We start from the raw sequence: 144,179 nt of genomic DNA, 5'->3' as shown, positions 1-144,179 counted from the left end.
ACTTGTTCGTCCAAGAGTAGTCTTTTCTACATTGATTGACATTTTTAATTGTTATTTTTTTCATACATAAACACACCCTATGTGTTTGAATAAAATCAACTAGGCTATATGTAATGAACTTGTCTGATGCTTTAAGCATGGTGTTTGATTGAATAATCAAGACACACAAATGACTCAAGGGAGCCAGAGATCACGATAGCCTAACCAGAAGAAAGAAAACCCTGCTCCTGACCTTCCACTTGCGGCTGCTGGACTTTGCGTATTCTGCCCTTAGGCTCCTGAAGTTGCCGGTATAGTGCTACACCAGTGGTCGGCAACCTTTTCCATTTGGAGGGCCAAGTTATCTTACCATTTCTACTGTTCCATTTGGGGTGCCAAGTCATCCTACCATTTCTACTGTTCCATTTGGAGTGCCAAGTTATCCTACCATTTCTACTGATCCATTTGGAGTGCCAAGTCATCCTACCATTTTCTATCCTAATCCAATTTCTACTGTTCCATTTGGAGTGCCAAGTTATCCTACCATTTCTACTGATCCATTTGGAGTGCCAAGTCATCCTACCATTTCTACTGTTCCATTTGGAGTGCCAAGTCATCCTACCATTTCTACTGTTCCATTTGGAGTGCCAAGTCATCCTACCATTTCTACTGTTCCATTTGGAGTGCCAAGTCATCCTACCATTTCTACTAATCCAAGTCATCCTACCATTTCCATTTACTGTTCCATTTGGAGTGCCAAGTCATCCTACCATTTCTACTGTTCCATTTGGAGTGCCAAGTCATCCTACCATTTTCTGTTCCATTTTTGCCAAGTCATCCTACCATTTCTACTGTTCCATTTGGAGTGCCAAGTCATCCTACCATTTCTACCAATTTGCGTTCCAGTTATGATTTTCATATGCACATTTCACTGGAACAGTTTAATTTAATTTATAATAGTAATTGTATCTCAAAATCATTTCTGTGGTTAATCTACATTCTAAATTAAAATTATACAAATCTAAAAGTAACTTTTATTGCCATTGCCAACTATGTGAAAATAGCCTGCCTAAAGCCAACACATAAAAACATTGCAGCCTGCAGGTAGACAATATCCTGAAATAAATATACTATAAATCATCACATTGGCTATGCATGGCCTGTCTGCAAACAACTGGAAACATTGTATCAACTATCAACTGAACTCGCAAACTTGAAACATTGTATCAAATATTCTGGGCCCTCAGAGTCTCCCTCTCCAGTGACCTCGGGACAGACACAGATGTAGGCTATTTGTGCAAGGGATAAGAAGTAATCAGGTATTTTATGACGTTTCCACTGGATCAGAGCATGTCATGTTCCCTCTGTGCCGAGTGGTTATTGAAAGGGAGAGAGCTGGAAATATTGTTCAAATACTTTGAGGAACAATTGTCATTCTCAATGGATTCTAAGTAAAAGCAGACTTTGTTTACTTGCTGTTTGAGGTGAAGAAAAAATTACTTTGAGAAGCTCCACAGTTCATTAGTGGTGGTGAGTTAAGACAATCAGAAATACTATCAGACATCCCCAAATAGGCACATTTATAGGCCTAAATTTGTGAGCAGGCCAAGTAGACTAGTCCTACTTCTATATGCGTAATCAGGTGCGTGACCTTACCCAATATTGACTGGAGCATTTCAAACAAAAATGACTATCAATAAATTGACAAAACTCATAAATGGAATGAAATAAACCAAAACGTGTTTCTCATAAGTGCATGTTGTGAGTTGTGCAAAACGTGTTTCTCATAAGTGCATGTTGTGAGTTCTGCAAAACGTGTTTCTCATAAGTGCATGTTGTGAGTTCTGCAAAACGTGTTTCTCATAAGTGCATGTTGTGAGTTCTGCAAAACGTGTTTCTCATAAGTGCATGTTGTGAGTTCTGCAAAACGTGTTTCTCATAAGTGCATGTTGTGAGTTCTGCAAAACGTGTTTCTCATAAGTGCATGTTGTGAGTTCTGCAAAACGTGTTTCTCATAAGTGCATGTTGTGAGTTCTGCAAAACGTGTTTCTCATAAGTGCATGTTGTGAGTTCTGCAAAAAAAGTGCATGTTGTGAGTTCTGCAAAACGTCATAAGTGCATGTTGTGAGTTCTGCAAAACGTGTTTCTCATAAGTGCATGTTGTGAGTTCTGCAAAACGTGTTTCTCATAAGTGCATGTTGTGAGTTCTGCAAAATGTGTTTCTCATAAGTGCATGTTGTGAGTTCTGCAAAACGTGTTTCTCATAAGTGCATGTTGTGAGTTCTGCAAAACGTGTTTCTCATAAGTGCATGTTGTGAGTTCTGCAAAACGTGTTTCTCATAAGTGCATGTTGTGAGTTCTGCAAAACGTGTTTCTCAAGTGCATGTTGTGAGTTGTGCAAAACGTGATAAGTGCATGTTGTGAGTTCTGCAAAATAATAAGTGCATGTTGTGAGTTTGCAAAACCATTAACAGAAAACGTGTTTCTCATAACCAAACAAACATTACAGATTCTGCAAAATTATAAGTGGTTGTGAGTTTGCAAAATGTAGGCTACTACTGGTGATGCAAAACATGTTGTGAGTTCTGCAAAACGTATTCAGACCCCTTGCAAAACTTTCCACATTTTGAGTTTGCAAAACGTGTCCAATCCGACAATGAGCCTTAACTTAATAAATATGGATTAACAGAAATTACGTAACCAAACAAACATTTTAGAAATTATCAATCTGCTACTACTGGTGATACACCCCATAATGTCTTGACTTTCCACATTTTGTTACCTTAAAGCCTTATTCTAAAATGGATTAAATACATGTTTTTCCTCATCACAATACCCCATAATGACATCACAATACCCCATAATGGCATCACAATAACCCATAATGAAAAAGTGAAAACAGTGTTTTTCAAAATTTTTGCAAATGTATTACAAAGAAAAGAACTTGAAAGATATTATTTATAGAAGTATTCAGACCCTTTGCTATGAGACTCTAAATTGAGCTCAGGTGAATGCTGTTTCCACTGAACATCTTTGAGATGTTTCTACAACTTGATTGGATTCCACCTGTGGTAAATTCAATTGATTGGACATGATTTGGAAAGGCACACACCTGTCTTTATAAGGTCCCACAGTTGACAGTGCATGTCAGACCAAAAACCAAGCCACGATGTCGAAGGAATTGTCCGTAGAGCTCCGAGACAGAATTGTGTCGAGGCACAGATCTGGGGAAAGGTACCAAAAAATGTCTGCAGCATTGAAGGTCCCCAAGAACACAATGGCCTCCATCATTCTTAAATGGAAGACGTTTAGAACCACCAAGACTCTTCCTAGAGTTGGCCACCCGGCCAACCTCAGCAATCAGGGGAGAAGGGCCTTGGTCAGGGAGATGACCAAGAATCCGATGGTCACTCTAGAGCTCTAGGGTTCCTCTGTGGAGATTGGAGAAGGTTCCAGAAGGACAACCATCTCTGCAGCACTCCACCAATCAGACATTTATGGTAGAGTGGCCAGACGGAAGCAACTCCTCAGTAAAAGGCACATGACAGCCCACTTGGAGTTTGCCAAAATGCACCTAAAGGACTTAGTCCATGAGAAACAATATTCTCTGGTCTGATGAAAGCAAGATTGAACTCTTTGGCCTGAATGCCAAGTGTCACGTCTGGAGGAAACCTGGCACCATCCCTACGGTGAAGCATGGTGGTGGCAGCATCATGCTGTGGGGATGTTTTTAAATCGCCAGGGACTGGGAGACTAGTCAGGATCGAGAGAAAGAAGAAAGATGAACGGAGCAAAGTACAGTGAGATCCTTGATGAAAACCTGCTCCAGATCACTCAGGACCTCAGACTGGGGGCGAAGGTTCACCTTCCAACAAGACAACAACCCTAAGCACACAGCCAAGACAACACAGGAGTGGCTTAGGGACAAGTCTCTGAATGTCCTTGAGTGACCCAGCCAGAGCCTGAACCAGATCGAACATATCTGGAGAGACCTGAGAATATCTGTGCAGCAACGCTCCCCATCCAACCTGACAGAGCTTGTAGCGGCATATCCAAGAAGACTTGAGGCTGTAATTGCTCATTCTAAAAACCTGTTTTTGCTTTATCATCTGCATCATGCTGACCAGACCTCTGGTGCCCGTGTAGATTGATGAATAAGGCTGTAGAGTAACAAAATGTGGAAATAGTGAAGGGGTCTGAATACTTTCCAAATGCACTGTGTATGTAATGGGTATTTGATAGACCAAGCAAACAATAAGGTTATGAAACAATGAATACCCCATGAAATGGTGGGAAAGAACGCATTCTGGAGATCGATGTGCGTTGTGCATCTGAGCCACAATCCCCATATTCTTGGACAGCGGCCTCCCCCCTCCCAGTGGCCTCCCCTCCCCGCGGACTCCCCTCTCCGCGGCCTCTCCGTGGCCTCCCCGCGGCCTCCCCGTGGCCTCCCCCTCTCCGTAGCCTCCCCCTCCCCGCGGCCTCCCCGTGGCCTCCCCCTCCCCGTAGCCTCCCCTCCCCGCGGCCTCCCCTTGGCCTCCCACTCCCCGTGGCCCCCCCCTCCCCGTGGTCTCCCGTGGCCTTCCCCCGGGCCTCCCAGCGGCCTCCCCGGGGCCTCCTCATCCCTGTGGCCGCCCTGTGGCCTCCCCCGTGGCCTCCTCAATGGATCAGTCTGCAGAGAGAGGCGCATATCAGACAGGTGTCTTGTGTGCCTTGAAAAAATATATATGTATATTTGAGACTGCTGGACAAAATAAATCTCATGTTTTCAATACAGACCTCTTTTCTCATACAGTATTCCATATAAGGCATCCAGACCTTATGAAAGTTTCCCAGTATACCCTTCATTTGGTAATAAATCAAATCTAGTGATATATAACTAATCCATTGTGATATTGTGGGAGGATAACCAACCTTCCAATTAATTACAATGCATTTCTTAGCTGCTATAAATGTTAGGTTACACAGTATCTTCTGATAACAGTCTCCAGTATCAACATTTCTAAGCAAAGAAAAACAGTGAGAATCTGTAGACATGCTGAGAAAAAATACGTTTTTGACAGAATTCAGCCAACCTTCACAAGGACTTACATTTCTGAGTGCATCATATTCAGTTTCACTGGCATGTAGTGTGTTTTATGGATGGTCTTAAACTGCAGTAATTATGTCTGAGATGATATGAACATGACTGGGCCTTCACACATATCTGTATCCATTCATCATCATCATCATCATCATCATCATCATCATTATTGGTCTTCCTCACATTGTTGTTTGACATGTTTTGTGTCATCAGGAAAATCCTCTATCAACCTTTGATACAGTTTGGAAAACAATTTGAGGTTTATAAGACTGCCTTATAATAGTTTCAATATTTGAAGCATTTGTCTTGTCCAAATTTGTCTGACTGCCTGACCTCAGCACCATCACAGACTGGTCTCTCCCTGACTGTCTGACCTCAGCACCATCACAGACTGGTCTCCCCCTGACTGCCTGACCTCAGCACCATCACAGACTGGTCTCCCCCTGACTGCCTGACCTCAGCACCATCACAGACTGGTCTCCCCCTGACTGTCTGACCTCAGCACCATCACAGACTGATCTCCCCTGACTGTCTGACCTCAGCACCATCACAGACTGGTCTCCCCCTGACTGTCTGACCTCAGCACCATCACAGACTGGTCTCCCCCTGACTGTCTGACCTCAGCACCATCACAGACTGATCTCTCCCTGACTGTCTGACCTCAGCACCATCACAGACTGGTCTCTCCCTGACTGTCTGACCTCAGCACCATCACAGACTGGTCTCCCCCTGACTGTCTGACCTCAGCACCATCACTGGTCTCCCCCTGACTGTCTGACTCAGCACCATCACAGACTGGTCTCCCCTGACTGCCTGACCTCAGCACCATCACAGACTGGTCTCCCCCTGACTGCCTGACCTCAGCACCATCACAGACTGGTCTCCCCCTGACTGCCTGACCACAGCACCATCACAGACTGGTCTCCCCCTGACTGCCTGACCACAGCACCATCACAGACTGGTCTCCCCCTGACTGCCTGACCACAGCACCATCACAGACTGGTCTCCCCCTGACTGCCTGACCTCAGCACCATCACAGACTGGTCTCCCCCTGACTGCCTGACCACAGCACCATCACAGACTGGTCTCCCCCTGAATGATTGACCTCAGCACCATCACAGACTGGTCTCCCCTGGCAATCTGACCCTGCTTGGAAGTGGCATGACAAATAATTACCTTGGTGTACATTTACAGTTGAATTCAGAAGTTTACATACACTTAGGTTGGATTCATTAGGTTGGAGTGGTTTTTCAACCACTCCACAAATTTCTTCTTAACAAACTATAGTTTTGGCAGGTCAGTTAGGACATCTATTTTGTGTATGACACAAGTCATTTTTCCAACAATTGTTTACAGACAGATTATTTCACTTCTAATTCACTGTATCACAATTCCAGTGGGTCAGAAGTTTACATACACTAAGTTGACTGTGCCTTTAAACAGCTTGGAAAATTCCATAAAATTATGTCATGGCTTTAGAAGCATCTGATAGGCTAATTGACATCATTTGAGTCAATTGGAGGTGTACCTGTGGATGTATTTCAAGGCCTACCTTCAAACTCAGTGCCTCTTTGCTTGACATCATGGGAAAATCAAAAGAAATCAGCCAAGACCACAGAAAAACAAATGTAGACCTCCACAAATCTGGTTCATCCTTGGGAGCAATTTCCAAATGCCTGAAGGGTACCACTTTCATCTGTACAAACAATAGTACGCAAGTATAAACATATAGTTCAGGAATAAATCGTTTTTTCTGTTAAGTCAAACAGCATTTACCTTGCCAGCTATATCAGTTAAATAAATAGTAGCCTCTGCTTGCTTTTACTCTGAGAAAAAGCGCAACACAGACAGAGACAGCATTTGCAGACAGCAGCACCTTGCCTTTCATAAGTTTTGCTTTCACCCCGCCTGTCCGCACCCTCTGTGGTGACTGTCCGCACCCTCTGTGGTGACTGTCCGCACCCTCTGTGGTGACTGTCCGCACCCTCTGTGGTGACTGTCCGCACCCTCTGTGGTGACTGTCCGCACCCTCTGTGGTGAGTGTCCGCACCCTCTGTGGTGACTGTCCGCACCCTCTGTGGTGACTGTCCGCACCCTCTGTGGTGACTGTCCGCACCCTCTGTGGTGACTGTCCGCACCCTCTGTGGTGAGTGTCCGCACCCTCTGTGGTGACTGTCCGCACCCTCTGTGGTGACTGTCCGCACCCTCTGTGGTGACTGTCCGCACCCTCTGTGGTGACTGTCCGCACCCTCTGTGGTGACTGTCCGCACCCTCTGTGGTGACTGAGGTCCTAAATCCAGCCCATATGAAACGCCGCTCTGAGGCGTCCACATGGTCCTAAAGCATACCGATGCCGCTTATGTGCTAAAATGTGCAACGACAAAAATGGCATTTTAGAATGTGGTGGGGTCAAGTCCCCCCTGTCGCCAGTTAAAGTGGCACCCCTGTCTATCCAACATATTAGCCTGACACATATCTGAAATCTTCACGATGTTTCCTAATCACACAAAAATGGCATTTTAGAATGTGGTGGGGTCAAGTCCCCCCTGTCGCCAGTTAAAGTGGCACCCCTGTCTATCCAACATATTAGCCTGACGCATATCTGAAATCTTCACGATGTTTCTAATCACACAAAAATGGCATTTTAGAACAGTCCCCCTATTAGCCAGTTAAAGTGGCACCCCTGTCTATCCAACATATTAGCCTGACACATATCTGAAATCTTCACGATGTTTCCTAATCACACAAAAATGAGAAATGTAGATATCATAATCACAGGAGACAATTTGTGTACAATGAGCCAAAACCACATTTTCATTTTGTGCATGGTAAACTTGGACAGCAGGATAGATAAACTGCATCATAACTGTTCCGGACGACTGTGTGATCACGCCCTCCGTAGCCGACGTGAGCAAGACATTTAATAAACAGGTCAACATACACAAGGCTGCGGGGCCAGACGGATTACCAGGACGTGTGCTCTGAGCATGCGCTAACCAACTGGCAAGTGTCTTCACTGACATTTCCAACCTCTCCCTGAATGAGTCTGTATACCAACATGTTTTAAGCAGACCACCACAGTCCCTGTGCCCAAGAACAATAAGGTAACCTGCCAAAATGGCTACCGACCCGTAGCACTCACGTCTGTAGCAATGAAGTGCTTTGAAAGGCTCTGGCCCTGCTCAATATGCCTAAACCAACACTTTAGTTCTACCTCCCACAACATGCGGTGACATCAGCTGGTTTAAATATTTCTAGAGACAATATCTCTTTCATCATCACTCAATAGCTAGGTTTACCTCCCATGTACTCACATCCTACCATACCTTTGTCTGTACATTATGCCTGGAATCTATTCTATCGCTCCCAGAAACCTCCATTTACTCTCTGTTCCGGACATTCTAGACGACCAATTCTCATAGCTTTTAGCCGTACCCTTAAACTACTCCTCCTCTATTCCTCTGGTGATGTAGAGGTGAATCCAGGCCCTGCAGTGCCTAGCTCCTTATTCCCCAGGCGCTCTCATTTGTTTACTTCTGTAACCGTAAAAGCCTTGGTTTCATGCATGTTAACCTTAGAAACCTCCTCCCTAAGTTTGTTTTATTCACTGCTTTAGCACACTCTGCCAACCCGGATGTTCTAGCAGTGTCTGAATCCTGGCTCAAAAACCCTGAAATTTCCATCCCTAAATATGACATTTTCCAACAAGATAGAACTGCCAAAGGGGGTGGAGTTGCAATCTACTGCAGAGATAGCCTGCAGAGTTCTGTCTTACTATCCAGGTCTGTGCCCAAACAATTCGAGCTTCTACTTCTAAAAATCCACCTTCCCAGAAACAAGTCTCTCACCGTTGCCTCTTGCTATAGACCACCCTCTTCCCCCAGCTGTGCCCTCTACACCATATGTCAATTTATTGACCCTCATCTATCTTCTGAGCTCGTGTTGCTAGGTGACCTAAACTGGGACATGCTTAACACCCCAATCGTCCTACAATCTAAGCTTGAAGTCCTCAATCTCACACAAATTATCAATGAACCTACCAGGCATATATTTAGGTACAACCCCAAATCCGTAAACATGGGCACCCTCGTAGATGTCATCCTAACTAACTCGCCCTCCAAATACACCTCTGCTGTTTTCAACCAAGATCTCAGCGATCACTGCCTCATTGCCTGCATCTGTAATGGGTCTGCTGTCAAATGACCACCCCTCATCACTGTCAAACGCTACCTAAAACACTTCTGCGAGCAGGCCTTTCTAATAAACCTGGCCGGGGTATCCTGGAATGACATTGACCTCATCCCGATAGTAGCGGATGCCTGGTTATTCTTTAAAAGTGCCTTCCTCACCTTCTTAAATAAGCATGCCCCATTCAAAAAATATAGAACCAGGAACAGATATAGCCCTTGGTTCACTCCAGACCTGACTGCCCTTGACCAGCACAAAAACATCCTGTGGTGTACTACATTAGCATCGAATAGCCCCCTTGATATGCAACTTTTCAAGGAAGTTAGGAACCAATATACACAGGCAGTTAGGATATCTAAGGTTAGCTTTTTCAAACAGAAATTTGCATCCCTGGAGCACAAACCCCAAAAAGTTCTGAGACACTGTAAAGTCCATGGAGAATAAGAACACCTCCTCCCAGCTGCCCACTGCACTGAGGCTAGGAAACACTGTAAAGTCCATGGAGAATAAGAACACCTCCTCCCAGCTGCCCACTGCACTGAGGCTAGGAAACACTGTAAAGTCCATGGAGAATAAGAACACCTCCTCCCAGCTGCCCACTGCACTGAGGCTAGGAAACACTGTCACCACCGATAAATCCACTCACATTTAGAATCCACCATAATTGAGAATTTCAATAAGCATTTTTCTACGGCTGGCCATACTTTCCACTTGGCTACCCCTACCCCGGTCAACTGCCCTGCACCCCCCACAGCAACTCGCCCAAGCCTTCCCCATTTCTCCTTCACCCAAATCTAGATTGCTGATGTTCTGAAAGAGCTGCCAGATCTGGACCCCTACAAATCAGCCGGGCTAGACAATCTGGACCCTCTCTTTCTAAAATTATCTGCAGAAATGGTTGCAACCCCTATTACTAGCCTGTGATTCCCAAAGATTGGAAAGCAGCCACGAACCTCACCCTCTTCAAAGGGGGAGACACTCTAGACCCAAACTGCTACAGACCTATATCTATCCTACCCTGCCTTTCTAAGTCTTCAAAAGTCAAGTTAACAAACAGATTACCGACCATTTCGAATCTCACCGTACTTTCTCCGCTATGCAATCTGGATTCAGAGCTGGTCATGGGTGCACCTCAGCCATGCTCAAGGTCCTAAATAATATCATAACCGCCATCGATAAGAGACATCACTGTGCATTACTCAACAGCCTTGGTTTCTCAAATGACTGCCTCACCTGGTTCACCAACTACTTTGCAGACAGAGTTCAGTGTGTCAAATCGGAGGGCATGTTGTCCGGTCCTCTGGCAGTCTCTATGGGGGTGCCACAGGGTTCAATTCTCGGGTCGACTCTCTTCTCTGTATACATCAATGATGTTGCTCTTGCTGCTGGTGATTCTCTGATCCACCTCTACGCAGACGACATCATTCTGTATACTTTGGAGACTGTGTTAACTAACCTCCAGATGCCATACAATTCTCCTTCTGTGACCTCCAACTGCTCTTCAATGCAAGTAAAACTAAATGCATGCTCTTCAACCGATCCCTGCCTGCAACTGCCCACCTGTCCAGCATCACTACTCTGGACGGTTCTTAGAATATGTGGACAACTACAAATACCTAGGTGTCCGGTTAGACTGTCAACTCTCCTTCCAGACTCACATTAAGCATCTCCAATCCAAAGTTAAATCTAGAATCGGCTCCTATTTCGCAACAAAGCATCCTTCACTCATGCTGCCAAACATACCCTCGTAAAAACTGACTATCCTGCCGATCCTGGACTTCAGCGAGCTCATTTACAAAATAGCCTCCAACACTCTACTCAGCAAACTGGATGGAGTCTATCACAGTGCCATGTGTTTTGTCACCACAGCCCCATATACTACCCACCACTGCGACCTGTACGCTCTCGTTGGCTGGCTCTTGCTTCATACCCGTCACCAAACCCATTGGCTCCAGGTCATCTACAAGACCCTGCTAGGTAAATCCCTGCCTTATCTCAGCTCACTGGTCACCATAGCAGCAGCCACCCGTAGCACGCACTCCAGCAGGTATATCTCACTGGTCACCCCCAAAGCCAATTCCTCCTTTGGCCGCCTTTCCTTCCAATTCTCTGCTGCCAATGACTGGAACGAACTGCAAAATATCACTGAAGCTGGAGACTCATATCTCCCTCACTAACTTTAAGCACCAGCTGTCAGAGCAGCTCACATATCACTGCACCTGTACATAGCCCATCTGTAAATAGCCCATCCAACTAGCTAATCCCCATACTGTATTTATTTATCTTGCTCCTTTGCACCCCAGTATCTCTACTTGCACATTCATGTTCTGCACATCTACCATTCCAGTGTTTAAATGCTATATTGTAATTACTTCACCACCATGGCCTATTTATTGCCTTACCTCCCTTATCCTACCTCATTTGCACGTGCTGTATATAGATTTTTCTACTGTATTATTTATTGTATGTTTGTTTATTCCATGTGTAACTCTGTGTTGTTGTATGTGTCGAACTGCTATGCTTTATCTTGGCCAGGTCGCAGTTGTAAATGATAACTTGTTCTCAACTGGCCTACCTGGTTAAATAAAGGTGTTCTCAACTAGCCTACCTGGTTAAATAAAGGTGTTCTCAACTAGCCATCCTGGTTAAATAAAGGTGTTCTCAACTAGCCATCCTGGTTAAATAAAGGTGTTCTCAACTAGCCTACCTGGTTAAATAAAGGTGTTCTCAACTAGCCATCCTGGTTAAATAAAGGTGAAATATATAAATAAAAAGGACAGCTGGAGCACCTGATTGGCTAAGTATGAATAGTCATTGAAAATGGTGAGAAAGATATCCTACTACATTGCCATTTTAAGAGAAATGAAAATGATGGTCAATTTAGCTATATGTCATCCATTGTAGTGCCATTAAGATTGTAAGCTAAAATACAGTAGTTTCGCAGCATTGTGATGTTGACGCATGGTTCATTTTCATACATTTCAAACCTATAGCATTAACTATTTACATCGACACAAACATGAAATGATGTCTGACATTTGTTGAAAGTAATGAGCGTTACAAACCAGAAACATGGAGATAAGACAGATATTATAAACTTCTCATCAGCTGTTACTTCCTTCTCAGGGCTGTGTTACTTCCTTCTCAGGGCTGTGTTACTTCCTTCTCAGGGCTGTGTTACTTCCTTCTCAGGGCTGTGTTACTTCCTTCTCAGGGCTGTGTTACTTCCTTCTCAGGGCTGTGTTACTTCCTTCTCAGGGCTGTGTTACTTCCTTCTCAGGGCTGTGTTACTCCCTTCTCAGGGCTGTGTTACTTCCTTCTCAGGGCTGTGTTACTTCCTTCCCAGGGCTGTGTTACTTCCTTCTCAGGGCTGTGTTACTTCCTTCTCAGGGCTGTGTTACTTCCTTCTCAGGGCGGTGTTACTTCCCTCCCAGGGCTGTGTTACTTCCTTCTCAGGGCTGTGTTACTTCCTTCTCAGGGCTGTGTTACTTCCTTCTCAGGGCTGTGTTACTTCCTTCCCAGGGCTGTGTTACTTCCGTCCCAGGCCTGTGTTACTTCCTTCCCAGGGCTGTGTTACTTCCTTCCCAGGGCTGTGTTACTTCCGTCCCAGGGCTGTGTTACTTCCTTCCCAGGGCTGTGTTACTTCCTTCCCAGGGCTGTGTTACTTCCTTCTCAGGGCTGTGTTACTTCCCTCCCAGGGCTGTGTTACTTCCGTCCCAGGGCTGTGTTACTTCCTTCCCAGGGCTGTGTTTACTTCCCTTCCAGGGCTGTGTTACTTCGTTCCCAAGGCTGTGTTACTTCATTCCCAAGGCTGTGTTACTTCCCTTCCAGGGCTGTGTTACTTCCTTCCCAAGGCTGTGTTACTTCCCTCCCAGGGCTGTGTTACTTCCTTCCCAAGGCTGTGTTACTTCCTTCCCAGGGCTGTGTTACTTCCTTACCAAGGCTGTGTTACTTCCTTCCCAGGGCTGTGTTACTTCCTTCCCAGGGCTGTGTTACTTCCCTCCCAGGGCTGTGTTACTTCCCTCCCAGGGCTGTGTTTACTTCCCTCCCAGGGCTGTGTTACTTCCTTCCCAGGGCTGTGTTACTTCCCTCCCAGGGCTGTGTTACTTCCTTCTCAGGGCTGTGTTACTTCCTTCTCAGGGCTGTGTTACTTCCTTCTCAGGGCTGTGTTACTTCCTTCTCAGGGCTGTGTTACTCCCTTCTCAGGGCTGTGTTACTTCCTTCTCAGGGCTGTGTTACTTCCTTCCCAGGGCTGTGTTACTTCCTTCTCAGGGCTGTGTTACTTCCTTCTCAGGGCTGTGTTACTTCCTTCTCAGGGCGGTGTTACTTCCCTCCCAGGGCTGTGTTACTTCCTTCTCAGGGCTGTGTTACTTCCTTCTCAGGGCTGTGTTACTTCCTTCCCAGGGCTGTGTTACTTCCCTTCCAGGGCTGTGTTACTTCCGTCCCAGGGCTGTGTTACTTCCCTCCCAGGGCTGTGTTACTTCCTTCCCAAGGCTGTGTTACTTCCTTCCCAAGGCTGTGTTACTTCCTTACCAAGGCTGTGTTACTTCCTTCCCAGGACTGTGTTACTTCCCTCCCAGGGCTGTGTACTTCCCTCCCAGGGCTGTGTTACTTCCTTCCCAGGGCTGTGTTACTTCCCTCCCAGGGCTGTGTTACTTCCTTCCCAGGGCTGTGTTACTTCCTTCCCAGGGCTGTGTTACTTCCCTCCCAGGGCTGTGTTACTTCCTTCCCAGGGCTGTGTTACTTCCCTCCCAGGGCTGTGTTACTTCCCTCCCAGGGCTGTGTTACTTCCTTCCCAGGGCTGTGTTACTTCCCTCCCAGGGCTGTGTTACTTCCTTCCCAGGGCTGTGTTACTTCCTTCCCAGGGCTGTGTTACTTCCTTCCCAGGGCTGTGTTACTTCCTTCCCAAGGCTGTGTTACTTCCTTCCCAGGGCTGTGTTACTTCCTTCCCAGGGCTGTGTTACTTCCTTCCCAAGGCTGTGTTACTTCCTTCCCAGGGCTGTGTTACTTCCTTCCCAAGGCGGTGTTACTTCCTTCCCAGGGCCGTGTTACTTCCTTCCCAGGGCTGTGTTACTTCCTTCCCAGGGCTGTGTTATTTCCCTCCCAAGGCTGTGTTACTTCCCTCAGTCATTGTCAACCTTTCTGGTTACTGGCCCAACGCTCTAACCACTAGGCTACCTGCCACCCCAATTACAGTAAGTCATTGTCAACCTTTCTGGTTACTGGCCCAACGCTCTAACCACTAGGCTACCTGCCACCCCAATTACAGTAAGTCATTGTCAACCTTTCTGGTTACTGGCCCAACGCTGTAACCACTAGGCTACCTGCCACCCCAATTACAGTTGGGGAACTGTTTTCCATGGTCTTGCTGGTCTAGTAAACACAGATGTAATATTTAATAATAATAATATTTATTTAAGAAGGAAAGGTAAACAGATATAGATCAAAACATTTGTAAAAAAATATATATTTGTAAAACATCAAGACAGGCTCATATTACTCCTTCTAAGTCAGGAACAAATGAGCACATACATCCACATCGTTATTATTTATCAAAATAAACCTTTCTTAAAAAAATCTAAAACATGTGTATATTGCTATGATATACTGTATTCACAATCAAATCGATGTTAAACTATAATTTTGCTCTGTGGTGTCGCCTTACATAAATATTACTTATCTTAAGGGAGGGGGGGGGGAGACAGGGTGCGAGAGGGAGAGAGAGACAGGGCAAGAGAGAGAGAGAGAGAGAGAGAGAGACAGGGTGAGATAGGGAGTGAGAGACAGGGTGAGATAGGGAGAGAGAGACAGGGCAAGAGAGACACAGCGCTAGAGAGAGACACGGGGCGAGAGAGACACAGGGCGAAAGAGAGACAGCGCCAGAGAGAGAGACAGGGCGAAAGAGAGAGAGAGACAGGGCGAAAGAGAGTGAGAGAGAAAGGGAGAGAGATAGGGAGAGAGTGAGAGATAGGGAGAGAGAGACAGGGCAAGAGAGAGAGACAGGGTGAGAGACAGGGCGAGAGAGACACAGGGCGAAAGAGAGAGAGCGCCAGAGAGAGAGACAGGGCGAAAGAGAGTGAGAGAGAAAGGGAGAGAGATAGGGAGAGTGATAGATAGGGAGAGAGTGAGAGATCGGGAGAGAGAGACAGGGTGAGAGAGAGAGACAGGGTGAGAGACAGGGCGAGAGAGAGACACACAGGGCGAGAGAGTGAGAGAGAGAGGGAGCGAGAGAGATAGGGAGAGAGTGACAGATAGGGAGAGAGTGACAGATAGGGAGAGAGTGACAGATAGTGAGAGAGTGATAGATAGGGAGAGAGTGATAGAGATCGGGAGAGAGTGATAGAGATCGGGAGAGTGTGATAGAGATCGGGAGAGAGTGATAGAGATCGGGAGAGAGTGATAGATAGGGAGAGAGTGATAGATAGGGAGAGAGTGATAGATAGGGATAGAGAGAAAGAGAGGGAGATAGAGACAGGGCAAGAGAGAGAGACAGGGTGAGAGACAGGGCGAGAGAGACACAGGGCGAAAGAGAGAGAGCGCCAGAGAGAGAGACAGGGCGAAAGAGAGAGAGAGACAGGGCGAAAGAGAGTGAGAGAGAAAGGGAGAGAGATAGGGAGAGAGTGAGAGATAGGGAGAGAGAGACAGGGCAAGAGAGAGAGACAGGGTGAGAGACAGGGCGAGAGAGAGACACACAGGGCGAGAGAGTGAGAGAGAGAGGGAGCGAGAGAGATAGGGAGAGAGTGAGAGATAAAGAGAGGGAGATAGAGACAGGGCAAGAGAGAGAGACAGGGCGAGAGAGAGACACACAGGGTGAGAGAGTGAGAGAGAGAGGGAGCGAGAGAGAGATAGGGAGAGAGTGATAGATAGGGAGAGAGTGAGAGATAGGGAGAGAGAGAGGGAGCGAGAGAGAGATAGGGAGAGAGTGATCGATAGGGAGAGAGTGATAGATAGGGAGAGAGGTTGTGTCTGTGTGAAGGCATGCAAATTGTTGCATTCCCACTCAGTAATATGTTTTTCTAAATGTTGGCACCAGAGTCACTGAGAAATCAGCACTAGAGGGAGACTGTGGCAAATGTCTGAGGTCCTACATGTCGCCAAGCCAGTCATGGCACAACCTTACAAACAAACCAGACCAACAACAGAGAATAATACAAATGCAGGAATGGAGTTTAATGGCACTGGACTGGAGTTGTGAGATGCTGTGGAGAGAAGAGGTGGAACAGAGTTCTGGTCCTGGTTTTTGATCACATGGTGCTGGTCCAGACCTGTTCCTGCTGGTAGAGAGAGGAGGCACCTGGTCTGTCTGTCCATAAAGGTCCCGATGGGCACCTCTCTCTCTCTCTTTCACCTCTCCCTCCATCCCTTTGTTCCAGTGCTTCACCTGTATGGATGGATGGAAAACAAATCACAGTTCTTTTATCCAGGAGCTGGTCTGTAGTTACATGTGTTGGTCTGTGTCTGTAGTTACATGTGTTGGTCTGTTACATGTGTTGGTCTGTTACATGTGTTGGTCTGTGTCTGTATCTACACGTGTTGGTCTGTGTCTGTAGTTACATGTGTTGGTCTGTGTCTGTATCTACACGTGTTGGTCTGTGTCTGTAGTTACATGTGTTGGTCTGTTACATGTGTTGGTCTGTTACATGTGTTGGTCTGTGTCTGTATCTACACGTGTTGGTCTGTGTCTGTATCTACATGTGTTGGTCTGTATCTACATGTGTTGGTCTGTGTCTGTATCTACACGTGTTGGTCTGTGTCTGTAGTTACATGTGTTGGTCTGTGTCTGTATCTACACGTGTTGGTCTGTGTCTGTATCTACATGTGTTGGTCTGTATCTACATGTGTTGGTCTGTGTCTGTATCTACATGTGTTGGTCTGTATCTACATGTGTTGGTCTGTGTCTGTATCTACATGTGTTGGTCTGTTACATGTGTTGGTATGTTACATGTGTTGGTCTGTTACATGTGTTGGTCTGTGTCTGTAGTTACATGTGTTGGTATGTTACATGTGTTGGTCTGTTACATGTGTTGTTCTGTTACATGTGTTGGTCTGTTACATGTGTTGGTCTGTTACATGTGTTGGTCTGTATCTACATGTGTTGGTCTGTTACATGTGTTGGTCTGTATCTACATGTGTTGGTCTGTTACATGTGTTGGTCTGTTACATGTGTTGGTCTGTTACATGTGTTGGTATGTTACATGTGTTGGTCTGTTACATGTGTTGGTCTGTTACATGTGTTGGTCTGTTACATGTGTTGGTCTGTTACATGTGTTGGTCTGTTACATGTGTTGGTCTGTTACATGTGTTGGTATGTTACATGTGTTGGTCTGTTACATGTGTTGGTCTGTTACATGTGTTGGTCTGTTACATGTGTTGGTCTGTTACATGTGTTGGTCTGTGTCTGTATCTACATGTGTTGGTCTGTTACATGTGTTGGTCTGTTACATGTGTTGGTCTGTTACATGTGTTGGTCTGTTACATGTGTTGGTCTGTATCTACATGTGTTGGTCTGTGTCTGTATCTACATGTGTTGGTCTGTTACATGTGTTGGTCTGTTACATGTGTTGGTCTGTTACATGTGTTGGTCTGTTACATGTGTTGGTATGTTACATGTGTTGGTCTGTTACATGTGTTGGTATGTTACATGTGTTGGTCTGTTACATGTGTTGGTATGTTACATGTGATGGTCTGTTACATGTGTTGGTCTGTTACATGTGTTGGTCTGTTACATGTGTTGGTATGTTACATGTGTTGGTATGTTACATGTGTTGGTATGTTACATGTGTTGGTCTGTTACATGTGTTGGTCTGTTACATGTGTTGGTATGTTACATGTGTTGGTATGTTACATGTGTTGGTATGTTACATGTGTTGGTCTGTTACATGTGTTGGTCTGTTACATGTGTTGGTATGTTACATGTGTTGGTCTGTTACATGTGTTGGTATGTTACATGTGTTGGTATGTTACATGTGTTGGTATGTTACATGTGTTGGTCTGTTACATGTGTTGGTCTGTTACATGTGTTGGTCTGTATCTACATGTGTTGGTCTGTTACATGTGTTGGTATGTTACATGTGTTGGTCTGTTACATGTGTTGGTATGTTACATGTGTTGGTATGTTACATGTGTTGGTATGTTACATGTGTTGGTCTGTTACATGTGTTGGTATGTTACATGTGTTGGTATGTTACATGTGTTGGTATGTTACATGTGTTGGTATGTTACATGTGTTGGTCTGTTACATGTGTTGGTCTGTTACATGTGTTGGTATGTTACATGTGTTGGTATGTTACATGTGTTGGTCTGTTACATGTGTTGGTCTGTTACATGTGTTGGTATGTTACATGTGTTGGTCTGTTACATGTGTTGGTATGTTACATGTGTTGGTCTGTTACATGTGTTGGTATGTTACATGTGTTGGTATGTTACATGTGTTGGTCTGTTACATGTGTTGGTCTGTTACATGTGTTGGTATGTTACATGTGTTGGTATGTTACATGTGTTGGTATGTTACATGTGTTGGTATGTTACATGTGTTGGTATGTTACATGTGTTGGTCTGTTACATGTGTTGGTCTGTTACATGTGTTGGTATGTTACATGTGTTGGTATGTTACATGTGTTGGTCTGTGTCTGTATCTACATGTGTTGGTCTGTGTCTGTATCTACATGTGTTGGTCTGTATCTACATGTGTTGGTCTGTGTCTGTATCTACATGTGTTGGTCTGTATCTACATGTGTTGGTCTGTGTCTGTATCTACATGTGTTGGTCTGTTACATGTGTTGGTCTGTTACATGTGTTGGTCTGTTACATGTGTTGGTCTGTATCTACATGTGTTGGTCTGTTACATGTGTTGGTCTGTATCTACATGTGTTGGTCTGTTACATGTGTTGGTCTGTTACATGTGTTGGTCTGTATCTACATGTGTTGGTCTGTTACATGTGTTGGTCTGTATCTACATGTGTTGGTCTGTATCTACATGTGTTGGTCTGTATCTACATGTGTTGGTCTGTTACATGTGTTGGTCTGTATCTACATGTGTTGGTCTGTATCTACATGTGTTGGTCTGTTACATGTGTTGGTATGTTACATGTGTTGGTATGTTACATGTGTTGGTATGTTACATGTGTTGGTCTGTTACATGTGTTGGTCTGTTACATGTGTTGGTATGTTACATGTGTTGGTCTGTTACATGTGTTGGTCTGTATCTACATGTGTTGGTCTGTTACATGTGTTGGTCTGTATCTACATGTGTTGGTCTGTATCTACATGTGTTGGTCTGTATCTACATGTGTTGGTCTGTATCTACATGTGTTGGTCTGTTACATGTGTTGGTCTGTTACATGTGTTGGTCTGTTACATGTGTTGGTCTGTTACATGTGTTGGTCTGTATCTACATGTGTTGGTCTGTTACATGTGTTGGTCTGTTACATGTGTTGGTCTGTTACATGTGTTGGTATGTTACATGTGTTGGTCTGTTACATGTGTTGGTATGTTACATGTGTTGGTCTGTTACATGTGTTGGTCTGTTACATGTGTTGGTATGTTACATGTGTTGGTCTGTTACATGTGTTGGTCTGTTACATGTGTTGGTATGTTACATGTGTTGGTATGTTACATGTGTTGGTATGTTACATGTGTTGGTATGTTACATGTGTTGTTCTGTTACATGTGTTGGTCTGTTACATGTGTTGGTCTGTTACATGTGTTGGTATGTTACATGTGTTGGTCTGTTACATGTGTTGGTCTGTGTCTGTATCTACATGTGTTGGTCTGTGTCTGTATCTACATGTGTTGGTCTGTATCTACATGTGTTGGTCTGTGTCTGTATCTACATGTGTTGGTCTGTATCTACATGTGTTGGTCTGTGTCTGTATCTACATGTGTTGGTCTGTTACATGTGTTGGTCTGTTACATGTGTTGGTCTGTATCTACATGTGTTGGTCTGTTACATGTGTTGGTCTGTATCTACATGTGTTGGTCTGTTACATGTGTTGGTCTGTTACATGTGTTGGTCTGTATCTACATGTGTTGGTCTGTTACATGTGTTGGTCTGTATCTACATGTGTTGGTCTGTATCTACATGTGTTGGTCTGTATCTACATGTGTTGGTCTGTTACATGTGTTGGTCTGTATCTACATGTGTTGGTCTGTATCTACATGTGTTGGTCTGTTACATGTGTTGGTATGTTACATGTGTTGGTATGTTACATGTGTTGGTATGTTACATGTGTTGGTCTGTTACATGTGTTGGTCTGTTACATGTGTTGGTATGTTACATGTGTTGGTCTGTTACATGTGTTGGTCTGTATCTACATGTGTTGGTCTGTTACATGTGTTGGTCTGTATCTACATGTGTTGGTCTGTATCTACATGTGTTGGTCTGTATCTACATGTGTTGGTCTGTTACATGTGTTGGTCTGTATCTACATGTGTTGGTCTGTTACATGTGTTGGTCTGTTACATGTGTTGGTCTGTTACATGTGTTGGTCTGTATCTACATGTGTTGGTCTGTATCTACATGTGTTGGTCTGTATCTACATGTGTTGGTCTGTATCTACATGTGTTGGTCTGTATCTACATGTGTTGGTCTGTATCTACATGTGTTGGTCTGTTACATGTGTTGGTATGTTACATGTGTTGGTATGTTACATGTGTTGGTATGTTACATGTGTTGGTATGTTACATGTGTTGGTATGTTACATGTGTTGGTCTGTATCTACATGTGTTGGTCTGTATCTACATGTGTTGGTCTGTTACATGTGTTGGTCTGTATCTACATGTGTTGGTCTGTATCTACATGTGTTGGTCTGTTACATGTGTTGGTCTGTATCTACATGTGTTGGTCTTTATCTACATGTGTTGGTCTGTGTCTTTATCTACATGTGTTGGTCTGTGTCTGTATCTACATGTGTTGGTCTGTATCTACATGTGTTGGTATGTTACATGTGTTGGTCTGTTACATGTGTTGGTCTGTTACATGTGTTGGTCTGTTACATGTGTTGGTCTGTTACATGTGTTGGTCTGTTACATGTGTTGGTCTGTATCTACATGTGTTGGTATGTTACATGTGTTGGTCTGTTACATGTGTTGGTCTGTTACATGTGTTGGTCTGTTACATGTGTTGGTCTGTTACATGTGTTGGTCTGTTACATGTGTTGGTCTGTTACATGTGTTGGTCTGTTACATGTGTTGGTCTGTTACATGTGTTGGTATGTTACATGTGTTGGTCTGTTACATGTGTTGGTCTGTTACATGTGTTGGTATGTTACATGTGTTGGTCTGTTACATGTGTTGGTCTGTTACATGTGTTGGTATGTTACATGTGTTGGTCTGTGTCTTTATCTACATGTGTTGGTCTGTGTCTGTATCTACATGTGTTGGTCTGTATCTACATGTGTTGGTCTGTTACATGTGTTGGTCTGTTACATGTGTTGGTCTGTTACATGTGTTGGTCTGTTACAAGTGTTGGTCTGTTACAAGTGTTGGTCTGTTACAAGTGTTGGTCTGTTACATGTGTTGGTATGTTACATGTGTTGGTCTGTTACATGTGTTGGTCTGTTACATGTGTTGGTCTGTTACATGTGTTGGTATGTTACATGTGTTGGTCTGTTACATGTGTTGGTCTGTTACATGTGTTGGTATGTTACATGTGTTGGTCTGTTACATGTGTTGGTCTGTTACATGTGTTGGTCTGTTACATGTGTTGGTCTGTTACATGTGTTGGTCTGTTACATGTGTTGGTATGTTACATGTGTTGGTCTGTATCTACATGTGTTGGTCTGTTACATGTGTTGGTCTGTTACATGTGTTGGTATGTTACATGTGTTGGTATGTTACATGTGTTGGTCTGTATCTACATGTGTTGGTCTGTTACATGTGTTGGTCTGTTACATGTGTTGGTCTGTTACATGTGTTGTTCTGTGTCTTTATCTACATGTGTTGGTCTGTGTCTGTATCTACATGTGTTGGTCTGTATCTACATGTGTTGGTATGTTACATGTGTTGGTATGTTACATGTGTTGGTCTGTATCTACATGTGTTGGTCTGTTACATGTGTTGGTCTGTTACATGTGTTGGTCTGTTACATGTGTTGGTCTGTTACATGTGTTGGTCTGTTACATGTGTTGGTCTGTTACATGTGTTGTTCTGTGTCTTTATCTACATGTGTTGGTCTGTGTCTGTATCTACATGTGTTGGTCTGTATCTACATGTGTTGGTCTGTTACATGTGTTGGTCTGTGTCTGTATCTACATGTGTTGGTCTGTGTCTGTATCTACATGTGCTGGTCTGTGTCTGTAGTTACATGTGTTAGTATGTTACATGTGTTGGTCTGTGTCTGTATCTACATGTGCTGGTCTGTGTCTGTAGTTACATGTGTTGGTCTGTGTCTGTAGTTACATGTGCTGGTCTGTTACATGTGTTGGTCTGTTACATGTGTTGGTCTGTGTCTGTAGTTACATGTGTTGGTCTGTTACATGTGTTGGTCTGTGTCTGTAGTTACATGTGTTGGTCTGTTACATGTGCTGGTCTGTGTCTGTAGTTACATGTGTTGGTCTGTTACATGTGTTGGTCTGTGTCTGTAGTTACATGTGTTGGTCTGTGTCTGTAGTTACATGTGTTGGTCTGTTACATGTGCTGGTCTGTGTCTGTAGTTACATGTGTTGGTATGTTACATGTGTTGGTCTGTGTCTGTAGTTACATGTGTTGGTCTGTTACATGTTTTTGTCTTGCGTCTGTAGTTACATGTGTTGGTCTGTTACATGTGTTGGTCTGTGTCTGTTGTTACATGTGTGGGTCTGTTAAATGTTTTTGTCTTGCGTCTGTAGTTACATGTGTTGGGCGTCCATGATATCCAGGTATTTAGCCTCTATGATGTGAGGAAGAACACAGTTCCTGAAACAGGAAGAATAATTAGAGGGAAGTCAGTTAGTGAGAAGTCAGTTAGTGAGAAGTCAGTTAGTGGGAAGTCAGTTAGTGAGAAGTCAGTTAGTGAGAAGTCAGTTAGTGAGAAGTCAGTTATATCAAATCAAATTTATTTATATTGCCCTTCGTACATCAGCTGATATCTCAAAGTGCTGTACAGAAACCCAGCCTAAAACCCCAAACAGCAAGCAATGCAGGTGTAGAAGCACAGTTAGTGGGAAGTCAGTTAGTGGGAAGTCAGTTAGTGGGAAGTCAGTTAGTGGGAAGTCTGTTAGTGTGGGAAGTCTTTTAGTGTGGGAAGTCTGTTAGTGTGTGAAGTCAGTTCGTGGTAAGTCAATTAGTGAGAAATCAGTTAGTGAGAAGTCAGTTAGTGGGAAGTCAGTTAGTGGGAAGTCAGTTAGTGGGAAGTCAGTTAGTGGGAAGTCAGTTAGTGGGAAGTCAGTTAGTGGGAAGTCAGTTAGTGGGAAGTCAGTTAGTGGGAAGTCAGTTAGTCAGTTAGTGGGAAGTCAGTTAGTGGGAAGTCAGTTAGTGAGAAGTCAGTTAGTGTGGGAAGTCTGTTAGTGTGGGAAGTCAGTTCGTGGTAAGTCAGTTCGTGGTAAGTCAGTTCGTGGTAAGTCAGTTCGTGGTAAGTCAGTTCGTGGTAAGTCAGTTCGTGGTAAGTCAGTTCGTGGTAAGTCAGTTCGTGGTAAGTCAGTTCGTGGTAAGTCAGTTCGTGGTAAGTCAGTTCGTGGTAAGTCAGTTCGTGGGAAGTCAGTTAGTGGGAAGTCAGTTAGTGGGAAGTCAGTTAGTGGGAAGTCAGTTAGTGGGAAGTCAGTTAGTGTGGGAAGTCTGTTAGTGTGGGAAGTCAGTTCGTGGTAAGTCAGTTCGTGGTAAGTCAGTTAGTGAGAAGTCAGTTAGTGAGAAGTCAGTTAGTGGGAAGCCAGTTAGTGGGAAGTCAGTTAGTCAGTTAGTGGGAAGTCAGTTAGTGGGAAGTCAGTTAGTCAGTTAGTGGGAAGTCAGTTAGTGGGAAGTCAGTTAGTCAGTTAGTGAGAAGTCAGTTAGTGAGAAGTCAGTTAGTGAGAAGTCAGTTAGTGAGAAGTCATTTAGTGGGTAGTCAGTTAGTGAGAAGTCAGTTAGTGAGAAGTCAGTTAGTCAGTTAGTGAGAAGTCAGTTAGTGAGAAGTCAGTTAGTGAGAAGTCAGTTAGTGGGAAGTCAGTTAGTGGGAAGTCAGTTAGTGGGAAGTCAGTTAGTGGGTAGTCAGTTAGTGGGAAGTCAGTTAGTGAGAAGTCAGTTCGTGGTAAGTCAGTTCGTGGTAAGTCAGTTAGTGAGAAGTCAGTTCGTGGTAAGTCAGTTAGTGAGAAGTCAGTTAGTGGGAAGTCAGTTAGTGAGAAGTCAGTTAGTGGGAAGTCAGTTAGTGGGAAGTCAGTTAGTCAGTTAGTGGGAATTCAGTTAGTCAGTTAGTGGGAAGTCAGTTAGTGGGAAGTGAGTTAGTGGGAAGTCAGTTAGTCAGTTAGTGGGAAGTCAGTTAGTGGGAAGTCAGTTAGTGAGAAGTCAGTTAGTGAGAAGTCAGTTAGTGGGAAGTCAGTTAGTGGGAAGTCAGTTAGTGGGAAGTCAGTTAGTCAGTTAGTGAGAAGTCAGTTAGTGGGAAGTCAGTTAGTGAGAAGTCAGTTAGTGAGAAGTCAGTTAGTGGGTAGTCAGTTAGTGAGAAGTCTGTTAGTGAGAAGTCAGTTTGTGGGAAGTCAGTTTGTGGGAAGTCAGTTAGTCAGTTAGTGAGATGTCAGTTAGTGGGTAGTCAGTTAGTGAGAAGTCAGTTAGTGGGAAGTCAGTTAGTGAGAAGTCAGTTAGTGGGAAGTCAGTTAGTGAGAAGTCAGTTAGTGGGAAGTCAGTTAGTGGGAAGTCAGTTAGTCAGTTAGTGGGAAGTCAGTTAGTGGGAAGTCAGTTAGTCAGTTAGTGGGAAGTCAGTTAGTGAGAAGTCAGTTAGTGGGAAGTCAGTTAGTGAGAAGTCAGTTAGTGAGAAGTCAGTTAGTGTGAAGTCAGTTAGTGGGAATTCAGTTAGTCAGTTAGTGGGAAGTCAGTTAGTGGGAAGTGAGTTAGTGGGAAGTCAGTTAGTCAGTTAGTGGGAAGTCAGTTAGTGGGAAGTCAGTTAGTGAGAAGTCAGTTAGTGAGAAGTCAGTTAGTGGGAAGTCAGTTAGTGGGAAGTCAGTTAGTGGGAAGTCAGTTAGTCAGTTAGTGAGAAGTCAGTTAGTGAGAAGTCAGTTAGTGGGAAGTCAGTTAGTGGGAAGTCAGTTAGTGGGAAGTCAGTTAGTGGGAAGTCAGTTAGTGGGAAGTCAGTTAGTGGGAAGTCAGTTAGTGGGAAGTCAGTTAGTGGGAAGTCAGTTAGTGGGAAGTCAGTTAGTGAGAAGTCAGTTAGTGGGAAGTCAGTTAGTGAGAAGTCAGTTAGTGGGTACTGCATCACCTTTATGCCATCTGGCAACAAGGGACAGACAATTTGGTTGCGGTTGCATTTGAACTTCCGGCGCTTTAAAGAAGAGCTGGTGATGTCATTAATTAGAAAATACATTTGTCAAAACTGTTAAATAATGTAAACAGAATTGAAAGATGTGGCAATTCTCCCCCAAATTAAATAAAACATGTGAGATACAATTTCTAACTTTGGACTTTTGGCAGAATGTCGGAGCTGGTGGTAGTGAGGCTTGATGCCTGGACATATGTGCTGGGAAGTCAGTTAGTGGGAAGTCAGTTAGTGGGAAGTCAGTTAGTGGGAAGTCAGTTAGTGGGAAGTCAGTTAGTGAGACTTGATGCCTGGACATATGTGCTGGGAAGTCAGTTAGTGGGAAGTCAGTTAGTGAGAAGTCAGTTAGTGGGAAGTCAGTTAGTGGGAAGTCAGTTAGTGAGAAGTCAGTTAGTGGGAAGTCAGTTAGTGGGAAGTCAGTTAGTCAGTTAGTGGGAAGTCAGTTAGTGAGAAGTCAGTTAGTGAGAAGTCAGTTAGTGGGAAGTCAGTTAGTGGGAAGTCAGTTAGTGGGAAGTCAGTTAGTCAGTTAGTGGGAAGTCAGTTAGTGAGACTTGATGCCTGGACATATGTGCTTTATCTCGCACCCCATTCCAACGTTATGTTTGGAAACAAAAACTCAAATAAAAACTACAATTGGGAAAAACTATTTAGTAAACTTAAATCAAATAATTAACGAAAACATTTGAAAAACTAAAACTATACTGAAACTATACTCTGACTCTATACTCAACCAAATGAATTACGTTCCACTGTAGTCTTTTTCCTTAATGGGGGTATCAAGCTCCCGAATCTGTCAGGCAGTTGATGGTGATGTTTCAAATAGGACATGCATCACTAGCTATCACTAGTTATCACTAGCTAACAGGAAAGACATCTGAGTGTGAAGTAGTCATAGCAGATAATATTCACATTTTTGGTGATTTTAATATTCACATGAAAAAGTCCCCAGACCCAGTCCAAAAGGCTTTCGGAGCCATCATCGACTAAGTGGGTTTTGTCCAACATGTATCTGGACCTAATCACTGTCACAGTCATACTCTGGACCTAGTTTTGTCCCATGGAATAAATGTTGTGGATCTTAATGTTTTTCCTCATAATCCTGGACTATCGGACCACCATTTTATTACGTTTGCAATCGCAACAAATAATCTGCTCAGACCCCAACCAAGGAGCATCAAAAGTCGTGCTATAAATTCATAGACAACACAAAGATTCCTAGATGTCCTTCCAGACTCCCTCTGTCTACCCAAGGACACCAGAGGACAAAAATCAGTTCACCACCTAACTGAGGAACTTAATTTCAGTTACCCTAGATGCAGTTGCACCCCTAAAAACTAAAAACATTTGTCATAAGAAACAGCTCCCTGGTACATAGAAAATCAGTTAGCTCTGAAGCAAGCTTCCTGAAAATGGGAATGGATATGGTTAGTCAAACTGGAAGTCTTCCGACTAGCTTGGAAAGACAGTGAGAAGAGTCACTGTTGTGATCATCCTATTTTTCAGTTAATTGAGGAAAATAAGAACAATCGAAATGTATTTTTGATACTGTGGGCTAACTCAGCATTCCCCAAGAGAGGATGGCTTTCACTTCAGCAGTAATAAATTCATGAACTTCTTTGGAAAAGATCAGTTAAAGCAAATTACGGACTCCTCTTTAAATCTGCGTATTCCTCCAAAGCTCAGTTGTCCTGAGTCTGCACAATTCCAGGACCTAGGATCAAGTTTGTAACAGACCAACACATGTAACAGACCAAACATAACAGACCAAACATGTAACAGACCAACACATGTAAAAAACTATTAACAGACCAAACATTAAATCAAATACATTAACAGACCAAACATTTGAAAAACTAAAACAACACATGAAACCAACACATGTAACTCTATACATGTAACAGACCAAAATAACAGAATTAACAGACCCACATGTAACAGTCATTTTACCAACACATGTAACAGACCAACACATGTAACATACCAATCTGTCAGGCAGTTGATGTGATGTTTCAGACACAGACCAACACATGTAACAGACCAACACATGTAACAGACCAACACATGTAACAGACCAACACATGTAACAGACCTACACAGGAAAGACATCACATGTAACTACAGTCACAGACCAGACATATTCAGACCATTTTTGTAACAGACCAAATATTAACAGAAAAAGTACCAACCCAGACCCCATGTCCAAAAGGCTTAACAGACCAGCCATCATCAGACCTAACATGGGTTTTGTCCAACATGTATCTGGACCTACAGACCAACACATGTCACAGTCAACTCTGGACCTAGTTTTGTCCCATGGAATAAATGTTGTGGATCTTAATGTAACATTTTAACATACCAACACATGTAACAGACCAACACATGTAACAGACCAACATTTTACCAACACTTGTAACATACCAACACATGTAGATCAGACCAACACATGTAACAGACCAACACATGTAACAGACCAACACTTGTAACAGACCAACACAACAGACCAACACATGTAACAGACCAACACATGTAACAGACCAACACATGTAACTACAGTCAGACCAACACATGTAACAGACCAACACATGTAGGACAGACCAAAATAGATACAGACACAGACCAACACTAACAGACCAACACTTAATTTAGACCAACACATGTAACAGACCCTAGATGTAACAGACCAACACTTGTAACAGACCCACATGTAACAGACTAAACATGTAACAGAAAACATGTAACTACAGACAAAAATAACAGACCAACCTAAGATACAGACCAACACATGTAACATACCAACACATGTAACAGACCAACACATGTAACAGACCAACACATGTAACAGACCAAACATGTAATACAGACACAGACCAACACATGTAACAGACCAACACATGTAGATACAGACCAACACATGTAACATACCAACACATGTAACATACCAACACATGTAACAGACCAACACATGTAACAGACCAACACATGTAACAGACCAACACATGTAACTACAGACACAGACCAACACATGTAACAGACCAACACATGTAGATACAGACCAACACATGTAGATACAGACACAGACCAACACATGTAACAGACCAACACCTCACAGACCTGCACATCATCCTATTTTTCCAACTTTAATTGAGGAAAATAAGAACAATACAGACCAAAATGTAACAGACCAACACATGTAACTACAGACACAGACCAAACTAAAACCAACACATTCAGACCCACATGTAACAGAGGACACATTTCACTTCACACTTGTAATAAATTCAGAACTTCTTTGACCAAAATGATCATGATCCAACACATGTAACGGACCAAATCATGTAACATACCAACACATGTAACAGACCAACACATGTAACAGACCAACACATGTAACATACCAACACTTGTAACATACCAACACATGTAGATACAGACACAGACCAACACATGTAACAGACCAACACATGTAACAGACCAACACATGTAACAGACCAACACATGTAACAGACCAACACATGTAACAGACCAACACATGTAACAGACCAACACATGTAACTACAGACACAGACCAACACATGTAACAGACCAACACATGTAGATACAGACCAACACATGTAGATACAGACACAGACCAACACATGTAACAGACCAACACTTGTAACAGACCAACACATGTAACAGACCAACACATGTAACAGACCAACACTTGTAACAGACCAACACATGTAACAGACTAACACATGTAACAGACCAACACATGTAACTACAGACACAGACCAACACATGTAGATACAGACCAACACATGTAACAGACCAACACATGTAACAGACCAACACATGTAACAGACCAACACATGTAACAGACCAACACATGTAACTACAGACACAGACCAACACATGTAACAGACCAACACATGTAGATACAGACCAACACATGTAACATACCAACACATGTAACAGACCAACACATGTAACAGACCAACACATGTAACAGACCAACACATGTAACATACCAACACATGTAACAGACCAACACATGTAACAGACCAACACATGTAACATACCAACACATGTAACAGACCAACACATGTAACAGACCAACACATGTAACAGACCAACACATGTAACAGACCAACACATGTAACAGACCAACACATGTAACAGACCAACACATGTAACTACAGACACAGACCAACACATGTAACAGACCAACACATGTAACAGACCAACACATGTAACAGACCAACACTTGTAACAGACCAACACATGTAACAGACCAACACATGTAACATACCAACACATGTAACAGACCAACACATGTAACTACAGACACAGACCAACACATGTAACAGACCAACACATGTAGATACAGACACAGACCAACACATGTAACAGACCAACACATGTAACAGACCAACACATGTAACAGACCAACACTTGTAACAGACCAACACATGTAACAGACCAACACGTGACTACAGACACAGACCAACACATGTAACAGACCAACACATGTAACAGACCAACACATGTAACTACAGACACAGACCAACACATGTAACAGACCAACAATTGTAACAGACCAACACATGTAACTACAGACACAGACCAACACATGTAACAGACCAACACATGTAGATACAGACCAACACATGTAGATACAGACACAGACCAACACATGTAACTACAGACACAGACCAACACATGTAACAGACCAACACATGTAGATACAGACCAACACATGTAGATACAGACACAGACCAACACATGTAACAGACCAACACATGTCACGGCTGTTGGAAGGAGAGAACCAAGGAGCAGGGTGGTGAGTGTACATTTTCTTTATTTTAATTAAAATGATGCCAAACTAAACACTACAAAAACAAACCGTGACGCTCAAAAGCAAAGTGCTCTAAACAGAGACAACCTCCCACAAACACAGGTGGGAAAAGGGTGCCTAAGTATGGTTCCCAATCAGAGACAACGATAGACAGCTGTCACTGGTTGAGAACCATTCCCGGCCAACCACAAAGAAATAGAAAATATAGAACACAAAACATAGAATGCCCACCCCAACTCTCGCCCTGACCAAAACAAAATAGAGACATAAAAAGGATCTCTAAGGTCAGGGCGAGACAGTACCCGCCCCCAAAGGTGCGGACCCCCGGCCGCAAAACCTAACCCTATATGGGAGGGCGACTCCGGCAGCTCCCGACAGGAGGGCGACTCCGGCAGCTCCCGACAGGAGGGCGACTCCGGCAGCTCCCGACAGGAGGGCGACTCCGGCAGCTCCCGACAGGAGGGCGACTCCGGCAGCTCCCGACAGGAGGGCGACTCCGGCAGCTCCCGACAGGAGGGCGACTCCGGCAGCTCCCGACAGGAGGGCGACTCCGGCAGCTCCCGACAGGAGGGCGACTCCGGCAGCTCCCGACAGGAGGGCGACTCCGGCAGCTCCGGACAAACCAGGCCGGGGAGACATGCAGGAGGCCGAGGCACCGGATACACTGGGCCGTGGAGGTGCATTGGAGGTTTCGAGCTAAGGGCCTGTACAACCCGTATTGTAGTGTCAGCAGACACCAGACCAAGTATTGTAGTGTCAGCAGACCATTTATTGGAGGAACATATTGTCTGTCTGTAGTCTACTGTACATGATAGAGGAACATATTGTCTGTCTGTAGTCTACTGTACATGATGGAGGAACATATTGTCTGTCTGTAGTCTACTGTACATGATGGAGGAACATATTGTCTGTCTGTAGTCTACTGTACATGATGGAGGAACATATTGTCTGTCTGTAGTCTACTGTACATGATGGAGGAACATATTGTCTGTCTGTAGTCTACTGTACATGATGGAGGAACATATTGTCTGTCTGTAGTCTACTGTACATGATGGAGGAACATATTGTCTGTAGTCTACTGTACATGGAGGAACATATTGTCTGTCTGTAGTCTACTGTACATGGAGGAACATAGTGTCTGTCTGTAGTCTACTGTACATGATGGAGGAACATATTGTCTGTCTGTAGTCTACTGTACATGATGGAGGAACATATTGTCTGTCTGTAGTCTACTGTACATGATGGAGGAACATATTGTCTGTAGTCTACTGTACATGGAGGAACATATTGTCTGTCTGTAGTCTACTGTACATGGAGGAACATATTGTCTGTCTGTAGTCTACTGTACATGGAGGAACATAGTGTCTGTCTGTAGTCTACTGTACATGATGGAGGAACATATTGTCTGTAGTCTACTGTACATTATGGAGGAACATATTGTCTGTAGTCTACTGTACATTATGGAGGAACATATTATACACTGTGTTGTACCTGATAGGTATAAGCAGTACCATAAAGAGAGGGAATGCCATCTTCATGTAGGGTAGAGGGGACATGCCAAAGCCACACAGGACCAGTAGCTGCATCATCTGGAGAAACGTGAAATAGTGGATCTTCCTCTGGGGAACCTTACGGATGTAGTGGGCGGGGGGGTAGGACGTCTAGAGATAGGAGAGGGAGAAGAGAGAGATAGGAGAGGGAGAAGAGAGAGAGAGAGAGCAGAGAGAGGGAGCAGAGAGAGAGATAGGAGAGGGAGAAGAGAGAGATAGGAGAGGGAGAAGAGAGAGAGAGAGAGCAGAGAGAGGGAGCAGAGAGAGAGAGAGGGAGCAGAGAGAGAGGGAGAAGAGAGAGAGAGAGCAGAGAGAGGGAGCAGAGAGAGAGAGAGAGAGAGAGAGAGAGAGAGAGAGAGAGAGAGAGAGAGAGAGAGAGAGAGAGCAGAGAGAGAGAGAGAGAGAGCAGAGAGAGAGAGAGGGAGCAGAGAGAGAGAGAGAGAGAGAGCAGAGAGAGGGAGCAGAGAGAAAGAGAGAGAGCAGAGAGAGAGGGAGAGAGAGAGAGAGATGGAGCAGAGAGAGAGGGAGAGAGAGAGAGCAGAGAGAAAGAGAGAGGGAGCAGAGAGAGAGAGAGAGAGCAGAGAGAGAGGGAGCAGAGAGAAAGAGAGAGAGAGCAGAGAGAGAGGGAGAGAGAGAGAGAGAGGGAGCAGAGAGAGAGAGAGGGAGCAGAGAGAGAGAGGGAGCAGAGAGAGAGAGGGAGCAGAGAGAGAGAGAGAGAGAGCAGAGAGAAAGAGAGAGGGAGCAGAGAGAGAGAGAGAGAGCAGAGAGAGAGGGAGCAGAGAGAAAGAGAGAGAGAGCAGAGAGAGAGGGAGAGAGAGAGAGAGAGAGAGAGAGAGAGAGAAGAGATAGTGAGGGAGAGAGAGAGAGAGAGAGAGAGAGAGAGAGAGAGAGAGAGAGAGAGAGAGACAGTGAGAAAGTGAGAGAGAGAGATAGAGAGAGAGAGGGGGAGCAGAGAGGGAGAGAGATGGAGAAGAGAGGGAGAAGAGAGAGAACAATTAACTTCTTTATTGATTTAACAGTGTAATCTGTTGGTCGGTGGTCTCCAAAAGATGTGCAGGTTTCAACTGTGCCTACAGGATCCTACCGTTGTTTTGATCTGCAAAGCCCTGTGGCCATTACAGTAACCCACCAAAAGCCCTATGGCCATTACAGTAACCCACCAAAAGCCCTATGGCCATTACAGTAACCCACCAAAAGCCCTATGGCCATTACAGTAACCCACCAAAAGCCCTGTGGCCATTACAGTAACCCACCAAAAGCCCTGAGGCCATTACAGTAACCCACCAAAAGCCCTGTGGCCATTACAGTAACCCACCAAAAGCCCCGAGGCCATTACAGTAACCCACCAAAAGCCCCGAGGCCATTACAGTAACCCACCAAAAGCCCCGAGGCCATTACAGTAACCCACCAAAAGCCCTGTGGCCATTACAGTAACCCACCAAAAGCCCCGAGGCCATTACAGTAACCCACCAAAAGCCCCGAGGCCATTACAGTAACCCACTAAAAGCCCTGTGGCCATTACAGTAACCCACCAAAAGCCCTGAGGCCATTACAGTAACCCACCAAAAGCCCCATGGCCATTACAGTAACCCACCAAAAGCCCTGAGGCCATTACAAAACTGTTCCACCAAAAGCCCGTGGCCATTACAGTAACATTGTGGTCCACCAAAAGCCCCGTGGTCATTATGAAGCAGAGCATTGTGGTCACTAACCTGTTCAAAATCACCTGTTCACACCTGCAGGGCCTTGTGGTCACGAACCTGTTCTTTATGAAGCAGGGCATTGTGGTCACTAACCTGTTCTTTAAGGAGCAGTGCATTGTGGTCATTATGAAGCAGAGCATTGTGGTCACTAACCTGTTCTTTAAGGAGCAGGGCATTGTGGTCATTATGAAGCAGAGCATTGTGGTCACTAACCTGTTCTTTAAGGAGCAGGGCATTGTGGTCACTAACCTGTTCTTTAAGGAGCAGGGCATTGTGGTCACTAACCTGTTCTTTAAGGAGCATGGCATTGTGGTCACTAACCTGTTCTTTAAGGAGCATGGCATTGTGGTCACTAACCTGTTCTTTAAGGAGCAGGGCATTGTGGTCACTAACCTGTTCTTTAAGGAGCAGGGCATTGTGGTCACTAACCTGTTCTTTAAGGAGCAGGGCATTGTGGTCACTAACCTGTTCTTTAAGGAGCAGGGCATTGTGGTCACTAACCTGTTCTTTAAGGAGCAGGGCATTGTGGTCACTAACCTGTTCTTTAAGGAGCAGGGCATTGTGGTCACTAACCTGTTCTTTAAGGAGCAGGGCATTGTGGTCACTAACCTGTTCTTTAAGGAGCAGGGCATTGTGGTCATTAAGAAGCAGGGCATTGTGATCACTAACCTGTTCTTTAAGGAGCAGGGCATTGTGGTCACTAACCTGTTCTTTAAGGAGCAGGGCATTGTGGTCATTAAGGAGCAGGGCATTGTGGTCACTAACCTGTTCTTTAAGGAGCAGGGCATTGTGGTCATTAAGGAGCAGGGCATTGTGGTCACTAACCTGTTCTTTAAGGAGCAGGGCATTGTGGTCATTAAGGAGCAGGGCATTGTGGTCACTAACCTGTTCTTTAAGGAGCAGGGCCATGCGGTCACACATCTGGTTCCCGTCTATAGATGTAAGGGCGATGTAAAGAAAAAGTCCGTAGAGGACAGGTTTGGGGATCCACTGGAGAGGAACCGGAAGCAGAAACACTGACATACCGATGAAGATGTTGGCCACTAGAGATGTTAGCCTGGTCTCCTTTACACTGACAATACTGGACACACACACACACACACACACACACACACACACACACACACACACACACACACACACACACACACACACACACACACACACACACACACACACACACACACACACACACACACACACACACACACACACAATAAGTCAACAGTTACTTCTGATTAAGGACACTAGTCTATCTATAACCTCTTAGAGCATGTTATAACCCACAGGACACCAGTCTATCTATAACCTCTTAGAGCATGTTATAACCCACAGGACACTAGTCTATCTATAACCTCTTAGAGCATGTTATAACCCACAGGACAATAGTCTATCTATAACCTCTTAGAGCATGTTATAACCCACAGGACACTAGTCTATCTATAACCTGGGTAGGCAGGTAAGGCAAGAGAGAGTAGGTTAGGTAAGTAGTGGATAAGCAGGTAAGGTAGGAGAGGGTAGGTTAGGTAAGTAGTAGGTAGGTAAGGTAGGAGAGGGTAGGTTAGGTAAGTAGTGGGTAGGTAAGGTAGGAGAGGGTAGGTTAGATAAGTAGTGGGTAGGTAAGGTAGGAGAGGGTAGGTTAGATAAGTAGTAGGTAGGTAAGGTAGGAGAGGGTAGGTTAGGTAAGTAGTGGGTAGGTCGGTAAGGTAGGAGAGGGTAGGTTAGGTAAGTAGTAGGTAGGTAAGGTAGGAGAGGGTAGGTTAGGTAAGTAGTGGGTAGGCAGCTAAGGTAGGAGAGGGTAGGTTAGGTAAGTAGTGGGTAGGTAGGTAAGGTAGGAGAGGGTAGGTTAGGTAAGTAGTGGGTAGGTAAGGCAGGAGAGGGTAGGTTAGGTAAGTAGTGGATAAGCAGGTAAGGTAGGAGAGGGTAGGTTAGGTAAGTAGTGGGTAGGTAAGGTAGGAGAGGGTAGGTTAGGTAAGTAGTGGGTAGGTAAGGTAGGAGAGGGTAGTTTAGGTAAGTAGTGGGTAGGTAAGGTAGGAGAGGGTAGGTTAGGTAAGTAGTGGTTAGGTAGGTAAGGTAGGACAGGGGACTAAAACTTTCTTTGATTTGGTTCTGTCCAGACCCTTTTTCCCACATTACCGTGTAAGGAAATAAATTCCCAGTAAACGGTGATATTCTCTGCCTCTGTCATCCTTACCCGTACCTACAGTTCCATACCTCTATACCTCCACCTACAGTTCCATACCTCTTTACCTCCACCTACAGTCACATACCTCTACCTCCACCTACAGTCACATACCTCTTTACCTCCACCTACAGTCACATACCTCTTTACCTCCACCTACAGTCTCATACCTCTATTCCTCCACCTACATTCCCATACATTTTTACCTCCACCTACAGTCCCATACCTCTATACCTCCACCTACAGTCCCATACCTCTTTACCTCCACCTACAGTCACATACATTTTTACCTCCACCTACAGTCCCTTACCTCTTTACCTCCACCTACAGTCCCATACCTCTATACCTCCACCTACAGTCACATACCTCTCTACCTCCACCTACAGTCACATACCTCTATACCTCCACCTACAGTCACATACCTCCACCTACAGTCACGTACCTCTTTACCTCCACCTACAGTCACATACCTCTATACCTCCACCTACAGTCACATACCTCTATGCCTCCACCTACAGTTCCTTACCTCTATACCTCCACCTACAGTCACATACCTCTATACCTCCACCTACAGTCACATACCTCCACCTACAGTCACATACCTCTATACCTCCACCTACAGTCCCATACCTCCACCTCCAGTCACATACCTCTTTACCTCCACCTACAGTCCCATACCTCTATACCTCCACCTACAGTCCCATACCTCCACCTCCAGTCACATACCTCTTTACCTCCACCTACAGTCACATACCTCTATACCTCCACCTACAGTCCCATACCTCTATACCTCCACCTACAGTCACATACCTCTATACCTCCACCTACAGTCACATGCCTCTATACCTCCACCTACAGTCACATACCTCTATACCTCCACCTACAGTCCCATACCTCTATACCTCCACCTACAGTCACATGCCTCTATACCTCCACCTACAGTTCCATACCTCTTTACCTCCACCTACAGTCCCATACCTCTTTCCCTCCACCTACAGTTCCATACCTCTACACCTCCACCTACAGTCCCATACCTCTTTCCCTCCACCTACAGTTCCATACCTCTATACCTCCACCTACAGTCCCATACCTCTTTACCTCCACCTACAGTCCCATACCTCTTTACCTCCACCTACAGTCCCATACCTCTTTCCCTCCACATTGTAGAATAATAGTGAAGACATCCAAACTATGAAATCACACATGGAATTGTGTAGTTAAGATTTTTTTTTAAACAAATCAAAATATACTTCATATTTTAGATTATTTAAAGTAGCCACACTTTGCCTTGATGACAGCTTTGTACACTCTTGGCATTCTCTCAACCAGCTTCACCTGGAATGCTTTTCCAACAGTCTTGAAGGAGTTCCCCCTTATGCTGAGCACTTGTTGGTTGATTTTCCTTCACTTTGTGGTCCAATTAATCCCAAACCATGTAAATTGTGTAGAGGTATTCCATCACTCTCCTTCTTGGTCAAGTAGCCCTTACCCTGGAGGTGTGTTGGGTCATTGTCCTGTTGACAAACAAATGATAGTCCCACTAAGCGCAAAGCAGATGAGATGGCGTATCGCTGCTGAATGCTGTGGTAGCCATGCTGGTTAAGTGTGCCTTGAATTCTAAATCAATCACAGACTGTGTCACCAGCAAAGCACCCCACAACATCACAATTCCTCCTCCATGCTTCACGGTGGGAACCAGACATGTGGAGATCATCCGTTCACCTACTCTGTGTCTCACAAAGACACGGCGGTTGGAACCAAACATCTCCAATTTGGACTCATCAGACCAAAGGACACTTTTCCACCGGACTAATATCCATTGCTCTTGTTTCTTGGCCCATGCAAGTCTCTTCTTGTTACTGGTGTCCTTTAGTAGTGATTTCTTTGCAGCAATTCGACCATGGAGGCCTGATTCACACAGTCTCCTCTGAAAAGTTGATGTGCTCAAGAACATTAAGGTAACCTGCCTAAATGACTCGTAGCACTCACATCTGTAGCCATGACGTGCTTTGAAAGGCTGGTCATGGTTCACATCAACACCATTATCCCTGAAACCCTAGACCCACTCCAATGTCCGTACTGCCCCAACAGATCCACAGATAATGCAATCTCTATTGCACTACACACTGCCCTTTCTCACATGGACAAAAGGAACACCTATGTGAGAATGCTATTCATTGACTAATGCTTAGCGTTCAACACCATATTGCCCTCAAAGCTCATCAATAAGCTAAGGACCCTGGGACTAAACACCTTCCTCTGCAACTGGATCCTGGACTTCCTGACAGGCCGCTCCCAGGTGGTAAGGGTAGGTAACAACACATCCGCCACGCTGATCCTCAACAAGGGGGCCCCTCAGGGGTGTGTGCTCAGTCCCTTCCTCTACTCCCTGTTCACTAATGACTGCACCGCCAGGTACGACTCCAACACCATCATTAAGTTTGCCGATGACACAACAGTGGTAGGCCTTAATCACAGACAATGACAAGACAGCGTATAGGGATGATGTCAGAGACCTGGCTGTGTGATTCTAGGACAACAACCTCTCCCTTAACGTGATCAAGACAAAGGAGATGATTGTGGACTACAGGAAAAGGAGGACTGAGCAGCCCCCATTCTCATTGATGGAGTGGAGCAGGTTGAGAGCTTCAAGTTCCTTGGTGTCCACATCACCAACAAACTAATATGGTCCAAGCACACCAAGACAATTGTGAAGAAGGCATGACAATGCCTATTCCCCCTCAGGAGACTGAAAAGATTTGCCATGGGTCCTCAGATCCTCAAAAGGTTCTACAGCTTCACCATCGATAGCATCCTGACTGGTTGCATCACTGCCTGGTATGGCAACTGCTCGGCCTCCGACCGCAAGGCACTACAGAGGGTAGTGTGTACGGCCCAGTACATCACTGGGGCCTAGCTTCCTGGAATCCAGGACCTCAATACCAGGCGGTGTCAGAGGAAGGCCCTAAAAATTGTCAAAGACTCTAACCACCCTAGTCATAGACTGTGCTCTCTGCTACCGCACGGCAAGCAGTACTGGAGTGCCAAGTCTAGTTCCAAGTCATAGACTGTGCTCTCTGCTACCGCACGGCAAGCAGTACTGGAGTGCCAAATCTAGGTCCAAGAAGCTTCTAAACAGCTTCTACCCCCCCAAGTCATAGACTGTGCTCTCTGCTACCGCACGGCAAGCAGTACTGGAGTGCCAAGTCTAGGTCCAAGAGGCTTCTAAACAGCTTCTACCCCCCCAAGTCATAGACTGTGCTCTCTGCTACTGCACGGCAAGCAGTACTGGAGTGCCAAGTCTAGTTCCAAGAGGCTTCTAAACAGCTTCTACCCCCCCAAGTCATAGACTGTGCTCTCTGCTACCGCACGGCAAGCAGTACTGGAGTGCCAAGTCTAGTTCCAAGAGGCTTCTAAACAGCTTCTACCTCAAAGCCATAAGACTCCTTAACATCTAATCAAAATGGCTACTCAGACTATTTGCACCCCCCCTTTTACGCCACTGCTACTCTTTGTTTGTATCTATGCATAATCACTTTAATAACTCTATCTACATGTACATATTACCCCAAATACATTGACTAACTGGTGCCCCTGCACATTGACTCTATATACAGGGGGTACCGGTACAGTCTCGCTATTGTTATTTTACTGCTGCTCTTTAACTACTTGTTACTTTTATTTCTTATTTGTTGGTTAGGGGCTTGTAAGTAAGCATTGTATTCGGCACATGTGAAATTGAATTTCATCTAGATGGGATCAGTTGGATGATCCTTAGCTCGGCTTCGATAGAAAACTTTGCTAAAGTAAATCCTTGGGTCGTTAATCCAGACAGTCTTGATAGCCAAAACATTCACTGGAACTGAGGTCTGAAAGTAAATCCTTGGGTCGTTAATCCAGACAGTCTTGATAGCCAAAACATTCACCGGAACTGAGGTCTGAAAGTAAATCCTTGGGTCGTTAATCCAGACAGTCTTGATAGCCAAAACATTCACTGGAACTGAGGTCTGAAAGTAAATCCTTGGGTCGTTAATCCAGACAGTCTTGATAGCCAAAACATTCACTGGAACTGAGGTCTGAAAGTAAATCCTTGGGTCGTTAATCCAGACAGTCTTGATAGCCAAAACATTCACTGGAACTGAGGTCTGAAACCTCAGTTCTTTTATTCCCTCCATTTGAGGGGAAAGTTCAAAATGTTTGGTTCAAGTCTGAGAAGATGGGTGAAAGTCATCCAAGCCTCCTCTAAACCTCTCGTAATGTTTGTGTCCATAGCATGTTCTTCATGAACCATACACTCACAGAGGCAGTCCAATATTGAATGAAATTAAGTCTGCAGTTTGTAGGCACCAAGTATGCCTTGATTAAGTTACACATATAATATATATTATTATATTATTATTATTATTACATTGTGTGGTAACTTGTAATAAGAATATTATACCTTGTAATAACATTTACATTTAAGTCATTTAGCAGACGCTCTTATCCAGAGCGACTTACAAATTGGTGCATTCACCTTATGACATCCAGTGGAACAGTCACTTTACAATAGTGCATCTAAATCTTAAAGGGGGGGGGGGGGGTGAGAGGGATTACTTATCCTATCCTAGGTATTCCTTAAAGAGGTGGGGTTTCAGGTGTCTCTGGAAGGTGGTGATTGACTCCGCTGTCCTGGCGTCGTGAGGGAGTTTGTTCCACCATTGGGGAACCGCTCTCCTTGGCCTTACATACATAAACTAAATAACATTACACAATATACTTTACACTAACCACATATTTTATGAGTGCTGTTAGGAAAGGTGTTTTATGATGCCTTGCAAAAGTATTCACCCCTATTCACTCCTATTGTTTTTCCTATTTTGGTGCATTACAACCTGTAATTTATATATATTATTATTTGGATTTCATGTAATGGACAAACACAAAATAACTTGTTTCAAAAAAAAAAAAAACATAAATGAAAAAGTGGTGGATATGTATTCACCCCCTTTGCGATGAAGCCCCTAAATAAGATCTGGTGCAACTAATTACCTTCAGAAGTCCCATATTTAGTTAAATAAAGTCCACCTGTGAGCAATCTAAGTGTCAAATGATCTGTCACATGATCTCAGTATATATACACCTGTTCTGAAAGGCCCCAGAGTCTGCAACACCACTAAGCAAGGGGTACCACCAAGCAAGCGACATGAAGACCAAGGAGCTGTCACGGTTTTCATGTGGTGAAGGAGAGTCGGACCAAACTGCAGCGTGTATATTGCGATCCATGTTTAATCACACAACGTAAACACGAATCCAAAACACAAACTCAACAAACGTAGTGAAAACCGAAACAGCCTTAACTGGTGCAAACTAACACAGACTAAGGACATCAAGACACTAAGGACAATCACCCACAATACAACCAAAGAATATGGCTGCCTAAATATGGTTCCCAATCAGAGACAACGATAAACACCTGCCTCTGATTGAGAACCACTTCAGACAGCCATAGACTAACCTAGAAAACCCCACTAAGTCACACCCTGGCCTGACCACATACATGAAGAAAAACACAAAATACTACGACTAGGGTGTGACAGGAGCTTTCCAAACAGGTCAGGGACAAAGTTGTGGAGAAGTACAGACCAGGGTTGGGTTATAAAAAAATATCCCAAACCTTGAACATTAAATCTATTATTAAAAAATGGAAAGAGTATGGCACCACAACAAACCAGCCAAGAGAGGGCCGCCCACCACAACCCACGGACCAGGCAAGGAGGGCATTAATCAGAGAGGCAGCAAAGAGACCAACGATAACCCTGAACGAGCTGCAAAGCTCTATAGCGGAGATTGGAGTATCTGTCCATAGGACCTTTTTAAGCTGTTCACTCCACAGAGCTGGGCTTTACGGAAGAATGGCCAGAAAAAAGCCTTTGCTTAAATTAAAAAATAAGCAAACATGTTTATTGTTCGCCAAAAATCATGTGGGAGACTCCCCAAACATATGGAAGAAGGTACTCTGGTCTGATGAGATTAAAATTGACCTTATTGGCCATCAGGGAAAACGCTATGTCTGGCACAAACCGAACTTTGTAAAGCTTTACAAAGTATTGACTTTGGGGGGGGGTGAATACTTTCAGAAAGCACTGTAGATGACATCTTGGTCCGTTGTTGTATGAGTAATGAGTCTATTTTCTGTCGTCAAGATGAGGTATGTGGATATGGACTTCATTGTCCTGTTGTATTTTTTATTTGACCTTTATTCAACCAGGCAAGTCAGTCAATAACAAATTCCTATTTACAATGACAGCCTAGGAACAGTGGGTTAACTGCCTTGTTCGGGGGAGAACGACAGATTTGTACCCTGTCAGCTTGGGGATCCGATCTAGCAACCTTTCGGTTACTGGCCCAACACACTCTAACCACTAGGCTACCCTGCCGCCCCTATTCTGGAGCGAAAAGCATTCAAACTTTAGAATACAGGTCGTCTCTAAGGGGCAGGTCGTCTCTAAGAGGCAGGTCGTCTCTAAGGGGCAGGTAGTCTCTAAGGGGCAGGTAGTCTAAGGGGCAGGTAGTCTAAGGGCAAGTTGTCTCTAAGGGCAGGTTGTCTCTAAGGGTCAAGTAGTCTCTAAGGGTCAGGTAGTCTCTAAGGGGCAGGTAGTCTCTAAGGGGAGGTTGTCTCTAAGGGGAGGTTGTCTCTAAGGGGAGGTTGTCTCTAAGGGACAGGTAGTCTCTAAGGGGCAGGTAGTCTCTAAGGGACAGGTAGTCTCTAAGGGGCAGGTAGTCTCTAAGGGGAGGTTGTCTCTAAGGGGAGGTTGTCTCTAAGGGGAGGTAGTCTCTAAGGGACAGGTCGTGTCTAAGGGGCAGGTAGTCTCTAAGGGACAGGTAGTCTCTAAGGGACAGGTAGTCTCTAAGGGGAGGTCGTCTCTAAGGGGAGGTCGTCTCTAAGGGGAGGTCGTCTCTAAGGGGCATGTCGTCTCTAAGGGGCATGTCGTCTCTAAGGGGCAGGTCGTCTCTAAGGGGCAGGTCGTCTCTAAGGGCAGGTCGTCTCTAAGGGCAGGTTGTCTCTAAGGGGCTGGTAGTCTCTAAGGGGCAGGTAGTCTCTAAGGGGCAGGTAGTCTCTAAGGGCAGGTAGTCTCTAAGTGTAGGTAGTCTCTAAGGGCAGGTAGTCTCTAAGGGCAGGTAACCTCTAAGGGGCAGGTAATCTCTAAGGGGCAGGTAACCTCTAATGGGCAGGTAACCTCTAAGGGCAGGTAACCTCTAATGGGCAGGTAACCTCTAAGGGCAGGTAACCTCTAAGGGCAGGTAACCTCTAAGGGCAGGTAACCTCTAAGGGCAGGTAACCTCTAAGGGGCAGGTAACCTCTAAGGGCAGGTAACCTCTAAGGGCAGGTAACCTCTAAGGGGCAGGTAACCTCTAAGGGGCAGGTCGTCTCTAAGGGGCAGGTAGTCTCTAAGGGGCAGGTAGTCTCTAAGGGGCAGGTAGTCTCTAAGGGGCAGGTAGTCTCTAAGGGGCAGGTAACCTCTAAGGGGCAGGTAACCTCTAAGGGGCAGGTCGTCTCTAAGGGGCAAGTCTTCTCTAAGGGGCAAGTCTTCTCAAAGGGGCAAGTCTTCTCAAAGGGGCAGGTCGTCTCTAAGGGGCAGGTCGTCTCTAAGGGGCAGGTAACTCACGTCTCATATAGATGTCCTCCCTCCACCCGCTGCTCTACGAAGGCCAGCTGTCTGACGTGCAGGGTGGAGTGGGGGAATGCTGCGTGTATCCATGGTAACCCCAGGAGAGACATCAGGATGTTGATGAGCCCAGAGAGCATCAGGTCCCAGTGGTACGCTGTTCCCTTCAGCAGCCTGACACACACACACAGTTGAGACACACACACAGGTGATACACACACACACACACACAGTTGATACACACACACAGTTGACACACACACACAGTTGATATACACACAGGTGATACACACACAGACACAGTTGATATACACACACACACACACACAGTTGATATACACACACACACAGTTGATATACACACACACACACAGTTGATACACACACACACACACAGTTGATACACACACACACACACACAGTTGATACACACACACACACACAGTTGATACACACACACACACACAGTTGATACACACACACACACACACACAGTTGATATATACACACACACACGATATATACACACACACACGATATATACACACACACACGATATATACACACACACACGATATATACACACACACACACACACACACACACACACACACGATATATACACACACACACACACACACACACACACACACACACACACACACACACACACACACACACACACACACACACACACACACACACACACACACACACACACACACACACACACACTTGATATATATACACACACACACAGTTGATATATATATACACACACACAGTTGATATATATATACACACACACAGTTGATATATATATACACACACACATATATATACACACACACACATATATACACACACACACGATATATACACACACACACAATATATACACACACACGATATACACACACACACGATATATATACACACACACACACACACACATACACACACACACACACACACACACACACACACACACACACACACACACACACACACACACACACACACACACACACACACACACACACACACACACACACACACACACACACACACACACACACACACACACACACACACACACACACACACACACACAGTTGATATATATATACACACACACAGTTGATATATATATACACACACACAGTTGATATATATGTACACACACACAGTTATATATATATACACACACAGTTGATATATATATATACACACACAGTTGATATATATATATATACACACACAGTTGATATGATATATATATACACACACAGTTGATATATATATACACACACAGTTGATATATATATACACACACAGTTGATATATATATACACACACAGTTGATATATATATACACACACAGTTGATATATATATAAACACACAGTTGATATATATATAAACACACAGTTGATATATATATACACACACACAGTTGATATATATATATACACACACAGTTGATATATATATATATATACACACACAGATATAGCGCATTGCCGTCGGCACATCTTTACCTGTTCTCGGGAGCGTTGGTGAGAGAGACCACGATGTTCTGGTCGATGAAGATGAGGAGAGCCAGGAGGAAGCCCAGAACCATGGCCGACAAAACGTTCATGACTGACAACTTCCCAACTGGAGCAACGCTGAACATCGGACCGTTATGGAAGTTAAATACTGGAACTGTAGAAACAAGACGAGGGTTGAGGACTAGGGTTGAGGACTAGAGATGAGGACTAGGGTTGAGGACTAGGCTGGAGACTAGTGTTGAGGACTAGGTTTGAGGACTAGGCTGGAGACTAGTGTTGAGGACTAGGGTTGAGGACTAGAGATGAGGACTAGGGTTGAGGACTAGGGATGAGGACTAGGGTTGAGGACTAGGCTGGAGACTAGTGTTGAGGACTAGGGTTGAGGACTAGAGTTGAGGACTAGAGATGAGGACTAGAGATGAGGACTAGAGATGAGGACTAGAGATGAGGACTAGAGATGAGGACTAGGGTTGAGGACTAGAGATGAGGACTAGGGTTGAGGATTAGGGTTGAGGACTTTGGTTGAAGACTAGGGTTGAAGACTAGGGTTGTAAGACTTGGTTTGAGGACTAGGGTTGAAGACTAGGGTTGAAGCCTAGAGTTGAAGTCTAGGGTTGAAGTCTAGGGTTGAAGACTAGTGTTGAAGTCTAGGGTTGAAGACTAGTGTTGAGGATGAGTGTTGAGGATGAGGGTTGAAGACTAGGATTGAGGACTAGGGTAGGAGACTAGGGTTGAAGACTAGGGTTGAAGTTTAGGGTTGAAGCCTATTGTTAAAGACTAGGTTTGAAGACTAGGGTTGAGGACTAGGGTTAAAGACTAGGGTTGAAGCCTAGGGTTGAAGTCTAGGGTTGAAGTCTAGGGATGAGGATGAGTGTTGAGGACACGGGTTGAGGACTAGGGTTGAGGATTAGGGTTGAGGATTAGGGTTGAGGACTAGGAAGTGGGAATAGGGTTGAAGACTAGGGTTGAGGACTAGGATGGAAGACTAGATTTGAGGACTAGGGATGAGGACTAGGGTTGAAGTCTAGAATTGAAGAGTAGGGTTGAGGATGAGTGTTGAGGACGAGGATTGAGGACTAGGGTGGAAGACTAGGGTTGAGGACTATAGTTGAGGACTAGAGTTGAAGACTAGGGTTGAGGATGAGTGTTTAGGATGAGGGTTGAGGATGAGGGTTGAGGACTAGGATGAAAGACTAGGGTTGAGGACTAGAGTTGAGGACTAGAGTTGAGGACTAGGGTTGAAGACTAGGGTTGAAGACTAGGGTTGAAGACTAGGGCTTGAAGACTAGGGTTGAAGATGAGTGTTGAGGACGAGGGTTGAGGACTAGGGTTGAGGATGAGTGTTGAGGACTAGGTTGAAGAATAGGGCTGATGACTAGGGTTGAGGATTAGGGTTAAGGATTAGGATTAGGGTTGAGGACTAGGAAGTGGGAATAGGATGGAAGACTAGATTGAGGACTAGGTAGGGGGACAAGGCTTGAAGACTAGGGTTGAGGACTAGAAAGTGGAACTAGTGTTGAAAACTAGGCTTGAGGATTAGGGTTGAGGACTCAGGTTGAGGATTAGGGTTGAGGACTAGGAAGGGGGACTAGGGTTGAGGATTAGGCTTGAGGACTAGGGTTGAAGTTTAGGGTTGAAGACTAGAGTTGAGGATTAGGGTTGAGGACTAGGAAGGGGGACTAGGGTTGAGGATTAGGCTTGAGGACTAGGGTTGAAGTTTAGGGTTGAAGACTAGAGTTGAGGATTAGGGTTGAGGACTAGGAAGGGGGACTAGGGTTGAGGATTAGGCTTGAGGACTAGGGTTGAAGTTTAGGGTTGAAGACTAGAGTTGAGGATTAGGGTTGAGGACTAGGAAGGGGGACTAGGTTTGAGGACTATGGTTGAGGACTAGGTTTGAAGACTAGGGTTGAATACTAGGGTTGAGGACTAGGGTTGAAGACTAGGGTTGAGGACTAGGCTTGAAGACTAGGGTTGAGGACTAGGGTTGAAGACTAGGGTTGAAGCCTAGGGTTGAGGACTAGGGTTGAATACTAGGGTTGAGGACTAGGGTTGAAGCCTAGGGTTGAGGACTAGGATTGAAGCCTAGGGTTGAGGACTAGGGTTGAAGACTAGGGTTGAAGCCTAGGGTTGAGGACTAGGGTTGAAGACTAGGGTTGAAGACTAGGGTTGAGGACTAGGAAGGGGGACTAGGTTTGAGGACGAGGTTTGAGGATGAGGGTTGATGACTAGAGTTGAAGTCTTGGGTTGAGGATGTGTGTTGAGGATGAGGGTTGAGGACTAGAGTTGAGGACTAGAGTTGAAGACTTGGGTTGAGGATGAGTGTTGAGGACTAGAGTTGAGGACTAGAGTTGAAGACTTGGGTTGAGGATGAGTGTTGAGGAAGAGAGTTGAGGATGAGTGTTGAGGACGAGGGTTGAGGATGAGTGTTGAGGACGAGGGTTGAGGACTAGAGTCGTTTGTGTTTGAGAGCAGAAAGTAAGAAACAGAGGAGAGTATATCAGGTGGACAGGGAGAAGGAGTCAGGTACTGAAGGAGATGAGGAGAGGGACAGAAGGACAGTCGGAGAGGGTATAGAGGATAGAAGGACGGAAGGGCAGGAGGAGAAGCTTGATGTCGTTGAACAGGTAGGATCCAATGAAGAAGAAGGAGAGGAGAGGTGTCGAGAAAGAGGAGGAGAGGGTACTGAAGTATAGATGGAGTGGAGGAGAGGGGTACTAAAGGATGGAAGGAGAGGAGGATAGGGTACTTAGAGGGGAGAAGGAGAAGAGAGTAGGGGTGCTGAAGGAGAGGAGGAGAGGGGTGCTGAAGGATGGGAGGAGAGGGGTGCTGATGCTTGATGTCATTGAACAGGTGGGATCCAATGAAGAAGAAGGAGACAGAAGAGGAGGAGTAGAGAAGGAGGAGAGGAGGGAGGTAGTGACGGTCGATGTCGTTGAACAGGTAGGATCCGATGAAGGAGAAGGAGACAGAAGAGGAGGAGTAGAGAAGGAGGAGAGGAGGGAGGTACTGACGGTCGATGTCGTTGAACAGGTAGGATCCGATGAAGGAGAATGTCAAAATCGAGATGGGCAGGGCACAGTCTGACAAAACCTCTCTCACCCTGGCATGGAGGAATGGACTGGTGGGAGAGAGGAGAGGGAGGGTGAGGGAGAGAGGAGAGGGAGAGAGCAGAGGGGGGGGTAGGTATAGAGGGAAAGAGGGGAGGAGATAGAGGGAGGAAGTGAGGAGAGAGAGAGAGAGGTTGATTGGATTAATCAAAACAATTAGACTATGTATGCCAAAGCTTATTGAAAAGCTTATTGAAAAGAGGCATTCATGGCAGCTAGCAGACACAAGGGCCCTCAGAGCAGGGAGCAGACATAGAGGCCCTCAGGGCAGGGAGCAGACATAGAGGCCCTCAGGGCAGCGAGCAGACACAGAGGCCCTCAGGGCAGGGAGCAGACATAGAGGCCCTCAGGGCAGGGAGCAGACATAGAGGCCCTCAGGGCAGGGAGCAGACATAGAGGCCCTCAGGGCAGGGAGCAGACACAGAGGCCCTCAGGGCAGGGAGCAGACACAGAGGCCCTCAGGGCAGCGAGCAGACACAGAGGCCCTCAGGGCAGGGAGCAGACAGAGGCCCTCAGGGCAGGGAGCAGACATAGAGGCCCTCAGGGCAGCTAGCAGACACAGAGGCCCTCAGGGCAGGGAGCAGACACAGAGGCCCTCAGGGCAGCTAGCAGACACAGAGGCCTTCAGGGTCTAAAGGTGTACACTACATAGGGAATAGGGTGCCGCTATAGAGCTATGGTCAGGTCTCTCCAGAGATGATCGATCGGGTTCAAGTTCGGGCTCTGGCTGGGCCACTCAAGGACATTCAGAGACTTGTCCCTAAATCGTTCCTGCATTGACTTGGCTGTGTGCTTAAGGTTGTTCTCCTGTTGGTAGGTGGACCTTCGCCCCAGTCTGAGGTCCTGAGAGCTCTGGAGCAGGTTTTCATCAAGGATCTCACTGTACTTTGCTCCGTTCATCTTTCCTTCAATCCTGACTAGTCTCCCAGTCCCTGCCACTGAAAAACATCCCCACAGGTGCCAGGTTTCCACAAGACGTGCGCTTGGCATTCAGGCCAAAGAGTTCAATCTTGGTTTCATCAGACCAGAGAATCTTGTTTCTCATGGTCTGTGAATCCTTTAGGTGCCTTTTGGCAAACTCCAAGTGGGCTGTCTTGACGTTTACTGAGGAGTCGCTTCCGTCTGGCCAATCTACAATAAAGGCCTGATTGGTGGAGTGCTGCAGAGATGGTTGTCCTTCTGGAAGGTTCTCCAACCTCTACAGAGGAACTCTGGAGCTCTGTCAGAGTGGCCATCGGGTTCTTGGTCACCTCCCTGACCAAGGCCCTTCTCCCCCAATTGCTCAGTTTGGCCGGAAGGCCAGCTCTAGGAAGAGTCTTGGTGGTTCCAAACGTCTTATATTTAAGAATGATTGAAGTCAGTGTTTTCTTGGGGACCTTCAATGCTTCAATGCTTCGACCTCATGGCTTGCTTTTTGCTCTGACATGCACTCTCAACTTTGGGACCTTATATAGACAGGTGTGTGCCTTTCCAAATCATGTCCAAACAATAGAATTTACCACAGGTGGACTCCAATCAAGTTGTAGAAACATCTAAAGGATGATCAATGAAAACACGATACACCGGAGCTCAATTTTGAGTCTCATAGCAAAGAGTCTGAATACTTTCGTACATCGACGGGACCGCAGTGGAGAAGGTGGAAAGCTTCAAGTTCCTTGGCGTGCACATCACTGACGATCTGAAATGGTCCACCCACACAGAGAGTGTGGTGAAGGCGAAACTGCGCCTCTTAAATCTCAGGAGGCTGAAGAAATTTGCTTGTCATCTAAAACCCTCACAAACTTTAACAGATGCACAAGGGAGAGCATCGTGTCTGGCAGTATCACCACCTGGTAAGGCAACTGCTCCGCCCGCATCCTCAGGGCTCTCCAGAGGGTAGTGAGGTCTGCACAACACATCACTGGGGTCAAACTACCTGCCCTCCAGGACACCTACACCACCCGATGTCACAGGAAGGCCAACAAGATCAAGGACGATAACCACCCGAGCCACTGCCTGTTCACCCCACTACCATCCAGAAGGCGAGGTCAGTACAGGTGCATCAAAGCTGGGACCGAGAGACTGTTAAACAGCTTCTATCTCAAGGCCATCAGACTGTTAAACAGCTTCTATCTCAAGGCCATCAGACTGTTAAACAGCTTCTATCTCAAGGCCATCAGACTGTTAAACAGCTTCTATCTCAAGGCCATCAGACTGTTAAACAGCTTCTATCTCAAGGCCATCAGACTGTTAAACAGCTTCTATCTCAAGGCCATCAGACTGTTAAACAGCTTCTATCTCAAGGCCATCAGACTGTTAAACAGCTTCTATCTCAAGGCCATCAGACTGTTAAATAGCCGTGTTCATATGTATATACTGTATTCTATTCTACTGTATCTTAGTCAATACCACTCCGACATTGCTCAATCTAATATTTATATTTTTCTTAATTCCATTATTTTTCTTATAGATTTGTTTACTGTTCTGAATTGTTAGATACTACTGCACTGTTGGAGCTGGGAACACAAACATTTCGCTCCACCCGCAAAAACAACTGATAAATATATGTATGTGACCAATAGATTTTGATTTGATTTGAATTCAACTTCAACTGCACTGCCTTCGTGAGACCTGTTTACAGTGCGCACCGGATGGACATGGTACAGACACATGCCACAGTCTGGCTTGAGTTTGTAAAGCTTGACAATGAATAACCAAAAAAACTAAACCAACAAAACACAACATAGCAGAAACACGTAGGACTATTACAGCCACATTTGAGCAGTGGCCTCGGTTGGCAACTCAACTACAATACATTTGGAGTGCACCATTCAGCAACGTTGCAGTGCAAAATAAGGAAAAATATGTTTTAAGTTGAAATGTTACAACAACCTACAGCATAGCAGCAAAGGCTGGATAAATCTCATTGATCTGTTTTGTTTTAATATGTTAAAACGCTATATACAGCACCCTGTGTACATACTGTAATGAAACAGGCAGGGAGCATCGACCAATCTAGCCCGAAGTCCAGTGTGCCCTAAACGCATGCTCAAGCTGCAGAGTCGATGTCCGAGCTTATAAACCCAGTGTAAAGGCTGTCTTGGGAAGAAGGTGAGGACCAATGCACAGTGTGCTACGTGTTCATGTTTTTAATAAAGTAAACTGAACACTGAATAACAAAACAACAAAGAAACAACCGGAACAGTTCTGTCTGGTGTCGACACACACAAAGACTGAAAACAACCGGAACAGTTCTGTCTGGTGTCGACACACACAAAGACTGAATACAACCGAAACAGTTCTATCTGGTGTCGACACACAAAGACTGAAAACAACCGGAACAGTTCTGTCTGGTGTCGACACACAAAGACTGAAAACAACCGGAACAGTTCTGTCTGGTGTCGACACACAAAGACTGAAAACAACCGGAACAGTTCTGTCTGGTGTCGACACACAAAGACTGAAAACAACCGGAACAGTTCTGTCTGGTGACTCGAACATACACACAAAGACTGAAAACAACCGGAACAGTTCTGTCTGGTGCAGACACACACAAAGACTGAAAACAACCGGAACAGTTCTGTCTGGTGCAGACACACACAAAGACTGAAAACAACCGGAACAGTTCTGTCTGGTGTCGACACACAAAGACTGAAAACAACCGGAACAGTTCTGTCTGGTGTCGATACACACAAAGACTGAAAACAACCGGAACAGTTCTGTCTGGTGTCGATACACACAAAGACTGAAAACAACCGGAACAGTTCTGTCTGGTGCAGACACACACAAAGACTGAAAACAACCGGAACAGTTCTGTCTGGTGCAGACACACACAAAGACTGAAAACAACCGGAACAGTTCTGTCTGGTGTGCAGACACACACAAAGACTGAAAACAACCAGAACAGTTCTGTCTGGTGTCGACACACAAAGACTGAAAACAACCGGAACAGTTCTGTCTGGTGTCGATACACACAAAGACTGAAAACAACCGGAACAGTTCTGTCTGGTGTCGATACACACAAAGACTGAAAACAACCGGAACAGTTCTGTCTGGTGCAGACACACACAAAGACTGAAAACAACCGGAACAGTTCTGTCTGGTGTCGACACACAAAGACTGAAAACAACCGGAACAGTTCTGTCTGGTGTCGACACACAAAGACTGAAAACAACCGGAACAGTTCTGTCTGGTGTCGATACACACAAAGACTGAAAACAACCGGAACAGTTCTGTCTGGTGCAGAAACACACAAAGACTGAAAACAACCGGAACAGTTCTGTCTGGTGTCGATACACACAAAGACTGAAAACAACCGGAACAGTTCTGTCTGGTGTCGATACACAAAGACTGAAAACAACCAGAACAGTTCTGTCTGGTGTCGACACACAAAGACTGAAAACAACCGGAACAGTTCTGTCTGGTGTCGATACACACAAAGACTGAAAACAACCGGAACAGTTCTGTCTGGTGTCGATACACACAAAGACTGAAAACAACCGGAACAGTTCTGTCTGGTGTCGATACACACAAAGACTGAAAACAACCGGAACAGTTCTGTCTGGTGTCGACACACAAAGACTGAAAACAACCGGAACAGTTCTGTCTGGTGTCGATACACACAAAGACTGAAAACAACCGGAACAGTTCTGTCTGGTGCAGAAACACACAAAGACTGAAAACAACCGGAACAGTTCTGTCTGGTGTCGATACACACAAAGACTGAAAACAACCGGAACAGTTCTGTCTGGTGTCGATACACACAAAGACTGAAAACAACCGGAACAGTTCTGTCTGGTGTCGACACACAAAGACTGAAAAAGAGTTCTGAAAACAAGACTGGAACAGTTCTGTCTGGTGTCGACACACAAAGACTGAAAACAACCGGAACAGTTCTGTCTGGTGTCGACACACAAAGACTGAAAACAACCGGAACAGTTCTGTCTGGTGTCGACACACAAAGACTGAAAACAACCGGAACAGTTCTGTCTGGTGTCGACACACAAAGACTGAAAACAACCGGAACAGTTCTGTCTGGTGTCGATACACACAAAGACTGAAAACAACCGGAACAGTTCTGTCTGGTGTCGATACACACAAAGACTGAAAACAACCGGAACAGTTCTGTCTGGTGTCGATACACACAAAGACTGAAAACAACCGGAACAGTTCTGTCTGGTGCAGAAACACACAAAGACTGAAAACAACCGGAACAGTTCTGTCTGGTGTCGATACACACAAAGACTGAAAACAACCGGAACAGTTCTGTCTGGTGTCGATACACACAAAGACTGAAAACAACCGAACAGTTCTGTCTGGTGTCGACACACAAAGACTGAAAACAACGGAACAGTTCTGTCTGGTGTCGACACACAAAGACTGAAAACAACCGGAACAGTTCTGTCTGGTGTCGATACACACAAAGACTGAAAACAACCGGAACAGTTCTGTCTGATACACACAAAGACTGAAAACAACCGGAACACGACACACAAAGACTGAAAACAACCGGAACAGTTCTGTCTGGTGTCGACACACAAAGACTGAAAACAACCGGAACAGTTCTGTCTGGTGTCGATCACACAAAGACTGAAAACAACCAGAACAGTTCTGTCTGGTGCAGACACACACAAAGACTGAAAACAACCGGAACAGTTCTGTCTGGTGTCAAAGACTGAAAACAACACACAAAGACTGAAAACAACCGGAACAGTTCTGTCTGGTGTCGACACACAAAGACTGAAAACAACCGGAACAGTTCTGTCTGGTGTCGACACACAAAGACTGAAAACAACCGGAACAGTTCTGTCTGGTGCAGAAACACACAAAGACTGAAAACAACCGGAACAGTTCTGTCTGGTGTCGATACACACAAAGACTGAAAACAACCGGAACAGTTCTGTCTGGTGTCGACACACAAAGACTGAAAACAACCGGAACAGTTCTGTCTGGTGTCGATACACAAAGACTGAAAACAACCGGAACAGTTCTGTCTGGTGTCGATACACACAAAGACTGAAAACAACCGGAACAGTTCTGTCTGGTGTCGACACACAAAGACTGAAAACAACCGGAACAGTTCTGTCTGGTGTCGATACACACAAAGACTGAAAACAACCGAAACAGACACACAAAGACTGAAAACAACCGGAACAGTTCTGTCTGGTGTCGACACACAAAGACTGAAAACAACCGGAACAGTTCTGTCTGGTGCAGACACACAAAGACTGAAAACGAACACAGACACACAAAGACTGAAAACAACCGGAACAGTTCTGTCTGGTGTCGACACACAAAGACTGAAAACAACCGGAACAGTTCTGTCTGGTGTCGACACACAAAGACTGAAAACAACCGGAACAGTTCTGTCTGGTGTCGAGTTCTGTCTGGTGTCGACACACAAAGACTGAAAACAACCGGAACAGTTCTGTCTGGTGTCGACACACAAAGACTGAAAACAACCGGAACAGTTCTGTCTGGTGTCGATACACACAAAGACTGAAAACAACCGGAACAGTTCTGTCTGGTGTCGACACACAAAGACTGAAAACAACCGGAACAGTTCTGTCTGGTGTCAGACACACAAAGACTGAAAACAACCGGAACAGTTCTGTCTGGTGTCGATACACACAAAGACTGAAAACAACCGGAACAGTTCTGTCTGGTGTCGAACAGTTGTGTCTGGTGCAGACACACACAAAGACTGAAAACAACCGGAACAGTTCTGTCTGGTGTCGACACACAAAGACTGAAAACAACCGGAACAGTTCTGTCTGGTGCAGACACACAAAGACTGAAAACAACCGGAACAGTTCTGTCTGGTGTCGATACACACAAAGACTGAAAACAACCGGAACAGTTCTGTCTGTCGTACACACAAAGACTGAAAACAGAACACACACAAAGACTGAAAACAACCGGAACAGTTCTGTCTGGTGTCGACACACAAAGACTGAAAACAACCGGAACAGTTCTGTCTGGTGTCGATACACACAAAGACTGAAAACAACCGGAACAGTTCTGTCTGGTGTCGACACACAAAGACTGAAAACAACCGGAACAGTTCTGTCTGGTGTCGACACACAAAGACTGAAAACAACCGGAACAGTTCTGTCTGGTGTCGACACACAAAGACTGAAAAGACTGACACACAAAACAACCGGAACAGTTCTGTCTGGTGTCGACACACAAAGACTGAAAACAACCATAACAGTTCTGTCTGGTGTCGACACACAAAGACTGAAAACAACCGGAACAGTTCTGTCTGGTGTCGATACACACAAAGACTGAAAACAACCGGAACAGTTCTGTCTGGTGTCGATACACACAAAGACTGAAAACAACCGGAACAGTTCTGTCTGGTGTCGACACACAAAGACTGAAAACAACCGGAACAGTTCTGTCTGGTGCAGACACACAAAGACTGAAAACAACCGGAACAGTTCTGTCTGGTGTCGATACACACAAAGACTGAAAACAACCGGAACAGTTCTGTCTGGTGTCGACACACAAAGACTGAAAACAACCGGAACAGTTCTGTCTGGTGTCGATACACAAAGACTGAAAACAACCGGAACAGTTCTGTCTGGTGTCGACACACAAAGACTGAAAACAACCGGAACAGTTCTGTCTGGTGCAGACACACACAAAGACTGAAAACAACCGGAACAGTTCTGTCTGGTGAAACACAAAGACTGAAAACAACCGGAACAGTTCTGTCTGGTGTCGACACACAAAGACTGAAAACAACCGGAACAGTTCTGTCTGGTGTCGACACACAAAGACTGAAAACAAGAACAGTTCTGTCTGGTGTCGACACACAAAGACTGAAAACAACCGGAACAGTTCTGTCTGGTGCAGAAACACACAAAGACTGAAAACAACCGGAACAGTTCTGTCTGGTGTCGATACACACAAAGACTGAAAACAACCGGAACAGTTCTGTCTGGTGCAGACACACACAAAGACTGAAAACAACCGGAACAGTTCTGTCTGGTGTCGACACACAAAGACTGAAAACAACCGGAACAGTTCTGTCTGGTGTCGATACACACAAAGACTGAAAACAACCGGAACAGTTCTGTCTGGTGTCGACACACAAAGACTGAAAACAACCGGAACAGTTCTGTCTGGTGTCGATACACACAAAGACTGAAAACAACCGGAACAGTTCTGTCTGGTGTCGACACACAAAGACTGAAAACAACCGGAACAGTTCTGTCTGGTGTCGATACACACAAAGACTGAAAACAACCGGAACAGTTCTGTCTGGTGCAGACACACAAAGACTGAAAACAACCGGAACAGTTCTGCCGACACACAAAGACTGAACAGTTCTGTCGACACACACAAAGACTGAAAACAACCGGAACAGTTCTGTCTGGTGTCGACACACAAAGACTGAAAACAACCGGAACAGTTCTGTCTGGTGTCGATACACACAAAGACTGAAAACAACCGGAACAGTTCTGTCTGGTGTCGACACACAAAGACTGAAAACAACCGGAACAGTTCTGTCTGGTGTCGACACACAAAGACTGAAAACAACCGGAACAGTTCTGTCTGGTGTCGACACACAAAGACTGAAAACAACCGGAACAGTTCTGTCTGGTGTCGACACACAAAGACTGAAAACAACCGGAACAGTTCTGTCTGGTGTCACACAAAGACTGAAAACAACACAAAGACGACACACAAAGACTGAAAACAACCGGAACAGTTCTGTCTGGTGTCGACACACAAAGACTGAAAACAACCAACAGTTCTGTCTGAAAGACTGAAAACAACCGGAACAGTTCTGTCTGGTGTCAACACACACAAAGACTGAAAACAACCGACTGAACAGTTCTGTCTGGTGTCGACACACAAAAGACTGAAAACAACCGGAACAGTTCTGTCTGGTGTCGACACACAAAGACTGAAAACAACCGGAACAGTTCTGTCTGGTGTCGACACACAAAGACTGAAAACAACCGGAACAGTTCTGTCTGGTGTCGACACACAAAGACTGAAAACAACCGGAACAGTTCTGTCTGGTGTCGACACACAAAGACTGAAAACAACCGGAACAGTTCTGTCTGGTGTCGATACACACAAAGACTGAAAACAACCGGAACAGTTCTGTCTGGTGTCGATACACACAAAGACTGAAAACAACCGGAACAGTTCTGTCTGGTGTCGACACACAAAGACTGAAAACAACCGGAACAGTTCTGTCTGGTGCAGACACACAAAGACTGAAAACAACCGGAACAGTTCTGTCTGGTGTCGATACACACAAAGACTGAAAACAACCGGAACAGTTCTGTCTGGTGTCGACACACAAAGACTGAAAACAACCGGAACAGTTCTGTCTGGTGTCGATACACACAAAGACTGAAAACAACCGGAACAGTTCTGTCTGGTGTCGACACACAAAGACTGAAAACAACCGGAACAGTTCTGTCTGGTGCAGACACACACAAAGACTGAAAACAACCGGAACAGTTCTGTCTGGTGTCGATACACAAAGACTGAAAACAACCGGAACAGTTCTGTCTGGTGTCGACACACAAAGACTGAAAACAACCGGAACAGTTCTGTCTGGTGTCGACACACAAAGACTGAAAACAACCGGAACAGTTCTGTCTGGTGTCGACACACAAAGACTGAAAACAACCGGAACAGTTCTGTCTGGTGCAGAAACACACAAAGACTGAAAACAACCGGAACAGTTCTGTCTGGTGTCGATACACACAAAGACTGAAAACAACCGGAACAGTTCTGTCTGGTGCAGACACACACAAAGACTGAAAACAACCGGAACAGTTCTGTCTGGTGTCGACACACAAAGACTGAAAACAACCGGAACAGTTCTGTCTGGTGTCGATACACACAAAGACTGAAAACAACCGGAACAGTTCTGTCTGGTGTCGACACACAAAGACTGAAAACAACCGGAACAGTTCTGTCTGGTGTCGATACACACAAAGACTGAAAACAACCGGAACAGTTCTGTCTGGTGTCGACACACAAAGACTGAAAAGAACCGGAACAGTTCTGTCTGGTGTCGATACACACAAAGACTGAAAACAACCGGAACAGTTCTGTCTGGTGCAGACACACACAAAGACTGAAAACAACCGGAACAGTTCTGTCTGGTGCCGACACACAAAGACTGAAATCAACCGGAACAGTTCTGTCTGGTGTCGACACACACAAAGACTGAAAACAACCGGAACAGTTCTGTCTGGTGTCGACACACAAAGACTGAAAACAACCGGAACAGTTCTGTCTGGTGTCGATACACACAAAGACTGAAAACAACCGGAACAGTTCTGTCTGGTGTCGACACACAAAGACTGAAAACAACCGGAACAGTTCTGTCTGGTGTCGATACACACAAAGACTGAAAACAACCGGAACAGTTCTGTCTGGTGTCGACACACAAAGACTGAAAACAACCGGAACAGTTCTGTCTGGTGTCGACACACAAAGACTGAAAACAACCGGAACAGTTCTGTCTGGTGTCGACACACAAAGACTGAAAACAACCGGAACAGTTCTGTCTGGTGTCGACACACAAAGACTGAAAACAACCGGAACAGTTCTGTCTGGTGTCGACACACAAAGACTGAAAACAACCATAACAGTTCTGTCTGGTGTCGACACACACAAAGACTGAAAACAACCGGAACAGTTCGGTCTGGTGTCAACACACACAAAGACTGAAAAGAACCGGAACAGTTCTGTCTGGTGTCGATACACAAAGACTGAAAACAACCGGAACAGTTCTGTCTGGTGTCGATACACACAAAGACTGAAAACAACCGGAACAGTTCTGTCTGGTGTCGACACACAAAGACTGAAAACAACCGGAACAGTTCTGTCTGGTGTCGATACACAAAGACTGAAAACAACAAAGACTGGAACAGTTCTGTCTGAACAGTGTCGATCGACACACAAAGACTGAAAACAACCGGAACAGTTCTGTCTGGTGTCGATACACACAAAGACTGAAAACAACCGGAACAGTTCTGTCTGGTGTCGACACACAAAGACTGAAACAGTTCTGTCTGGTGTCGATACACAAAGACTGAAAACAACCGGAACAGTTCTGTCTGGTGCAGAAACACACAAAGACTGAAAACAACCGGAACAGTTCTGTCTGGTGTCGATACACACAAAGACTGAAAACAACCGGAACAGTTCTGTCTGGTGTCGACATACACAAAGACTGAAAACAACCGGAACAGTTCTGTCTGGTGTCGACACACAAAGACTGAAAACAACCGGAACAGTTCTGTCTGGTGTAGAAACACAAAGACTGAAAACAACCACCCACAAAACACAATGGAAAACAGGCTCCCTAAATATGGTTTTCAATCAGGTACAACGATTGACAGCTGCCTCTGATTGAGAACCATACCAGGCCAAACACAGAAATAGCAAATCAAATAGAAAAACTAACATAGACAACCCACCCAACTCACACCCTGACCATACGAAAACAAAAGACAAAACAAAGGAACTAAGGCCAGAACGTGACACCCAGGGTCGTTACAATACTGTAGGTGGACATTAGCTAACTATTCTGAACTTGAACGACTGTTATCCACAATTACTGTATATTTTAGTTGTCAATCAAATGTATTTGGCATTGATCAAATGGGTGGGCAGGCAGGCAGTTCCCATTCAGTTGGTAGAGGGGGTTCTACTGTACCTCTGTTTAAACTGGTAGAGGGGGTTCTACTGTCTCTCTGTTTAAACTGGTAGAGGGGGTTCTACTGTACCTCTGTTTAAACTGGTAAAGGGGGTTCTACTGTACCTCTGTTTAAACTGGTAAAGGGGGTTCTACTGTACCTCTGTTTAAACTGGTAAAGGGGGTTCTACTGTACCTCTGTTTAAACTGGTAGAGGGGGTTCTACTGTACCTCTGTTTAAACTGGTAGAGGGGGTTCTACTGTACCTCTGTTTAAACTGGTAGAGGGGGTTCTACTGTACCTCTGTTTAAACTGGTAGAGGGGGTTCTACTGTACCTCTGTTTAAACTGGTAGAGGGGGTTCTACTGTACCTCTGTTTAAACTGGTAGAGGGGGTTCTACTGTACCTCTGTTTAAACTGGTAGAGGGGGTTCTACTGTACCTCTGTTTAAACTGGTAGAGGGGGTTCTATTGTACCTCTGTTTAAACTGGTAGAGGGGGTTCTACTGTACCTCTGTTTAAACTGGTAAAGGGGGTTCTACTGTACCTCTGTTTAAACTGGTAGAGGGGGTTCTACTGTCTCTCTGTTTAAACTGGTAAAGGGGGTTCTACTGTACCTCTGTTTAAACTGGTAGAGGGGGTTCTACTGTACCTCTGTTTAAACTGGTAGAGGGGGTTCTACTGTACCTCTGTTTAAACTGGTAGAGGGGGTTCTACTGTACCTCTGTTTAAACTGGTAGAGGGGGTTCTACTGTACCTCTGTTTAAACTGGTAGAGGGTGTAGCCCAGCCACAGGGTTCCCAGCATCAGCAGCAGGCACAGGACTGGTCTCTCCCTGGTACACTGGATGTAGGAGTCAGGCAGAGGGAGAGAGCTCCCCATCTCTCCTCCCCCCGCCCCCGTCCCATTACCCCCGAGTAGGGTCACACCCCCCTGCTCCTGTAGCCATAGCAATGCCTCCCCACTTCCATTGGTCAGCGCCGGGGCGTGGTAGTATTTATGAAAGACTGAAGGGTGGAGACACAACAGGGAGTAATTCATTATCATCACTTCAACATATCAAATAGGATCATCTCCATGACACCTTGGGCATGGTAACCTACTGAAAGAAAATGGTATATAGTAACCTGAATTGTCTGTATGGTCTTTGTTCTGTATGGTCTGTATGGTATATGTTCTGTATGGTCTGTATGGTATATGTTCTGTATGGTATATGTTCTGTATAGTCTGTATGGTATATAATCACCTGTATGGTCTGTATGGTATATGTTCTGTATGGTATATGTTCTGAATGGTCTGTATGGTATATGTTCTGTATGGTATATGTTCTGTATGGACTGTATGGTATATGTTCTGTATGGACTGTATGGTATATGTTCTGTATGGTCTGTATGGTATATGTTCTGTATGGTCTGTATGGTATATGTTCTGTATGGTATATGTTCTGTATGGTCTGTATGGTATATGTTCTGTATGGTATATGTTCTGAATGGTCTGTATGGTATATGTTCTGTATGTTCTGTATGGTATATAATTGTCTGTATGGTATATGTTCTGTATGGTCTGTATGGTACATGTTCTGTATGGTATATGTTCTGAATGGTCTGTATGGTATTTGTTCTGAATGGTCTGTATGGTATATAATCATCTGTATGGTCTGTATGGTATATGTTCTGTATGGTCTGTATGGTATATGTTCTGTATGGTATATGTTCTGAATGGTCTGTATGGTATATAATCATCTGTATGGTCTGTATGGTATATGTTCTGTATGGTCTGTATGGTATATGTTCTGTATGGTCTGTATGGTATATGTTCTGTATGGTCTGTATGGTATATAATCATCTGTATGGTCTGTATGGTATATGTCCTGTATGGTCTGTATGGTATATGTTCTGTATGGTCTGTATGGTATATAATCATCTGTATGGTCTGTATGGTATATGTTCTGTATGGTCTGTATGGTATATGTTCTGTATGGTATATGTTCTGTATGGTATATGTTCTGAATGGTCTGTATGGTATATGTTCTGTATGGTCTGTATGGTATATGTTCTGTATGGTCTGTATGGTATATAATCACATGTATGGTCTGTATGGTATATGTTCTGTATGGTATATGTTCTGAATGGTCTGTATGGTATATGTTCTGTATGGTCTGTATGGTATATAATCACATGTATGGTCTGTATGGTATATGTTCTGTATGGTATATGTTCTGAATGTTCTGTATGGTATATGTTCTGATTGGTCTGTATGGTATATAATCATCTGAATGGTCTGTATGGTATATGTTCTGTATGGTATATGTTCTGTATGGTCTGTATGGTATATGTTCTGAATGGTCTGTATGGTATATAATCGTCTGAATGGTCTGTATGGTATATGTTCTGTATGGTCTGTATGGTATATGTTCTGTATGGTCTGTATGGTATATAATCATCTGAATGGTCTGTATGGTATATGATCATCTGAATGGTCTGTATGGTATATGTTCTGTATGGTCTGTATGGTATATGTTCTGAATGGTCTGTATGGTATATAATCATCTGTATGGTCTGTATGGTATATGTTCTGTATGGTATATGATCATCTGAATGGTCTGTATGGTATATGTTCTGTATGTTCTGTATGGTATATAATCATCTGTATGGTCTGTATGGTATATGTTCTGTATGGTATATGTTCTGAATGGTCTGTATGGTATATGTTCTGTATGTTCTGTATGGTATATAATCATCTGTATGGTCTGTATGGTATATGTTCTGTATGGTATATGTCCTGTATGGTCTGTATGGTATATGTTCTGTATGGTCTGTATGGTATATAATCATCTGAATGGTCTGTATGGTATATGTTCTGTATGGTCTGTATGGTATATGTTCTGCATGGTATATGTTCTGTATGGTCTGTATGTGATATAATCATCTGTATAGTCTGTATGGTATATCATCATCTGTATGGTCTGTATGGTATATGTTCTGTATGGTCTGTATGGTATATAATCATCTGAATGGTCTGTATGGTATATGTTCTGTATGGTCTGTATGGTATATGTTCTGCATGGTATATGTTCTGAATGGTCTGTATGGTATATAATCATCTGAATGGTCTGTATGGTATATGTTCTGTATGGTCTGTATGGTATATGTTCTGTATGGTATATGTTCTGAATGGTCTGTATGGTATATAATCATCTGAATGGTCTGTATGGTATATGTTCTGTATGGTCTGTATGGTAAATGTTCTGTATGGTCTGTATGGTATATAATCATCTGTATGGTCTGTATGGTATATAATCATCTGAATGGTCTGTATGGTATATGTTCTGTATGGTATATGTTCTGAATGGTCTGTATGGTATATAATCATCTGTATGGTCTGTATGGTATATGTTCTGTATGGTCTGTATGGTATATGTTCTGAATGGTCTGTATGGTATATAATCATCTGAATGGTCTGTATGGTATATGTTCTGTATGGTATATGTTCTGAATGGTCTGTATGGTATATGTTCTGTATGTTCTGTATGGTATATAATCACATGTATGGTCTGTATGGTATATGTTCTGTATGGTATATGTTCTGAATGGTCTGTATGGTATATGTTCTGTATGTTCTGTATGGTATATAATCACCTGTATGGTCTGTATGGTATATGTTCTGTATGGTATATGTTCTGAATGGTCTGTATGGTATATAATCATCTGTATGGTCTGTATGGTATATGTTCTGTATGGTCTGTATGGTATATGTTCTGTATGGTCTGTATGGTATATGTTCTGTATGTTCTGTATGGTATATAATCACCTGTATGGTCTGTATCATATATGTTCTGTATGGTATATGTTCTGAATGGTCTGTATGGTATATGTTCTGTATGGTCTGTATGGTATTTGTTCTGAATGGTCTGTATGGTATATGTTCTGTATGGTCTGTATGGTATTTGTTCTGTATGGTCTGTATGGTATATAATCATCTGAATGGTCTGTATGGTATATACTCATCTGTATGGTCTGTATGGTATATGTTCTGAATGATCTGTATGGTATATGTTCTGTATGGTATGTATGGTATATACTCTTCTGAATGTTCTGTATGTTATATGTTCTGTATGGTCTGTATGGTATATAATCATCTGAATGGTCTGTATGGTATATGTTCTGTATGGTATATGTTCTGAATGGTCTGTATGGTATATGTTCTGTATGTTCTGTATGGTATATGTTCTGTATGGTCTGTATGGTATGTAATCATCTGAATGGTCTGTATGGTATTTGTTCTGTATGGTATATGTTCTGAATGGTCTGTATGGTATATAATCATCTGAATGGTCTGTATGGTATATGTTCTGTATGGTATATGTTCTGTATGGTCTGTATGGTATATATTTTCTGTATGTTCTGTATGGTAAATAATCACCTGTATGGTCTGTATGGTATATGTTCTGTATGGTATATGTTCTGAATGGTCTGTATGGTATATAATCATCTGAATGGTCTGTATGGTATATGTTCTGTATGGTATATGTTCTGAATGGTCTGTATGGTATATAATCATCTGTATGGTCTGTATGGTATATGTTCTGTATGGTATATGTTCTGAATGGTCTGTATGGTATATGTTCTGTATGTTCTGTATGGTATATATTTTCTGTATGTTCTGTATGGTATATAATCACCTGTATGGTCTGTATGGTATATGTTCTGTATGGTATATGTTCTGTATGGTCTGTATGGTATGTAATCATCTGAATGGTCTGTATGGTATATGTTCTGTATGGTATATGTTCTGAATGGTCTGTATGGTATATAATCATCTGTATGGTCTGTATGGTATATGTTCTGTATGGTCTGTGTGGTATTTGTTCTGTATGGTCTGTATGGTATATGTTCTGTATGGTCTGTATGGTATATGTTCTGTATGGTCTGTATGGTATTTGTTCTGTATGGTCTGTATGGTATATAATCATCTGAATGGTCTGTATGCTATATACTCATCTGTATGGTCTGTATGGTATATGTTCTGTATGGTATATGTTCTGAATGGTCTGTATGGTATATATTCTGTATGGTCTGTATGGTATATACTCTTCTGAATGTTCTGTATGGTATATGTTCTGTATGGTCTGTATGGTATATGTTCTGTATGGTCTGTATGGTATATGTTCTGTATGGTCTGTATGGTATATGTTCTGTATGGTCTGTATGGTATATGTTCTGTATGGTATATGTTCTGTATGTATATGTTCTGTATGGTCTGTATGGTATATGTTCTGTATGGTATATGGTCAGTATGGTCTGTATGGTATATGTTCTGTATGGTATATGGTCAGTATGGTCTGTATGGTATATGTTCTGTATGGTATATGGTCAGTATGGTCTGTATGGTATATGTTCTGTATGGTATATGTTCTGTATGGTCTGTATGGTATATGTTCTGTATGGTATATGTTCTGTATGGTATATGTTTTGTATGGTATATGGTCAGTATGGTCTGTATGGTATATGTTCTGTATGGTATATGTTCTGTATGGTCTGTATGGTATATGGTCTGTATGGTATATGTTCTGTATGGTATATGTTCTGTATGGTATTAGTTCTGTATGGTATATGTTCTGTATGGTCTGTATGGTATATGGTCTGTATGGTATATGTTCTGTATGGTATATGTTCTGTATGGTATTAGTTCTGTATGGTATATGTTCTGTATGGTCTGTATGGTATATGTTCTGTATGGTCTGTATGGTATATGTTTTGTATGGTATATGTTCTGTATGGTCTGTATGGTATATGTTCTGTATGGTCAGTATGGTCTGTATGACCTATATGGAGTTTTTCTCCTCCTTACTTTTGATGGTTCCTTTCAGAGCGTCCACTACGAAGGCTATAGAGATGAACAGAGCTATGACCTCCTCTGTTGACCTGGGAGACGACAAGAACAACAAGAGAAACAACAATAGACAAGGCAACATGTTGTCCCCCACCAACGATGCAGCACTTCCCTTGGGCCAAATGAGACATCACATTTGACTAACACATTCCAGTTAATTACAACAGCTCCCGATTTGGGCCTATCGCTGTCATTTTGTAAATGTCGGATCTCTATGGCAAGATGCATCATTCAACCAAGTTTTGTCAAAATCGGGCCATTGCTGTCTGAATGACTAACATACGGACGAACAGAGACATATCCACAGTCCCCTCCTCAACGACAACATCAGTGAAATGATGGCTTGTACCCCATGTCCATGTGTCTATGATGTAGGTGACCAGACCTTTAAAACAGCTTCATGACATTGTAGTTGTTACTGTACGTTATACCATGGCATTGTTGAATACGTGTTTCTGATTGGCTTGACGGCAATTCTAGAGCATGCACTGTTTAAGGAATAAGGCCAGAGGGGGTGTGGTATATGACCAATCTACCACGGCTAAGTCTGTTCTTCACACAACGCAACGCAGACTGCCTGGATACATCCCTTAGCCGTGGTATCTTGGCCATATACCACAACCCCCGAGGTGCCTTATTGCTATTATAAACTGGTTACTGATAAGATCATTTATATGCTTAAAGTTAATGACTAAACAATTCCACCCTTAAACGTAATTATGACATTATGTAACAGATGTAATGAATAATTAGACCAACGTAACTATTAGTAATCATTCGATTCTGTAACATGTATAATTCATTAGAACGATAAACGTAAGTCCAATAAGGTTCAGTAGAGACAAGTGAGGGAGAGAAATGTGTGCGTGCCTAAGAAAATACCGAGTACAATTAAACTGTGTATGACCTGACCTGGTTAGAACTCTGGGAAACTTATGACAGGACAGGGAGTCCAGTCAAGGTTCCTCTAATCTCAGGAGGAGGGAACTGCTAGCTTGGTACTGATAAACAGTGGTGAGAACCACAGGGAAGGATACATCCTACCTACTGTTCCTGTGTATGTATGTGGGTAGGTTATCTACTGTTTGTGTGGAGGTATGTGGGTAGGTTATCTACTGTTTGTGTGGAGGTATGTGTTATCTACTGTTTGTGTGGAGGTATGTGGGTAGGTTATCTACTGTTTGTGTGGAGGTATGTGGGTAGGTTATCTACTGTTTGTGTGGAGGTATGTGGGTAGGTTATCTACTGTTTGTGTGGAGGTATGTGGGTAGGTTATCTACTGTTTGTGTGGAGGTATGTGGGTAGGTTATCTACTGTTTGTGTGGAGGTATGTGGGTAGGTTATCTACTGTTTGTGTGGAGGTATGTGGGTAGGTTATCTACTGTTTGTCTGGAGGTATGTGGGTAGGTTATCTACTGTTTGTGTGGAGGTATGTGGGTAGGTTATCTACTGTTTGTGTGGAGGTATCGGGGTAGGTTATCTACTGTTTGTGTGGAGGTATGAGGGTAGGTTATCTACTGTTTGTGTGGAGGTATGAGGGTAGGTTATCTACTGTTTGTGTGGAGGTATGTGGGTAGGTTATCTACTGTTTGTGTGGAGGTATGTGTTATCTACTGTTTGTGTGGAAGTATGAGGGTAGGTTATCTACTGTTTGTGTGGAGGTATGTGGGTAGGTTATCTACTGTTTGTGTGGAGGTATGTGTGTAGGTTATCTACTGTTTGTGTGGAGGTATGTGGGTAGGTTATCTACTGTTTGTGTGGAGGTATGTGGGTAGGTTATCTACTGTTTGTGTGGAGGTATGTGGGTAGGTTATCTACTGTTTGTCTGGAGGTATGTGGGTAGGTTATCTACTGTTTGTGTGGAGGTATGTGGGTAGGTTATCTACTGTTTGTCTGGAGGTATGTGGGTAGGTTATCTACTGTTTGTGTGGAGGTATGTGGGTAGGTTATCTACTGTTTGTGTGGAGGTATCGGGGTAGGTTATCTACTGTTTGTGTGGAGGTATGTGGGTAGGTTATCTACTGTTTGTGTGGAGGTATGTGGGTAGGTTATCTACTGTTTGTGTGGAGGTATGTGGGTAGGTTATCTACTGTTTGTGTGGAGGTATGTGGGTAGGTTATCTACTGTTTGTGTGGAGGTATGTGGGTAGGTTATCTACTGTTTGTGTGGAGGTATGAGGGTAGGTTATCTACTGTTTGTGTGGAGGTATGTGGGTAGGTTATCTACTGTTTGTGTGGAGGTATGTGGGTAGGTTATCTACTGTTTGTGTGGAGGTATGTGGGTAGGTTATCTACTGTTTGTGTGGAGGTATGAGGGTAGGTTATCTACTGTTTGTGTGGAGGTATGTGGGTAGGTTATCTACTGTTTGTGTGGAGGTATGTGGGTAGGTTATCTACTGTTTGTGTGGAGGTATGTGGGTAAGTAGGGAGTGGGTTATAAAACATAATGTCTTTGTATTATGGACTTTAGAACGTTCTCTGAATAAACTGTACTAACCTTTTGCATTAGCTGAGTCTTTGCCTAATTATTATTAAACCCAGGGTCTTACAAACCTCTGGGATTGGTCAAATCTTATTGATTGTTAGTTATTATCATTGGGATTGAGAAATCTCGTGACAGTTACCAACGTAATTAGAGCAGTAAAAATATATGTTTTGTAATACCCATGGTATATGGTCTGATATACCACGGCTGCCAGCCAATTAGCATTCAGGGCTTAAACCACTCAGTTTATATTTCCCTATAACACACAGTGTATCGGCACAGTAGAATTCAATGGCTATAGTTCTTACATGTTCTTTGTCTGAGCTGCTTTTGAAAGCAGAAGTTGAACTGAAATTTTTTGCCGTTGCGATTGTTGATTTGAATAATACCAAGCTAGGACTGATGGTTTAATTAGCTAAACTAGCAAGTCTGTTTGTTTGGTTACCACAGAAACTACTGTAGATTTCTACTAATCTTTCAAGCTACTTCAGTGGATGTTTTTAGCATTTCTAGCTTCATACGTGGTAAATCATAGGCATGGTATGAAAGGGATAATCAACTCGGGGCTCTATGCGGTCTCTGGAAAATAATTTAACTCAGTGGTAGGGTTTGTGTTCCACTCTGCTAGCACGTCGTGGAAAACACCTTCCATGTCATTCATTAGAACTATAGAACTCATAGCCCTTCGTTGATATAAACACTGGAACATAGTATACTATTCAATACATACAGAGTACCTTTTGAACAGCTTCATGAGCAGGGAGACGTTGAAGATGCCTCCCAGGATGAGGAAGAGGGAGTTCCAGAGACCGATGCAGGCGTAGAACGCTGGAAAGTCCAGATCATAGTCATCACAGAGACCACGGATCACTGTAGACACACAGAGAATTCTATTTGTTAATGATCAGGGAGATAGAAGAAGACTTAGTCAACACAAGACAGAAATATGTCCAAACCCTGTGATATACACACATTAGTTGAAGAGAGGAAAGGGCAGCTGTAGTGCAACACCCAATGAGAAGTTTAACGGTGAAAGTTGCTTGTTCAAGCAGGTGCTGGCCAACTTCCTTAACCTTGATAGACAGTTTGTTTCCGGCAATGCATCAGTGCTCCTGCTTACGTTGCTCCACGGTCGGGGATATCCAACACCATATCCTCGAGACTACTGCAGCGCCCTGTCAGTCTGGGTAGACAGACAGGAAAGTGAAGACAGTGGGACAGACTACAGTAGGATTCAACTAGTAGCCGTGAGACCAAACCCCAGGCTCAGCTACAGACATGTCTGATGGTGCCAGACAAATTTAACTCCAGTGTTACCAATATTATACAGCAACAAATCCACCATGGGCTCAGACAACTGTTTTACCACCATGGGCTCAGACAAACAACTGTTTTACCACCATGGGCTCAGACAAACAACTGTTTTGCCACCATGGGCTCAGACAAACAACTGTTTTGCCACCATGGGCTCAGACAAACAACTGTTTTACCACCATGGGCTCAGACAAACAACTGTTTTACCACCATGGGCTCAGACAAACAACTGTTTTACCACCATGGGCTCAGACAAACAACTGTTTTACCACCATGGGCTCAGACAAACAACTGTTTTACCACCATGGGCTCAGACAAACAACTGTTTTACCACCATGGGCTCAGACAAACAACTGTTTTACCACCATGGGCTCAGACAAACAACTGTTTTGCCACCATGGGCTCAGACAAACAACTGTTTTACCACCATGGGCTTCCTCAGACAAACAACTGTTTTACCACCATGGGCTCAGACAAACAACTGTTTTACCACCATGGGCTCAGACAAACAACTGTTTTACCACCATGGGCTTCCTCAGACAAACAACTGTTTTACCACCATGGGCTTCCTCAGACAAACAACTGTTTTACCACCATGGGCTCAGACAAACAACTGTTTTACCACCATGGGCTCAGACAAACAACTGTTTTACCACCATGGGCTCAGACAAACAACTGTTTTACCACCATGGGCTTCCTCAGACAAACAACTGTTTTACCACCATGGGCTCAGACAAACAACTGTTTTACCACCATGGACTCAGACAAACAACTGTTTTACCACCATGGGCTTCCTCAGACAAACAACTGTTTTACCACCATGGGCTCAGACAAACAACTGTTTTACCACCATGGGCTCAGACAAACAACTGTTTTACCACCATGGGCTCAGACAAACAACTGTTTTACCACCATGGGCTCAGACAAACAACTGTTTTACCACCATGGGCTCAGACAAACAACTGTTTTACCACCATGGGCTCAGACAAACAACTGTTTTGCCACCATGGGCTCAGACAAACAACTGTTTTACCACCATGGGCTCAGACAAACAACTGTTTTACCACCATGGCTCAGACAAACAACTGTTTTACCACCATGGGCTCAGACAAACAACTGTTTTGCCACCATGGGCTCAGACAAACAACTGTTTTACCACCATGGGCTCAGACAAACAACTGTTTTACCACCATGGGCTTCCTCAGACAAACAACTGTTTTGCCACCATGGGCTCAGACAAACAACTGTTTTGCCACCATGGGCTCAGACAAACAACTGTTTTACCACCATGGACTCAGACAAACAACTGTTTTACCACCATGGGCTCAGACAAACAACTGTTTTGCCACCATGGGCTCAGACAAACAACTGTTTTACCACCATGGGCTCAGACAAACAACTGTTTTACCACCATGGGCTTCCTCAGACAAACAACTGTTTTACCACCATGGGCTCAGACAAACAACTGTTTTACCACCATGGACTCAGACAAACAACTGTTTTACCACCATGGGCTTCCTCAGACAAACAACTGTTTTACCACCATGGGCTCAGACAAACAACTGTTTTACCACCATGGGCTCAGACAAACAACTGTTTTACCACCATGGGCTCAGACAAACAACTGTTTTACCACCATGGGCTCAGACAAACAACTGTTTTACCACCATGGGCTCAGACAAACAACTGTTTTACCACCATGGGCTCAGACAAACAACTGTTTTGCCACCATGGGCTCAGACAAACAACTGTTTTACCACCATGGGCTCAGACAAACAACTGTTTTACCACCATGGGCTCAGACAAACAACTGTTTTACCACCATGGGCTCAGACAAACAACTGTTTTGCCACCATGGGCTCAGACAAACAACTGTTTTACCACCATGGGCTCAGACAAACAACTGTTTTACCACCATGGGCTTCCTCAGACAAACAACTGTTTTGCCACTAGGTGATCCACCTTTACACAGATGACACCATTCTGTATACTTTGGACACTGTGTTAACTAACCTCCAGACGAGCTTCAATGCCATACAACTCTCCTTCCGTGGCCTCCAACTGCTCTTAAATGCAAGTAAAACTAAATGCATGCTCTTCAACCGATCGCTGCCCGCACCTGCCCGCCCGTCCAACATCACCACTCTGGACGGTTCTAACTTAGAATACGTGGACAACTACAAATACTTAGGTGTCTGGTTAGACTGTAAACTCTCCTTCCAGACCCACATCGAACATCTCCCTACTCAACAAATTGGATGCAGTCTATCACAGTGCCATCCGTTTTGTCACCAAAGCCCCATATACTACCCACCATTGCGACCTGTACGCTCTCGTTGGCTGGCCCTCGCTTCATACTCGTCGCCAAACCCACTGGCTCCATGTCATCTACAAGACACTGCTAGGTAAAGTCCCCCCTTATCTCAGCTCGCTGGTCACCATTGCATCGCCCACCAGTAGCACACGCTCCGGCAGGTATATCTCTCTGGTCACCCCCAAAACCAATTCTCTCCTTCCAGTTCTCTGCTGCCAATGACTGGAACGAACTACAAAAATCTCTGAAACTGGAAACACTTATCTCCCTCACTAGCTTTAAGCAGCAACTGTCAGAGCAGCTCACAGATTACTGCACCTGTACATACCCCACCTATAATTTATCCCAAACAACAACGTCTTCCCTACTGTATTTATTTTATTTTATTTATTTATTTTGCTCCTTTGCACCCCATTATTTTTATTTCTACTTTGCACATTCTTCCACTGCAAATCTACCATTCCAGTGTTTTACTTGCTATATTGTATTTACTTTGCCTTTACCTCCCTTATCTCACCTCATTTGCTCACATCATATATAGACTTGTTTCTACTGTATTATTGACTGTATGTTTGCTTTACTCCATGTGTAACTCTGTGTTGTTATTTGTGTCGAACTGCTTTATCTTGGCCGGGTCACAATTGTAAATGAGAACTTGTTCTCAACTTGCCTACCTGGTTAAATAAAGGTGAAATAAATAAAAACATTTTTTTTTTAAACATGGGTTTCCTCAGACAAACAACTGATGAGAAAGACCTACTACTGATGAAGAAGAAGAGAAAAACCTACTACTGATGAAGAAGAAGAGAGACCTACCACTGATGAAGAAGAAGAGAGACCTACCACTGATGAAGAAGAAGAGAAAGACCTACCACTGATGAAGAAGAAGAGAAAGACCTACCACTGATGAAGAAGAAGAGAGACCTACCACTGATGAAGAAGAAGAGAAAGACCTACTACTGATGAAGAAGAAGAGAGACCTACCACTGATGAAGAAGAAGAGAAAGACCTACTACTGATGAAGAAGAAGAGAGACCTACCACTGATGAAGAAGAAGAGAAAGACCTAATACTGATGAAGAAGAAGAGAAAGACCTACTACTGATGAAGAAGAAGAGAGACCTACCACTGATGAAGAAGAAGAGAAAGACCTACTACTGATGAAGAAGAGAGACCTACCACTGATGAAGAAGAAGAGAAAGACCTACTACTGATGAAGAAGAGAGACCTACCACTGATGAAGAAGAAGAGAAAGACCTACTACTGATGAAGAAGAGAGACCTACCACTGATGAAGAAGAAGAGAAAGACCTACTACTGATGAAGAAGAAGAGAAAGCCCTACTACTGATGAAGAAGAAGAGAAAGACCTACTACTGATGAAGAAGAAGAGAGACCTACCACTGATGAAGAAGAGAGAGACCTACTACTGATGAAGAAGAAGAGAGACCTACCACTGATGAAGAAGAGAGATACCTACTACTGATGAAGAAGAAGACAGACCTACTACTGATGAAGAAGAAGAGAGACCTACCACTGATGATGAAGAAGAGAAAGACCTACTACTGATGAAGAAGAAGAGAAAGACCTACTACTGATGAAGAAGAAGAGAGACCTACCACTGATGAAGAAGAAGAGAAATACCTACTACTGATGAAGAAGAAGAGAGTGACCTACCACTGATGAAGAAGAAGAGAGAGACCTACCACTGATGAAGAAGAGATACCTACTACTGATGAAGAAGAAGAGAAAGACCTACTACTGATGAAGAAGAAGATAGTGACCTACTACTGATGAAGAAGAAGAGAGACCTACTACTGATGATGAAGAAGAAGAGAGAGACCTACCACTGATGAAGAAGAAGAGAGAGACCTACCACTGATGAAGAAGAAGAGAGAGACCTACCACTGATGAAGAAGAAGAGAGAGACCTACCACTGATGAAGAAGAAGAGAGACATACTACTGATGAAGATGAGAGACCTACCACTGATGAATAAGAAGAGAAAGACCTACTACTGATGAAGAAGAAGAGAAAGACCTACTACTGTTGAAGAAGAGTGACCTACCACTGATGAAGAAGAAGAGAAACCACTGATGAAGAAGAAGAGAGACACCTACCACTGATGAAGAAGAAGAGAGACATACTACTGATGAAGAAGAGAGCCCTACCACTGATGAAGAAGAAGAGAAAGACCTACTACTGATGAAGAAGAAGAGAAAGACCTACTACTGTTGAAGAAGAAGAGTGACCTTCCACTGATGAAGAAGAAGAGAAACCACTGATGAAGAAGAAGAGAGACACCTACCACTGATGAAGAAGAAGAGAGACATACTACTGATGAAGAAGAGAGACATACTACTGATGAAGAAGAGAGACCTACCACTGATGAAGAAGAAGAGAAAGACCTACTACTGTTGAAGAAGAAGAGTGACCTACCACTGATGAAGAAGAAGAGAAACCACTGATGAAGAAGAGAGACACCTACCACTGATGAAGAAGAAGAGAAAGACCTACTACTGATGAAGAAGAAGAGAGACCTACCACTGATGAAGAAGAAGAGTGACCTACCACTGATGAAGATGGCCAGAGGAGCTGTGGTCAGAGGGATGACCAACGGTGACCCAGCGAAAAGAGAATAGATGAGCCCTCCTATACTTTGGCCGATAATGGTCTTCCTGACATCTGAAAAGACACACACACAGTCAGGTGTGTGTGTGTTTGCGTGCATGCGTGCGTGTGTGTCTGTGTGCGTGTATACCAATCTCGCCCCGCGTTCTCTCATCGTTGAGTGAGCCGAAAGCAATTGCAGGGAGGAGGATAGCAATGTACAGGAAGATAGCTGTTGTCATGTACTTCAGTACAGTCTTATTACTGCCTACTACACCTGGGGAGAGGGAGGAGGCAGAGAGGAGAGGAGGAGTATAGGGAGGAGGAAAGGGAGGAGAGAGGGAGGAGCAGGAGAGAGAGAGGATAATAGAGGGAGGAGGTGAGGGGGAGGAGAAGAAGAGAGGGAGGAGGAGGGGAAGGAGGAGAAGAGAGGTAGGAGGAGAGGTTAGGTGTCAACTCAAACACTCAATAAACTTACTTGCTTCAATTACCCTGATTACTAAAACACAGTAACATACTGATGTTCTATCTAGAATGGAGTTTATACACAATAACATGCTGATGCTCTATCTAGAATGGAGTTTATACATAGTAAATGATATATATATATATATATATATATAATTTACTAATTGAATAAGTGAGAATAATGCTAGTAGTGGGAAACAGAGCAGGGTATGAGAGGCCAGCACCACTGAGCTGTTGACAGAAAGAGCTGATAATCAGAGGAGTTTGACCCAGCCTACCATCTGTAAAGTCTGAAGAGTACAGTGGCAGTCTGCGACACAGGTCTTCATAAATCCCCCGCCCGGGCCTGAAGAAGTCTTTCCACTGGAGAAACACAGTAGGGTTTACAAATAAAAGGCAAAACCACCATCAAACAATTTCTAAATAAACCTCTAATTTACTGGTTATTAACCTATGTTTACAGGTGAAGACTTGTATATCTATATTTTAAATAAAAAGTTGGATAGAGGTAAGAGAACTTAGTATGAAAATCACTCCAGCCCCTTATTCCTGTCACGCTGGTATAAGGGATCAGAAGACAGGCGCAGGAATGCATAATGGGGGGTTTTATTTCCCAAATTATGGCGTGCCGTGTAAAGGCAGGAGGACGAAGACCAAACCAACACGTACACAAAACACAGGGTTGAAACCCAAACAAAAGAGTGAGTAATACCTCAAATAAATACACGGGGCGAGACCCGTACTCATCTGCACAATACAAGCGGCACGAAAGCCAAAACAACACAGCGCAGGTAGTCACCTCACCAACGGACATTGGACCAATAATCAGCAGGACATTGGTGAACAATGGATACACTGATACAATACACAATCAGTGGGAATGGGAACCAGGTGTGATAATGACAGTTCTAGAAGGATCTGTGATAATGACAGTTCTAGAAGGATCTGTGATAATGACAGTTCTAGAAGGATCTGTGATAATGACAGTTCTGGAAGGATCTGTGATAATGACAGTTCTAGAAGGATCTGTGATAATGACAGTTCCAGAAGGATCTGTGATAATGACAGTTCCAGAAGGATCTGTGATAATGACAGTTCTAGAAGGATCTGTGATAATGACAGTTCTAGAAGGATCTGTGATAATGACAGTTCCGGAAGGATCTGTGATAATGACAGTTCCAGAAGGATCTGTGATAATGACAGTTCCAGAAGGATCTGTGATAATGACAGTTCCAGAAGGATCTGTGATAATGACAGTTCTAGAAGGACCTGTGATAATGACAGTTCTAGAATGATCTGTGATAATGACAGTTCTAGAAGGATCTGTGATAATGACAGTTCCAGAAGGATCTGTGATAATGACAGTTCCGGAAGGATCTGTGATAATGACAGTTCCAGAAGGATCTGTGATAATGACAGTTCTAGAAGGATCTGGGATAATGACAGTTCCGGAAGGATCTGTGATAATGACAGTTCCGGAAGGATCTGTGATAATGACAGTTCCGGAAGGATCCGTGATAATGACAGTTCCAGAAGGATCTGTGATAATGACAGTTCCAGAAGGATCCGTGATAATGACAGTTCCAGAAGGATCTGTGATAATGACAGTTCCGGAAGGATCCGTGATAATGACAGTTCCGGAAGGATCTGTGATAATGATAGTTCCGGAAGGATCCGTGATAATGACAGTTCCAGAAGGATCTGTGATAATGACAGTTCCAGAAGGATCTGTGATAATGACAGTTCCAGAAGGATCTGTGATAATGACAGTTCCGGAAGGATCTGTGATAATGACAGTTCCAGAAGGATCTGTGATAATGACAGTTCTAGAAGGATCTGTGATAATGACAGTTCCAGAAGGATCTGTGATAATGACAGTTCCGGAAGGATCTGTGATAATGACAGTTCCGGAAGGATCTGTGATAATGACAGTTCCGGAAGGATCTGTGATAATGACAGTTCCGGAAGGATCCGTGACAATTCCTGCATTAAGACTATTGTTATGTCCAGGGTTGGGTAGGTCCATCTAAATGTAATCTGTTACTCCCCAACCCTGGTTATGTCCCAAATGGCAGTATCTTATCCATATATAGTGCACTACTTTAGGAGTCTGGGTGTCGTTTGGGATGCAGCCTTCATATTGCCTGTTAGTGAGCATTTCTCCTTTCCCAAGATAATCCTGACCGGTTTGGCATATCAAGAAGCTGATAAAACAGCATGATCATTACACAGGTGGACCTTGTGCTGGAGACAATAAAAGGCCACTCTAAAATGTGCAGTTTTGTCACAACAGAATGCCACAGATGTCACAAGTTTTGAGGGAGAGTGCAATTGGCATGCTAACGTCACCCCGCTCCTCCGTTCTCTCCACTGGCTTCCAGTTGAAGCTCGCATCCGCTACAAGACCATGGTGCTTGCCTACGGAGCTGTGAGGGGAACGGCACCTCAGTACCTCCAGGCTCTGATCAGGCCCTACACCCAAACAAGGGCACTGCGTTCATCCACCTCTGGCCTGCTCGCCTCCCTACCACTGAGGAAGTACAGTTCCCGCTCAGCCCAGTCAAAACTGTTCGCTGCTCTGGCCCCCCAATGGTGGAACAAACTCCCTCACGACGCCAGGACAGCGGAGTCAATCACCACCTTCCGGAGAGACACCTGAAACCCCACCTCTTTAAGGAATACCTAGGATAGGATAAGTAATCCCTCTCACCCCCCCCCCCCCTTTAAGATTTAGATGCACTATTGTAAAGTGACTGTCCCGCTGGATGTCATAGGGTGAATGCACCAATTTGTGGGTCGCTCTGGATAAGAGCGTCTGCTAAATGACTTAAATGTAATGTAAATGTAACTGCAGGAATGTCCACCAGCGCTATTGCCAGAGAATGTAATGTTAATTTCTCTACCATAAACTACATCCAATGTCATTTTAGAGAATTTGGCAGTATATCCAATCGGTCTCACAACCGCAGACCACATGTAACCACGCCAGCCCGGGACCTCCACATCCGGTTCCTTCACCTGCGGGATCGTCTGAGACCAGCCACCAGGACAGCTGATGTAGCTGTGTTTGCACAGCCAAAGAATTTCTGCACAAACCGTCTCAGGGAAGTTCATCTGCGTGCTCGTCGTCCTCATCAGGGTCTTGACCTGACTGCAGTTCGGCATCGTAACCGACTTCATTGGGCAAATGCTCACCTTCGATGGCCACTGGCACGCTGGAGAAGTGTGCTCTCCAAGGATGAATCCTGGTTTCAACCGGGAAGATGGCAGACAGCGTGTATGGTGTTGTGAGGGTGAGGGGTTTGCTGATGTCAACGTTGTGAACTGAGTGCTCCATGGTGGTGGTGGGGTTATGGAATGGGAAGGCATAAACTACGGACAACGATGGCAATTTGAATGCACAGAGATACTGTAACGAGATCCTGAGGCCCATTGCCGTGCCAGTCATCAGCCGCCATCACCTCATGTTTCAGAATGATAATGTACAGCTACATGTCGCAAGGATCTGTACACAATTCCTGGAAGCAGAAAATGTTCTTCCGTGACCTGCATACTCACCAGACATGTCACCCATTGAGCATGTTTGGGATGCTCTGGATCAACGTGTATGACAGTGTGTTCTAGTTCAAGCCAATATCCAACAACTTCCCACAGCCATTGAAGAGGTGTGGGACAACATTCCACAGGCCACAATCAACAGCCTGATCAACTCTATGTGAAGGAGATGTGTCGCGCTGCATGAGGCAACCAGTGGTCACACCAGATACTGACTGGTTTTCTGATCCACGACCCTACCTTTTTTTTAAAGGTACCTGTGACCGATTAGTGCCTAACGAATGCATTTAAATTACTGATTTACTTACATGAAATGTAACTCAGTTGAATCTATAAAATTGTCGAAGGTAGCGTTTCTATTTTATGTTCAGTTTATAAAGCCAGACCCACATGTTTGTTTAGAGGATGTCTGAACCAACTGACTGAGCTGTTCTCTGTCTGTGTAGTACATATCATACCTCACCAGGGTACCTATGGGGCCTCACCAGGGTACCTAAGACTGCACTATGGGGCCTCACCAGGGTACCTAAGACTGCACTATGGGGCCTCACCAGGGTACCTAAGACTGCACTATGGGGCCTCACCAGGGTACCTAAGACTGCACTATGGGGCCTCACCAGGGTACCTAAGACTGCACTATGGGGCTTCACCAGGGTACCTATGACTGACTGCACTATGGGGCCTCACCAGGGTACCTATGACTGCACTATGGGGCCTCACCAGGGTACCTATGGGGCCTCACCAGGGTACCTAAGACTGCACTATGGGGCCTCACCAGGGTACCTATGGGGCCTCACCAGGGTACCTAAGACTGCACTATGGGGCCTCACCAGGGTACCTAAGACTGCACTATGGGGCTTCACCAGGGTACCTATGACTGACTGCACTATGGGGCCTCACCAGGGTACCTATGGGGCCTCACCAGGGTACCTAAGACTGCACTATGGGGCCTCACCAGGGTACCTATGACTGACTGCACTATGGGGCCTCACCAGGTGACCTATGACTGCACTATGGGGCCTCACCAGGGTACCTAAGACTGACTGCACTATGGGGCCTCACCAGGGTACCTATGACTGACTGCACTATGGGGCCTCACCAGGGTACCTAAGACTGCACTATGGGGCCTCACCAGGGTACCTAAGACTGACTGCACTATGGGGCCTCACCAGGGTACCTAAGACTGACTGCACTATGGGGCCTCACCAGGGTACCTAAGACCGACTGCACTATGGGGCCTCACCAGGGTACCTAAGACTGACTGCACTATGGGGCCTCACCAGGGTACCTATGACTACACTATGGGGCCTCACCAGGGTACCTATGACTGACTGCACTATGGGGCCTCACCAGGGTACCTAAGACTGCACTATGGGGCCTCACCAGGGTACCTAAGACTGACTGCACTATGGGGCCTCACCAGGTTACCTAAGACTGACTGCACTATGGGGCCTCACCAGGGTACCTAAGACTGACTGCACTATGGGGCCTCACCAGGGTACCTAAGACTGACTGCACTATGGGGCCTCACCAGGGTACCTAAGACTGCACTATGGGGCCTCACCAGGGTACCTATGACTGACTGCACTATGGGGCCTCACCAGGTTACCTATGACTGCACTATGGGGCCTCACCAGGGTACCTAAGACTGACTGCACTATGGGGCCTCACCAGGGTACCTATGTCTATGACTAAGACTGACTGCACTATGGGGCCTCACCAGGGTACCTAAGACTGACTGCACTATGGGGCCTCACCAAATTAAGACTGACTGCACTATGGGGCCTCACCAGGGTACCTAAGACTGACTGCACTATGGGGCCTCACCAAATCAAATCAAAATCAAATCAAATTTTATTTGCACATGGTTAGCAGATGTTAATGCGAGTGTAGCGAAATGCTTGTGACTGCAGTGTAAGGGGACTATGGGGCCTCACCAGGGTAAAACCTAAGACTGCACTATGGGGCCTCACCAGGCTGTTTTTACCTAAGACTGACTGCACTATGGGGCCTCACCACGGGTGGGTAGGTGTCCTAAGACTGACTGCACTATGGGGCCTCACCAGGGGTACCTAAGACTGACTGCACTATGGGGCCTCACCAGGGTACCTAAGACTGACTGTTCCACTATGCTGGGCCTCACCAGTGTGAGGTTATTTTCCTGACAAGACTGCACTATGGGGCCTCACCAGGGTACCTATGACTGACTGCACTATGGGGCCTCACCAGGGTACCTATGACTGACTGCACTATGGGGCCTCACCAGGGTACCTAAGACTGCACTAAATCAAATTGTATTGGTCACATACACATGGTTAGCAGATGTTAATGTGAGTGTAGAAAAATGCTTGTGCTTCTAGTTGACAGTGCCATAATATCTAACAAGTAATCTAACAATTCCACAACAACTACCTAATACACACACATCTAAAGGGGTGAATGAGAATATGTACATATAAATATATGGATGAGCGATGGCCGAGCGGCATAGGCAAGGTGCAATATATGGTATAAAATACAGTATATACATGTGATATGAGTAATGTAAGATATGTAAACACTATTAAAGTGGCATTGTTTAGCATTATTTAGAGTGGCATTGTTTAAAGTGACTGGGTCTCAATGTAGGCAGCAGCCTCTCGGAATTAGTTATGGCTGTTAAGCAGTCTGATGACCTTGAGATCCCAGCTTTGATGCACCTGTACTGATGTTGCCTTCTGGATGGTAGTGGTGTGAACGGACAGTGACTCGGGTGGTTGTTGTCCTTGATGATATTTTTGTCCTTCCTGTGTCATCGGGTGCTGAATGGTGTCATGGAGGGCAGGTAGTTTGCCCCCGTTGTGCAGACTGCACCACCCTCTGGAGAGCCCTGCGGTTGAGGGAGGAGCAGTTGCCGTACCAGGCGGTGGTACAGTCCGACAGGATGCTCTCAATTGTGAATCTGTAAAAATAAGTCAGGGTTTTGGTTGACAAGCCAAATTTCTTCAGCCTCCTGAGGTGCAATTGCGCCTTCTTCACTACACTGTCTGTGTGGATGGATCATTTCAGTTTGTCCATGATGTGTACACCGAGGAATTTAAACTTTCCACCTTCTCGACTGCTGTCCCTTCGATGTAGATAGGGGGGTGTTTTCTGAAGTCCACGATCATCTCCTTTGTTTTGTTGATGTTGACTGAGAGGTTGTTTTCCTGACACCACACTCAGAGGGCCCTCACCTCCTCCCTGTAGGCCGTCTCGTCGTTATTGGTAATCAAGCCCATTACTGTTGATGATTGAGTTGGAGGTGTGCATGGCCATGCAGTCGTGGGTGAACAAGGAGTACAGGAGGGGGCTGAGCACGCACCCTTGTGGGGCCTCTCGAAGTGGAGATGTTATTTCCTACTTTCACCACCTGGGGGTGGCCCGTCAGGAAGTCCAGGACCCAATTGCACAGGGCGGGGTCGAGACCCAGGGTCTCGAGCTTAATGACGAGTTTGGAGGGTACTATCGTGCTGAATGCTGAGCTGTAGTCAATGAACAGCATTCTTACATAGGTATTCCTCTTGTTCAGATGGGATAGGGCAGTGTGATGGTGATTGCATCATCTGTGGACCTATTGGGGCAGTATGCAAACTGAAGTGGGTCTAAGGTGGCCAGTAAGGTGGAGGTGTAAGGGTTTTCTTCTGGTGAAAGAGAGGCGGACCAAAATGCAGCGTGGTGGTTATTCATGTTTTTAATAAAGACGACTATACATGAACAGACTAAACAAAACAAGAAAAGTGAAAACCTAAACAGTCCTATCTGGTGCAAACACAGAGACAGGAACAATCACCCACAAAACCAAACACAAAACGGGCTACCTAAATATGGTTCCCAATCAGAGACAATGACTAACACCTGCCTCTGATTGAGAACCATATCAGGCCAAACATAGAAATAGAAAAACCAGACACACAACATAGAATGCCCACCCAGCTCACGTCCTGACCAACACGATGGTCAGAACGTGACAGTACCCCCCCCCCCCCCTCCAAGGTGCGGACTCCAAACGCACAACCTAAACCTATAGGGGAGGGTCTGGGTGGGCATCTCTCCGCGGTGGCGGCTCTGGCGCTGGACGTGGACCCCACTCCATAATTGTCTTAGTCCACCTCCTTAGCGTCCCTTGAGTGGCGACCCTCGCCACTAACCTTGGCCTAGGAACCCTAACAACGGGCCCCACTGGACTGAGGGGCAGGTCTGGACTGAGGGGCAGCTCGGGACTGAGAGGAAGCTCAGGACTGAGAGGAAGCTCAGGCAGGTTGATGGATCTACCAGATCCTGGCTGATTGACGGCTCTGGCAGATCCTGGCTGACTGGCGAATCCTGGCTGACTGGCAGATCCTGGCCGACTGGCAGTTCTGGCAAATCCTGGCCGACTGGCGGATCCTGGCTGACTGGCGGATCCTGGCTGACTGGCGGATCCTGGCTGACTGGCGGATCCTGGCTGACTGGCGGATCCTGGCCGACTGGCAGTTCTGGCAGATCCTGGCTGACTGGCAGATCCTGGCAGACTGGCAGTTCTGGCGGGCTGACTGGCGGATCCTGACTGGCGGATCCTGGCTGGCAGACTGGCGGATCCTGGCTGACTGCAGACTGGATCCTGGCAGACTGGCGGATCCTGGCTAACCTTATAAGATCCTGGTCCTCAGGACCAGTTCATGCAGTTTTAGTATTGTGGCCCTGTCTAGACTTGACAGTTCATGGGGTTTTAATAGTCTGGCCCTGTCTAGACTTGACAGTTCATGGGGTTTTAATATTCTGGCCCTGTCTAGACTTGACAGTTCATGGGGTTTTAATATTCTGGCCCTGTCTAGACTTGACAGTTCATGCAGTTTTAATATTCTGGCCCTGTCTAGACTTGACAGTTCATGCAGTTGTAATATTCTGGCCCTGTCTAGACTTGACAGTTCACGCAACATTAGCGGTCTGATCAGTGTTCTGATCATGGAATTCCGAACTCGTGTTGCGTCTACACCTACATTTAAACATCTGCCGTGTCCACAGTGTGTCTGAATTCACTTTTCCTGCACTATATTCAAATGTGCATTCAATATGCATTCTACAAATGGTGGAATAGGCTAAATATGATAGTAACACAACAACAACTGATGGCAGTAGCTAACTAGCCAGTTAACCTCTAGTTAGCCAGCAAGAAAGCAAGCAAAGCTAAAGGGATAGCAAATGGGTTAGCATAACTCTAAGACGAAGGGGTGGGGGTGTGTGTCTATTTGTCAATAACAGCTGGTGCGCGATGTCTAATAGTAAAGAAGTGTCGAGGTATTGCTCACCTGAGGTAGAGTGCCTTATGATAAGCTGTAGACCACACTATTCACCAAGAGAGTTCTCATCTATATTATTCGTAACCGTCTATTTACCACCACAGAATGAAACTGGCACTAAGACCGCTCCCAACCAACTCTATAAGGCCATAAGCAAAGAAGAAAATGCTCATCCAGAAGTGGCGCTCCTAGTGGCCGGGGACTTTAATGCAGGCAAACTTAAATCAGTTACAAAATGTTTACCAGTATGTCACATGTGCAACAAGAGAGAAAAAAAGTCCTAGACCACCTTTACTCCACACACAGAGATGCATACAAAGCTCTCCCTCGTCCTCCATTTGGCAAATCTGACCATAATTCTATCCTCCTGATTCCTGCTTACAATCAAAAACTATAGCAGGAAGTACCAGTGACTCGCTCAATACGGAAGTGGTCAGATGATGCAGATGCTACACTAAAGGACTGTTTTTCTAGCACAGACCGGAATATGTTCCTGGATTCATCCAATGACATTGAGGAGTACACCACCTCAGTCATCGGCTTCATCAATAAGTGCATTGACGACGTTGTCCTCACAGTGACTGTACGTACATATCCCAACCAGAAGCCATGGATTACAGGCAACATCCGCATCGAGCTAAAGGCTAGAGCTGCCTCTTTCAAGGAGCAGGAAACTAATCCGGACACTTATAAGAAATCCCGCTATGCCCCCAGACGAACCATCAGACAAGCGAAGCGTCAATACAGGACTAAGATTGAATCCTACTACACCGGCTCTGACGTTGGTCAGACTATTACGGACTACAGAAGGAAGCCCAGACGTGAGCTGCCCAGTGACGCGAGCCTACCAGGCGAGCTAAATGCCTTTTATGCTCGCTTTGAGGCAAGCAACACTGATGCATGCACGAGAGCACCAGCTGTTCTGGATGACTGTGTGATCACTCTCTCGGGTAGCCGATATGAACAAAACCTTTAAACAGGTCAACATTCACACACGACTGCATGGCCAAACACGACTCCAACAGCATCATTAAGTTTGCTGACGACACAACAGTGGTAGGCCTGATCACCGACAACGATGAGACAGCCTATAGGAAGGAGGTCAGAGAACTGGCAGTGTGGTGCCAGGACAACAACCACTCCCTCAATGTGAGCAAGACAAAGGAGCTGATCGTGGACTACAGGAAAAGGCAGGCAGAACAGTCCCCCATTAACATCGATGGGGCTGTGTGGAGCAGATTGAGAGCTTCAAGTTCCTTGGTGTCCACATCACCAACAAACTATCATGGTCCAAAAATACCAAGACAGTTGTGAAGAGGGCACGACAAAACCTTTTCCCCCTCAGGAGACTGAGAAGATTTGGCATAGCTCCCCAGATCCTCAAAAGGTTCTACAGCTGCACCATCGAGAGCATCCTGACTGGTTGCATCACTGCCTGGTAATGACAACTGCACAGCATCTGAACGTAAGAAGCTGCATTGGGTAGTGCATACTGTCCAGTACATCACAGGGGCCAAGCTTCCTGCCATCCAGGACCAATTTAATAGGCGGTGTCAGAGGGAAGCCCATAAAATTGTCAGAGACTCCAGTCACCCAAGACTGTTTTCTCAAGCGATATCGGAGCACCAAATCTAGGACCAAAAGGCTCCTTAACAGCTTCTACCCCAAGCCATAAGACTGCTGAACAATGAATAAAATCGGCCCCGGACAATTTACATTGAAACCTCCCCCTGCTCCCTTTAGTACAGTGCTGCTACTCGCTGTTTATTATCTATGCATAGTCACTTCAACCCCACCTACATGTACAAATGACCTCTTGTGGATGGGTGGTGGGGGTGGGTTCATGATTAAACATTTTTTAGATTCTTCAAAGTAGCCCCCCTTTGCCTTGATGACAGCTTTGCTTTGGGGTAGGGGTGGGCTCATGTCACTTCATGTGCCCAGCTGGGGCACGTGTGTTGAGTGTTGGGAGCCTCACCTTGAGTGGTTTGTGGGAGTGTGGATCAGTCTCTTGCTCCTCTTCTTCCTCCTCCTCCACGGCAGCAGGTTGCTGATTGGCTGCTGTGAGCTGGTGTCTTTGGAACACCAGGGCTTCTTTAAACTCTTCCTGGGTCTTGGTTTCTAGGAGCTTCTGTCTGAATGAGATGTCTGAGAATAACGTCCCAAATGTCCTGCCCAGCTCCATCGCTGTCTTTGTACTCTTCTGTGCAAAGGAGAGGAGATAGAGAGAGCATTATGACTGGACAAACCAAAATGACGAACAAGTTGTTTAGTCTGTCTATTGATGAACAAATTAGAAGAAGAAGAAGAAAAAGGGGAAGAGGAGGAGGAGGAGCAGGAAGTGTTGGGGAATAATCAGAATTAGTTGGTAACATAGATAAGATGTTTTATATTCATTATATGCTTGTGAGTTACTTCTCATCAGAATGTCTATTTTTGGATAATACTGTTGGCCGGTTGCAGTTATCTGTTCTCTGACATGGGGTCAGTTACTTTGCCGCAGAGATAAGTAATCCCTCTCACCCCCCCATTTATGATTTAGATGCACTATTGTAAAGTGACTGTTCCACTGGATGTCATAAGGTGAATGCACCAATTTGTAAGTCGCTCTGGATAAGAGCGTCTGCTAAATGACTTAAATGTAAATGTAAATGTAAGGGGAGGGGTCATATCTTTCAAATCAATTATCTCTTGGCTCCAGAATGTCTGTGTGCCAGTCACTGTGTCTCTGTGATCTTGTCAAGGCGGGGTGGATTTTATATATGCCTGTTGATATGAGGATTTGTTTTATGGTACTGAGAGCGAGAAAATGACATAGTTTAGGAGACAAAGCTGAACGATAATTTATGGCCAATGCTGTCTGGCTATGTGTGTCTTTGCTATAAAGGATCTCAGTTGCAATGTGTAAGGACTCTCAGAGAATTAATTTATAAACACTGAATTGATCTGAGAGTCACAGAGTTGTGATGGAGCTCATATAATTAAAGATGGACTTTATGATAACTCTGACTTGTGTGTGGTTTGCTCTCATGATTTGGTAAATACAGGTCATTTCCACGACAGAAGAGAAGAAGATTGCGTTCAAACAGAGAAGAAGAGACCATATCACACAGCAGGGAGTTTAAAGCACCCCAACTCATCCTCCGTCTCCCCCTGGCTTCCCCCACCTCATCCTCCGTCTCTCCCTTGGCTTCCCCCACCTCATCCTCCGTCTCCCCCTGGCTTCCCCCACCTCATCCTCCGTCTCCCCCTGGCTTCCCCCACCTCATCCTCCGTCTCTCCCTTGGCTTCCCCCACCTCATCCTCCGTCTCCCCCTGGCTTCCCCCACCTCATCCTCCGTCTCTCCCTTGGCTTCCCCCACCTCATCCTCCGTCTCCCCCCTTCCCTCACCTCATCCTCCGTCTCCCCTGGCTTCCCCCAACTCATCCTCCCCTCTTGGCTTCCCCCACCTCATCCTCCGTCTCCCCCTGGCTTCCCCACCTCATCCTCCGTGGCTTCCCCCACCTCATCCTCCGTCTCCCCTGGCTTCCCCAACTCATCCTCCGTCTCCCCCTGGCTTCCCCCATCCTCCTTCTCCCCCTCCTCATCCTCCGTCTCTCTCCCTGGCTTCCCCCACCTCATCCTCCGTCTCCTCCCTGGCTTCCCCCACCTCATCCTCCGTCTCCCCCTGGCTTCCCCCACCTCATCCTCCGTCTCACCTCCCTGGCTTCCCTCACCTCATCCTCCGTCTCCCCTGGCTTCCCCACCTCATCCTCCGTCTCCCCCTGGCTTCCCTCACCTCATCCTCCGTCTCCCCCTGGCTTCCCCTCATCCTCCGTCTCCCTTCCCCCAACTCATCCTTTTAATAAATGATTCCCCTGGCTCTCCGTCTCCCCCTGGCTTCCCTCACCTCATCTGTCTCCTGGCTTCCCTCACCTCTCCTCCGTCTTGGCTTCCCCCAACTCATCCTCCATCTCCCCCTGGCTTCCCCCAACTCATCCTCCGTCTCCCCTGGCTTCCCCCACGAGAGAGAGAGAGGGATGCTATGTTAGATGGCTGGCTATGGCTATCCAACACTGGAACTCTTCCAAGTCAAGGTAAGGTTTTAATAAATGATTGCCTCCTGGGTAACTGCTAAACTGCTCTGACTGTACCTGTACTACATGATTGTCGGGTTTACTAACCATTAGTTATATTATCTCTGTTGACTTGACGTTAGATAATATGGTGACCGATGTAGGCCGGTAATGAGAGCATGGTTTGGCTTGGAAATCCTAGTCCTGATGTTGTCTGCACCCCTGCATAGATCAGAGAAGGAATTACAACAAGCAAAGTGATCATTGTGTTTGTATGTGGCTGCTATGAGAGTGAACCGTGTGATCATCCTCAAATCAAATGTTCTGCCCCCTGCCCCTAACCAACAATGCAATTAAAAAATATATGGATGAGAATAAGAAGTAACCCCAGTAAAATCACCTCATCCTCCGTACAGAGTCAATGATGGAGACCAGGTAGAGTTATTAAAGGGACTATGCATAGATGATAACAACAGGGAGCAGCAGTGTAAAAGAGGGGGGGGGGTGCATATAGTCTATGACTAGTGTGGTGACTGACAAGAGGGCCTTCCTCTGTGTCATGGTAATGATGGGGACCAGGTAGTGCCGTGCGATCGGAGACCAGCAGTTGTCATTGGGGACCATGCTCTCGATGTTGCAGCTGTAATGATTTGGGGACCTGAGGTGGTATAGGTTTTGTCAATGACTGTCTTGGTGTGCTTGGACCAGTTTGTGGTGATGTAATGACTTGCTCCACTGGGACCAGTCCTCTTTTCCCTGTGTCTTGTGTAAGGTTGTTGACCTGTGGTGACTAATGATGTGTAATGATGGGGTAATGATGGGGACCAGGTGTGTGTAATGATGATGGAGACCAGGTGTGTGTAATGATGGAGACCAGGTGTGTGTAATGATGGGGACCAGGTGTGTGTAATGATGATGGAGACCAGGTGTGTGTAATGGATGTGTGTAATGATGGAGACCAGGTGTGTGTAATGATGGGGACCAGGTGTGTGTAATGATGGTGACTAGATGTGTGTAATGATGGAGACCAGGTGTGTGTAATGATGGGGACCAGGTGTGTGTAATGATGGAGACCAGGTGTGTGTAATGATGGAGACCAGGTGTGTGTAATGATGGGGACCAGGTGTGTGTAATGATGGTGACTAGATGTGTGTAATGATGGGGACCAGGTGTGTGTAATGATGGTGACTAGATGTGTGTAATGATGGGGACCAGGTGTGTGTAATGATGGGGACCAGGTGTGTGTAATGATGGAGACCAGGTGTGTGTAATGATGGAGACCAGGTGTGTGTAATGATGGAGACCAGGTGTGTGTAATGATGGAGACCAGGTGTGTGTAATGATGGGGACCAGGTGTGTGTAATGATGGTGACTAGATGTGTGTAATGATGGAGACCAGGTGTGTGTAATGATGGGGACCAGGTGTGTGTAATGATGGAGACCAGATGTGTGTAATGATGGAGACCAGGTGTGTGTAATGATGGGGACCAGGGGTGTGTAATGATGGTGACTAGATGTGTGTAATGATGGGGACTAGGTGTGTGTAATGATGGGGACCAGGTGTGTGTAATGATGGAGACCAGGTGTGTGTAATGATGGAGACCAGGTGTGTGGGGTAATGATGGGGACCAGATGTGTGTGATGTAATGATGGTGACTAGATGGTGACTAGTGTAATGATGGGGACCAGGTGTGTGTAATGATGGAGACCAGGTGTGTGTAATGATGGGGACCAGGTCTGGTCTATCTGGTTTCTATCGGCCATTCATCAGTTGACAACATTCATTCAGTGAGGAAAGAGACGCATTAGCATCTGGTTATCAACGCCATTCGCCACATTTGTCTTGGCCCCTTAAGTTAGTAATAGCTGTTAGAAAACAGGTAAACAACCTCTAAATGTTTTTCCATGTGTGATTTTATAATTCTGACAACTGAGCAATGGTTTTAGTCAGGGATGGAGCAGGATGTTTATTTTTTGGGGGGAATATTTTTGGGCCGATGGCAGTTATAGAAATCTGATCATTTTGAATTCTATTTTGACAGGTTGTTAGATGAAATAGCTTACTTTCTGAATCATAGGCTTCCATCTCAGTTGTCTTACCTGGCACTGGAATAAAATGGTCTAGAGCCCTGCTGCTAATGTAAAGCAACTGTCCATACAAATTATATAGACATTGTATATATTGTTGTATTTGTTATTATCGAGCAAAATAGTAATATTTATTGCAATATAACCTTATGCCCATATCTGCCAGCTCTAGCACCCCCCCCCAAATAATTTATCATAATTTATCACAGATTTATCGTTATCACAATAAATTAGGAAATTTATCATGATATGGCTTTATATCACCCAGCTCTAGAGAAGAGGATAACTATAAGGGGGGCAAAGAGCAGACACATTTGAGAAGGAAAAGGGGGTTGAGATGAGACCATAAGACTGAAGCATAAAGGAAAAGCTGGACGGAAATGATAGGGTTTGTAAAAGATGGCAAAGTTACAATTTTGAGTGGGGCCAGGATGAGAATGCCATAGTTACAATTTTGAGTGGGGCCAGGATGAGAATGCCAGAGTTACAATTTTGAGTGGGGCCAGGATGAGTGTGAAATAGTTACCATTTTGAGTGGGGCCAGGATGAGAATGCCATAGTTACAATTTTGAGTGGGGCCAGGAAGAGAATGCCATAGTTACAATTTTGAGTGGGGCCAGGATGAGGGTGACATAGTTACCATTTTGAGTGGAGCCAGGATGAGGGTGACACAGTTAACATTTTGAGTGGGGCCAGAATGAGGTTACCATTTTGACATAGTTACCATTTTGAGTGGGGCCAGGATGAGAATACCATAGTACCATTTTGAGTGGGGCCAGAATGAGGGTGACATAGTTACCATTTTGAGTGGGGCCAGGATGAGGGTGACATAGTTACCATTTTGAGTGGGGCCAGCATGAGGGTGAAATAGTTACCATTTTGAGTGGGGCCAGGATGAGGGTGACATAGTTACCATTTTGAGTGGGGCCAGGATGAGGATGACATAGTTACCATTTTGAGTGGGGGCCAGTTACCATTTTGAGTGGGGCCATGATGGATACCATAGTACCATTTTGAGTGGGGCCAGAATGAGGGTGACATAGTTACCATTTTGAATGGGGCCAGGATGAGAATACCATAGTACCATTTTGAGTGGGGCCAGAATGAGGGTGACATAGTTACCATTTTGAGTGGGGCCAGGATGAGAATACCATAGTACCATTTTGAGTGGGGCCAGAATGAGGGTGACATAGTTACCATTTTGAGTGGGGCCAGCATGAGGGTGAAATAGTTACCATTTTGAGTTGGGCCAGCATGAGGGTGACATAGTTACCATTTTGAGTGGGGCCAGGATGAGGGTGACATAGTTACCATTTTGAGTGGGGCCAGCATGAGGGTGACATAGTTACCATTTTGAGTGGGGCCAGGATGAGGGTGACATAGTTACCATTTTGAGTGGGGCCAGCATGAGGGTGACATAGTTACCATTTTGAGTGGGGCCAGCATGAGGGTGACATAGTTACCATTTTGAGTGGGGCCAGGATGAGGGTGACATAGTTACCATTTTGAGTGGGGCCAGCATGAGGGTGAAATAGTTACCATTTTGAGTGGGGCCAGGATGAGGGTGACATAGTTACCATTTTGAGTGGGGCCAGGATGAGGGTGACATAGTTACCATTTTGAGTGGGGCCAGGATGAGGGTGAGATAGTTACCATTTTGAGTGGGGTGGGGCCAGGCCAGGATGGGTGAGATAGTTACCATTTTGAGTGGGGCCAGGATGAGAATACCATAGTTACCATTTTGAGTGGGGCCAGGATGAGGGTGACATAGTTACCATTTTGAGTGGGGCCAGGATGAGAATACCATAGTTACCATTTTGATGGGGCCAGAATGAGAATACCATAGTTACCATTTTGAGTGGGGCCAGAATGAGAATACCATAGTTACCATTTTGAGTCAGGATGAGAATACCATAGTTACCATTTTGAGTGGGGCCAGAATGAGAGATACCATAGTTACCATTTTGAGTGGGGCCAGGATGAGGGTGAGATAGTTACCATTTTGAGTGGGGCCAGGATGAGAATACCATAGTTACCATTTTGAGTGGGGCCAGCATGAGGGTGACAAGTTACCAGAGTGGGGCCAGGATATGACATAACGGACTTCACATCATTCCCCAGTTCTGAGGCCGCTGAGATACAGACATGACGTTTGGAGACTTTAATTGCAGCTGTGGCTAGTTGAGAACACCTTTATTTAACCAGGTGGCTAGTTGAGAACACCTTTATTTAACCAGGTAGGCTAGTTGAGAACACCTTTATTTAACCAGGTAGGCTAGTTGAGAACACCTTTATTTAACCAGGTAGGCTAGTTGAGAACACCTTTATTTAACCAGGTAGGCTAGTTGAGAACACCTTTATTTAACCAGGTAGGCAAGTTGAGAACAAGTTCTCATTTACAATTGCGACCTGGCCAAGATAAATCAAAGCAGTTCGACAACGACACAGAGTTACAACGACACAGAGTTACACATGAAGTAAAACAAAGATACAGTCAATAATACAGTATAAACAAGTCTATATACGATGTGAGCAAATGAGGTGAGAAGGGAGGTAAAAGCAAAAAAGGCCATGGTGGCAAAGTAAATACAATATAGCAAGTAAAACACTGGAATGGTAGTTTTGCAATGGAAGAATGTTAAAAGTAGAAATAAAAATAATGGGGTGCAAAGGAGCAAAATAAATAAATAAATTAAATACAGTTGGGAAAGAGGCAGTTGTTTGGGCTAAATTATAGGTGGGCTATGTACAGGTGCAGTAATCTGTGAGCTGCTCTGACAGTTGGTGCTTAAAGCTAGCGAGGGAGATAAGTGTTTCCAGTTTCAGAGATTTTTGTAGTTCGTTCCAATCATTGGCAGCAGAGAACTGGAAGGAGAGGCGGCCAAAGAAAGAATTGGTTTTGGGGGTGACTAGAGAGATATACCTGCTGGAGCGTGTGCTACAGGTGGGAGATGCTATGGTGACCAGCGAGCTGAGATAAGGGGGGACTTTACCTAGCAGGGTCTTGTAGATGACATGGAGCCAGTGGGTTTGGCGACGAGTATGAAGCGAGGGCCAGCCAACGAGAGCGTACAGGTCGCAATGGTGGGTAGTATATGGGGCTTTGGTGACAAAACGGATGGCACTGTGATAGACTGCATCCAATTTGTTGAGTAGGGTATTGGAGGCTATTTTGTAAATGACATCGCCAAAGTCGAGGATTGGTAGGATGGTCAGTTTTACAAGGGTATGTTTGGAAGCATGAGTGAAGGATGCTTTGTTTCGAAATAGGAAGCATATTCTAGATGTAACTTTGGATTGGAGATGTTTGATATGGGTCTGGAAGGAGAGTTTACAGTCTAACCAGACACCTAAGTATTTGTAGTTGTCCACGTATTCTAAGTCAGAGCCGTCCAGAGTAGTGATGTTGGACAGGCGGTGCAGGTAGCGATCGGTTGAAGAGCATGCATTTAGTTTTACTTGTATTTAAGAGCAATTGGAGGCCACGGAAGGAGAGTTGTAGGCATTGAAGCTTGCATGGAGGGTTGTTAACACAGTGTCCAAAGAAGGGCCAGAAGTTTACAGAATGGTGTCGTCCGCGTAGAGGTGGATCAGAGACTGACCAGCAGCAAGAGCGACCTCATTGATGTATACAGAGAAGAGAGTCGGTCCAAGAATTGAACCCTGTGGCACCCCCATAGAGACTGCCAGAGGTCCGGACAGCAGACCCTCCGATTTGACACACTGAACTCTATCAGAGAAGTAGTTGGTGAACCAGGCGAGGCAATCATTTGAGAAACCAAGGCTGTCGAGTCTGCCGATGAGGATGTGGTGATTGACAGAGTCGAAAGCCTTGGCCAGATCAATGAATACGGCTGCACAGTAATGTTTCTTATCGATGGCGGTTAAGATATCGTTTAGAACCTTGAGCGTGGCTGAGGTGCACCCATGACCAGCTCTGAAACCAGATTGCATAGCAGAGAAGGTATGGTGAGATTCGAAATGGTTGGTAATCTGTTTGTTGACTTGGCTTTCGAAGACCTTAGAAAGGCATGGTAGGATAGATATAGGTCTGTAGCAGTTTGGGTCAAGAGTGTCCCCCCCCTTTGAAGAGGGGGATGACCGCAGCTGCTTTCCAATCTTTGGGAATCTCAGACGACACGAAAGAGAGGTTGAACAGGCTAATAATAGGGGTGGCAACAATTTTGGCAGATAATTTTAGAAAGAAAGGGTCCAGATTGTCTAGCCCGGCTGATTTGTAGGGGTCCAGATTTTGCAGCTCTTTTAGAACATCAGCTGAACGGATTTGGGAGGAGAAATGGAGAAGGCTTGGGTGAGTTGCAGTTGGGGGTGCAGTGCTGTTGGCCGGGGTAGGAGTAGCCAGGTGGAAAGCATGGCCAGCCGTAGAAAAATGCTTATTGAAATTCTCAATTATGGTGGATTTATCAGTGGTGACAGTGTTTCCTATCTTGAGTGCAGTGGGCAGCTGGGAGGAGGTGTTCTTATTCTCCATGGACTTTACAGTGTCCCAGAACTTTTTTGAGTTAGTGTTGCAGGAAGCCAATTTCTGCTTGAAAAAGCTAGCCTTGCCTTTTCTAACTGCCTGTGTATGATGGTTTCTAGCTTCCTTGAACAGCTGCATATCACTGGGGCTGTTCGATGCTAATGCAGAACGCCATAGGATGTTTTTGTGTTGGTTAAGGGCAGTCAGGTCTGGGGAGAACCAAGGGCTATATCTGTTCCTGGTTCTAAATTTCTTGAATGGGGCATGTTTATTTATTTATTTGTTTTATATCATACCGAGGTTATTACACAAACACATTATAACACATCACACATCGTATTACACATCACACAGGTTATAACACATCACACAGGTTATTACACATCATACAGGTTATTACACAAACACATTATAACACATCACACAGGTTATTATACATCACACAGGTTATAACACATCATACCGAGGTTATAACACATCACACAGGTTATAACACATCACACAGGTTATTACACATCACACAGGTTATAAACATCATCAGGTTATAACGCATCATACAGAGGTTATTACACAAACACATTATAACACATCACACAGGTTATTACACATCACACAGGTTATAACACATCATACCGTTATTACACATCAGTTATAACACAACACATTATAACACATCATACAGAGGTTATTACACATCACACAGTTTATTACACATCACACAGGTTATAACACATCATACCGAGGTTATAACACATCACACAGGTTATAACACATCACACAGAGGTTATTACACATCACACAGGTTATTACACATCACACAGGTTTTTACACATCACACAGGTTATAGCACATCATACCGAGGTTATAACACAAACACATTATAACACATCATACCGAGGTTATAACACAAACACATTATAACACATCACACAGGTTATTACACATCACACAGGTTATTACACATCACACAGGTTATAACACATCATACCGAGGTTATTACACAAACACATTATAACACATCATACCGAGGTTATAACACAAACACATTATAACACATCACACAGGTTATTACACATCACACAGGTTATTACACATCACACAGGTTATAACACATCATACAGGTTATTACACATAATACCGAGGTTATAACACAAACACATTATAACACATCACACAGGTTATTACACATCACACAGGTTATTACACATCACACAGGTTATAACACATCATACAGGTTATTACACATAATACCGAGGTTATTACACAAACACATTATAACACATCATACCGAGGTTATAACACAAACACATTATAACACATCACACAGGTTATAACACATCACACAGGTTATTACACATCACACAGGTTATAACACATAATACAGGTTATAACACATCATACAGGTTATAACGCATCATACCGAGGTTATTACACAAACACATTATAACACATCACACACGTTATTACACATCACACAGGTTATAACACATCATACCGAGGTTATAACACATCACACAGGTTATAACACATCATACCGAGGTTATTACACATCATACCAAGGTTATAACACATCACACAGGTTATAACACATCATCTTCAAAGCAGGCTATTTGGGTGGACTCCGTCTCAGAAGTGCAGAGCGTTTGGCACAGCAGGTACTTCTTAGTTCCCAAGAGTGATGGAATGTTATGCCCCATCATGAACTTGGTGTTTTAAAAAAGCATCTCATGGTTTGCAAGTTCAAAAAGCTCACACTTCACCGGTGTCCCTGTATCTTATAGGTCCCTGTGTTTTACAGGTCCCTGTGTTTTACAGGTCCCTGTGTCTTTTAGGTCCCTGTGTCTTTTAGGTCCCTGTGTTTTACAGGTCCCCGTGTCTTACAGGTCCCTGTGTCTTATAGGTCCCTGTGTCTTATAGGTCCCTGTGTCTTATAGGTCCCTGTGTCTTATAGGTCCCTGTGTCTTATAGGTCCATGTGTCTTACAGGCCCTACAGGTCCCTGTGTCTTATAGGTCCCTGTGTCTTACAGGCCCTACAGGTCCCTGTGTCTTATAGGTCCCTGTATCTTATAGGTCTCTGTGTCTTATAGGTCCCTGTGTCTTATAGGTCCCTGTGTCTTATAGGTCCCTGTGTCTTATAGGTCCCTGTGTCTTATAGGTCCCTGTGTCTTACAGGTATCTGAGTCTTACAGGCCCTACAGGTCCCTGTGTCTTACAGGTCTCTGTGTCTTATTTGGTCCCTGTATATTATAGGTCCCTGTGTCTTACAGGTCTCTGTCTCTTATAGGTCCCTGTGTCTTACAGGTCCCTGTGTCTTACAGGTCCCTGTGTCTTATAGGCCCCATGTATCTTATAGGTCCCTGTGTCTTATAGGTCCCTGTATCTTATAGGTCCCTGTGTCTTATAGGTCCCTGTATCTTATAGGTCCCTGTATCTTATAGGTCCCTGTGTCTTACAGGTCCCTGTGTCTTACAGGTCCCTGTGTCTTACAGGTCCCTGTGTCTTATAGGTCCCTGTGTCTTATAGGTCCCTGTGTTTTACAGGTCCCTGTGTCTTATAGGTCCCTGTGTCTTACAGGTCTCTGTGTCTAACAGGTCCTACAGGTACATATGAATTACATATGAAAATCTGAAATTTCTTGAGTCAATAAGTATTCAGCCCCTACAGTACCAGTCTGGACACACCTACAGTACCAGTCTGGACACACCTACAGTACCAGTTTGGACACACCTACAGTACCAGTTTGGACACACCTACAGTACCAGTTTGGACACACCTACTCATTCAAAGGCTTTTCTTTATTTGTACTCTTTTCTACATTGTAGAATAATAAATGAAGACATCAAAACTATAAAATAACACATATGGAATCATGTACTAACCAGAAAAGTGTCAAGCCACCCTTTGCCTTGATGACAGCTTTGCACACTCTTGGCATTCTCTCAACCAGCTTCACCTGGAATGCTCTTCCAAGGCCATTGAAGGAGTTCCCACATATGCTGAGCACTTGTTGGTAGATTTTTAATTTTTTAATTTAACCTTTATTTATCTAGGCAAGTCAGTTTTAAGAACAAATTCTTATTTACAATGACCTATCCCAGTCAAACCCAGATGACGCTAGGCCAATTGTGCACCGCCCTATGGGACTTCCAATTACAGCTTGTGATACAGCCTGGAATCGAACCAGGGTATGTAGTGACGCATCTAGCACTGAGATGCAGTGCCTTAGACTGCTGCGCCACTCGGGAGACCCACTCTGCGGTCCAACCCATCCCAAACCATCTCAATTGGGTTGAGGTCAGGTGATTGTTGAGGCCAGGTCATCTGATGCAGCACTTCATCCCCCTCCTTGGTAAAATAGCCCTTACACAGACTGGAGGTGTAAGGGCCACTAAGAGCAAACCAGATGGTATGGCGTACCACTGCAGAATGCTGTGGTAGCCATGTTGGTTAAGAATGCCTTGAATTCTAAAATCACCCGCGAGACACTAGTTGGGGAACCCTGACTTACAGGATACATAGCCAGGATTGTTAGGGAACCCCGACTTACAGGATACTGTGGCAAACCTCTTCAAGGTTAGGAGCGTTTGTCACAAATTAAGTGGTAAACTGTCACCAAATCACCCAAGAATGAGAGTTCTTTCGAACAGGACAGTACCTGTGTGTTTGTTTCTCCGTCCTGGTCCACCCAGGCCGTAAGCGAGGTCAAGGATAGCAGGGTTCGGTACACGAATCGGGTTCTCGGTAGGTCCAGGTCCAAACGCCAACAGGTAAGTCCAAAACAATCCAGCCAATCTCTATTGTCTCTTTCTTTATTGTTCATAGATCCTTCCAGCCCTCTCTCTCCCTCTTCCTGGTTTTACTTGACCCTTTATCTGTGGGTTGGCTCCACCTTCTGAGGGTTCCCCTTGCTTCTGGGACAAATGGGCCATTTTGTGATCTGTAGTTCTGACAGGGGTGGCCATTTTAGTGATCGGGCAGAGCCCGTTTATTAGTTCTGCTCTCACATATCTGCCATTTATCACTCAACCCCCTTCTTTGCCACACATCTCTCCCCCTAGATCCGACCCCCTAGGTCGGGCTACCGCAGCAAAATATGCATGCATGCGGGATAACACATCCACGTTTCCCATTTCCTTCCCTGCTCTGTGTTTCAAGTCAAAATGAAACGGTTGGAGACTCAAAAACCACCGCATCACCCGAGCGTTCTTCTCTTTAGCCCTATGCATCCAGGTGAGTGGGGCATGGTCACTGATGAGGGTGAAGTGGCGCCCCAGCAGGTAGTACTTCAGGCTTTCTAGAGCCCACTTTACTGCCAGCGCCTCTTTCTCAACTTTCTCATCTAAATAAGCTGCAGCGTATGCTTTGTGCGGTTTTAGGACTTTGTCCATGAGCCGTTGAAAGGTGGCTGGGGCCCCGTGTAAGCCGAATGGCATGACTGTGTATTGCAACAAACCGTCAGGTGGTGCAAAGGCTGTCTTTTCTTTGGCCCTGGGGGTCAGAGGAATTTGCCAGTACCCTTTTGTCAGATCAAGGGTCGTAATGTACCGAGCATTACAAATTTTCTCCAGTAGTTAATCTACTCGGGGCATGGGGTAGGCATCAAACTTGGAGATTTAATTTACCTTCCGAAAGTCGTTACAGAACCGCAAAGACCCATCGGGCTTGGAGACCATCACAATTGGGCTAGACCACTCACTATGTGACTCTTCGATCACTCCAGCTGTCAACATTTTCTCCGTCTCCGCTCTAATCGCGGCCTGTCGAGCCTCAGGTACCCGATATGGCCTCATGCCCACTTTTCTCCCTGGTAGGGACATGATATCATGAGCTGTAACCTCAGTTCGGCCAGGTACCTCTGAAAACACATCTCTGTTTTTCTGGATCAGGGTCTTTACTTCCTGTACTTGTGCTGGGGACAGAGTGGGTGAAATATTTTCTCAAAGGGAGAAAACCCCAGCGAGGCTTGAGGAACCTCTCTAATGGCAAACATCAGATACGGCAACATGCAATCCCAGTTTTTCCCATCCTTATCGATTACCTTCCTGAGCATTGACTTCAGGGTCCAATTGAATCTCTCAACCAGCCCATCCGTCTGAGGATGGTAAACCGATGTCCTCTACTGTTTCACCTGCCACAGTTTACAAAGGTCCGCCATTAGGCGGGACATAAAGGGGGGTCCACTGGTCGGTAAGGATCTCCTTTGGAATCCCTACCCTGGTGAACAAGAGCACTAATTCCTTTGCGATATTTTTGGAAGCCATCGTACGAAGGGGAATGGCTTCTGGGTAGCGAGTGGCATAATCTAGAATGACCAGAATGTATTGGTGCCCTCTGGCGGATTTGGGTAGTGGGCCCACTAAATCCATCGCTATCCTCTCAAATGGCGTTTTGATTATGGGGAGTAGCACTAATGGGCTTCTAACAGCTGGTCGGGGTGCTGTTAACTGGCACTCTGGGCACTCTCCACAATGCCGAGCCACTTCAGCTTGAATTCCTGGCCAGTAAAACCTCCTTACAATCCGGTCTCTGGTTTTATCGATACCAAGGTATCCACCCAGAATGTGCCCATGAGCTAGATCCAGTACTGTCCTCCGGTACTGGGTGGGAACCAACAACTCTTCCACCACATCAACCCCTATTTTCGAGACTCTGTACACCAAACCCTTTTTCATGATGAATTGGGGAAAACTATTAGGCATCATCACAACATTTATGGGAGTACCATCTATGACCTGCACATCTGCTCTGGCTTGCTGCAGGGTTGGATCCTGGTTTTGGGCCGTCCCGAAATAAGGACCCTGCCAGGTCTGCTGGTTCTAGATCGTCGTCCTCTGGATTCAGATCGCCCCACTAGTACCGAGTTGTTCGTTATCAGCGAGGTTTGCCACTTCATCCTCCTCCTCCCCTACTAGCACCTGTGATGTTGTCCCCTGGGAGATCTCTTTTCTTGGCTTTGGTTGAAGGCCCCATGCTTCTTCCTGCTTGGTCAGGGTTGTTGAATTCTCAAATATGCCATTCTTGTGGCCTAACTTCGCAAAGTTAGGAAAGTCTCTACCCAATATTACATCATATGGCATCTTTGGGACCACGTCGACCTCATAATCCAGCAGACCGTCCTCTGTTTGTATGCTCACTAAGGCCGTGGGGTACAGACGGGTATCCCCATGAATGCATGTAACACTGATATCCTGTCTTGTATCCAGTTTATGATTCGGCACTAGGCCTGCAACGACCAGGGTTAGCATACTACCGGAATCCAGCAGTGCTTCAACCTCTTTCCCTTCAACCTTCACCCTGCACATATGTTTGTTTCTTGATCTTTCAAGTACAGTGGTTACAACAGGACATGCATACCGTATATCATCTTCATTTTCACCAAGGTTACATTGCATTGGCTCTTCTTTAATAGGGCAGTAGGCTGCAATATGTCCCGGTTGATTACAATTGTAACAGATAATAGGGGTTCGGGGGGAGACCCCCTCGACACCCAGTCCCGGTTTCCGTTTTTTCCCTTAGTGTCTCGGCCTGATTCTGATTCTTTCCTCATGGCCCCATGCTGCTCTCTTCCCCCTCTATATGTTGGGACAGCCTTACCCTGTCCGCTGGTTCGCCCATGCCTGGGGAACGGGAATCTTTCCTCCTGTGCCTGCTCAGCTGTTCCTGCCGTTCAACCAGGCCCACGAGATGGTCGGCGGAAAGTACCTCGTTCTGGCCAACCCTTTGTCTCACTTCTTGGGGTAGACCTTGCTGAAACTAGTTGAGTACGATGGTCTTGACGATCTCGGCGGATGACCGGGTCTCGGGTCGCAACCATTTCCATGCCAGGTGAATCAAGTCGAACATCTGTGTTCGTGGGGGTTGTCCCGGTCGGTAGGACCACTGGTGGAAGCGGTGTGCCCTCACGGTATCGGTCACTCCCAGTCTAATCAGGATCTCTCCCTTTAGTTTATCGTAATCCTGTGCATCTTTCAACTCCAGGTCGAATTATGCTTTTTGAGCGTCCCCTGCCAGGTATGGTGCCAGAAGCCCTGCCCATTCTTCTTTCGGCCACTTCTCTGCCGTCCTTTCGAAGGTGGTAAGATATGCTTCCACATCATCCTGCGCCGTCATTTATTGAAGAAAATGATTGGCCCTCCTCTGGGTATTTGCAGCTGGTAATTGATCCCCAAATTGGTCCGCTAGCCCCTTTAGGCCTTCTCTTAACTCCCGGGTGTTTCTCTCTTGCTCTTCTCTGAGCAGCTGGTTGGTGCGATGCTGGACCTGTAACGTGTTCTGATACATTCGCATTGCATCCTGATGAGCTATTTGTTGAGCTCTAGTTGCCTCTTGTTGGGCGGCCGCCACTTGTAACAGGGCCTGTATGGCTCCCTCCATATTAATTTTCCTGAGTAACTGTCCTAACCAAACAAAGCCACAAACCTAACCAGTGGCATCTTAGTCCACGTCCTCCACCACGTGTGGCAAGGTTAGGAGCGTTTGTCACAAACTAAGTGGTAAACAAACTGCCACCAAATCACCCAAGAATGAGAGTTCTTTCGAACAGGACAGTACCTGTGTGTTTGTTTCTCGGTCCTGGTCCACCCAGGCCGTAGGCGAGGTCAAGGATAGCAGGGTTCGGTACACGAATCGGGTTCTCGGTAGGTCCAGGTCCAAACGCCAACAGGTAAGTCCAAAACAATCCAGCCAATCTCTATTGTCTCTTTCTCTATTGCTCATAGATCCTTCCAGCACTCTCTCTCCCTCTTCCTGGTTTTTCTTGACCCTTTATCTGTGGGTCGGCTCCACCTTCTGAGGGTTCCCCTTGCTTCTGGGAATTGTAGTTTTGGTGGTCGGCCATTTTGTGATCTGTAGTTCTGACAGGGGTGGCCATTTGAGTGATCGGGCAGAGCCCGTTTATTAGTTCTGCTCTCCATTTATCACTCGACCCCCTTCTTTGCCATAATACATAATCAGGATTGTTGGGGAACCCTGACTTACAGGATACATAATGATTGGGGAACCCTGACTTACAGGATACATAACCAGGATTGTTAGGGAACCCTGACTTACAGGATACATAACCAGGATTGTTGGGGAACCCTGACTTACAGGATACAGAACCAGGATTGTTAGGGAACCCTGACTTACAGGATACATAACCAGGATTGTTAGGGAACCCTAACTTACAGGATACATAACCAGGATTGTTAGGGAACCCTGACTTACAGGATACATAACCAGGATTGTTAGGGAACCCTGACTTACAGGATACAGAACCAGGATTGTTAGGGAACCCTGACTTACAGGATACATAACCAGGATTGTTGGGGAACCCTGACTTACAGGATACATAACCAGGATTGTTGGGGAACCCTGACTTACAGGATACATAGCCAGGATTGTTGGTATTGGACCCCGGTGGCAGTGGCTGTTACTCCCTGGATGGTCTCTGACACCAGGTGGGCTGCAGGGGGGGACAGAAAGCTGGTTAGAGGAGGGTGGTGGTGTTCACAAAGTAACCAGTTATGAATGAAAATGACATTTTATTTTCGTGTCAAATCGCCAGTCCCTTATGGGATTAATTGAGACATGAACAAACACAATAATAATTCCCTCACTCCCTAAGATATTCAACACATTGAATAAAGATTTAAACAAAGTTCAATAAGGGCCTTGATACAACCAGTGGACTGGACTAGGTTTCCAGTGGACTGGACTAGGTTTCCAGTGGACTGGACTAGGTTTCCAGTGGACTGGACTAGGTCTCCAGTGGACTGGACTAGTTTTCCAGTGGCAGACCATCATTATTAGGCTCTAAAACAATCCCTATATCCCTCCCTCCCTCTATATCACCCCCCCTCTATATCCCTCCCTCCTATATCCTTCCCTCTATATCCTCCCTTCTTCCATATCTCTCCCTCCCTCTATATCACCCCCCTCTATATCCCTCCCTCCTATATCCCTCCCTCCCTCCCTCTATATCCTCCCTTCTTCCATATCTCTCCCTCCCTCTATATCTTCCCTCCTTCCATATCCCTTCCTCCCTCTATATCCCTCCCTCCCTCCCCTATATCCCTCCCTCCCTGCCTCTATATTCTCTCTCCTTCCACATCCCTCCCTCCCTCTATATCCTCCCTCCTTCTATATCCATCCCTCCCTCTATATCCCTCCCTCTATATCCTACCACCCTCTATATCCCTCCTTCCCTCCCTCTATATCCCTCCCTCTATATACTACCTCCGTCTATATCCCTCCTTCCCTCCCTCGATATCCCCCTCCTTCTATATCCCTTCCACCCTCTATATCCCTCCCTCCCTCTATATCCCCCTTCGCTCCCTCTATATCCCCCTCCCTTTATATCCCTCCTTCCCTCCCTCTATATCACCCCTCCCTATATATCACTCCCTCTATATCCCCCTCTATATCCTTCCCCTCTATATCCCTCCCTCTATATCCCTCCCACTATATCCTCCCTCCCACTATATCCTCCTCCTTCTATATCCTCCTTCCCTCTATATCCCTCCCTCCCTCTATATCCCTCCCTCCCTCTATATCCCTCCCTCCCTCTATATCCTACCTCCCTCTATATCCCTCCCTCTATATCCCTCCCTCCCTCCATCTATATCCCTCCCTCCCTCTATATCCTCCCTCCTTCCATATCCCTCCCTCCCTCCCACTATATCCCCTCTCCTTCTATATCCCTCCCTCCTATATCCCTCCCTCCCTCTATATCCCTCCCTCCCTCTATATCCTACCTCACTCTATATCCCTCCTTCCCTCCCTATCCTCCCTCCCTCTATATCCCTTCCTCCCTCCCTCTATATCCCGCCCCTTCCTCTATATCCCCCTCCTTCTATATCCTACCTCCCTCTATATCCCTCCTTCCCTCCTCTATATCCCCCTCCTTCTATATCCCTCCCTCCCTCTAGATCCCTCCTCCCTCTATATCCTACCTCCCGCTATATCCCTCCTTTCCTCCCTCTATATCCCCTCCTTCTATATCCCTCACTCTATATCATCCCTCCTCTATATCATCACTCCCTCTATATCCTACCTCCCTCTAGATCCCTCCCTCCCTCTATACCCCCCTCCTTCTATATCCTACCTCCCTCTATATCCTCCCTCCCTCTATATCCCCTCCTATATCCCTCCCTCTATATCCCCCTCCTTCTATATCCCTCCCTCTATATCCTACCTCCTTTCATATCCCTCCCTCCCTCCCTCTAAATCCTACCTCCCTCTATATCCTACCTCCCTCTATATCCCTCCTTCCCTCCCTCTATATCCTCCTCCTGCTTTATCCCTCCTTCTATATCTCCCCCTCTATATAATCCCTCCCTCTATATCCCTCACTCCCTCTATATCCTACCTCCCTCTATATCCCTCCTTCCCTCCCTCTATATCCCTCCCTCTATATCCCTCCCTCCATATCCCTCTCTCCCTCTATATCCTACCTCCCTCTATTTCCCTCCTTCCCTCCCTCGATATCCGCCCTCCCTCTATATCCGTCCCTCCTTCTATATCATCCATCCCTCTATATCCTCCCTCCTTCTATATCTCTCCCTCCCTCAAAATCTCCCTCTATATCCCTCCCTCCTTCTATATAATCCTTCCCTCTATATCCCTCACTCCCTCTATATCCTACCTCCCTCTATATCCCTCCTTCCCTCCCTCTATATCCCCCCTCCTTCTATATCCCTCCCTCTATATCCCTCCCTCCATATCCCTCTCTCCCTCTATATCCTACCTCCCTCTATTTCCCTCCCTCGATATCTGCCCTCCCTCTATATCCGTCCCTCTATATCATCCATCCCTCTATATCCTCCCTCCTTCTATATCTCTCCCTCCCTCAAAATCTCCCTCTATATCCCTCCTTCCTTCTATATCATCCCTCCCTCTATATCCCTCCCTCCTTCTATATCATCCCTCCCTCTATATCCCTCCCTCCTTCTATATCATCCCTCCCTCTATATCCCTCCCTCCTTCTATATCATCCCTCCCTCTATATCCCTCCCTCCTTCTATATCATCCCTCCCTCTATATCCATCCCTCCTTCTATATTGCTCCCTCCTTCTATATCTCTCCCTCCCTCAAAATCTCCTCTATATCCCTCCCTCCTATATCACCCCTCCCTCTATATCCCTCCCTCCTTCTATATCATCCCTCCCTCTATATCCCTCCCTCCTTCTATATCATCCCTCCCTCTATATCCATCCCTACTTCTATATCATCCCTCCCTCTATATCTCTCCCTCCCTCTATATCCATCCCTCCCTCTATATCCATCCCTCTATCCCTCCCTCCTTCTATATCATCCCTCCCTCTATATCCCTCCCTCCTTCTATATCATCCCTCCCTCTATATCCATCCCTACTTCTATATCATCCCTCCTATATCTCTCCCTCCCTCAAAATCTCCCTCTATATCCCTCCCTCCTTCTATATCATCCCTCCTTCTATATCATCCCTCCCTCTATATCCCTCCCTCTATCCCTCCCTCCTTCTATATCATCCCTCCCTCTATATCCCTCCCTCCTTCTATATCATCCCTCCCTCTATATCCATCCCTACTTCTATATCATCCCTCCTTCTATATCTCTCCCTCCCTCAAAATCTCCCTCTATATCCCTCCCTCCTATATCATCCCTCCTTCTATATCATCCCTCCCTCTATATCATTCCTCCCTCCCTCTATATTCCCCTCCTTCTATATCCCTCCCTCCTTCTATATCATCCCTCCCTCTATATCCCTCCCTCCTTCTATATCATCCCTCCCTCTATATCCCTCCCTCTATATCCCTCCCTCTATATCCCTCCCTCTATATCATCCATCCCTCTATATCCCTCCCTCCTTCTATATCATCCCTCCCTCTATATCATCCCTCCCTCTATATTCCCCTCCTTCTATATCCCTCCCTCCTATATCATCCCTCCCTCTATATCCCTCCCTCCTTCTATATCATCCCTCCCTCTATATCCCTCCCTCCTTCTATATCATCCCTCCCTCTATATCCCTCCCTCTATATCATCCATCCTTCTATATCATCCCTCCCTCTATATCATCCCTCCATCTATATCCCTCCCTCCATCTATATCCCTCCCTCCTTCTATATCATCCCTCCCTCTATATCCCTCCCTCCTTCTATATCATCCCTCCCTCTATATCCATCCCTACTTCTATATCATCCCTCCCTCTATATCCCTCCCTCCATCTATATCCCTCCCTCCATCTATATCCCTCCCTCCATCTATATCCCTCCCTCCATCTATATCCCTCCCTCCATCTATATCCCTCCTCTATATCATCCCTCCCTCTATATCCCTCCCTCCTTCTATATCATCCCTCCCTCTATATCCCTCCCTCTATATCCCTCCCTCTATATCCCTCCCTCCTTCTATATCATCCCTCCCTCTATATCATCCCTCCCTCTATATCATCCCTCCCTCTATACCCCTCCCTCCCTCTATACCCCTCCCTCCCTCTATATCCCGCCCCCTTCCTCTATATCCCCCCTCCTTCTATATCCATCCCTACTTCCATATTCCCCTCCTTCTATATGCTCCCTCTGTGGGGAAGTTTCTCAGCGGCAGGGACTGGGAGACTAGTTAGGATTGAGGGAAAGATGAATTGATCAAAGTACAGAGAGATTTACATTACATTTACATTTAAGTCATTTAGCAGACGCTCTTATCCAGAGCGACTTACAAATTGGTGCATTCACCTTATGACATCCAGTAGAACAGTCACTTTACAATAGTGCATCTAAATCTTAAAGGGGGGGGGTGAGAAGGATTACTTATCCTATCCTAGGTATTCCTTAAAGAGGTGGGGTTTCAGGTGTCTCCGGAAGGTGGTGATTGACTCCGCTGTCCTGGCGTCGTGAGGGAGTTTGTTCCACCATTGGGGGGCCAGAGCAGCGAACAGTTTTGACTGGGCTGAGCGGGAACTGTACTTCCTCAGTGGTAGGGAGGCGAGCAGGCCAGAGGTGGATGAACGCAGTGTCCTTGTTTGGGTGTAGGGCCTGATCAGAGCCTGGAGGTACTGAGGTGCCGTTCCCCTCACAGCTCCGTAGGCAAGCACCATGGTCTTGTAGTGGATGCGAGCTTCAACTGGAAGCCAGTGGAGAGAGCGGAGGAGCGGGGTGACGTGAGAGAACTTGGGAAGGTTGAACACCAGACGGGCTGCGGCGTTCTGGATGAGTTGTAGGGGTTTAATGGCACAGGCAGGGAGCCCAGCTAACAGCGAGTTGCAGTAATCCAGACGGGAGATGACAAGTGCCTGGATTAGGACCTGCGCCGCTTCCTGTGTGAGTCAGGGTCGTACTCTGCGGATGTTGTAGAGCATGAACCTACAGGAACGGGCCACCACCTTGATGTTAGTTGAGAACGACAGGGTGTTGTCCAGGATCACGCCAAGGTTCTTAGCGCTCTGGGAGGAGGACACAATGGAGTTGTCAACCGTGATGGCGAGATCATGGAACGGGCAGTCCTTCCCCGGGAGGAAGAGCAGCTCCGTCTTGCCGAGGTTCAGCTTGAGGTGGTGATCCGTCATCCACACTGATATGTCTGCCAGACATGCAGAGATGCGATTCGCCACCTGGTCATCAGAAGGGGGAAAGGAGAAGATTAATTGTGTGTCGTCTGCATAGCAATGATAGGAGAGACCATGTGAGGTTATGACAGAGCCAAGTGACTTGGTGTATAGCGAGAATAGGAGAGGGCCTAGAACAGAGCCCTGGGGGACACCAGTGGTGAGAGCGCGTGGTGAGGAGACAGATTCTCGCCACGCCACCTGGTAGGAGCGACCTGTCAGGTAGGACGCAATCCAAGCGTGGGCCGCGCCGGAGATGCCCAACTCGGAGAGGGTGGAGAGGAGGATCTGATGGTTCACAGTATCGAAGGCAGCCGATAGGTCTAGAAGGATGAGAGCAGAGGAGAGAGAGTTAGCTTTAGCAGTGCGGAGCGCCTCAGTGATACAGAGAAGAGCAGTCTCAGTTGAATGACTAGTCTTGAAACCTGACTGATTTGGATCAAGAAGGTCATTCAGAGAGAGATAGCGGGAGAGCTGGCCAAGGACGGCACGTTCAAGAGTTTTGGAGAGAAAAGAAAGAAGGGATACTGGTCTGTAGTTGTTGACATCGGAGGGATCGAGTGTAGGTTTTTTTCAGAAGGGGTGCAACTCTCACTCTCTTGAAGATGGAAGGGACGTAGCCAGCGGTCAGGGATGAGTTGATGAGCGAGGTGAGGTAAGGGAGAAGGTCTCCGGAAATGGTCTGGAGAAGAGAGGAGGGGATAGGGTCAAGCGGGCAGAGATCCTTGATGAAAATCTGCTCCAGAGCACTCAGGACCTCAGACTGGGGTGAAGGTTCACCTTCCAACAAGACAACGGCCCTAAGCACACAGCCAAGACAACACAGTCGTGGCATCGGTACAAGCATCCGAATGTCCTTGAGTGGCCCAGCCAGAGGCTGAACTTGAATCCGATCTAACATCTCTGGAGAGACCTGAAAATAGTTGTGCAGCGACGCTCCCCATCCAACCTGACAGAGCTTGGGAGGATCTGCAGAGAAGAATGGAAGAGACTCCCCAAATACAGGTGTGCCAAGCTTGTAGTGTCAAACACAAGAAGGCTGGAGGCTGTAATCGCTACCAAAGGTGCTTCAACAAAGTACTGAGTAAAGCGTCTGAATACTTACTGCATGTAAATGTTATATTTCAGCTTTTCATTTTTATAAATTAGCAAACATTTCTAAAAAACAGAGGGAGAGACAGAGGGAAAGTCAGTGAGAGACAGAGGGAGAGACAGAGGGAGAGACAGGGGAGAGACAGGGGGAGAGACAGGGGGAGAGACAGGGAGGGGGAGAGACAGGGGGAGAGACAGGGGGAGAGACAGGGGAGAGACAGGGGAGAGACAGGGGGAGAGACAGGGGGAGAGACAGGGGAGAGACAGGGGAGAGACAGGGGGAGAGACAGGGGGAGAGACAGGGGGAGAGACAGGGGGAGAGACAGAGGGAGAGACAGGGGAGAGACAGAGGGAGAGACAGAGGGAGAGACAGGGGGAGAGACAGAGGGAGAGACAGAGGGAGAGACAGTGAGGGAGAGACAGAGGGAGAGTCAGTGAGAGACACACAGAGAGAGACACACAGGGAGAGACACAGAGGGAGAGACACACAGGGAGAGACACAGAGGGAGAGAGACAGAGGGAGAGAGACAGAGGGAGAGAGACAGAGGGAGAGAGACAGAGGGAGAGAGACAGAGGGAGAGAGACAGAGAGAGAGACAGAGGGAGAGACAGAGGGAGAGACAGAGGGAGAGACAGAGAGAGAGACAGAGAGAGAGTCAGTGAGAGAGTCAGTGAGAGACAGAGGGAGAGTCAGTGAGAGACAGTGAGAGACAGAGGGAGAGTCAGTGAGAGACAGAGGGAGAGTCAGTGAGAGACAGAGGGAGAGTCAGTGAGAGACACAGAGGGAGAGTCAGGGAGAGACACAGAGGGAGAGACACAGAGGGAGAGACACAGAGGGAGAGACACAGAGGGAGAGAGACAGAGGGAGAGAGACAGAGGGAGAGAGACAGAGGGAGAGTCAGTGAGAGTCAGTGAGAGACAGAGGGAGAGTCAGTGAGAGACAGAGGGAGAGTCAGTGAGAGACAGAGGGAGAGTCAGTGAGAGACAGAGGGAGAGTCAGTGAGAGACAGAGGGAGAGTCAGTGAGAGACAGAGGGAGAGTCAGTGAGAGACAGAGGGAGAGTCAGTGAGAGACAGAGGGAGAGACAGGGAGAGACAGAGGGAGAGACAGAGGGAGAGAGGGAAAATACAAATACCTGGATGCCCAACATTGAACCTTGATCCTTCCAACATGGCTCATGTCTGTCAGTATATTTTTAAACACATCTCCCTCCATCCATCACCATCTCTGTTATAAACTATCATATAGACCTCATAGAGAGCTGTACAAGGTTAGGATTAGGATAAAGCTGCTCACTGTTATCCTCTGAGCTCCTGCACCAGTGAACAACATGCTCATGACCTACCAATAACCTGTCATTAGACTGCTATAACCTGACATAGGGACCTCATATAGAGCTCCTTACCGTTAACCTCCTGAGGTCCTGCGTCAGTGAACAACATGCACATAACCTGTCATTAAACTGCCACAACCAGTTATAACCTGTCATATAGACCCCATAAAGAGCTATGTAGTGTGTTGCTCACCGTTAATCTCCTGTGCTCCTGCGTCGGTGAACAACATGCTCATGACCTCCTCAAAATGGCATCCTGGCTCGGCCGTGTGGCTGTCCTGCCCCACGTGATGCAACATCCTCTTCAGAACGTCGTCTAGCGCCGGTGCCGTTTCGTCCAATACGATGCTAGCTCTGGCCAGGAAGCCGTCCAGGTCTCGATGCGCCCTCACCTCCTCCTCGAAGTTCATCAGCTTCACGTACTGGGAGGGAAGGATTGTTGGAGGTGGGTAGTTACACACACGGGCTACACTAACCTTAATCACAGATTGGAACAGTGTTTCCGACAGTGTTTCCGATGCAGTCTATCTGCAGTTTATCTGTGGCGCCACGGCAAAAAATATATTTCTTCTATGTTCTGAGGCGCACTACGAAGATGATAAAACTGGTCATGAATAGAAACATCAGACAACCTCATAGTGGAATAGTTCATCTATTTACCTAGTGGGGTTGGTGTTGTTGTGTTTTATGAGATAACTGGAGGCAACATACATTCTGAAAAGCAGTTCAAGCAAAATGGGTAATTCAGCAGTTTTAATGAGATTTCCATTAGATTTCCATTAAAAAGGAGAGGGGTCCCAGATTTCCATTAAAAAGGAGAGGGATCCCAGATTTCCATTAAAAAGGAGAGGGATCCCAGATTTCCATTAAAAAGGAGAGGGATCCCAGATTTCCATTAAAAAGGAGAGGGATCCCAGATTTCCATTAAAAAGGAGAGGGGTCCCAGATTTCCATTAAAAAGGAGAGGGGTCCCAGATTTCCATTAAAAAGGAGAGGGGTCCCAGATTTCCATTAAAAAGGAGAGGGGTCCCAGATTTCCATTAAAAAGGAGAGGGGTCCCAGATTTCCATTAAAAAGGAGAGGGGTCCCAGATTTCCATTAAAAAGGAGAGGGGTCCCAGATTTCCATTAAAAAGGAGAGGGGTCCCAGATTTACAATAAAAAGGAGAGGGATCCCAGATTTCCATTAAAAAGGAGAGGGGTCCCAGATTTCCATTAAAAAGGAGAGGGATCCCAGATTTCCATTAAAAAGGAGAGGGATCCCAGATTTCCATTAAAAAGGAGAGGGGTCCCAGATTTACAATAAAAAGGAGAGGGGTGTCACGCCTTGGTCATTGTATTTTGTGTTTTTGGTATATGTTTGGGTAGGCCAGGGTGTGACATGGGTTTATATGTTGTGTTTCGTATTGGGGTTTGTATTAATTGGGATTGTGTATGATTAGGGGTGTGTCTAGTTAGGCTTGGCTGCCTGAGGCGATTCTCAATTGGAGTCAGGTGATTCTCGTTGTCTCGGATTGGGAACCGTATTTAGGCAGCCTGAGTTCGCTTTGTATTTTGTGGGTGTTTGTTCCTGTATCTGTGTTGTAGTCACCAGATAGGCTGTAATTAGTTTCACGTTTCGTTTGTTGTTTTCTTATATCAGTTATTTCATGTACCGTTTTCATTCATTAAAGTCATGAGTAACCTACACGCTGCATTTCGGTCTGACTCTCTTCTTACAACAGACGAACGTCGTTACAAGGGGTCCCAGATTTACAATAAAAAGGAGAGGGGTCCAAGATTTCCATTAGATTTCCATTAAAAACTACTATCCCAGAAGGCATCATATTTTCCATCACAGAAACTAGGAGTGTGTAACCATTCTAATCATTACCTTTCTTGATGTGTTGAGTAGGACACAGCCGGAGTCATCAGCGTCTGGAGAAGAAGAACACAAGAACGAGTTACTATACAGTTTTTATAAAGTATCATCTGAAATAGTTTGGAGAATCTCATACTATATACCAAGGTAAGTTTCTCTCAAGAACATAGATTGTGTGTCTCTCATTGAGAACAATGTACACTGCTCAAAAAAATAAAGGGAACACTTAAACAACACAATGTAACTCCAAGTCAATCACACTTCTGTGAAATCAAACTGTCCACTTAGGAAGCAACACTGATTGACAATAAATTTCACATGCTGTTGTGCAAATGGAATAGACAACAGGTGGAAATTATAGGCAATTGGCAAGACACCCACAATAAAGGAGTGGTTCTGCAGGTGGGGACCACAGACCATTTCTCAGTTCCTATGCTTCCTGGTTGATGTTTTGGTCACTTTTGAGTGCTGGCGGTGCTTTCACTCTAGCGGTAGCATGAGACGGAGTCTACAACCCACACAAGTGGCTCAGGTAGTGCAGCTCATCCAGGATGGCACATCAATGCGAGCTGTGGCAAAAAGGTTTGTTGTGTCTGTCAGCGTAGTGTCCAGAGCATGGAGGCGCTACCAGGAGACAGGCCAGTACATCAGGAGACGTGGAGGCCGTAGGAGGGCAACAACCCAGCAGCAGGACCGCTACCACCGCCTTTGTGCAAGGAGGAGCACTGCCAGAGCCCTGCAAAATGACCTCTAGCAGGCCACAAATGTGGATATGTCTGCTCAGAAACAGACTCCATGAGGGTGGTATGAGGGCCTGACGTCCACAGGTGGGGGTTGTGCTTACAGCCCAACACCGTGCAGGACGTTTGGCATTTGCCAGAGAACACCAAGATTGGCAAATTCTCCACTGGCGCCCTGTGCTCTTCACAGATGAAAGCAGGTTCACACTGAGCACATGTGACAGACGTGACAGAGTCTGGAGACGCCGTGGAGAACATTCTGCTGCCTGCAACATCCTCCAGCATGACCGGTTTGGCGGTGGGTCAGTCATGGTGTGGGGTGGCATTTCTTTGGGGGGCCGCACAGCCCTCCATGTGCTCGCCAGAGGTAGCCTGACTGCCATTAGGTACCTGTTACGCACGCCTCTATGAAGAGGGAACGCAACACCCTGCTACAACTAAACTCTCCGTGAAGTGAAAAAGGTCTGGGTAAGAATGACAACAGGCAGAATGTGGTACCGTTTACAAGGACTTTATTCCTTCACACGGTAATATGGGGAAAAGGGGCTGGACGGAACCAAAGCAAAGAAAGTTAATCTCAAAGCCCCCCACCTCTCCTATCTTACCTGCCTACCCACTACTTACCTAATTTAGCACCACCTGGTGCCCTAACAAAAATACAGGGGTGGTCCGCCCAGGTCTTACCTAGTGTGCCTAGACAGCGAATATGCTACGGGTATATGTATGCCCGCGGGCCTCTTGCCTAAGCACTCCCTAGGTGCCTTCCCCTTCCCCCCTGGGAACAAATGAAACAGAATATTAAACAATTTCACAAACAAACTAAGAAACAAAGGACATCAAATAAGCTCTATCTGAGCAACAAACTCACAAAACATACCAACTCTCAGCAATGAACTCCCAGCAAAATCTCTAGCAAATCTACCTCCAGCAAAAAAATCTCTCTCTCCTGAACAGAACACTGGCTTTTATATGGCTTCAGATTGAATGGATAATTGGAGACTGCTGCGTCTTAACGAGGGGGCGGGGTCAGCTCTCCAATTAGCCATGGAGTCGACCAATCAGCTGCTTGAGGGATTTCAGGAAGCCATTTCCTGAAATAAACACATGCAAATACACAAACTACAACACATCAACTGGGGAACGTAACATATGAGATCCTCAGACCTCTTGTGAGACCATATGCTGGTGTGGTTGGCCCTGGGTTCCTCCTAATGCAAGACATTGCTAGACCTCATGTGGCTGGAGTGTGTCAGCAGTTCTTGCAAGAGGAAGGCATTGATGCTATGGACTGGCCCGCCCGTTCCCCAGACCTGAATCCAATTGAGCACTGGGACATCATGTCATATGATACTTCACTATATAATACACACTATATGATACTACACTATAACACACACTATAATACACACTATATGATACTACACTATAACACACACTATAATACACAGTATATGATACTACACTATAATACACACTAATATACACACTATATGATACTACACTATAACACACACTATAATACACAGTATATGATACTACACTATAATACACACTAAAATACACACTATATGACACTACACTATAATACACAGTATATGATATTACACTATAAAACACACTATATGACACTACACTATAATACACAGTATATGATACTACACTATAAAACACACTATATGACACTACACTATAATACACAGTATATGATACTACACTATAAAACACACTATATGACACTACACTATAATACACAGTATATGATACTACACTATAAAACACATTATATGATGCTACACTATAATACACAATATAATACCCACTATATAATACTGCACAGCAATACACTATAATACACACTATGATACACAGTATAATACCCACTATATAATACTGCACAGCAATCCACTATAATACACAAGATGGCGCTGACAGACATGGCAGGTCTGCTTCTAGCTATAATAATAATAATAATATATGCCATTTAGCAGACGCTTTTATCCAAAGCGACTTACAGTCATGTGTGCATACATTCTAAGTATGGGTGGTCCCGGGGATCGAACCCACTACCCTGGCGTTACAAGCGCCATGCTCTACCAACTGAGCTACAGGACTACAGCTCCTCAGCAACATTGCACTATATATTATTTTGGTGGTATTACATCAGAGTGGCGGTAACTCACCAGCATTACAACCAGGAATACAACTTCCCCAATTTCCTTTATAAAAATATATATATTTCACCTTTATTTAACTAGGCAAGTCAGTAAATTATACCCAATTTCATGTTACATAACCACATGGCCCCCTATTCCCTTTGTAGTGCACTACTGTTGACAAGGGCCCAGGTTATATTCCCTTTGTAGTGCACTACTGTTGACCAGGGCCCAGGTTATATTCCCTTTGTAGTGCACTACTGTTGACCAGGGCCCAGGTTATATTCCCTTTGTAGTGCACTACTGTTGACCAGGGCCCAGGTTATATTCCCTTTGTAGTGCACGACTGTTGACCAGGGCCCAGGTTAAATTCCCTTTGTAGTGCACTACTGTTGACCAGGGCCCAGGTTATATTCCCTTTGTAGTGCACGACTGTTGACCAGGGCCCAGGTTATATTCCCTTTGTAGTGCACTACTGTTGACCAGGGCCCAGGTTATATTCCCTTTGTAGTGCACTACTGTTGACAAGGGCCCAGGTTATATTCCCTTTGTAGTGCACTACTGTTGACCAGGGCCCAGGTTATATTCCCTTTGTAGTGCACTACTGTTGACCAGGGCCCAGGTTATATTCCCTTTGTAGTGCACTACTGTTGACCAGGGCCCAGGTTATATTCCCTTTGTAGTGCACGACTGTTGACCAGGGCCCAGGTTAAATTCCCTTTACAGTGCACTACTGTTGACCAGGGCCCAGGTTATATTCCCTTTGTAGTGCACTACTGTTGACCAGGGCCCAGGTTATATTCCCTTTGTAGTGCACTACTGTTGACCAGGGCCCAGGTTATATTCCCTTTGTAGTGCACTACTGTTGACCAGGGCCCAGGTTATATTCCCTTTACAGTGCACTACTGTTGACCAGGGCCCAGCTTGTATGATATCTGCCTGCTCCGACGATTACATAATTTATATTAATATTTTCTCTGTCTCTCAATTTTCAATTTCAATTTCAATTTAAGGGCTTTATTGGCATGGGAAATATATGTTAACATTGCCAAAGCAAATATTTTAAATGTAACCTTTATTTAACTAAATCAGTTAAAGAGATCGATTTGAAAACATCCCGTGAAATGGCAGAGCGGCAAAAATTCAAATTGAATTACTATAAATACTTTCCTGAAATCACACATGCAATACACCAAATTAAAGCTACACTTGTTGTTAATCCAGCCAACGTGTCAGATTTCAAAAAGGCTTTACGGCTAAAGCACACCATGAGATTATCTGAGGACAGCGCCCCATCATACAAACACATGGACATTCATATTTCAACCCACCAGGTGCGACACAAAATGCAGAAATAACGATATAATTCATGCCTTAACTTTGAAGATCTTCTTTTGTTGGCACTCCAAAATGTCCCTTAAACATCACAAACCTTTTGTTCTATTAATTCCTTTGTTATATATCCAAAATGTCAATTTATTTGGCGCGTTTGATCCAGAAAAACACCGGTTACAACTCGCGCAACATGACTACAAAATATCTAGTAAGTTATCTGTAAACTTGTTCCAAACATTTCAAACAACTTTCCTAATACAACTTTAGGTAATTTTTTACATAAATAATCGCTATAATTTAAGACGTGATAAACTGTGTTCAATACCGGACGAAAACAAAGTGGAGGCCGTGCGCCTCTAACAATCAGAACACTTCACTCGACCCTCGTTCGGAACTGCACTACTTCTTCATTACATAAAGGAATAACATCAACCAATTTCTAATGACTGTTGACATCTAGTGGAAGCGATAGGAACTGCAAACAAGTGTCTTAGAAATCCAGATCCCCGTATAATATCCATTTAAGGATACCCCCTGTTTACTGCCCCTTCTGGAGGAATTGGGTACCCATATAAAACAGGATACATTTTTGTCAAAAGTTGCTAATATATGCATATAAAACATATTATCGAATAGACAACACTCTAAAGCTTCCAAAAACGTTTAAATTTTGTCTCTATGTAAAGCAGAAGAGTCAGGGCATGCATTCTCCCAAAATCTCTCTTGTCATGGAAAAAGTTGCCCCAACTTTGACGTCATCTTAAACGCACTTCCCAAAAGGCTACCGCTCTGGGAACAGTTCCTACGTGTTCAGCGCGAAGCCTGCTTTCAATGGGGCTTCTCATTGTGAGAATCGCGCGCTCACGAGACGTTGAGCGTGCCGAAAGGTCTCGGTCACGCCAAAAAAAAGTGTACGTTTATGCGCGCTCTGCTCCCGCTCTCTCTTTTCTTCAGGATCAATTAAAAGACGTGTGTGTTTTGCTTCGTCCTCACAATTGCTGTACACCTTTATAACATGTTAAAGCTTAATTATGAACATAGTTTGACAAGTTTACTTGACATATAATATATAATTTCGACGTTTTGGTGCGCATCCACTTGAATTTTGCCTACATTTTGACCGAAATGAGGCTATTTTGAGAACCGAAAGATGCAGACTTGAAAACTAAACGCTGTTTTGGTAAGTATAATCCCTTCCAGGTCTTTTGATGGAAGAACAGCAAAGGTAAGGGAATATTTATGTGGTAAATTTGGGTTTATGTGGACTCCAAGATAGAGGAGCCATAATGCTACTTTGAGCGCCGACTCATAGTATAGCCTAGTGAACGAAACATGTAACGTTAAAAATAAATGTAACACAGCGATTGCATTCAGAAGAAGTGTATCTAACTATATATATGTAGAACATGCATATTTAGTCAAAGTTTATGATGTGTATTCCTTGTTAGCTGACGTTATCTGCCGGAGCTATTTCATTTCTCCTGACATTTTAGTAGCATTTTTTGAACGATGCATCATTGTAAACAGAGATTTATGGATATATATAGCATATTATTGAAAAAAAATGAATGTACTGTGTAACGTGTTATATTACTGTCATCTGATGAAGATTTCAACAGGTTAGTGAAATTATTTCTTTTAATCCTGCGTTTGTTGATTGCATATTTTTTCCAACTTGGCTATGCAAATGAGCTATGTCTGCGGTGGTGGTTTGACATAAATATGTGCTATGTTTTCGCCGTAAAACATTTGAGAAATCTGACTTGCTGGGTAGATAAACAACTTGTTTATCTTTCATTTGAGCTAATGGACTTGTTAATGTGTGAAGGTTAAATATTTTTAGGAATATTTTTGCGTTCCATGCGCCACCTTCCAGCTGAACGTGGGGGGGAAAGTTCCCCATTGGGACTCAAGATCTTCAACAGGATAAAACCCACTGACCTCAAAATATTTATATTTTCCTGGATGTTTGTCCTCACGGTTTCACCTGCCAAATAAGTTATGTTATACTCACAGACATCATTCAAATAGTATTAGAAACTTCAGAGTGTTTTCTATCTGTCAGGACCCGGTTACGAACCCAGGTCTCCAGAGTGAGAGGCAGACACAGCAGTCACTTAACCAACTGAGCCACGAATAGTTGGCAGAACCCAGAAGATGAGGCAGACACAGCAGTACTTGAGACGGTGTATTTAATGAAGTAAAAAGTGAAGTTCTTCAGGAAAACATGTAACTCCACATCCTCAAAAGGAATTCCACAAGAACAAAGGTAATCCTCCAAGACAAAAAGGTAAATCCACAAGGTGGAAGGTATAGCACAAAAAGCCTCAAAAGATACTCAAAAACAAACAAACAAGAACAAAAAACAGAATTCCACAAGAGTCCACCGGGATCAACAAGGGTTCACAGAGAACTAGGGCTGGGTGCTAACATACAAACACAGAGCCAAGAACTGAGGAAAACAAAGGGTTTAAATACAATCAGGGGAAACGAGGCACAGGTGCAAATAATAATGGGTATCAAGGGAAAACAAAAGGTCAAACGGCACAATGGGGGCATCTAGTGACCAAAAACCGGAACAACCCTGGCCAAATCCTGACACTATCCACATCTACTAGTAATATGCATAACCTAGCTTCTGGGCCTGAGTAGCAGGCAGTTTACTTTGGGGACGCTTTTCATCCAGACGTGAAAATACTGCCCCCAAGCCTTAAGAAGTTTTAAGAACAAATTCTTATTTACAATGATGGCCCACAGAATTAGATAATTAACAAAGGTGAAATAAACAATACAAATTAACAGTAAACATTACACACCACAGTGCCCACGAAGATTTATGAACAGAGCCCCAGGACGAGCTTGCTTAGGGGACTCTTCTCCAGGTTCATCTCTCTGCAGGTGATGGCTTTGTTATGGAATATTTGGGAATGGCTTCTTTTTAGGTGGTTGTTGAATTGAACCACTATTTTCTGGATATCAGCCTAATTCTGCATTGTTTGCTGTTTAAATCTGCAGTGTATCAAATACTTGTTCTCTAACCTTCTATTGGTTGCAAGAATTTTGTAATTTAAATAATAATAATAGTAATTTAAATTGAACAATTAGAAGTTTTGAATCCGGCGTTGTTTTGCGCATCAATTCATAAACCAAAATCTCTTCCCAACTATTTTGCAATTTATATGTGTCACGCCCTGACCTGAGTATTCTTTGTTTTCTTTATATATTTTGGTTAGGTCAGGGTGTGACGAGGGTGGTATGTGTGTTTTTGGATTGGTTCCCAATCAGAGGCAGCTGTTAATCGTTGTCTCTGATTGGGGAACCTATTTAGGTTGCCATTTTCCAGTTTGTGCTCGTGGGTTATTGTCTATGTGATGTTGCATGTTTGCACACAGTATTGATAGCGGTCATGGTCGTCTTATTATTTTGTTGTTTGTTTGTTTGTTTAGTGTTCTTCGTGTTCATTTGTCATTAAAAGAATCTATTCACACCACACTGCCCTTTGGTCTCCTCACTAAGACGATCGTGACAATATGGCACAGCTGTCCGTTTTTGGTCCTTTAATGAAATTGGGATATGTTTTTATTCATCACACGTCTCCAACTATTTATGGTCTTTAAAACAAGGCCGACATACAAGTTCCTTACTTTTTCCCCCTTCTACTTGCCCCTTGCTGCAATTACCACAAAATCCATGTCTGTGTTAGCTGCATGTGTGACATAACTCCACCAGTCCTATTTAAGATATCATTCACTAAAATTATACCTTTTTTAAACATTTCTTTGAAAAATACTTTTTTTAATCAATTAGTATATTTGAATTTAACCACAATATTTGTTGTATTATTTGTCTTTTCAGGTGGATTAAACTGAAATTAAATTGCAACCAACTTTCTAAGGCTTGTTTAAAAAAATAACGATATTTTGGAGATGATTTCCTTTTCAAACAACCGAAAGTGAGCAGGTTATAATCTGAATAAAGGAGAGGTTATAATCTGAATAAAGGAGAGGTTGTAATCTGAATAGAGGGATAGGTTGTAATCTGAATAAAGGAGAGGTTGTAATCTGAATAAAGGAGAGGTTGTAATCTGAATAAAGGAGAGGTTGTAATCTAAATAAAGGAGAGGTTGTAATCTGAATAAAGGAGAGGTTGTAATCTGAATAAAGGAGAGGTTATAATCTGAATAAAGGAGAGGTTGTAATCTGAATAAAGGAGAGGTTGTAATCTGAATAAAGGAGAGGTTGTAATCTGAATAAAGGAGAGGTTGTAATCTGAATAAAGGAGAGGTTGTAATCTGAATAAAGGAGAGGTTATAATCTGAATAAAGGAGAGGTTGTAATCTGAATAAAGGAGAGGTTATAATCTGAATAAAGGAGAGGTTGTAATCTGAATAAAGGAGAGGTTATAATCTGAATAAAGGAGAGGTTGTAATCTGAATAAAGGAGAGGTTGTAATCTGAATAAAGGAGAGGTTGTAATCTGAATAAAGGAGAGGTTGTAATCTGAATAAAGGGGAAAAGGCCATTCTAGAACATAGGATGAGACATGGTCCTTCTGTAGCTCAGTTGGTAGAGCATGGCGCTTGTAACGCCAGGGTAGTGGGTTCGATCCCCGGGACCACTCATACGTAGAATGTATGCACACATGACTGTAAGTCGCTTTGGATAAAAGCGTCTGCTAAATGGCATATATTTATTTATTTATTTACATTCATACCAATTTACTAGAGAACAAGTATGGATTGAAGTATAACTTTTGTATGACTTATGACTTTAGTGAGAGGTCTAATGCTTTAATATTTAATCATTTCTGCCCTCCGAATTCATATTCGTTATATAAATAGGCCCTTTTATTTTGTCTGGCTTGCCATTTCAAATAAAATGAATATGTTTTGTTCGTATAATTTAAAAAGCAGACCACTAGGTGTAGGCAAAACCATAAGCAAATAGGTCAACTGTGATATGACTAAAGAGTTAACCAGGTATTATCCTTTTCAAGTTAGCAAGATCTTATCTATTTTGCTAACTTTCTATATGCCATTTAGCATATAGAAAAACATGTATTGGGGAGAGATCATTTCTTTCTTTTGGGATTTATATACCGAGTATGTCCACATCTCCGTCAGACCATTTAATTGGTAAACTACATGGTAATGTAAAATTTGTATTTCTTTAGTGATCCAACACTTAATATAGTGCACTTTTCATAATTTGTTTTCAGGGAGTGTGCCAGAGAGAATGCCATGAGAAAGTAGTCAAGACAACTAGCTTGATTCAGCCTCCTCCATGTATATCTCACTAGGTCAGGGTATTAAACCTCCTCCATGTATATCTCATTAGGTCAGGATATTAAACCTCCATGTATATCTCACTAGGTCAGGATATTAAACCTCCTCCATGTATATCTCATTAGGTCAGGGTATTAAACCTCCTCCATGTATATCTCACTAGGTCAGGGTATTAAACCTCCTCCATGTATATCTCACTAGGTCAGGGTATTAAACCTCCATGTATATCTCACTAGGTCAGGGTATTAAACCTCCTCCATGTATATCTCATTAGGTCAGGATATTAAACCTCCATGTATATCTCACTAGGTCAGGGTATTAAACCTCCTCCATGTATATCTCACTAGGTCAGGATATTAAACCTCCATGTATATCTCACTAGGTCAGGATATTAAACCTCCTCCATGTATATCTCATTAGGTCAGGGTATTAAACCTCCTCCATGTATATCTCACTAGGTCAGGGTATTAAACCTCCTCCATGTATATCTCACTAGGTCAGGGTATTAAACCACTTCCATGTATATCTCACTAGGTCAGGGTATTAAACCACCTCCATGTATATCTCACTAGGTCAGGATATTAAACCTCCTCCATGTATATCTCACTAGGTCAGGGTATTAAACCTCCTCCAAGTATATCTCGCTAGGTCAGGATATTAAACTTCCTCCATGTATATCTCACTAGGTCAGGGTATTAAACCTCCTCCAAGTATATCTCATTAGGTCAGGGTATTAAACCACCTCCATGTATATCTCACTAGGTCAGGATATTAAACCTCCTCCATGTATATCTCACTAGGTCAGGATATTAAACCTCCTCCATGTATATCTCACTAGGTCAGGGTATTAAACCTCCTCCATGTATATCTCACTAGGTCAGGGAATTAAATCTCCTCCATGTATATCTCACTAGGTCAGGGTATTAAACCTCCATGTATATCTCGATAGGTCAGGATATTAAACCTCCTCCATGTATATCTCACTAGGTCAGGATATTAAACCTCATCCATGTATATCTCACTAGGTCAGGATATTAAACCTCCATGTATATCTCACTAGGTCAGGATATTAAACCTCCTCCATGTATATCTCACTAGGTCAGGGTATTAAACCTCCATGTATATCTCACTAGGTCAGGATATTAAACCTCCTCCATGTATATCTCGCTAGGTCAGGATATTAAACCTCCTCCATGTATATCTCACTAGGTCAGGATATTAAACCTCCATGTATATCTCACTAGGTCAGGATATTAAACCTCCTCCATGTATATCTCACTAGGTCAGGATATTAAACCTCCATGTATATCTCACTAGGTCAGGATATTAAACCTCCTCCATGTATATCTCACTAGGTCAGGATATTAAACCTCCTCCATGTATATCTCACTAGGTCAGGGTATTAAACCTCCTCCATGTATATCTCACTAGGTCAGGATATTAAACCTCATCCATGTATATCTCACTAGGTCAGGATATTAAACCTCCATGTATATCTCACTAGGTCAGGATATTAAACCTCCTCCATGTATATCTCACTAGGTCAGGGTATTAAACCTCCTCCATGTATATCTCACTAGGTCAGGATATTAAACCTCATCCATGTATATCTCACTAGGTCAGGATATTAAACCTCCATGTATATCTCACTAGGTCAGGATATTAAACCTCCTACATGTATATCTCGCTAGGTCAGGATATTAAACCTCCTCCATGTATATCTCACTAGGTCAGGGTATTAAACCTCCTCCATGTATATCTCACCAGGTCAGGATATTAAACCTCCATGTATATCTCACTAGGTCAGGATATTAAACCTCCTCCATCACGGAGGCGCTCCGCACTGCTAAAGCTAACTCTCTCTCCTCTGCTCTCATCCTTCTAGACCTATCGGCTGCCTTCGATACTGTGAACCATCAGATCCTCCTCTCCACCCTCTCCGAGTTGGGCATCTCCGGCGCGGCCCACGCTTGGATTGCGTCCTACCTGACAGGTCGCTCCTACCAGGTGGCGTGGCGAGAATCTGTCTCCTCACCACGCGCTCTCACCACTGGTGTCCCCCAGGGCTCTGTTCTAGGCCCTCTCCTATTCTCGCTATACACCAAGTCACTTGGCTCTGTCATAACCTCACATGGTCTCTCCTATCATTGCTATGCAGACGACACACAATTAATCTTCTCCTTTCCCCCTTCTGATGACCAGGTGGCGAATCGCATCTCTGCATGTCTGGCAGACATATCAGTGTGGATGATGGATCACCACCTCAAGCTGAACCTCGGCAAGACGGAGCTGCTCTTCCTCCCGGGGAAGGACTGCCCGTTCCATGATCTCGCCATCACGGTTGACAACTCCATTGTGTCCTCCTCGCAGAGCGCTAAGAACCTTGGCGTGATCCTGGACAACACCCTGTCGTTCTCAACTAACATCAAGGCGGTGGCCCGTTCCTGTAGGTTCATGCTCTACAACATCCGCAGAGTACGACCCTGCCTCACACAGGAAGCGGCACAGGTCCTAATCCAGGCACTTGTCATCTCCCGTCTGGATTACTGCAACTCGCTGTTGGCTGGGCTCCCTGCCTGTGCCATTAAACCCCTACAACTCATCCAGAACGCCGCAGCCCATCTGGTGTTCAACCTTCCCAAGTTCTCTCACGTCACCCCGCTCCTCCGCTCTCTCCACTGGCTTCCAGTTGAAGCTCGCATCCGCTGCAAGACCATGGTGCTTGCCTACGGAGCTGTGAGGGGAACAGCACCTCAGTACTTCCAGGCTCTGATCAGGCCCTACACCCAAACAAGGGCACTGCGTTCATCCACCTCTGGCCTGCTCGCCTCCCTACCACTGAGGAAGTACAGTTCCCGCTCAGCCCAGGCAAAACTGTTCGCTGCTCTGGCCCCCCAATGGTGGAACAAACTCCCTCACGACGCCAGGACAGCGGAGTCAATCACCACCTTCCGGAGACACCTGAAACCCCATCTCTTTAAGGAATACCTAGGATAGGATAAAGTAATCCTTCTCACCCCCCCTTAAAAGATTTAGATGCACTATTGTAAAGTGGCTGCTCCACTGGATGTCATAAGGTGAACGCACCAATTTGTAAGTCGGTCTGGATAAGAGCGTCTGCTAAATGACTTAAATGTAAATGTAAATGTATATCTCACTAGGTCAGGATATTAAACCTCCATATATATCTCACTAGGTCAGGGTATTAAACCTCCTCCATGTATATCTCACTAGTTCAGGGAATTAAACCTCCTCCATGTATATCTCACTAGGTCAGGGTATTAAACCTCCATGTATATCTCGATAGGTCAGGATATTAAACCTCCTCCATGTATATCTCGCTAGGTCAGGATATTAAACCTCCATGTATATCTCACTAGGTCAGGATATTAAACCTCCATGTATATCTCACTAGGTCAGGATATTAAACCTCCTCCATGTATATCTCACTAGGTCAGTGTATTAAACCTCCTCCATGTATATCTCTCTAGGTCAGGGTATTTAAGTCTCCAAATATCCACTAATTCCAATATATCCATGACATTCATGATTTCCTTAAGTGCCACAGGGTGATAGTTTGTAGTGTGATTTCCTTTAAGAGGAAGAGGGTGATAGTTTGTAGTGTGATTTCCTTAAGTGCCTGAGGGTGATAGTTTGTAGTGTGATTTCCTTAAGTGCCTGAGGGTGATAGTTTGTAGTGTGATTTCCTGAAGTGCCACAGGGTGATAGTTTGTAGTGTGATTTCCTTTAAGTGACTGAGGGTGATAGTTTGTAGTGTGATTTCCTTTAAGAGGAAGAGGGTGATAGTTTGTAGTGTGATTTCCTTTAAGAGGAAGAGGGTGATAGTTTGTAGTGTGATTTCCTTAAGTGCCTGAGGGTGATAGTTTGTAGTGTGATTTCCTGAAGTGCCACAGGGTGATAGTTTGTAGTGTGATTTCCTTTAAGTGACTGAGGGTGATAGTTTGTAGTGTGATTTCCTTTAAGAGGAAGAGGGTGATAGTTTGTAGTGTGATTTCCTTTAAGAGGAAGAGGGTGATAGTTTGTAGTGTGATTTCCTTAAGTGCCTGAGGGTGATAGTTTGTAGTGTGATTTCCTTAAGTGCCTGAGGGTGATAGTTTGTAGTGTGATTTCCTTAAGTGCCTGAGGGTGATAGTTTGTAGTGTGATTTCCTTAAGTGCCTGAGGGTGATAGTTTGTAGGGTGATTTCCTTAAGTGCCCGAGGGTGATAGTTTGTAGTGTGATTTCCTTAAGTGCCTGAGGGTGATAGTTTGTTGTGATTTCCTTAAGTGCCTGAGGGTGATAGTTTGTAGTGTGATTTCCTTTCCAGTCCATAGAGGTATTTAAGACCGTATTAAAATCTCCCACCATAATAATAGAGTCTAGTGTTGCTTGTAGAGTTGATCAATTCTTATATATATTTTCACAGAAGCTTGGATCATCATTATTCAGACCGTATCGGTTAATAAGCCATACCTGTTTATTGTCCAATAACATCTTAAAATATTCCTTCTACTTTGAGGATCTGTTTGGACAATTTGCACATTTGGATCAAAATGACTGCTAATTAAAACCATCCCCCTTTTTGAATGTCTCTGCCCATTGGAGCAATATATTCCCCCCCTGGTCCTTTTTCCACAAAACTTCATCTAAAATTGTTAAATGGGTTTCCTGTAAACAATAGATATTATATTCCTTCTCTTTTAGCCAGGTAAATACTGATTGTCTTTTCTTATTATCTGCTAAGCCATCACAATCGTAACTGGCTATACTTATTTCACCACTTACCATAATGAGACTTTAAATTCTACAGTATTTATCAAACTATGTTTGTAAAGGTACCATTAAAAAGTAACATGATGATTGAGTGTCTATATAGCATAATATTTGCTTTCCTACTAAGTAATTCTCCAATTTGTCCCCACCCGAGTTGGGTTGTCATCCCAATGCCCGGCAGACCACCCCCGCCCCCTGTATCCCAGAGCCCTGAAAAGACTGGGTTCCATCCTTCGAAAAGAGCACAAAGTGCAGAAAACAAAGTTACAGAACAGAATGAGATCAACAGCCAAATGCATTTCCATCGCCCTCACCTCGATTTGTATTATATATAGCCATCAAAAAAAAAAAATACATATATATTTGAAATAATAGTGGTTCTTATTTTCCATAATTAGCTATTAATATTTGTTGTAGTGTAGGCAATTTATGCAAAGGATCTTACCTCTCACCAGTCTCGCCATTACCAAAATTACATTATGGCAAGCAATTATTATATTAGCAAACAATTATTGTGATTCATCCTCGATTGTCCCTCATATCTTTTACTCCTTTGCAACACATACACCCACACACTCATACACACTCAACCCTTTCCCCCCACAACCATAGGCACACATTTTAAACAGTTGCACCATCCCAGAGCCCAACTCAAGAAAGGTCCTGATTTACGAATGCATATACATTTGCAGCTGTATGAGAAGGCCTACAAGACCGTAGAAACACCCACAACACAGTCCCCCGTATTGACCATATTCTCTGAAACCCCCACAACACAGTCCCCCGTATTGACCATATTCCCTGAAACCCCCACAACACAGTCCCCCGTATTGACCATATTCCCTGAAACACGCACAACACGGTCCCCCGTATTGACCATATTCCCTGAAACACGCACAACACGGTCCCCCGTATTGACCATATTCCCTGAAACCCCACAACACAGTCCCCCGTATTGACCATATTCCCTGAAACCCCCACAACACAGTCCCCCGTATTGACCATATTCCCTGAAACCCCCACAACACAGTCCCCGTATTGACCATATTCCCTGAAACCCCCACAACACAGTCTCCCGTATTGAAACCCCATAACACAGTCCCCGTATTGACCATATTCCCTGAAACCCCCACAACACAGTCCCCCGTATTGACCATATTCCCTGAAACACCCACAACACAGTCCCCCGTATTGACCATATTCCTGAAACCCCCACAACACAGTCCCCCGTATTGACCATATTCCCTGAAACCCCCACAACACAGTCTCCCGTATTGAAACCCCCATAACACGGTCCCCCGTATTGACCATATTCCCTGAAACCCCCACAACACAGTCTCCCGTATTGAAACACCCAGAACACAGTCCCCCGTTTGACCATATTCCCTGAAACCCCCACAACACAGTCTCCCGTATTGAAACACCCAGAACACAGTCCCCTTATTGACCATATTCCCTGAAACCCCCACAACACAGTCTCCCGTATTGAAACCCCCATAACACAGTCCCCCGTATTGACCATATTCCCTGAAACCCCCACAACACAGTCCCCGTATTGACCATATTCCCTGAAACACCCACAACACAGTCCCCCGTATTGACCATATTCCCTGAAACCCCCACAACACAGTCCCCCGTATTGACCATATTCCCTGAAACACCCACAACACAGGCCCCCGTATTGACCATATTCCTGAAACCCCCACAACACAGTCTCCCGTATTGAAACCCCCATAACACGGTCCCCCGTATTGACCATATTCCCTGAAACCCCCACAACACAGTCTCCCGTATTGAAACACCCAGAACACAGTCCCCCGTATTGACCATATTCCCTGAAACCCCCACAACACAGTCTCCCGTATTGAAACACCCAGAACACAGTCCCCCGTATTGACCATATTCCCTGAAACCCCCACAACACAGTCTCCCGTATTGAAACCCCCATAACACAGTCCCCCGTATTGACCATATTCCCTGAAACCCCCACAACACAGTCCCCCGTATTGACCATATTCCCTGAAACACCCACAACACAGTCCCCCGTATTGACCATATTCCCTGAAACCCCCACAACACAGTCTCCCGTATTGAAACACCCAGAACACAGTCCCCCGTATTGACCATATTCCCTGAAACCCCCACAACACAGTCTCCCGTATTGAAACCCCATAACACAGTCCCCCGTATTGACCATATTCCCTGAAACCCCCACAACACAGTCCCCCGTATTGACCATATTCCCTGAAACACCCACAACACAGTCCCCCGTATTGACCATATTCCCTGAAACCCCCACAACACAGTCTCCCGTATTGAAACACCCAGAACACAGTCCCCGTATTGACCATATTCCCTGAAACCCCCACAACACAGTCTCCCGTATTGAAACCCCCATAACACAGTCCCCCGTATTGACCATATTCCCTGAAACCCCCACAACACAGTCCCCCGTATTGACCATATTCCCTGAAACACCCACAACACAGTCCCCCGTATTGACCATATTCCCTGAAACCCCACAACACAGTCCCCCGTATTGACCATATTCCCTGAAACCCCCACAACACAGTCCCCCGTATTGACCATATTCCCTGAAACACCCACAACACAGTCCCCCGTATTGACCATATTCCCTGAAACACCCACAACACAGTCCCCGTATTGACCATATTCCCTGAAACACCCACAACACAGGCCCCGTATTGACCATATTACCTGAAACCCCACAACACAGTCCCCCGTATTGACCATATTCCTGAAACCCCCACAACACAGTCTCCCGTATTGAAACACCCAGAACACAGTCCCCGTATTGACCATATTCCCTGAAACCCCCACAACACAGTCTCCCGTATTGAAACCCCCATAACACAGTCCCCGTATTGACCATATTCCCTGAAACCCCCACAACACAGTCTCCCGTATTGAAACACCCAGAACACAGTCCCCCGTATTGACCATATTCCCTGAAACCCCCACAACACAGTCTCCCGTATTGAAACCCCCATAACACAGTCCCCCGTATTGACCATATTCCCTGAAACCCCACAACACAGTCCCCCGTATTGACCATATTCCCTGAAACCCCCACAACACAGTCTCCCGTATTGAAACCGCCACAACACAGTCTCCCGTATTGAAACCCCCAGTCCCCCGTATTGACCATATTCCCAAGCATCTCCATGCAGTCAGACATTTGATTTTGTGTCACCAAGGCCACAATAATATACCCCCTTTCTGATTGTCCGAGTGTGACCCCCTCCCCATGGGTTACTGCAGCTAGTGTTGCCAGCACAGCCACTGCCTGGGTGGGGGCACCCCACCGGAATCCCCACCGGCTAGCTACAAGGTCGTCAAGGTTCTCATTAGCAGCTTTGAGAATGTCCTTGTACATCATGCTCTCCCTTTAGGGGGCTTTGGCTTTGCAGGACCAACCCTACCAAGCAGGCTCAGAATCTTGAGAGGGCAGTGCTGCTCTTGGTCTCTGACCATCATTTGGCTGCATACAGACCTCTTACAGCAGACCCATAAAACAGTTAGGGACTTCTCCTTAGTATCTGGGTCATTCAGGTGGGTGTCTAGGGTATAGGGTCATGGACCGTACCATTACATTAGGACTTCTCCTTAGTATCTGGGTCATTCAGGTGGGTGTCTTTTATTTTGTCCTGTAGCTCATTCAAGGTAATTGGAGAATCCAGTGGGTTCTGGTAGTCTTTAATAGTTGATTATATGATTTGTATTTGATCATGTATATGTTTTTGCGGATTGTTCTTTGTTATAGAGCCAAAAAGATTGGACCAGTGGTTTACCCAGACATCTCTGTTTTGGATAGATAACTCTTTGTGTTGTTTGTTACAGGGCCAATCAGATTGGAGAAGTTGTTTACCCAGACATCTCTGTTTTGGATAGATAACTCTTCGTGTTGTTTGTTACAGGGCCAATCAGATTGGAGAAGTGGTTTACCCAGACAGGTGTAGACTCAGGTTTTCTGGGTCTCTAGGTTTTTGGTCGGGCAGGTTTCTCAATTTCTTTGTTAGGTTTTTGCATTCTTCATCAAACCATTTGTCATTGTTGTTCATTTTCTTAAGTTGTCTGCTTGAAATGTTTCTCTCTCTCTCTCTCTCTCTCTCTCTCTCTCTCTCTCTCTCTCTCTCTCTCTCTCTCTCTCTCTCTCTCTCTCTCCTCTCTCTCTCTCTCTCTCTCTCTCTCTCTCTCTCTCTCTCTCTCTCTCTCTCTCTCTCTCTCTCTCTCTCTCTCTCTCTCTCTCTCTCTCTCTCTCTCTCTCTCTCTCTCTCTCTCTCTCTCTCTCTCTCTCTCTCTCTCTCTCTCTCTCTCTCTCTCTCTCCCTCTCTCTCTCAATTAAATTTGATTTATTGACATGACGTAACAATGTACAGATTGCCGAAGCATACTTTGGATATTAACAATATGAAAAATTAAATTTGATTTATTGACATGACGTAACAATGTACAGATTGCCGAAGCATACTTTGGATATTAACAATATGAAAAAAAAATGAGAATCAAAATTGTCAACAGGACAACAGTTACAACAATAACCAAGGGTCAAAATAACCATACATTAAACAATAACAATAAACATACAGTAGAGGACATGTGCAGGTTGATTGGTCTGTCAGACACTGTCCCTCATCTTATGGCAGGCAGCAATGTAGTGCGCTGCCAACCCACAGCTCTCTGCGTCCTCCCCCAACAGGACGGGTAGCCTACTCTCATCAGAGGGGTCTTTGAAACCTTGAATAAGGGTTTCAAATTAGGGGAAATGTTACTCTCTAATTGTTTTATATTTTTCACATTTTGTCAGGAAATGCAGCTCTGTCTCAGGTTCTGCTGTGGTGCAGTGGTTACACAGCCTTTCCTCTACAGAGAGCCAGGATTTCCTGTGTCTACCCTTCTCAATGGCAAGGTTGTGCTCTCTCTATCTCTCTCTCGCTTCTCTCTCTCTTTCACTCTTACAGCACTAGTCGGATTCATACCAGACAGAAACACAAATCCCAGCTCCGCTCCCAGTTCTCTGCTCACACACACACGCTCTAACATCTGCATTCTGGAAGAGAAATACTGAATGCCACCACAAGCCTGAAAACCACAATGAAACACATAACATCTCTATAGTGTATCTCTCTACCCAACACATAACATCTCTATAGTGTATCTCTCTACCCAACACATAACATCTCTATAGTGTATCTCTCTACCCAACACATAACATCTCTATAGTGTATCTCTCTACCCAACACATAACATCTCTATAGTGTATCTCTCTACCCAACACATAACATCTCTATAGTGTATCTCTCTACCCAACACATAACATCTCTATAGTGTATCTCTCTACCCAACACATAACATCTCTATAGTGTATCTAACATCTCTATAGTGTATCTCTCTACCCAACACATAACATCTCTATAGTGTATCTCTCTACCCAACACATAACATCTCTATAGTGTATCTCTCTACCCAACACATAACATCTCTATAGTGTATCTCTCTACCCAACACATAACATCTCTATAGTGTATCTCTCTACCCAACACATAACATCTCTATAGTGTATCTCTCTACCCAACACATAACATCTCTATAGTGTATCTCTCTACCCAACACATAACATCTCTATAGTGTATCTCTCTACCCAACACATAACATCTCTATAGTGTATCTCTCTACCCAACACATAACATCTCTATAGTGTATCTCTCTACCCAACACATAACATCTCTATAGTGTATCTCTACCCAACACATAACATCTCTATAGTGTACACCCAACACATAACATCTCTATAGTGTATCTCTCTACCCAACACATAACATCTCTATAGTGTATCTCTCTACCCAACACATAACATCTCTATAGTGTATCTCTCTACCCAACACATAACATCTCTATAGTGTATCTCTCTACCCAACACATAACATCTCTATAGTGTATCTCTCTACCCAACACATAACATCTCTATAGTGTATCTCTCTACCCAACACATAACATCTCTATAGTGTATCTCTCTACCCAACACATAACATCTCTATAGTGTATCTCTACCCAACACATAACATCTCTATAGTTATCTCTCTACCCAACACATAACATCTCTATAGTGTATCTCTCTACCCAACACATAACATCTCTATAGTGTATCTCTCTACCCAACACATAACATCTCTATAGTTTATCTCTCTACCCAACACATAACATCTCTATAGTGTATCTCTCTACCCAACACATAACATCTCTATAGTGTATCTCTCTACCCAACACATAACATCTCTATAGTGTATCTCTCTACCCAACACATAACATCTCTATAGTGTATCTCTCTACCCAACACATAACATCTCTATAGTGTATCTCTACCCAACACATAACATCTCTATAGTGTATCTCTCTACCCAACACATAACATCTCTATAGTGTATCTCTCTACCCAACACATAACATCTCTATAGTGTATCTCTCTACCCAACACATAACATCTCTATAGTGTATCTCTCTACCCAACACATAACATCTCTACCCAACACATAACATCTCTATAGTGTATCTCTCTACCCAACACATAACATCTCTATAGTGTATCTCTCTACCCAACACATAACATCTCTATAGTGTATCTCTCTACCCAACACATAACATCTCTATAGTGTATCTCTCTACCCAACACATAACATCTCTATAGTGTATCTCTCTACCCAACACATAACATCTCTATAGTGTATCTCTCTACCCAACACATAACATCTCTATAGTGTATCTCTCTACCCAACACATAACATCTCTATAGTTATCTCTCTACCCAACACATAACATCTCTATAGTGTATCTCTCTACCCAACACATAACATCTCTATAGTGTATCTCTCTACCCAACACATAACATCTCTATAGTGTATCTCTCTACCCAACACATAACATCTCTATAGTGTATCTCTCTACCCAACACATAACATCTCTATAGTGTATCTCTCTACCCAACACATAACATCTCTATAGTGTATCTCTCTACCCAACACATAACATCTCTATAGTGTATCTCTCTACCCAACACATAACATCTCTATAGTGTATCTCTCTACCCAACACATAACATCTCTATAGTGTATCTCTCTACCCAACACATAACATCTCTATAGTGTATCTCTCTACCCAACACATAACATCTCTATAGTGTATCTCTCTACCCAACACATAACATCTCTATAGTGTATCTCTACCCAACACATAACATCTCTATAGTGTATCTCTCTACCCAACACATAACATCTCTATAGTGTATCTCTACCCAACACATAACATCTCTATAGTGTATCTCTCTACCCAACACATAACATCTCTATAGTGTATCTCTCTACCCAACACATAACATCTCTATAGTGTATCTCTCTACCCAACACATAACATCTCTATAGTGTATCTCTCTACCCAACACATAACATCTCTATAGTGTATCTCTCTACCCAACACATAACATCTCTATAGTGTATCTCTCTACCCAACACATAACATCTCTACCCAACACATAACATCTCTATAGTGTATCTCTCTACCCAACACATAACATCTCTATAGTGTATCTCTCTACCCAACACATAACATCTCTATAGTGTATCTCTCTACCCAACACATAACATCTCTATAGTGTATCTCTCTACCCAACACATAACATCTCTATAGTGTATCTCTCTACCCAACACATAACATCTCTATAGTGTATCTCTCTACCCAACACATAACATCTCTATAGTGTATCTCTCTACCCAACACATAACATCTCTATAGTGTATCTCTCTACCCAACACATAACATCTCTATAGTGTATCTCTCTACCCAACACATAACATCTCTAAGTGTATCTCTATATCTCTATAGTGTATCTCTCTACCCAACACATAACATCTCTATAGTGTATCTCTCTACCCAACACATAACATCTCTATAGTGTATCTCTCTACCCAACACATAACATCTCTATAGTGTATCTCTCTACCCAACACATAACATCTCTATAGTGTATCTCTCTACCCAACACATAACATCTCTATAGTGTATCTCTCTACCCAACACATAACATCTCTATAGTGTATCTCTCTACCCAACACATAACATCTCTATAGTGTATCTCTCTATCTCCCAACACATAACATCTCTATAGTGTATCTCTCTACCCAACACATAACATCTCTATAGTGTATCTCTCTACCCAACACATAACATCTCTATAGTGTATCTCTCTACCCAACACATAACATCTCTATAGTGTATCTCTCTACCCAACACATAACATCTCTATAGTGTATCTCTCTACCCAACACATAACATCTCTATAGTGTATCTCTCTACCCAACACATAACATCTCTATAGTGTATCTCTCTACCCAACACACAACAGCAACTGTCTGATTCTGAAAGATCAGCTACACACAAAAACATAAACGTCTCCACGTTCCCTCTATAGCAGGTGTAAGGGAACCCAGAGGATCTCTCTCTCTCTCTCTCTCTCTCTCTCTCTCTGAAAGATCTCTCTCTCTCGCTCTCTCTCTCTCTCTCTCAGGTCTCTCAGAGGATCTCTCTCTCTCTCTCTCTCTCTCTCTCTCTCTCTCTCTCTCTCTCTGTCTCTCTCTCTCTGTGTCTCTCTCTCTCTCTCTCTCTGCTCTCTCTCTGTCTCTCTCTCTGTCTCTCTCTGTCTCTCTCTCTCTCTCTCTCTCTCTCTCTCTCTCTCTCTCTCTCTCTCTCTCTCTCTCTCTCTCTCTCTCTCTCTCTCTCTCTCTCTCTCTCTCTCTCTCTCTCTCTCTCTCTCTCTCTCTCTCTCTCTCTCTCTCTCTCTCTCTCTCTCTCTCCATCCGGTGGCTGGTCAACTCACCGGATGGCAAGAAGCAGGTGTAAGGGAACCCAGAGGATCTCTCTCTCTCTCTCTCTCTCTCTCTCTCTCTCTCTCTCTCTCTCTCTCTCTCTCTCTCTCTCTCTCTCTCTCTCTCTCTCTCTGTCTCTCTCTCTCTCTCTCTCTCTCTCTCTCTCTCTCTCTCTCTCTCTCTCTCTCTCTCTCTCTCTCTCTCTCTCTCTCTCTCTCTCTCTCTCTCTCTCTCGCCATCCGATGGCTGGTCAACTCACCGGATGGCAAGAAAGGAAGAACTTTGCTGGGTTCCATAGTTGAGTGCAGCATTTCTCCACTAGTCAACCATCATGTTATCCTGTTCTGATGACTGTCTCCTCTCAGACAATGACTCAGTCTTGAGCCGGCCTCCCCACAAGAAAACCACTGGGTCCTAGTGTAGAACCTTTTACACACACCTTTACAAACACTCACACGCAAACACTCACACAAACACTCTCTCTCACACACACACACACACACACACACACACACACACACACACACACACACACACACACACACACACACACACACACACACACACACACACACACACACACACACACACACACACACACACACACACACACACACACACACACACACACACACACACACACACTGAGGGACTTGCAGGGGATGTGAGAGCAGCAGGTGCTCCTGATGGCTGGGAGGAGAGATGTCTGTTTGTGACAGACTGGAACCAGCTAATAAAATACAACGGCTACGTCCCAAATAGTTCCCTTTTCCAGGGTCCAAGAGTAGTGCAGTATATAGGGTATATGGTTACGTTTAAATAGGGTATATGGTATATAGGGTATATGGTTACATTTAAACAGGGTATATGGTATATAGGGTATATGGTTACATTTAAACAGGGTATATGGTATATAGGGTATATGGTATATAGGGTATATGGTTACATTTAAACAGGGTATATGGTATATAGGGTATATGGTTACATTTATATAGGGTGTATGGTATATAGGGTATATGGTTACATTTATATAGGGTATATGGTATATAGGGGATATGGTTACATTTATATAGGGTATATGGTATATAGGGTATATGGTATATAGGGTATATGGTATATAGGGTATATGGTATATAGGGTATATGGTATATAGGGGATATGGTTACATTTATATAGGGTATATGGTATATAGGGTATATGGTATATAGGGTATATGGTATATAGGGTATATGGTATATAGGGGATATGGTTACATTTATATAGGGTATATGGTATATAGGGTACATGGTATATAGGGTATATGGTATATAGGGTATATGGTATATAGGGTATATGGTATATAGGGGATATGGTATATAGGGGATATGGTTACATTTATATAGGGTATATGGTATATAGGGTATATGGTATATAGGGGATATGGTTACATTTATATAGGGTATATGGTATATAGGGTATATGGTTACATTTATATAGGATATATGGTATATAGGGTATATGGTATATAGGGGATATGGTTACATTTATATAGGGTATATGGTATATAGGGTATATGGTTACAATTATATAGGGTATATGGTTACATTTATATAGGGTATATGGTATATAGGGTATATGGTTACATTTAAACAGGGTATATGGTATATAGGGTATATGGTTACATTTATATAGGGTATATGGTTACATTTAAACAGGGTATATGATATATAGGGTATATGGTTACATTTAAACAGGGTATATGCTATATAGGGTATATGGTTACATTTATATAGGGTATATGGTATATAGGGTATATGGTTACATTTATATAGGGTATATGGTATATAGGGTATATGGTTACATTTATATAGGGTATATGGTTACATTTAAACAGGGTATATGGTATATAGGGTATATGGTATATAGGGTATATGGCTACATTTATATAGGGTATATGGTTACATTTAAACAGGGTATATGGTATATAGGGTGTATGGTATATAGGGTATATGGTTACATTTATATAGGGTATATGGTATATAGGGTACATGGCTACATTTATATAGGGTATATGGTTACATTTATATAGGGTATATGGTATATAGGGTATATGGTTACATTTATATAGGGTATATGGTATATAGGGTATATGGTTACATTTATATAGGGTATATGGTATATAGGGTATATGGTAACATTTATATAGGGTATATGGTATATAGGGTATATGGTTACATTTATATAGGGTATATGGTATATAGGGTATATGGTATATAGGGTATATGGTTACATTTATATAGGGTATATGGTATATAGGGTATATGGTATATAGGGGATATGGTTACATTTATATAGGGTATATGGTATATAGGGTATATGGTTCCATTTATATAGGGTATATGGTATATAGGGTATATGGTTACATTTATATAGGGTATATGGTATATAGGGTATATGGTTACATTTATATAGGGTATATGGTATATAGGGTATATGGTATATAGGGTATATGGTTACATTTATATAGGGTATATGGTTACATTTATATAGGGTATATGGTATATAGGGTATATGGTATATAGGGGATATGGTTACATTTATATAGGGTATATGGTATATAGGGTATATGGTTACATTTATATAGGGTATATGGTATATAGGGTATATGGTATATAGGGTATATGGTATATAGGGTATATGGTTACATTTATATAGGGTATATGGTTACATTTATATAGGGTATATGGTATATAGGGTATATGGTTACATTTAAACAGGGTATATGGTATATAGGGTATATGGTTACATTTATATAGGGTATATGGTTACATTTAAACAGGGTATATGGTATATAGGGTATATGGTTACATTTATATAGGGTATATGGTATATAGGGTATATGGTTACATTTATATAGGGTATATGGTATATAGGGTATATGGTTACATTTATATAGGGTATATGGTATATAGGGTATATGGTTACATTTATATAGGGTATATGGTTACATTTAAACAGGGTATATGGTATATAGGGTATATGGTATATAGGGTATATGGCTACATTTATATAGGGTATATGGTTACATTTAAACAGGGTATATGGTATATAGGGTGTATGGTATATAGGGTATATGGTTACATTTATATAGGGTATATGGTATATAGGGTACATGGCTACATTTATATAGGGTATATGGTTACATTTATATAGGGTGTATGGTATATAGGGTATATGGTTACATTTATATAGGGTATATGGTATATAGGGTATATGGTTACATTTATATAGGGTATATGGTATATAGGGTATATGGTATATAGGGTATATGGTTACATTTATATAGGGTATATGGTATATAGGGTATATGGTTACATTTATATAGGGTATATGGTATATAGGGTATATGGTATATAGGGTATATGGTTACATTTATATAGGGTATATGGTATATAGGGTATATGGTATATAGGGGATATGGTTACATTTATATAGGGTATATGGTATATAGGGTATATGGTTCCATTTATATAGGGTATATGGTATATAGGGTATATGGTTACATTTATATAGGGTATATGGTATATAGGGTATATGGTTACATTTATATAGGGTATATGGTATATAGGGTATATGGTATATAGGGTATATGGTTACATTTATATAGGGTATATGGTTACATTTATATAGGGTATATGGTATATAGGGGATATGGTTACATTTATATAGGGTATATGGTATATAGGGTATATGGTTACATTTATATAGGGTATATGGTATATAGGGTATATGGTATATAGGGTATATGGTATATAGGGTATATGGTTACATTTATATAGGGTATATGGTTACATTTATATAGGGTATATGGTATATAGGGTATATGGTTACATTTAAACAGGGTATATGGTATATAGGGTATATGGTTACATTTATATAGGGTATATGGTTACATTTAAACAGGGTATATGGTATATAGGGTATATGGTTACATTTAAACAGGGTATATGGTATATAGGGTATATGGTTACATTTATATAGGGTATATGGTATATAGGGTATATGGTTACATTTATATAGGGTATATAGATTACATTAAATATAGGGTATATAGGGTATATGGTTACATTTATATAGGGTATATGGTTACATTTAAACAGGGTATATGGTATATAGGGTATATGGTATATAGGGTATATGGCTACATTTATATAGGGTATATGGTTACATTTAAACAGGGTATATGGTATATAGGGTGTATGGTATATAGGGTATATGGTTACATTTATATAGGGTATATGGTATATAGGGTACATGGCTACATTTATATAGGGTATATGGTTACATTTATATAGGGTATATGGTATATAGGGTATATGGTATATAGGGGATATGGTTACATTTATATAGGGTATATGGTATATAGGGTATATGGTTACATTTATATAGGGTATATGGTATATAGGGTATATGGTTACATTTATATAGGGTATATGGTATATAGGGTATATGGTATATAGGGTATATGGTTACATTTATATAGGGTATATGGTTACATTTATATAGGGTATATGGTATATAGGGTATATGGTATATAGGGGATATGGTTACATTTATATAGGGTATATGGTATATAGGGTATATGGTTCCATTTATATAGGGTATATGGTATATAGGGTATATGGTATATAGGGTATATGGTATATAGGGTATATGGTTACATTTATATAGGGTATATGGTTCCATTTATATAGGGTATATGGTATATAGGGTATATGGTTACATTTATATAGGGTATATGGTTACATTTATATAGGGTATATGGTATATGGGGTATATGGTTACATTTATATAGGGTATATGGTATATAGGGTATATGGTTACATTTATATAGGGTATATGGTATATAGGGTATATGGTTACATTTATATAGGGTATATGGTTACATTTATATAGGGTATATGGTTACATTTATATAGGGTATATGGTATATAGGGTATATGGTTACATTTATATAGGGTATATGGTTACATTTATATAGGGTATATGGTTACATTTATATAGGGTATATGGTATATAGGGTATATGGTTACATTTATATAGGGTATATGGTATATAGGGTATATGGTTACATTTATATAGGGTATATGGTATATAGGGTATATGGTTACATTTATATAGGGTATATGGTATATAGGGTATATGGTTACATTTATATAGGGTATATGGTATATAGGGTATATGGTTACATTTATATAGGGTATATGGTATAGGGTATATGGTTACATTTATATAGCCCGAGAGTCAGCCCCAAAAAATGTATTGGGGTGGCACACAGGGCGTATGGCGAAGCCAGGTAGGAGACCTGCGCCAACATCCTGTGCTTACCGGGGGGCTAGAGAGACCGGGCAGGTACCGTGTTATGCTGTGGATCGCACAGTGTCCCCAGTGCGGGTACATAGCCCGGTGCAGTACATACCAGCTCCTCGTATTGGCCGGGCTAGAGTGGGCATCGAGCCAGGTGTCATGAAGCCGGCTCTACGCATCTGGTCTCCAGTGCGTCTCCTTGGACTGGCGTACATGGCACCAGCCTTACGCATGGTGTCCCCGGTTCGCCTGCACAGCCCATTGCGGGCTATTCCACCTCGCCGCACTGGCAGGGCGACCGGGAGCATTCAACCAGGTAAGGTTGGGCAGGCTCGGTGCTCAAGAGATCCAGTGCGCCTGCACGGTCCGGTCTATCCAGTACCACCTCCACACATCAGCCCTCCGGTGACAGTTCCCCGCAACAGGCTTCCTGTGCGTGTCCTCGGCCCAGTACCACCAGTGCCAGCACCACGCACCAGGCCTACAGTGTGCCTCGCCTGTTCAGCGCTGCCAGAGCCTTCCTCCTCTCCAGCATCGCCTGAGCTGCTCATCTGCCCAGCGCCGCCTGAGTCTCCCGTCTGTCATGAGCCGCCAGAGCTGCCAGTCAGCATGGAGCAGCCAGAGCCGCCAGTCAGCATGGAGCAGCCAGAGCCGCCAGTCAGCATGGAGCAGCCAGAGCCGCCAGTCAGCATGGAGCAGCCAGAGCCGCCAGTCAGCATGGAGCAGCCAGAGCCGCCAGTCAGCATGGAGCAGCCAGAGCCGCCAGTCAGCATGGAGCAGCCAGAGCCGCCAGTCAGCCAGGATCCGCCAGTCAGCCAGGATCTGCCAGAGCCGCCAGTCAGCCAGGATCTGCCAGAGCCGTCAACCTGCCTGAGCTTCCTCTCAGTCCTGAGGGTATAGGGTATATGGTTACATTTATATAGGGTATATTGTTACATTTATATAGGGTATATGATATATAGGGGATATGGTTACATTTATATAGGGTATATGGTATATAGGGTATATGGTTACATTTATATAGGGTATATGGTTACATTTATATAGGGTATATGGTATATAGGGTATATGGTTACATTTAAACAGGGTATATGGTATATAGGGTATATGGTTACATTTATATAGGGTATATGGTTACATTTAAACAGGGTATATGGTATATAGGGTATATGGTTACATTTAAACAGGGTATATGGTATATAGGGTATATGGTTACATTTATATAGGGTATATGGTATATAGGGTATATGGTTACATTTATATAGGGTATATGGTATATAGGGTATATGGTTACATTTATATAGGGTATATGGTTACATTTAAACAGGGTATATGGTATATAGGGTATATGGTATATAGGGTATATGGCTACATTTATATAGGGTATATGGTTACATTTAAACAGGGTATATGGTATATAGGGTGTATGGTATATAGGGTATATGGTTACATTTATATAGGGTATATGGTATATAGGGTACATGGCTACATTTATATAGGGTATATGGTTACATTTATATAGGGTATATGGTATATAGGGTATATGGTTACATTTATATAGGGTATATGGTATATAGGGTATATGGTTACATTTATATAGGGTATATGGTATATAGGGTATATGGTATATAGGGTATATGGTTACATTTATATAGGGTATATGGTTCCATTTATATAGGGTATATGGTATATAGGGTATATGGTATATAGGGGATATGGTTACATTTATATAGGGTATATGGTATATAGGGTATATGGTTCCATTTATATAGGGTATATGGTATATAGGGTATATGGTATATAGGGTATATGGTTACATTTATATAGGGTATATGGTATATAGGGTATATGGTTACATTTATATAGGGTATATGGTTACATTTATATAGGGTATATGGTTATATTTATATAGGGTATATGTTACATTTATATAGGGTATATGGTTACATTTATATAGGGTTACATTTATATGGTTACATTTATATAGGGTATATGGTTACATTTATATAGGGTATATGGTATATAGGGTATATGGTTACATTTATATAGGGTATATGGTATATAGGGTATATGGTTACATTTATATAGGGTATATGGTATAGGGTATATGGTTACATTTATATAGGGTATATGGTATATAGGGTATATGGTTACATTTATATAGCCCGAGAGTCAGCCCCAAAAAATGTATTGGGGTGGCACACAGGGCGTATGGCGAAGCCAGGTAGGAGACCTGCGCCAACATCCTGTGCTTACCGGGGGGCTAGAGAGACCGGGCAGGTACCGTGTTATGCTGTGGATCGCACAGTGTCCCCAGTGCGGGTACATAGCCCGGTGCAGTACATACCAGCTCCTCGTATTGGCCGGGCTAGAGTGGGCATCGAGCCAGGTGTCATGAAGCCGGCTCTACGCATCTGGTCTCCAGTGCGTCTCCTTGGACTGGCGTACATGGCACCAGCCTTACGCATGGTGTCCCCGGTTCGCCTGCACAGCCCATTGCGGGCTATTCCACCTCGCCGCACTGGCAGGGCGACCGGGAGCATTCAACCAGGTAAGGTTGGGCAGGCTCGGTGCTCAAGAGATCCAGTGCGCCTGCACGGTCCGGTCTATCCAGTACCACCTCCACACATCAGCCCTCCGGTGACAGTTCCCCGCAACAGGCTTCCTGTGCGTGTCCTCGGCCCAGTACCACCAGTGCCAGCACCACGCACCAGGCCTACAGTGTGCCTCGCCTGTTCAGCGCTGCCAGAGCCTTCCTCCTCTCCAGCGTCGCCTGAGCTGCTCATCTGCCCAGCGCCGCCTGAGTCTCCCGTCTGTCATGAGCCGCCAGAGCTGCCAGTCAGCATGGAGCAGCCAGAGCCGCCAGTCAGCATGGAGCAGCCAGAGCCGCCAGTCAGCATGGAGCAGCCAGAGCCGCCAGTCAGCATGGAGCAGCCAGAGCCGCCAGTCAGCATGGAGCAGCCAGAGCCGCCAGTCAGCATGGAGCAGCCAGAGCCGCCAGTCAGCATGGAGCAGCCAGAGCCGCCAGTCAGCATGGAGCAGCCAGAGCCGCCAGTCAGCATGGAGCAGCCAGAGCCGCCAGTCAGCCAGGATCCGCCAGTCAGCCAGGATCTGCCAGAGCCGCCAGTCAGCCAGGATCTGCCAGAGCCGTCAACCTGCCTGAGCTTCCTCTCAGTCCTGAGGGTATAGGGTATATGGTTACATTTATATAGGGTATATTGTTACATTTATATAGGGTATATGGTATATAGGGGATATGGTTACATTTATATAGGGTATATGGTATATAGGGTATATGGTTACATTTATATAGGGTATATGGTTACATTTATATAGGGTATATGGTATATAGGGTATAT

The 144,179-nt window shown here is 44.4% G+C and overlaps 2 protein-coding genes across 2 annotated transcripts; both read right to left on the bottom strand.

Moving 5' to 3' along the window:
- Positions 1 to 31,021: 31,021 nt before the first annotated feature.
- On the bottom strand, positions 31,022 to 90,919 carry LOC124021882 (solute carrier family 4 member 11-like; the record flags this gene model as incomplete). The annotated part of the gene is made up of 14 exons (XM_046337023.1): positions 90,893 to 90,919; positions 85,814 to 86,038; positions 75,259 to 75,343; positions 74,664 to 74,789; positions 74,474 to 74,587; positions 69,016 to 69,148; positions 65,753 to 65,826; positions 60,660 to 60,909; positions 48,149 to 48,255; positions 45,126 to 45,291; positions 43,586 to 43,759; positions 34,640 to 34,835; positions 31,993 to 32,162; positions 31,022 to 31,205 (listed from the first exon to the last, which is right to left on the bottom strand). Coding segments are annotated over exons 1-14 (2,007 nt in total), but the record flags the coding sequence as incomplete, so codon positions are not given.
- Positions 90,920 to 102,807: 11,888 nt separating this feature from the next.
- On the bottom strand, positions 102,808 to 135,845 carry LOC124021883 (solute carrier family 4 member 11-like). Its single transcript, XM_046337024.1, has 4 exons — positions 135,734 to 135,845; positions 112,327 to 112,370; positions 110,648 to 110,876; positions 102,808 to 102,906 (listed from the first exon to the last, which is right to left on the bottom strand). Exons 1-4 carry the CDS (start codon positions 135,783 to 135,785, stop codon positions 102,821 to 102,823), a joined length of 411 nt encoding a protein of 136 aa, XP_046192980.1. The 5' UTR covers positions 135,786 to 135,845; the 3' UTR covers positions 102,808 to 102,820.
- Between the last annotated feature and the right edge of the window lie 8,334 nt (positions 135,846 to 144,179).

This window comes from Oncorhynchus gorbuscha, unplaced genomic scaffold, assembly GCF_021184085.1.
Source record: "Oncorhynchus gorbuscha isolate QuinsamMale2020 ecotype Even-year unplaced genomic scaffold, OgorEven_v1.0 Un_scaffold_1240, whole genome shotgun sequence".
Lineage (NCBI taxonomy): Eukaryota > Metazoa > Chordata > Actinopteri > Salmoniformes > Salmonidae > Oncorhynchus > Oncorhynchus gorbuscha.
Note: the sequence above shows the minus strand (reverse complement) of the source record. Positions and strands in the feature narration are given on the sequence as shown.

Coding starts and splice junctions, on each gene's coding strand:
- LOC124021883 (XM_046337024.1), bottom strand. CDS start 135,785: ATGCTGCACTCAACTATGGAACCCAGCAAAGTTCTTCCTTTCTTGCCA. Junction 112,371..135,733: donor TCTTCCTTTCTTGCCATCCG/GTGAGTTGACCA, acceptor CTTCTTCTCCAG/ACGCTGATGACTCCGGCTGT. Junction 102,907..110,647: donor AGGAGCACAGGAGATTAACG/GTGAGCAACACA, acceptor CCCCCCCTGCAG/CCCACCTGGTGTCAGAGACC.